The 144,179-nt window shown below is 42.2% G+C and overlaps 2 protein-coding genes and 1 non-coding gene across 3 annotated transcripts in view; 2 read left to right on the forward strand and 1 right to left on the reverse strand.

The window, feature by feature from the left end:
- The first annotated feature begins 19,541 nt into the window (after nt 1-19,541).
- Sdc2 (syndecan 2) lies at nt 19,542-119,508 on the forward strand. Its single transcript, XM_051202701.1, has 5 exons — nt 19,542-19,723; nt 103,305-103,416; nt 111,180-111,313; nt 115,826-115,961; nt 117,092-119,508. Exons 1-5 carry the CDS (start codon nt 19,664-19,666, stop codon nt 117,253-117,255), a joined length of 606 nt encoding a protein of 201 aa, XP_051058658.1. The 5' UTR covers nt 19,542-19,663; the 3' UTR covers nt 117,256-119,508.
- LOC127235447 (U6 spliceosomal RNA) lies at nt 94,136-94,238 on the reverse strand. The gene has a single exon (XR_007835707.1). It is a non-coding gene; the product is annotated as a U6 spliceosomal RNA (small nuclear RNA).
- Nucleotides 119,509-140,945: 21,437 nt separating the features above from the next.
- Nucleotides 140,946-144,179, forward strand: part of Cpq (carboxypeptidase Q) — a 363,792-nt gene continuing 360,558 nt past the window's right edge. Inside the window, exon 1 of the mRNA XM_051202536.1 lies at nt 140,946-141,015. The gene's annotated coding sequence lies outside the window, so the exon portion shown is untranslated. The remainder of the gene's footprint in view (nt 141,016-144,179) is intronic.

Below are 144,179 nucleotides of genomic sequence, written 5' to 3' on the forward strand. Positions count from 1 at the left end.
GAGATCACAGATTTAAAAATGAGTAGTGGATTGGATTCTAAGCCAGGTCACAAGATTCCAGAATCCGGATATGACACTTCATCTTCTCTGAACTCTGAACCAGAAGGTGTGGCAGAGATCTGGCAATGCTTCCGTAAGAAGGGAGTGTTTCCAAAACATTAGCTTGGTGTAGAGAGATAGTTCTGTGAAGAATGACAATGACCAGAGCTAGGGCAGCCTGACCTTTTTGCATTAGCCAGCAATATGGGCAGAAGCCTATAGAGCTGGAGTGAACATTTTGCCTTCTATCTAGAGATGTGAGGATAGCATTCTGAATCAATGGGGTAGGACATGAAGACATGTAGACACTGAGACCTAGGACTCTACAAGAGAGAAGAGAAACAACTCTGAGATGTGAGTAAGGGAATGATGAATGCCTCCTTCTCCCTCTCTCTCCCTCCCTCCCTTCCCACTCACTTACAGGGCTGGTCCTGCTTAGAGGAGTGGAAGAATTATGTCCTGGACAGTCATTTCATCACTTTGTGGGTAAGTTGGCTAGTCGATGGATAACATTTGGAGCATTTAGTAGATATGCTGTGATGTGTCCCATGTAAGCTGTACCCCATTAAATCCTCATCGCTACCTTGCCATTCATTGGCTAGTAACTACTACAGGTTATTATTAACACACATTTAAAGCTGTTTACAGGTGAGAAAGGACTGGCAATGGATGGAGTTAAACTACCATTTCCCTAACTTCTGTTCCATTCACAAACAATAAGCCAACAGACATCTTTACTCACAGAAGTGATGCTATTATTCTAAAACAACTAAAACACAAACAAACAAACAAACTCTGAGATTTAATTGTTGAGTTAATGACAACAATCAATTTTCTGTTTAATATGAAGTTGAAACACATCTTTCTTAAAAGAAAGGAGCTATAAATTATGGGGCTTCTTTTTGAGATAAAGGCCAAAATGCTATGTGTGATCATAACAAAGCTGTAATATCCCATTCTGTTCCTTGGCATGAAGCAAAGAAAAGTAATTTAACTAAAGAATATAATCCAATGTTTTGATGTCAGCTTCAAGCTTTAGATCTTGCATTAATGGTTTTCTTTACTCATATTTGCAATCGATTCTTCTTCTTTTTTTTTTTTTTTTTTTTTTTTTTTTTTTTTCCCAGATTGAGTTTTGAAGTGGCTCAAAACACGGGATCTTCCCTAGCATTTTTAAGCACATTTGAACCTTACTCTGCATCTGGCCAGCCCCTGAGCATTTGAGAGTGTCATTTCAGAATTCAAATGCAAGTAACAGGAAGAATGGGTAACAAGTATAAAAATAAAAGGGTGGAGTAGAAGGTATCCTTTGGACTCTGGTGTAGAGAAGGCTCCTCGATTCTGAAAGAAATAAAGGTAAACAGACCAGAAATCCTCCACAGAAGAAGAAATACAAGGCTACCTGTACCTAGAGCTGACACAGATGTCAGGGTCATACATTAGTCAGCCCTGACAGATTGAAAGCAGAAGAGCTGATCCCGAGTCCCCTTATGCCACCCCACCAAAGCAATCAGGAGAGAGACTCCTGCACCCTGCCTGGGCAAAACCGTAGAGGTGACCCTGTTGACATGAGGGGGAGTTGGTGCTGAGGGTCTGAGAGCAGGAGCACTGGCCAGTTCCTTGCTGTAGGCTGCCTTGGGTGAGTTAGCCCAGGCAGTGCTGGAGAGCTCACCTGGGTAGTGAGGGAAAGCTAGCGAGCTGAACAACCAGCTACCACCCAGGCCCGGAATCAGGGCTGTGAGTTGTCCCACCCCAACATCTACCCCGTCTATGAACTGCTGGAGCATGTGAAGAGGACAAACCTACAGATCCCAAACAGCAAGATCCCCATGACGTGGGACAATGACAAGGTGTTCAGGAGGAGCCCCAGTGAGAGCCCATCCTTGGTGGTTTAGCAAAAACCAGAGACCTCAAGCCAGACCAATGACTCATGGCAATGAACATTTGCAAGTAAAGATGAATGGACTAAAGGGTAAACACTGTGTGTCTCAACAGGCCATACTACAGCTTTCACAGTAAGAATCTTCTTGTTTTTATTTTGGTTTTTCTTTTAAATTTGGTTTTGTTTGGGGAAAGTTGCAAGGGTAGAGAGAGGATGTGAGGGTTAGGGAGATAAATGAGATCAGAAGGCATGATATGAAATCCACAAAGAATCAATAAAAGTAAGAAAAAAAAAGTAGCACCTGTACATATGAAGGAACCTCAAAAAGGAAGGAGATTCTGATACCTGATGCAACAGGGATGAATCAGGAATACCCCGCTAGGTGAAAAAGCCAGATAGACACGGAAAAACTCCTCTGTTTCCATTTATAGGTGGTTCCTGGTTATATAATAAAATGGAGTGCAAAAGTGGGGTATTAGGGGCTAAAGGAGAAGGAGAAAATTGTTTTATTCCTTTTAGTTTACCTTTACTCGTGTGTGTGTGTGTGTGTGTGTGTGTGTGTGTGTCTGTGTGTGTGTGAACTTTTGTGTTCATTATAGCAAGCATGTGGAGGTCAAAGGACTACTTGTAGGAGTTGGTTCTTTCCTTCTACCACATGGGTCCCAAGCACTGAACTCAGGTTGTCATGAGCCACTTCAGTTAAAGGGGCTGAGGGAGCTTGCTTCCAACTCTGACAACAATTTTCTCTCAAAAACTATGGACTAAAGGGTAAACACTGTGTGTGTGGGGATAGTGTCTCAGGTTTGCAAGACAAAACAATTTTAAAGGTTCAGAGAGATGGGGGAAGGCACACAAAATTACACTCTGGCCTCTATACATATGAATACATTCACCAGTATGCGTGTGCATGCGTGTGTGTGTGTGTGTGTGTGTGTGCATGTGTGTGTGTGTGCATGTGTGTGTGTGTGCATGTGTGTGTGTGCATGTGTGTGTGTGTGCATGTGTGTGTGTGTGTGCGCGCGTGCGTGCGTGTGTGCGTGTGTGTGTATGCATGTGTGTGTGTGTATGCATGTGTGTATGCATGTATGTGTGTGTGTGAGTGTGTGTGTGTGTGTGCGTGTGTGTGTGTGCATGTGTGTGTGTGTGAGTGTGTGTGTGTGCATGTGTGTGTGTGCGTGCGTGCGTGCGTGTGTGTGTGTGTGTTTGCACACATGCATATGCTATACACATACACACAGTGAATTTTTAAGAATTTTTACTTGTATCAATTAGAGTAGGCTAAATCTCATTAGCAAGCTGATCTCCAAATGTCTCAATGAAAGTAGATGGCTTTTCTATCATATAAAACTATATAACTGGATATAACTATCTGTGGACTATAGTAAAAAAATATTTGTTAAATGAATGAACAAATGACGAAATGCATATGTCTTAAAGTGGAATGGAGTCCACTAAAGACTACCAGACTCTAAGATAATAAATTTGTGTTGTTTTAAGCTACAAAGTTTGTGGTACTTGTCACAACGGCCAGAAGAGACTATATAATCTGTCTACAATTTTCCAGGAGTGTTCACTAAGTTCTGAATTAGGGGCAGCATGAGGATCTAGGGAGGACATTGAATATGGATTCAAAGCAGGCCACCTGGAATGAACACATGGCTCAGGTACTTGGTGTGCAATTATCGTGACATGAATAATCTTTCTTTTGTTAATAACTCAGAATGAGAACCCATTTCATCAGGTTATTGCGATGATTAAACACCCATTTAAAGGATGGGTTCATGATAGTGCCTGGCATGTAGGAAGCATTACACTGTGGAAACATTTCTTGTTATTTATCCTTACTATTATATTCTCTTCCTGTGCTTGGAGCAGTTCATGCTGGTGACCTCTGTCCCCCAGTTTAACACACATCCATCCATCGGGAGGGTGATGGGAGATGTCATTCTGTAAATATGTTTCTCTTATTGGTTAATGAATAAAGCCCTGTTAGCCAATAGGAAAGCAAGATAGGTGGGACTAGGAGACAAGGAGGATTCGAGGAAGTAGTAGGGAGAAGTCAGCATGTAGAGACTAGAGAGAGCAGAACCACAGGCCCCCTCTCTCTGGTAAGATAAGACCACGTGGAAATACTTAGATTAATAGAAATGGGTTAATATTTAAGACAGAGCTAACCAATAAGAAACATTAGGAACAGGCCAACAGCTTTATATCTAATACAGGGTCTCTGTGTGTTATTTGGGGCAGCCGTGGCGGTGGGACCAGACTGACAGGGAAAAAAACTACTCTTGACAGGAGGGTTCTGCCAAGCCACCATGTCTCAGGGCAGCCCATCCCAGGCTGCATGTCAGTCCATTCTGCTCAGAACGTTCCTTCTATTTCAGAAAAATGATGGTGACTCTCATGTCAGTCTGACAGAGATTTGGGGTTCCCTGGTCCCTAAATACCTTGCCACCCATTTACCTACTATCATTAACATGCTTGTCTCTAAACCTTGTCAATTTTGGCCAGGCAAAGCCTTCACTCTGTTAGATCCCCTCATCTAGCCTGAGGAAGGCTATGTCGGTCCTGCATGCTGTCACAGGGCAGGGAAAATTCCATTTCTACAGACCTAAAAACATCTGGCTCAAGCCATGCCCATCTATGCTCTTCTATCACTGTAGCCCCCACAAAGTAGTGCCCCCATGACCATACAAAGCTCTTCCCTGGTTCTTGTTTTCAGGCAACACAAAGTAAAATGTTATCTAAACCCTCAAGACACTTGGTGAGGTTGCGTAAGTTCACAGTGTCTGAGGCCATGAACCAATAAAGAAATGTGGGATTGTAGGAGGGAGGTTGGGACTAGAAGTACAAAAAGGCCTGGTTTGAGTCAACACAGGGCCTGGGTACACTTAATTGAAAACCACATGTTTAGATCACGCTTTCCTTCATGGCCACCTTCAGATGTCATTGTTTCATTTCACAGAATGTGATTTTCAGTCCAACCTTAGTTGTCACTAAGCCCACTTGGAAAGAAGGAAGAAGGAAGGAAGGAGGAAAGAAGGAGGAAGGAAAGAAGGAAGGAGGAAGGAAGACAAAACAGAAAACCAGTAACATTTCATTCCCTTAAGGCTTTCTTTAGTTATAGATCTTAAAGAAGTGAAACTTAAAAACTCAGTTTTGGATGCATAAAGAAACTAAGGCTAGTAACGATGTACTTGTAGTTTTTCCTGAAGAGATCAGACACAAAGAGATGAGGCAAACCATTAAAATGGTTTATATCTCATCAATTCATACCACGATCCTTTTGTTTTCTTTTTCAGAAGGCTATACAATACTAAATGCTCAGTGTTCACTGCCACGGCATCTCAATACTTTATGGTTTTAGTTTAATACAGTTTCTATAGTTTATATCTTTGCGTTTCCTCCTGACTTCCCCACCATCTAAGACAAAGCCTGCCTCATTGAAACTCTTCTTTCTCTTGCTGTCCTGCAATTGCAAATCCTCCCCCTCCCCAAAGCACCAAAATGGTCTGGTCACTGGAAAGCAAATTTGGGAGCTATAAGAGCATCACTTTTTAATCCCACTAGGGGGAAAATGGACAGAGTCCCCGAAAAGACGCTGACTGTATGTATGCTCATTGCGGTCTAGATAACAAGTTTGACCAACAGTATCCTCCCCAGGACAGATTTAACGGAAGGAGTGTCCAACCACGAGTGGCCACTTGCCACTGAACAAGACAAGAAAATGGCCATCAGTGGCTCCTTCACTCATTTTCCTCTTTATTTCCTTTCCTGTCACCCATGGCATTCAGAGTCGTTCGAACAGTTTCCAGGAACCAAACACAAACCAGCTAAGAGGTGGGAACCGCCTCTGAGCTGACTTGAGGGAGGCAGGGAGGTTTCTCTAGGCTTGCAGGACACCAGGGGTGGACAGTGCTGTGGGAGATGCCTCAGCAGCACTGGCTGGCTGGATCAAAGATGCTAAAGTATCACAGGGGCAGGGACAAAAGGACCGGGAGGAAGCTCAGCAGGGGTCTGCTCTCCTAGCATGTAGGGTTTCATTCTAAGTACATTAATTCGCAAGTAAAAGGTGAGATGCAGAAGAAAAGAGAGAAAACTGTACTCTCTCGTCCACCATAGTTTTCCAGGCTCCGGATATACTGGCAGAATGTTTTGACACTGTCTTGTTGAGAATTTTCAAGATAATGTTTCATCTTTTTAAAACTGTTGTTCTTGTAGTATAAACTTGCAATTTGGGAAGGACAGAGAAGATAGCATTGCTGTTCCCATTCACTGCTTTCTTTAAAATATACACTAGTGGGGCTGGAAAGATGCTTCCGTTCTTAAGAGTGCGGACTGCTCTTGCAGAGGACCCGAGATGGGTTTTCAGAACCCATGTCTAGTGGCTCACAATCACTTTTAACTTGCAATACAATGTGTCAAACTCCCCAATCTGGCCTCAGGGGGCACCTGATCATACCCACACATGAATACAATTTTAAAGAATTACATAGAATTATATGTGGGCCTTTGTTTGCTGAGTTTTTTCTTTTTATTTGCTTCATCATTTTTGGACGTAAACAAGGATTGGTGACAGACCAGAGCCCAGATGCCTTATGATTACTTCAGGGAGAAAAGGAGACTCGTGCCAGCAAATACATCACACAATACTTAATCACACTAAACTATTTTTGTTTCTAATGTCTTGTAAAACATGGGGTAATCCTTATTTAAAATATTAAAAAAGCAGACAGGACAGAATGATTTTTCCAAAACTCACCACACTGTTAAAGAAGCTAAGCACTCTTTGATCTGAACCCCAAAGAGCTTGGGTAGCTTCCAATTCCATGGAAGAAAAAAACCGTACACATCTTTAAACTAAAATGAAAATATAAGGTCTGTTGGCTAATTCACCAGTTTTAGAACGCTAGCCAATTTTGACATTTTGGGGCACTTGTTTGTTTGTGTTGAGAAAGGGTCTCTGGCAGCCCAGGCCGGCCTCAAACTTGCTTATGCAAGAACAATACTGGGTCCTTTTCCTCTTGCCTTCACCTCCCACAAATGCTTTCACTATAGGCTCAATTTTGAACACTTGGGTGAGTTTAACCCCAACTTCAACTAAACCTTCTCATAGCTTACTGTAGCAACATTACCATTTTACAGATTTATGAAACAGCGAGAAGTAAAATCATATGTTGTTCTTCCTGTTCTCACCCAACCCCTCACTGGGTATTCATTTGTTCTTAAACACAATCAAGCCATCAGCACCAATCTCCACCTACACTCTTACATGCTTTTATGACTTACCTCTTGATCTTGAGACCCCCTAAAGGGGAACTATAACTCAAGCCCGAGTCTTTAGAAAAGCATCATTTGGTCTATACCGATGGATCTGCAGAGAAAATGTTAAAATTAAGCACACAAGGAGAGGAACCAAGACCATTTTCCAGGAAAGAACTTCAGAATTTACTGTCTTTCTTAAAAGTACAAGGCTTGGACGGCTGGAAAGATAGCTCAACAGGCAAAGAGCTTTCCACCCTAGCTTCAGGACTGGAGTTCGGATCCCCAACACCTCTGTAAATGCTAAGTGAGCACTGTGACCTGTCTGTAATACCAGAGTGCAGGAGGCAGAGTCATGGGACTCCCCGGAGCAAACTGGCTGGCTAGCTAGACTACTCAAATTGGAGATGCCATCTCAAAATAGAAGGTGGAGAGCCATCATAGAAGACGCCTGGTGTCAACCACAGCCTCCACATCCATGTACATATATGTTCATGTGCACCCACACACACATATGCACCTCCACACATGAGAACATGCATACAATACAGTTACATTCACCACATTCATACACATGTGTAAAACTGCTTATGGAGCTTGGATATATGTCTTACCTTATATTAATAAAAAAAAATTCATAGCTAAAAACACACTACTTTTAGTGGCAGATTAAATCTCCAGTAGTGTGATCTTGCATTTAATTGTCCCCAGTCTTGTTCCATTTTCATGAACCATTGGCTAAATGATACCAATAGCCATTTGATTATTTTTGCTTCTTGTTTTCCTGTTTTTTTTACAAAACCTGATAATTAAATTTATAATTTACAATTCTGTTTTTATTTGTTCTTCCCATTGTTTTGTTGAACACAATTTCTATTTCCAATTCTATCAGTCTATGTATTCCATTTGCTAGGTTCATTAGGACTAAAATAGAGTTAAGATCAGTTAAAATTATAATGAATGTTATTTTTGTCATTAAACTGCCAGTGTTCTCAATGCTACAGTTGACTGCTACCATTTGCACAGGCATGATACGACATGGACTAAAAGAGGTAGATGTTTCATAAGCCAGTAAAAGTTTTTAATGGAGTCAAGTTCAAAACCTTTATCTGCAGTGCTAATTTAAACTAATTTAGGCTTATGATCCTTAGGGAGATTTGTGATACTCATACAAATTTTTATTACAATGTACTAAGTTGTTTTCTTATAGGGGTCAAAGTAAAGGGAGTGGGCACGACTCTATGTCTAGAGGCAACTTTCTTACAGAGTGAAGAGTGCCAAGGGTTAGGATGGAAACTTTCCCCCAGAAATATCTGAAGTGAGCCAGACGGTGACCTTTCCAGGGTGATTCAGCTAAAGCGTCCTGGAATCTGCTGGAGACCGTTCCATTCCTATAAGCAGATAGATGACCAGTCTTTGGGCAGGACTGTTGATCTGTGTCCTCAGCATTGAGTTGCATGATCTCCCCTTTGACTCCAAAAAGAAAAGGGACTCTTGCTTAGATTATCATTCTTCCTGTCTGAAGGCAATGCGGACCAACACAGTTATTATAGGGGAGAGACTTCCTGGTTTACAGAAACCCTCCTTTGCTCTGTGTTATCACATAGCATGAGTGACGGGGTCCTTCATGACCTAACCATTTCTCAAAAGACTTTGCCAACAAATGTCGGCACATTTGAGGACTGAGCTTCAATACACCAGTGAGGTGCAGTCTCTAACACGATTATCAATACTGAAAGAAATGTTTGCAAAACATATATCTGACAAATGATGCTTCTCTAAACACACTAAGAACTTAAGAAGAGAAAATAAATAACAAGATTTTAAAAAAATGGGCCCAAACCTTACCAGGGGAGATAGAGTATGATGTAGGAAGTCTGTCTATATTAGGGAGAGGCAAACAAACACAGTGGTACAATGCCACTACACTCCTACCATAAAGAAGAAAATGCTGACACCACCAAATGCTGGTAAGGATGATAGAAAACTTCTACTCTCATACATGGCTTGTGTGAATGCAAAAGCAATATAGCTACAGTGAACTATTTCTTAATATCTAAAATTGCCCCTACTATATGATCCAAGAATCATTACTCAATGACTTAAAAACCTATGGACACACAAATACTTATACATGGATGCATATAACAGCCCACACAAGGGAGTAATAACGATGTCCTTCAGTAAGCAATTCAAGACATACAGACATATTCCATCCAGACACAGGGAGCAGACCCTGCATCCCATCAGGGCTCCACACTAGAGCTAACCCTGTTGTCAGAGGTGAAGGTGAGCAGGTCCTAAGGATTTGAGAACAGGAGAACTGACCCCCGCCCAACCCCCATGCTCCCTATAGCAACTGGGAGAGAAGTCCCTGGACCTAACCAGGGCAAAACAGTGGAGCTGGCCCTGAGGTGCCAGTGCCCAGTGCGAGTGAGCCAGACCAGGGGCCTGAGAGCAGGAGAACAGGCTTCCTTGGATGGGCTGGTGTGTGCGTGTGTGTGTGTGTGTGTGTGTGTGTGCGTGCGTGCGTGCGTGCGTGCGTGTGTGTGTGTGTGTGTGTGTGTGTGTGTGTTTGGGGGGGTTGACAATGGGGGACAGCTTGCAGGCTGCTAGTACACTTGACACCCAGGCCCAGGACTCCAACATCCACCTCATCTATGAACTGTAGGAGCATGAAAAGGAGATGGGCCAACAGATCCAAAACTGCAGGATCTCCACAACACAGGTGGGAAGTGGAAGGGGTCGGGGGAGGGGCCTGGTGAGGGCCCATTGTTGACATGTGACAGAGGGCAGAGGCCGCAAACCAGACCTGTTCATAGCTAGGAACACTTGGAAACGAAGATGAAGGGATTAAAAGGCAAAATGTGTTTGTGACTCACTGGGCTGCACCACGGCCTCCACAGCAAGACTCCTCCTCTTCCTCCTCCTTCTTCCTCCTCCTCCTCCTCCTCCCTCTCCCTCCCCCTCTTCTCCTCCTCCTCCTCTTTCTTCTTTCTTGTTCTGTTTTGTTTTGCTTTATTTATATTTAGTTTGGTTTCTGATGTTTCTTTTAAATTTTTCTTGCTTTGTTGGTGGTGGGGAGGTTGAAAAGATGGAGAGTGGATGGGGGAGGGGATGGATGGGATTAGGATGCAGGATGTGAAAACTGCAAAGAATCAATATAGGTTAAGTATATATATATATATATATATATATATATATATATATATGTATGTATATGTATGTATCTGTGTATGTGTGCATGTATATACATATATATATATGAAAGAACTGACAAAAAGTTCAAAAAAGAAAACATACAATAAACAGAGTTTTAAAAATTAACTATGATACCATTCATCTCTGGAGAAAGACTTAAATGTGCAATCTGCAAGGTCCATCAAAGAGTCCACATGCACACCCAGCCCTAGATTCTAAGGTCATACGTAGAAAAGACAAATTCCCTACAGAACACATTTTATCCAATGCCTGTGTGTGTGACAGAAATAGAGGGGTAGGGAGGGGGGAAAGAAGTAAAAGAATCTAACAATTTTACTTAATAAATCTTATAGTTAACTTAAAAAATAAATAAGAATCAATAAGATAAAGGAGAAAGAAAATAGTGAGAAACAAATGCAAAATATATTTTAAAATATTTAATGAAATATTATCAAATTATCAAATATTAAAGAAGTTTAGTATTAGTTTAAAAATCCCTCAGGATTCTGATGGGAAAAGGAGTGAGAGCCAAAGAGATGAGAGAAAGATGCAGGGGAGACGGATGTAGGGGAGACGGATGCAGGGGAGACGGATGCAGGGGAGACGGATGCAGGGGAGATGGATGCAGGGGAGACGGATGCAGGGGAGACGGATGCAGGAGAGACGGATGCAGGGGAGACGGATGCAGGGGAGACGGATGCAGGGGAGACGGATGCAGGGGAGACGGATGCAGGGGAGACGGATGCAGGGGAGATGGATGCAGGGGAGACGGATGCAGGGGAGACGGATGTAGGGGAGACGGATGCAGGGGAGACGGATGCAGGGGAGACGGATGCAGGAGAGACGGATGCAGGGGAGACGGATGCAGGGGAGACAGATGCAGGGGAGACAAACCCAGGGAATATTGACAAGAGGCTGCTTATATCTAGAAGAGAAGCTATAGGAAGAAATGTTAAAACCGGGCCAAGAACAGTAATTTTCTGGCAAAATTCAAATATCAAAAATTGACCCCAAAGAAATACTAAACTTGAATAGACCAATTATGACAGAAGAGAGAACTAGGAGAGCTGTCACTGAACAGATACCAGGACTAAATGGGTTTATAGAGTGCAGAAGTGACCTTTTAATGCAATTCAAATTAGTCCCGGACAGAGAAGAAACACTCTCCTGTTGATTTTACACAGTCAATGTAACTCAAGGGCATGGCCTGTTCTAGCAGAAAGTGTAAGAGGAGGCATTAGCAAGTTCTTGAAAAAATGCTCTGAGATCAAACAAATTTTATTCAGGGAACATAGGAGCTATCAAAAAAAAAAAAAAAAATTCCCTGGGAACATCAGCACAGTCTGTTATATTAACAAACTAAGGGGAACATACACAGGACACTGTCAGCAAACCCTGAAGGGACACCAATAAAACACACCAACCTTTCCAATAAAAACACATCATAAACAAACATTTTGATGAACGGATGACTATACCCAAGCCAACTACAAACATCATTCAAAATTATAAACTATGACTCGTTAAAATAATTTCCATTCAAACCAGGAATTCATTATACAAACTTCTGTTATTAAATAACTAGCTGAGAATTCCAAGTCCTTTGTAAATACACCACAACTTTCAGTTTAATACATGTATGGGATTCTTGAATGTGTACACAAGTGGGTTTCTGATTCTTGTGCCTTCTCTTGGGGATCTTTTATTCCGCATTGCTTTCTCTAACCCAACTTCTATACGATGGTTTTTGTTTTATCTTCTTTTTCAATGTGAGACAGAAAGGGAATGAATCCGGATGGGAAAGGAGGTGGAGAGCAACTGAGAGGACTAGAGAGAGGGGAAACTATATCCAGATTATAGTTATAAGAAAATAATCTATGTTTAATTAAAGGAGAAAATAATGGGTGCAGACATCAGCCAAGGTTAAACCCACTTTCAGCTGATGATAGACATTTTCATGATTTTTTTATTTAAACTAGAAACAAGCTTGTTTTACATGTCACTCCTAGTTCCCTCCACCTCCCCTCCTCCCCCTATTCCATCCCCTCGCTTCCAAGGGATCCCAATGGGGGAATCTTCAAAGTCTGTTATATCATTTGGAGCAGGGCCTAGGCCCTCCCACATGTGCCTAGGCTATGGGAGTATCCCTCTATGTAGAATGGGCTCCCAAAGTCCATTTGTACTCTAGGGATGAATACTGATCCACTACCAGAGGCCCCATAGACTGCCCAGTCCTCCTAACTGACTCTCACGTTCAGGGGGTCTGGGTCAGTCTGATGCTGGTTTCCCAGCTATCATTCTGGGGTCCATGAGCTCCCCCTTGTTCAGGTCAGCAGTTTCTGTGGGTTTCTCCAGCCTGGTCTTGACCCCTTTTCTCATCACTCCTCCCTATCTACAATTGAATTCCAGGAGTTCAGCTCAGTGTTTAGCTGTGGGTGTCTACTTCTGTTTCCATCAGCTACTGGATGAAGGCTCTAGATGACTATAAGATAGTCATCAATTTCATTATTGGGGAAGGACATTTAAGGTAGCCTCTCCACTATTGCTTAGATTGTTAGTTGGGGTCATCCTTGTAGATCTCTGGACACTTCCCTAGTGCCAAATTTCTCTTTAAACCTATAATGGCTCCCTCTATTATGGTACCTTTTTTTTTTTTAAACTCATGTATTTTCCCACAATTTTCCTGTTCTCTCATGTCCTCCTTTCCCCTCTCTTCTTCCCTTTTCTTTCTCTTAATTCCCTCTTCCTTCCACCCATGCTCCCAATTTGTTCAAGAGATCTTGTCCCTTTCCCCTTCTTTGGGGGACCATGTATGTCTCTCTTAGGGTCCTCCTTGCTTCCTATCTTCTCTGGCAGTGTGTATTGTAGGCTGGTGATCCTTTGCTCTATGTCAAATACCCATATATGAGTGAGTACATACCATGTTTGTCTTTTTGAGACTGGGTTACCTCAGTCAGGATGGTTTCTTCTAGTTCCATCCATTTGCCTATGAATTTCAAGGTTCCATTGTTTTTTTTTCCACTGAGTAGTACTCTATTGTGTAAATGTACCACATTTTCTCCATCTACTCTTCAGTTGAGGGACATCTAGGTAGCTTCCAGGTTCTGGCTATTACAAATAATGCTGCCATGAACATAGTTGAACAGATGTTCTTGTTGTATGTCCTTTGGTATATGCCTAAGAGTGGAATTGCTGGGTCTTGAGGTAGACTGATTTCCATTTTCCATTCTCCAAAGTAGCTGTACAAGTTTGCACTCCCACCAGCACTGGAGGAGTGTTCCTCTTTCTCCACATCTTCTCTAGAATAAACTGTCATTGGTGTTTTTGATTTTAGCCATTCTGACAGGAGCAAGATGGTATCTCAGAGTTGTTTTGATTTGCATTTCCCTGATGGCTAAAGATGTTGAGCACTTTCTTAAGTGTCTTTCAGCCATTTTAGATTCCTCTATTGAGAATTTTCTATTGAGTTTTGTACCCTACTTTGTAATTGGATTGTTTGGTGTTTTGGTAACTAGCTTCTTGAGGTCTTTGTAAATTTTGGGAATTAGCCCTCTGTCAGATGTGGGGTTGTTGGACTTAATATTTTCTTTGGTCAGTGAATCTATTTCTCCTAGTGTATTTTCAATACCTGAGATTCTGTCTTCCATCTTGTATTCTGTTATGCTTAGATCTGCAGTTCCTGATTGTTTACCCAGCTTTTTTACTTCCAGCATTCCCTCACACTGTCTTCCTTCCTTCCTTCCTTCCTTCCTTTCTTCCTTTCTTTCTTTCTTTCTTTTTTTTTTTTTTGTGTGTCTCTATTTCAGTGTCCAAGCTGTATACTGTTTGAATTGTTTCCTTCTTTTGTTTGGTTGTTTTTTCTTGGCTTTACTTATTTTCTTCAAGGGATTTATTTATTTCTTGCAATTTTTGGTTTGTCTTTTCTTCTATTTCTTTAATTTTTTTGTTTGAGTTTTTTCTTCCATTTCTTTTCTCGTTTCCCCTTCAAGGGTCTCTATCATCTTCATGAAGTTGTTTTTGGGATTGTTCTCTTCTGCTTCATCTGTGTTGGGATGTTCGGGTCTTGCTGGCGTGGAGACCCTAGACTCTGGTGGTATCATATTGATCTTTCTGTTGTTGACTGTGTTCTTATACGGTCATCTTCCATCTTCCTATCCCTTCTTCCAGTGGGTGCCCATGTGGTCTCTCCCTTCCCTAGATATTGCGATTAAATAAGGATCAGGATAAACAAATGGGCCAAATAGATGTTTATTCAGGGAGAAATAACTTACAACCTAGACAGATGAACACCAGCAAGTTCCACTGGATGCTCTCCTGTCTGAGTCCCACCAGCAAGAGAGCTGGCTCTTCCTCAGACCTCCTTCCACAGGTCTCTCCCTTCCCATACCTCAGGAGGCTCCAAGCAGGGCACCAGAAGGTGGGGCATGAAACAGGCCCAGGATTACCTCCTCCTGTGGGTGGAGTCAGATAGACTCTGGATGGGCTGGTATACAGGGATGGGTTCTCCGCATGTGCAGTTCTCATACCTCAGAGGCTCTGAGCAGGGCATGGGTCCATGATGGGTCCCTGGCATAGGTCTGGTGAAGGGCAAGAAACAGTGGAAAGTTTGATGCTAAAAATAGATTCCTCCTGGATTGCCTGTAGATGTTCGTCACAGCCTTAGCTCACTTGCCATTATTAGCAATGGGTGATTAATCGTTGGCTGACTAGGTTTCCTTTGCTTTCAAGTACTATCACCTTTCTGTTTCTATCACTTTGCAGGCTGATACCTCCAAAATTGATTTCTAGCCTGGACCCATTTTTAACATTTCATGGAGCAGCAAACAGGGAACAACCGAAAACTGTGAAGTGACATTGTTTTGCTTTTGCATCTGCCTGTACTTGACAGCTCACCTTGGGATTGAAGCACCTGTTTGTCCAAGGTCAAAACTGACATCAGAAACGTTAGTGGCAGAATCCGATGTACCAGCTTAGATGAAACACTGTCTTCAGTGACATTTGTTCCTTTTTAAAAGAAATTTATCTGGGTCTTGGGGCTGGAGAGATGGCTTAGTAGTTAAGAGCACTTGCTGCTCTTGCAGAAGACCCCAATATACATAGTTCCTCGTAATCATTGGTGACTCACGATATTCAATTATTCTGGGTCCAGTGGTTCTGATGCCCTCTTTTGGCCTCCATGGGCACTGCAGGGACATGTCATGCATGCAAACAAAATACCTATACATTAAATAAAAATATACAAATGAAAAATTACTTCAATTATCTCTAAGTTTTTTCATTTCTTCACCTAGTCTCTACACTTTGTTTGTGTTTATAATTCTCAGTTTTTGGCATATTTTACTTGTCTGTTGCTATGACACATGTGTGGTCTTCAGAGAACGGCTTGTGGGAGTTGATTCCCTTTTTTCCATCATTTGGGCTCCAGGGGTAGAACTCAGGTTGTCAGCCTTGACAACAATTGCCCAAACATACTGAACCATATCACTGGTCCTAACTTTATACATTTTGTTCTGAGGCACACCACTAGTAAAGGCACTTGGGAGACATCAGCTAAGATTTCCTTGCTATATCCCTCAAAGTTCAGCCTGTAAGCTGGAGGTCCTCAGAACATATAAGAGAATATTCCTTGGTCTAGCCAGAGCTATCTTTTCTGTATCAGATACACCTCAAAAAATTCAACTGAATTTTAGTCTCTATCAATTTTTATTAAAAATTCACTTGGGATGATGCAGACATATACCTTCATAATTTCTAGATTTAGAGACATGGCTGATGAACACGTGATGGTCATGGGCCATACCCTTCCCCCATCCTTCTTCTGCAAAGGTGACATGTATAGTCAACTCAGGTGGGACCAATTTTTATACTGTCACATTATCCCTCTCATCTTATGTGTTGATACCTTTTTACTCAAGATCATGAATAACTATTTTCATGCACTACATAGTGACTCTCAAAATGGTACCCATTCCCTTATGAGATAAAGGCTCAGGCTTGTGTCATTATCTTCAAAGTTGAAATCATGGAGAGTCCAATAAATGCCAAATGCTTTGGAGTTTGTCTTCAGGGAAGCTGACAGATACATCCCTTCTGTAGACACATCTGCTTATTAATTTTTATCACTTCCTGTCCAAGCTGAATCAGAGCTTCTTGTTAGGGAGATATTTAACAAACAACATGAATGCATAATCCAATTTTCCTCAAGATAGAAATTACTTTTGTAGTTATTTTCTTCACATTTCTCTTATGTCTGTTATTATTCAGGGTCTTTATCCAGTTCCTCATCAAGTTGTAGCCTTATCATAGCTTCCAAATGTTAATTGTTGGAGACAACGGAGGTGTGAATATGCAACCTAGCCTCAAGGGTGAAAAGTCACTGAGTCCTTTGTGGGGACAGAGGTGATAATTTATAACTTAAAACAAATTTATTTTATTTTTATGTGTCTGAGTGTGTGGATTATGTGCATGGGAGTGCAGGTGACTATGGTGGCCTAAGGCTTCAGATCCCCCTGGAGTTACATGAAGTTCTGAATCAGCCATTGTGAGTGCTGGGCACCACATCTCTACAAAGTAGTATGTGCTCTTAACTTCTGAGCTGTTCCCATGAAACTTTTCCTGGGGAGACACAACACACAGGTCTACTCACCCCAGATAGGGAACCCAAGACAGACCAATGCACAAAGACCGCTAAAGTCCAATTTGATGAATTTTACTGGGGTATATCCACAGGAGTAGGATTGAAGGGTTACTTTCAGGAGCAGCAATAACTCAATGACAGCTGCATGGGCAAAGCCCACCTCTAATGGATGACAGCTCACAAAGCTGGGAATCTGGAGCACACTGTACACCTGCAGGCAGCTCAACAGGTTTGAGAGTGTCCTTTCCAGGTGCCTCAGTTTGTCTGAACCTCCTCTTGGCAACTGGTCTGGTCTCCATCTTCTTGAAATATTTCTCCTCCAGGTTTTTTTTTTTTTTTTTTTTTTTTTTTTTTTTACCCCCCCCAGCTCAGCTTTCTCTCTCCTTTGATGGGGACTCTCAGTTTTTACTGTTTACTCTGACAGGGAGGGGCCAACTGCCTTGGTCAGTTTCAGGGACTCCCTGAAGCTATTTTGAGCTGTGTACCTTCCTGCTTGAGGAGCTTCCTGTAGGATGGGATGTTTCAATCCTGGAGGAAGCTTTTACACACTATCTGGTGTTGCCTAGCCAGATTTTTGAATGAAGTGTTAATTTTTATTGTGAAACCTCAAAACCTTCCACTTCGCATGATGTTCTCCAGTCACAGAGCGTTCACCTTACACAGAAGTCCATCATTGATTCTTTCAGAAGCCAAGCTCATCCTTGTATTTCCCCATTTCCCCTTTTGGCTGTGAGTGTCTTAGGCTGCTCATAAGCACCGGGCAGGACGTTGGTAATTCTCCGAGCTAGAGTTGATGTCTTAACTTAGGGTTATGATTCTCTTGTTAATTTTTCCTTTGAGATCCATGCCCGTGATTTATCACTGAAATTTCCTGACAGTCACTTAAGATGCGACCACAGTTTAGTCTGAGTTCTAAAATGACTATGGCCTCATGGCTGTATCTTTATGTATGAATGTCTTAAAGGAGCACAGCATTTACACGGTAGGTATGGCTTGAGCTTTGGAGTGGCATTTACCTATAACATGGTTATTGTGTATTTTTTAATGTATCCCAAATGATAATAAAGTAGTGACCAAGTCTGAAAAGTTCCGGCCTCTAGGAATGGGCACTGTAGAGGAAAATGAATCCATAAATCACTCAATCACTCAATGGTAGAAATTACCTGGTTCTGTATCACAGCACTGAGCTGCAAGGCAAAGCCTGATACTTCAGAGCAGTCTCCTCCACACAGGAAATGCATATTCATTATTTTATTCAAGCCAGAAACGACTTTACCCTTCTCTGACCTTTCCTTTCATCTGTTATTATCTAGAATTTCTATCTAATTTTTCATCCCCATTTGTTGCTTCCAAATGTAAACGTTCCGTGGAAACTGAGTTTAGATGGGGTGTGTGTGAACATAAATCGTGAGCGGCAGAAACGGCTTTTAAATCTTTTATGAAGCTGCACTTCGGAGCTGCGGTGTTTTCGGATTTCCCTTCCTCTGCTTTTTTAAGTTATTTTTTTTAATTTTTCCCCCTTTTTTGGGTGGGGGAGTCGAGGATAATCTTAACACGTGCTTTTCTGGATTGCAATTTTCATGATCTGGTGACCTGTGAACACTGTAATTGCTTGAAGGGAATCTATAAACTTTCTCATTTTCCCGACTCTCATCGCTGCTGTTTCTTCTAGTGACCTAATCCTCACAAGCCAGGAAAGGATCAGTGTGCCGATCAGATCAGCCCTTCGCCGATTTTTGTTTTGTTTTTTTTTTTCTTCTTCAGAAAATTAAAGCGAAGAAAACGGAAAGGAAAACAGGAGTAGACAGAGGTGATGGGAGAGAGGAGAGGGCGTTGAGAAGGGGAAACGGGGAGCAAGAAAATGAAAGGGCGCTGAGGTTTGCAGAAGCACGTTCCTGGGGCAGCCACAGCACGGAGTCGAGGGCTCCCACTGGCTCTGGAAGCTGCCAATCGCAGTGTAATCCTGTAAGAATTTCTCCCGGGTTTATCCTGGAGTCATTACTGCCTCCTTTCCCCTAGTCGCCAGGAGGAACCCAGAGCTGCGGGCGAGGAAGAGAGGGAAGGTGGGGGCGGAGGAGGCGGAGGCGGAGCGGGACCAGGGAGAGGACGCGGAGGGGGTGGGGGGTGGGATCGAGGGGAGGACCCGGGAGGCGGCGGCGCGCAGAAGGAGGGGCGCAGCAGCCAAGCCTCTAGTCCGGCCCCCCGAGCGCTGCTCTCCAGAGATCCCCGGAGTTCAGGCCGCGCGTACCGCGCGTCCCCGCCGCTCTGCATCCCAAACTTCAGCGGCAGCTCCTTCTCAAGCGGTCGGCTGCTGGCTTCAAATCCGACTGCACTACGACCCGGACACCGAGTCTTCCGAGTGAAAGCACGCCGCCCAGCAGGACCAGCCCGGGAAAGCAGCCTCGCGAAGCAGCAACTCTCCGGGTTGGGAGAGCAGAAGCCAACAAGTGAGAAGGAGCCGCGTTCCCGGGGCGCAGCGCGAAAGCCGGAGCAAGCGCCTGAGGAGACTGCTCGCTCCGGGAAATCTGACCCGAGCCCGAGCTCTGCTCCCTGCGGCGGCCCAGCTCCGATAGCTCTAGGCCCGCTGCTCTGTGCGCTGGGCTTCGTTTCATCCGGGTGGCGAGCCACGTCTCCGGGGAAATATGCAGAACGCGTGGATCCTGCTCACCTTGGGCTTGATGGCCTGCGTGTCGGCGGAGACGGTGAGTGGGCCAGGCCGGGGAACGCGCGCTGTTTCGGGTGCCCAGGCTAGGAGAGGAGCCAGAGGGTAATTGGGGAGCGCCACCTGGGGGATCAGCCACCCCTAGACGCGGGGCCGCCTAGAATCCGCTGGGACAAATGAGCTTGCTTTTCTACAGCTTGTCCCTGGTCCCTTCCTCTCCCCTCTTGGCAGAACTGAGCAGCCACAGGGAGTTATCCCATGTCTTTGGGGATGGGGGCACCAGAATTGCATCTCAGCATCTCAGAGGCTCCTACAGTCACTCCCAACTTTTCTCCCTCGGGGGGTTTTGTGGTGTGGTCCAGGAAGGACAGAGGGCTAAGAGTGGCGCCTCACGAGAGCACCACTAAGGGTCAGGGATGAGTTGGAAACTTTGGGGAGTGTCTGTTCTTCGAGGCACTAGTCCTCTGCTCCAGGTTTTGTGCCTGACTGAAGGCAAGTTTAGGGAGACAGGGCCCATCTTAAAGAAACTCGAAAATAGGGGGAAAGGAAAGTTTGTAAAAGTTAATTTGTTTGATGCCCCCTGTTGCTGTGGCAAGGAACCCACACTACATGGAGACACAGTCGGTGGTTTAGTTGGAGGCCCCCGGCTGCATGGAGCTTTCGGGAACAGGCCAGAGCTCCGTCTTCTGGTGTCTTCCATGAACCCTTCTCATGGAGAGAGGCCCGGGGCTTTAGGGGAGAGAGGAAATTTTAATCCGATGGCACTGGAATGTCGTAAATTGGAAAGGTGAGGGTGCTTGTGACATTACTATGGTCCGCAGAGCCTCTGTCCTCTGGGGAATAGAGACCTCTCTCCTGCCACCCTCCTGATCCTGTGGTTTCCTACTCCTGTGAGACTGTCTTCTTTCAGTGCCAGCATCTTCCCCTCTCCGTGGCTGTGGGAACTTGGTTTCTCCTCAGGACTGCCTTTCTGGGATTGGAGTTTGTTTCTCCGCAATGCCCAATGAACGCCCTCTAATGGTGACTGCCTCTCAGGTTCACCACTACTGCGGTTGCCCCTACCTAGGTCACTGCAGCTGTTTTGGCAGGTGGAAGCCAGAGCAGGCAGTCCCAGGGTGGCCTTCTCAATTAGGGATGCCACTGCGTTGGCATCTAGCAACTTGTGCAATTCGAAGTAATGGAATGGCCCCTTGGAAAATACTGTATATCTTTAGCTGGGCTTGGTCGTCCCTTCCCTTTTGACCCTAGGCAATTAGGGATTGGGGAACTTTTTGGCATCCAGCTTAAAGTGGACATTTGTGATGGGGGATGGTGATGCTCTGCTGTGTGTGAGGCTGGGGAACTTAGAATTGGAAACTGGATATTTGAGCTATTGGGATGTAAAAGCACAACTCTGATATTTACAGGATTTCTCACTGGCAAACGATGTTTACTCCGTTGGAATTAGTAATCTCTCCCAGATAGTTCTGAATTTGTAAACCAAAAGGAAGCTATTCTGTGTTTGTTTGGTGGGGGGGAATCATTGCTTATCTCTTGCAAAGCAGGACAAAAGATTTTCAGAGTGGATCCCTGTGAAACTGTGCAGAGTTGGGGAACCTTTTCTTGACAGCCCCATTGAGAGATTTGGGGATTCCGGGCAAGAAAAGCCCTTTGGAGTTTCTGTGTGGGTTTGACAGCTCCTTAAGGTATGGTGGGGTCTCCTCTCCCTGCCAGATTGAAGTCTCTTATCCTTGGGGGCTCTACCATTTTCTCAGTTCAAACCAGAATTGAATGTTTTCCAAGTGAACAGCTTTATTGGAAAGATTATGTGTTGAGCCCTTGAACTATCATTCGAAGGGTGATTAAATATTTTTAAAATGTCAACTCGGGAATCCTACCTAGAGCCTTTGTTGGACAGTGAGTCAGTCTTTCTCAGTAAAAGCTGTTTCAAACCCACACTGGCTGATAGCCCACTTACCCTGCTTTCCTGCCTCTAGTTTGTTTCACCTAGGGCACCCAGACTTGAAAGAGGAGACTTTGAAAAGTTCAGCTGCTACAAAACATTATTTTCTGGACTTTGCATTTTAATTTGGGAACTTGCAGTGGTGTCCTGGGATTTAAAAGTAGTGGTTATCTGAGCTCTAAAACTCCAGGGGCAGCTAGTGAATTCTTTAGTTTACACTTAGCTCAGAGGGGAGGGACCCTTCTCAGTCACTAGGGATCAGAACTGCTTCGGGAGAGGAACTAGGGGCCCCTTCCTGAGGGTACAGAGAAAGCAGGGAAGCCTGTTTCTAGTGCTTTCCACTGGCAGCTGAGGACTTTCACTGCCCGAAGGAAGGATGGTGGAGGGAAGCGCCTGCTGAGTGCAGCGGCAGTGGACATGCTGCTAGGTTTTCTGGCCTTTTTTTTTTTTTTTTTTTTTTTTTTTTTTTAAACATGACTGTTTATCTTTAGAAATAACACAGCACAGACTTCTATCCACATATCATTTGAACTGGAAATATGCTTAAGGAAAGGAAGCATTTTGAACTGGTGGAGTCTTATAAACATGCTTAGATGTGTGTAAATTAAAAGAAACTGTCAAGTCATTTGGAGGCATGCGCTACCTCAGAAGGCATCATGAAAGCCAGGGCTCTGGAAAGTTTGTGCTAGAAAGGAAATTAAAGTTGAAATACTATAGTTCTTAGCAGTCTTTCTCTAAACGTATTTTGTCAGTTCTAATGGGGCAAATTACTTGTGCTGGAGAGTTTGACAGAAACAAAGGCTCTTTATCTCTCCATTCAATATTAGCAGCAGACGGTGTCATTTAAGAAGGGAATCTCAGAGGATGGGTGTTCAAGAAGGAATTTGAGTATGTCTTGCTAATGCTTGCTTATAGGAACTGGTGTGCCTTTTCCTTTTTCATTAAAAATGCTAACCAGTAAGTAGTACTTTTGCATACTTATGAGATACCCTATGATATTTTGAGTCATGTATGCATTATGTGATGGTTCAAATCAAGGCCGTATATCTTGTTTTGGTATTGCCTGCCATTCAAAGAGCAGTCTACCAGTGGGCTGGGCAACATGACCAATCAAATGGCACCTTGGACAATCATTAATTGAGGAAGAATTTTAAAAGGCCAACTAGTTTTTCCAAAAGCAAAACTTATTTTTAAAAGTCTCTAAAAGCCCCTGAAGCACACACACCAGACCTGACCATTGGCAACTTGGAGTCTTTTGGGGACTATATGTCTGGAGACTGACTTGGCCATAGAGAGCCCAGCCAGCTCTGTCATTAAGGTTTACAACAAGTCTAGCCAAGCCATTGTGTTATTGGCATGTCTGCTGCTTGGTGACCCAGCAGGTCCTGGGAGAAATGTCTCTGAGCAGAGGTTCTCACCAAGCTGTCCTTCCTCCCCTACCAGAGAGCCAAACAAGATCTCCCCCATCATTCTGTCCTTCCCAGGGCAGACAGAAGGCCTGTGCCAACGGTACATTCCAGTATCGGAAAGTCATCCCATTCTTTCATGGAGTAGGAACCAAAATAAAGTCTCGGAAGAAAGCCCACACCAGGAAGAAGACCTTTTACTGAAAACGGGGTCATCCTGTTTTAACATTTTAGTCTGCCATACCATTTTAATTCTAGTCCCGTGGACTGGAGTTTTGAAGAAATTCTTGATTCATTCATTCATTCATTCATTCATTCATTCATTCAATCATTCATTGTGCTTCTCATCTATACCCGCCTTTAAACTCACCAGTGTACTACTAACTCTACCATAAACTCGGTAGGGAAGTCTTCCTGCTAGGTGCTTAGGCTAGGTGCTAGGTGCAAGGCTAGGTGTAAGCCTTGTGTGTCTTCTTAGTAGTTGTGTAGCTACCATTCTTTGATGATGTTGCCTTTGATCCAGCAACTACCTTGTGTACTGGTTGTGGCTTGGAGTCTGCATGTGTTGGCAGATTTGTCAACTGCTCTATGCTAGTACTACTCCCTAGTTAGTCCTTCCTAGTCATTGTTGTGACCATTCCTTAGACACCGCCGACTTGTAAGCATCCCTCCTTTAAAACTGTGTGCATTAAACCTTCAACAGCTTTTCCTGATTGTTTCAGCCCAACCTCCTCTTTTGGGCCCTCTCTAAGTAGGAAGGCAGACTGACAGAGTCACTGGAAGGTCATGAAAATATAGATCTTGGAGGCTTATCTCAAACTTACAGAGGCAGAGCTCAGTGAGTGAGTGTGTGTGGTGGGATAATTTGTATCTTTTACAAAGAATCTCTGATGGCTACAATGAGTCAGCTGCCCCTGGGAATCACAGGTTACCCCATAATTATGGAACTGCCCTGTATCACTTCCAGACCTCTCAGTTGTGGCTGGGCTAAAGCATAAGTGGTTTGGCCTTGGGAGACCAACAGGTCCGGGTTCCTGTGATGGCGTGTTGCCATTCATTCATTGTGTCAGAGCTCACACAAAATACAAAGCTCCAAGCCATTTAAAAAGGCATTTGTGTGAGTGAATTGGATGCCCCAAATTATCTTATGTCATGAATGTTGACTGTCTTCAGGATGCAATAGGGGTACCTCTGGATGGCAGAAAGCACTGAGCAGTTTTCTTCCTTTCTCTTGGCTTGACTATGGAATACAGATACTACACAACATGTTCTTTAAGATCACTTACCTGCTGTATCTCACAGCACCTTTGGCACCATCTGAGGGATGGGGTGTTGCTCCACAAAGCACTGAGCTCAGGTAGGAGCCAGGACCAGGTAAACCACCATGGATCGTGAGGTTTTCGGCTTGGGTGCTGGAGCACTGGGCAGACAGGGAGCAATGGGCACGTCTCAGCTCAGTTTTACTCAGCTCACTGATGCTAGTATGCCTGGGGTTCTCTGAATCCGTGAGCTCTGTGTGGCCTAGGCCATTTTGAAGCTGTGTCCTTTCTGCTCCAGCTTCATTATCAAGGCAGGGAACGTGAGATGATAAACAAGACACAGATGCAAAGTCCCAGCATGTTGTTGATAGTGGTGCTCATTTACCCTCATTCCTGCATTCTTCAGCTTGGTTGAGAGACTAACCAGACATTCCGAGGTGTTAGGCCTCAGTCACGTGCTGGTGTGCTGCTGGACATGTAGCACAATGAGGGGAGGTGTCAGTAAATATGGGGACCTGGGTTCATAAAGGGAATGTTTTTGTTTCTGTTTCCCCCCCCCCCTCAGGGTTGTAAATGTAAGGAAGCTCTCCACTTAGCTATTCTGAGTTTCAGGACCTATCATTAAATATACACATCACCTTTAATGCCAGCACATGGGAGGCAGAGACAGGTGTTTGTTTTTTGAGTTCAAGGGCAATCTGGTTTACATAATGAGTTCCAAGCCAGGCAGGGATACACTGAGATACCTTGTTTCAAAACCAGAAAATCTCAATAACACTGTGACAGTCCATTTCTAGGACAGATTGAGCTTAGACAAGTATGGAAGAGGTGCTTCTGAACTCAAGGGACAGGACTGAAATGGAATCGTGAATATCTGTCCTTTCCTGGAATGTCTCAAAGAGTTGGTAAGACTTGGGGAAGGAGAGAACCTTGAAGTCAACAGAGATTTTCTGTTTAAATTTCTTAGCAGCAGAGTGAAGAATGCCCATTCATGACCTGGTCTACTAGCTGAGAAAATTGCCATTAGAGATATGCTCTCAATTTTCTTTCCTCTATAGTTGAATTTATCTTATGAAAAGTGTTAGAAAGATGCAGAGACATTGTGACCTCTACACAGTGTTTTGTTGTTGCTATCTCTTTCCGTATTGTATAGGTACACCCAATACCAGCTGTACTTCCTGATACTGAGCCTGTGATGAATTCAGTGGGCCTCATAGGGAAATGCCACATGGGAAAAAAAATCTAGAATTATGAGGAAAATTACAAAGAGTTACAAAAAGCAAAAGATTTTTTTTTTTGTATGTGTAAATTTTTCCCTTAGATAGAACTGAAAGAAAAATAAAATGAAGGTAAGACGTCTTTAGACCAGGCCCAAATGGGGCATTGTGCACACATTGTTAAGGACTGCATCTCCTGTGGGTATCTACAAAATGATGGAGAAAATCTCTGCTGTTAATATTTCAGTTTTTCTTCTTCTTTCGGGATATTGTTGGGGAAATGTTAGACTAATCCAACAAATAAGTAATTAAGTTCTGCCAAATAATTGGTGAACTTTTAAATTAACAGTCAAAATCATACATGCTTATTGTGTAAATATGTTTTAAGGTGAAACACTTCTTCTGAGTTTAGTTTTGGAGTGAGGCATTCTCTCCCATTATAGAAAGGTAAGTTGTTTGTGGTAGCCAACGGTGATCTGTTAGCTTGAACACAGCATTTATCAGGTACTAGGATTGGTTACATTGCTCTAGAGACTCACAGCCCAGCTTGCAGTGGTTTCCCATATGGTTACAAGCTAATATAATTATAGCATTGTGGCCAGTTGATGGGGTGGGATTCACTTTCATTCTGGATGGAGGCCAGCATGACTCACTGATGATATTTAGGAAGCCCTAGTCCCTGATACAGGGGCCTTCCACTGCTCCCCTCTTTAGCAATGGAATTTGGTCTGAATGCTGTGGAGAGCATAAGTAAGAATGGGAATGAGCAGGCTCTTTGGTAGCTAGCTTGGAGCTGCCCAGACTCTAGAGTTAAGATTTGTCTTGGATAGAATATTTAACCCTGTAATTCTGGGCATATTAATTATTCTCCGTGCTCAGTTTTGTCACCTGCAAAATGAACCATGCTAAAATAATTTCTTAGTATTTGTGAGGTAAAGTTTATAGGCTTTTTAGTAACTGGCATACGTGTGTCCTGTGCCATGTTAGTTATAGCTCCTGGTTTTCTGCTACCGAAGGAGTAGGAGCTTGGTATAACATCCCTCATGAGCTTGTGTGATAAGCAATAGCTGAGAGAGACTCAGAATGTCCACACAGAGCCAGGTTTTCTTCCGTAGCTAGCTCTTGCTTCCATCTTGGGGTAAATTAGCTCTATGCGAAGATAGGAAGTATATGCTGATACTAAGCTGTTGTCTTATCTCTGATTGATGAAAAGGCTCCTCACAAGGACTGGACAAACACATACGTGTTCAATGTAAAAAGCTCATCTCTGGTAGTGATTTTACCATTACTGATCTGCCCAGAGGGAATGGTCATAGTTGGGTAAACAGTATTTTCAAAATGTACTCATTGAAGCTCGGCTTACAATACTTAAAAAAAAAAAAATGGAAACAACTGGCGTATATAATAATAATAATGATAATATCAAAGGCTCCAATGCACATTAAATTCCATGTATCCATTAAAAATGTTTTTGCAAAATATGACTGTTGGTAGACTTTATATAGATTAATATTAGGATTTGAAACTTTGTATAGTAGATCGCTGTTTATATTAAGACGATATAGACATGTAAATCTATACATCTATATGTTATATAGCTATTCATCTGAAACACACAGACATGTATATGTGATGGAATTGTAGAGAGAATGAAAAACGTGCATGCGCACGCGTGCACGCACACACACACACACACACACACACACACACACACACACACACACACACACACACCAGTGCTATAAATTGGGACTATCAGAAGAAAGTTGATTGATTACATTAATACTTTTATTGTGGTATTTACTATGGTTTTTTGTAAAATGTTATCAGCTACTGGCTTGAAAGAATCTTGCTGATTATTTCTTACAACTAGGCATGAATCTGTAATTACCTCTCCTCAAAACAAAACCAAAAAAAAAAAAAAAAAAAAAAAAACCAAAAAACCAAAACCAAAACAAAAAAACCCAAAGCCCCCAACCCTAGAAGGTTTTACTAGTCCAGCACTGCAGGTCCTTCAAGGAGCAAGTAATTATAGTTTCAGAGTTCAGAGAATGATGTTATTGGAGGTGCTTCTTTCCTATTGCATGAGGTTAGCACCACCCTATGTCAAAATCAGGAAAACAAATCTATAGGTCAGTTTCATTTACCACTGGCTCCATAATTTTAAATAGGTATTGCCATGATGCATGCAGCCACTGTGTTCATTAAACAGTATGAGTTCATATAACTTCTATGCAAGGAGCCCTTTGACATCAGGAAAGAAATGTACATTTACACAATGGAGTACTACTTAGTGGAAAAACACAGTGGAATCCTGAAATTCACAGGGAAATGGATGGAACTAGAAGAAACCATCCTGAGTGAGGTAACCCAGTCACAAAAAGACAAACACAGTATGTACTCACTCATACATGGATTTTAGACATAGAGCAAAAGATTACCAGCCTACAATTCACACTGCCAGAAAAGCTAGGAAACAAGGACGACCCTAAGAGAGACATACATGGTCCCCTGGAGAAGGAGAAAGGGACAAGATCTCCTAAGCAAACTGGGAGCATGGAGGGAGGGGAGAGGGAGTTAGGAGAAAGAGAAGAGGGGAGGGGTGGGCATGAGGGAACAGGAAGATTGAGACAGGGAAAGAATAGAGGAGAACAAGAAAAGAGCTACCATACTAGAGGGAGCCATTATAGATTTAAGGAGAAATTTGGCACTAGGGAAATGCCCAGAGCTTTACAAGGATGAACCTAACTAGCAATCTAACTAATAGTGGAGAGGCTACCTTTAATGCCTGTCCACAATAATGAGATTGATGACTACCCTATATGCCATCCCAGAGCCTTCATCTAGTAGCTGATGGAAGCAGAAGCAGACACCTACATCTGGACACTAGCCAAACTCCTGGAATCCAATTACAGAGAGGGAGGAGTGATGAGCAAAGGGGTCAAGACCAGGCTGGAGAAACTCACAGATTCAGCTGACCTGAGCAAGGGGGAGCTCATGCACCCCAGAATGATAGCCGGGAAACCAGTGTAGGACTGACCCAGACCCCCTCAATGTGGGTGTTAGTTAGGAGGACTGGGCAGTCGATGGGGCCTCTAGTAATGGATCAGTATTTATCCCTAGTATATGAATGGACTTTAGGAGCCCATCCCACATAGAGGGATACTCTCTCAGCCTAGTTACATGTGGGAGGGCCTAGGCCCAGCTCCAAATGATATGCCAGACTTTGAAGACTCCCCATGGAAGGCTCAGCCTCCCTAGGGAGCAGAAAGGGGGTGGGCTGGGGTTTGGCAGGGGTAATAGGGGAGGATGGGAGGGTGAGGGAACTGGGATTGACATGTAAAACAGCCTTGTTTCAAATTTAAATTAAAAAAAAAAAAGGAGGAGGATAATATTATGGTCATCTCAATAGATTCAGAAAACCACCTGATACAAGTAAATGGAAAAGTTTTGAACACTGGTCCTTAAATTCTGGTAAATGGAAGGTTTACTATATTAGGGGTAGTACTTCTGCATCAGTGACTTAATTCACTGACATGTTTAGGAACCGAAAAGCCACTGTTTATGAAGTTGTTAGGCAACAGTCTTGTTGTATGGGTGACAGGTGTCTGGCAGTCCACTAAAGGCGGGGCTGGAACACATTAGTTTTTTAAAACTCATTTGGAGTTCTAGTTTGAGCATTTCCAGTTCCCCCCCCCCACCCCCCAGCCGCTCTTTGGATTCAGACAAATGCAATAGATCATGGTAAGGTTTTAGAGTTCTGTAAATTACAGTCTGGTTTCTGGTGTTACTGTGTAAAAGCCACATGATAAAGAGATATTTCCTATCCTTTCCAACCTTGCTTCTTGATGTAAAACAGAGGGTTTTAGTATTTGCAGTTTTGATGCTTTGAAAATTAGCTTTAATATTTTGTTGCTTTGAAGACTAGCTTTAATAGCCAACATTAAACTTGACCTATAGCTGACATTTTAAGCATGCTTGTTTTACTTTTATTTAAGCTTTATGATTCTGAAATAAGTCTCTGATAAAAGTTTTATGAAATGTATATGTATATAGAAACACCTATGGACATGTCTTGCATCTTGTGGCACACACCAGGTGGCATACGTTGTCACAAATATAGGACCAGCTATATGTTTATTTGGCCAGGGTTGGTGTGCTTTTTGCTTTGTATTTTTGCTTTTTCTCATCATCACCACATTGCTTGAGTTACACTTAAAGCACACAGAAAACTTACAATACAAACTTTATTAAGAGAGAAAAGCCAAGAGTAACTCCTGAGATTATAGTTGTAAACTGCTCAAGGAAGATCAACATTGGGTCCTTAAATTGTAAACACTAACTGAACTAAGTTCACTAATAAATTAAAAAATAATGTCCCACTTCTGACATCATTTATCTAAGAGAGATATTTTGATTTATTTATATTATATTTGATTAGATTTTATAATTATCCTGATTAGCTATTGAATTAAGTTTTATGTTTAATTCATTTTTAACACTCAACATACATAATTATGTACTAGCTCTTGACTAGTTTTTCAAACTAAAAATAAACTATGACTTGAAGCTTACTTTCAGTCATCTCTTACCCACTTTTGGTTACTTATTCTCTTGGGTTCTTCCTTTTCAGTCCTTTAACAATTAGTGGACGTTGGAACTGAATTATTATTATTATTATTATTATTATTATTATTATTATTATTATTGAGGCAGAGTCTGACTATGTAGCCTATGTTGGGCTATAACTTTGAGACCTTCCTACCTCAGCCTCCCTATCAATAATATTTTCAGCAGATGTCACCACATCCAGCTGTGTGTGTGTGTGTGTGTGTGTGTGTGTGTGTGTGTGTGTGCGTGCACGAGTGCAGGCGCACACGCATGCTCACTCCTGGCATGCCTGTGGAGGCCAAAGGATCACTTTCAGGGTTGTTTTCCCCCTTGTGCCTGAGGATCAAACTCAGGTCTTCAGACTTGGCTGCAATCGTCTTTTTCCTGCTGAGCTTTCTCACAGGCTCCTGGACTTGACATTTAGGATGTGATACATTGACTAAGGTGCCGCAAGACACAGAGTTAAACATAGAATTCTGTTTTCCTTTTCTGGCTTCTCCCTGATTCCTCATGATGCTGTTCTGACGCGCATGTGAAGAAACACCAGCAGAGTGTGTGTTATATGCAACATACAGCATCAGTGTTGTTCATGTGCTTTGTGTAACATGACTAATTTAAGGTGGTATTGCTAACTTATTTATTTCTAGATAATTCCTTTGCTGGTTCATGAACCTTCTAACTAATTGTGAGCGGAAGAGCTAAGAACTCAGAGATTTGGAAGAACCAGATGGATCAGGGACTAAAATCAAGTTGATTTGTAAATCTTAGGGATACTGTAGAGATAAAAACTTCCTGGAGATAAGAATTGGGGTTAGATGCAAAACCCTTGTGAATTAATACTGCATTTTTTTTTCTGATGGGAAAAAGCTGCTATTGTTGATAGAGATATAAAGAACATTCTTTGGATTTTTATACTAAAAATATGTCAGCTGTGTGCAGGAGGTGAGTCCAGCATGCCCGTGGCCCAGGTGAATGAAGATTCTTGTTTGCTGTATTCTTTTTGCATGCTCTGGAAGTAGATTAATCCTTTCTTTCAACAGTTTCCTCTTAAAGACTGCTTTCCTAAATCATTGCGTCGTATATTTGTTTCAGCCATTTTCAGAAAAGAAGCTTATGGGGTGATTAAAAACAGAATTTATTGACGGGCAATAAAATGAAAGGTGACTATCTCTGCTCTGGGGAAAGGATTTTGATCCATATTTGTGATTGTCACCTGACTTCCAGGAAGGGTGACTTGGCCAATTTGTAGTCTTCTCTCCCCGCCTCCAAGATAGAGCTTTGTTTTTTCTGGCTTGCTGAAAAGTCATGTAGTGATACCATAATCTTTCAAGAGTGTAGTGAAGGTTTCAAGTGTCCCTAATTTTAATTCAGTTAATGGGTTCAGGCTGCCATAACAAAGTGCCAGCTTCGTCAGTCATCTGACTAGACTAACTCTTTCAGCCACTAGGATTCAGAGTTCTTTACCAACATGTAGTGTTTTGCTTTGATGGATTGTGTCTACATGCTTCCCTTTAGTGGTCGGGAAGCTAAGGAATAAACTTCACTAAAATCTGTTTGTTTTGGGTATTGGAGATTTAATCCAGCTCCTCAACACTAAGCTGTGCCCTAAAGCCTCAGTGGGAACTGCTTAAATTCTAGTTCTGCAAATTTCTCGTTGTGATGTAGAGAGGTCATGTAAGTGATGTACACCTTAGTGCTCCCATCTATAAGAAGATGATTCGTCACAGTGGGCACCTTGCTGAGTTGCTGGCATGGATCGGAGTTGACCGGCAAGTCAAACATTTAGAAGGCTATCCTGCATGAAGTTTACAATCTCAGTGCTCATGGTGATTGAAATGGATGTTTCATAAAATACATTCATCAGACAAGAGTGTCCTATGAACAAGAGACGTGAGTAAGGGGTGGGAGTGGGGGGGATGAGGGTGTCGATGACCATGTGAGAACATCAGAGGGAAAGTATGACTTTTGCCCTTTCTGCTTCCCTCTCCTCTGTATGGCTGTTTTGTTTGGAAGGTGGGAGTGTTTTAACCTAAATAGGCTTCTCATCTGGGTGTGACAGCTTTTATTGTAGAGTAGCCTTCTCAACATGTGGTACACAGTACACATCTGGAGGTTGCTGGCTCGTGCCTGTCATCCCAGCATTCAGGAGGCCAAGGAGAGCAGACATGTGAGTTCTGGGCTTGCCTCGGCTTCATAGTGAGACCCTTATTTTTTATAGAGCCCTTTTCATCTAGGCCTCACATTCATAAAATTAGTCTACAAGGGTGAGGCCAAGCTCTTGGTTTTATATAAACTTCTCAAGTGAGTTTTGTCTACTAGAAGGTTCAAGAACCTTTGCTGGAGATGACTTTTTAATCTTCTCTGTCCTAGGAGGTCTACTGGCGGGCAGGACTTTCAAGCCCGGGAACCTAACGACCGTGCCAGGCTCCTGCCTTGGGAAGGGCTGGCCTTGTCCTCCTCCTCTCTCTCTTCTTTCCCTCAGTGAAATGGGGTGTGCTGGCTGTACTTTTTTGATAATGGTTTCCTTGAGTTATGACATATCTGGGCGTTCTGGAGACAAAAGAGGATACATTTGGAAATTAATTTTGTCTTAAAAAGAAAAGGATGTCCTTACAAAGTAGAACCAGCGAGGTGGTTCAGTCCACAAACTGCCTTCCTTGCAAGCACAAGGACCCGGGTTTCATCTCCAGCACTCATCTGCAAACAGCTAGACTCAGTGGCGTGTGTTCATAACCCTAGCACTGGGGTCACTGGCGGCAGCTCCAGACCAAAGAGAGACCTTGTCTCAAAAAAAACAAGGTAGATGGCTCCTGAGGTTAACCTCTGGCTTCCACATGCAGACTCACCCACATATGCACCTGCACACGTATGTACACATTTGGTGAACACACATCAAATGGAAACATTTACATTCTTGGGGAAGCTTTCCCTGGAGAAACAAAGGATGTTTGTTCTCTGTTCTGGAGCAGAAAACACGTTTAGTCCACTTATTAGACTTGCCCAAGTTGTACTCTGAGTGGAGAACTTGTATATTTGGTTGACTGGAATGGATTCCAGGATTTGTCTGAACACACTGAACATGTGTGAAATCTTAGACACATGGCGTTAAGGTTGTTTTCTTAATGGTACCTACATTTGCGTTCCATGCTATGAACCTGGTTCAAATTGCTGCCTTCCATGCAGTGCCATTGTTTGCCATCAAAAAAGGAAGAGAGGGCTTCAGGCTGTGCTGGGAACAAGACATCTGAAACATCTGAACTGCCTTTAGTTCTTGCTTAAGCAAAAAGCAGCAGCCCATTATCAAATCTATTCATAGTTTACTTTGTTCACGTATCTAATTTGGGAGCATGTTTGCCCTCATTCAACCCTAGAAAACACAATTTCCATCTGTTAAACAAAAGAGGGATATCTTTAACTGACACCGAAGGAAAGAAAGACCTTGCATAAAAATTCTGGATTTCTCAAAGCTTTTAAAAATTGCTCTGCAGGATAGCATTAAAACGCTAACATTTTAGAAACTGCTACTCCACATGTATCTGTCCTGTTGTTGAAATGAGAGGAGTGTTTCGAGAAAGCTGCAATTATGAGCCACTCACGGTGGCTCAGAGGCTTAGAAACCCAGTAAGTCTATGTATCTAGAATGTTACCCAATATTACTGCTTCGTTTTTGGTGATGATAGGGTTAAATGCGCCTTAAAAAAATATCAAGTTCAAGGGTAGCTTAATGTTAGAAGTCAAGTGAGTGGAAATGGGATTTCCCTCTCCTTTCTTCTCCACTGAGTGCCTGCTAGGTAAACATCTTAGAGTATAAAATGTAATTGTTATGTAGCTGTGTTTTTCTCATTGGATGTTGAGGCCTGTGAGTTGGTACATCCAGCCTTGGGCCAGTAGACTCGGGGTATTTGTACCAGCAACTTCTGCCTCAGCCAGACTTGTGTGAAATTCAGAGTGTGTGCCTCTCTCCACACCCACACACCCCACACATCATTCTCCTCACATCCCATTGGTCTAAATGATGTCCGGAAAGGTGCTGTGTGCTGGGGTCCACAAAATTCCTCTGAATGATTCTGTTGCAAGCTAGTTTTGGAGAACACAGGTCCTTGCCTCTCACTGCTAACAGCACAGTGAGAGCTCCGGGCCCTGGGGCTGGATACTGGTTTCAATCTTTGCAGCTGCTTGAGAGACTGCATTCCTCAGATGTGGGGGAGGCCAGTGCTTTTGGACCTTTACTACCTAAAATGTGGCCTAGACCAGCAAGCAGGAGCATCATCTGAGAGCTTGTTAGAAATCCAGAATCTGGAACCCCACAGAGACTTACTGAATCGCAGTTTGCATTTTAACGAGATTTTTAGTGACTCATAAGAGCACATTAGAGTCTGTGGAAAGCGGCTTTATAGAAATAACGAGTTTCCTTTATAGAAATCAACCCCTAGAATGCCTTTAATTTACAAGTTTGGAGAGGAGGCGGAACAGCTGCTTTAACTTCTACCTGGCAGTCACTCAAGGAGGCAGCCAACAAGGAGCGAAGGACAGCTTCATAGCTGTTGTTTAGAAGGGCTGGGAGCATTTGGACAGTGGCCGTCTGTCAGCCGCTGTGAAGTGAGTGATGGCAGTTAAGATCCTTGCAGGGGCACATAATGAAGATCCCACTTTAAGGTGGGCAAATGCAAGGGAACTCCTTGGCTCACACAATGGAAGGGTGCAAATGGGCTGACTTCAGGGGTAGGAGGATGACATGAACTCAAGACATTGGGTTCGAGCTCCCTCTCAGCTCAGTTTCCCTTTAGCATCATTTCCTGGCTAGAAAACAACAAAGCTAACAGCTAAGTTATTAAGTAAAAGTCCTCAAGTATAGTGGCTTAAATGGATTTATTTCTCTTTAAATAACAACCCAAAGACTGGCAACAAAGCTCCGTCTTGCTCTTTTACGGCTCTCAGCTGTAAGACAGGGTGACTATGTCACCCCTACAATTTCCCAGATAGGAAGAAACCAAAAAGGCCACAGCCCAGAAGTGTAACACATCACTCTCCTCACATCCCATTGGGTGAAATTTAGTCACACGTCCAGAACAGCGCCATGCACAGTGGAGAATGCAATCTTCACACGCATGGCCATGTGCCCACTCATACCTGAAGAGAATGGGAAACTTTTAGATATCCATGTCTGAGAGAAAACAATCCCCTGGTGGTGACAAGATGGCGTCTCTGGGTTAACAGTCTGCCCTTGCGAGCTGGAGTAGAGGGAGCCCGCCTTTCTCCACCCCAGCAAGAATCCAAGGTTGGTTTCTTGTTGACTCTTCCTTGGCCTGACTTACATGCACTGAGCTTAAAGCCACATATGGAGAGCTCATCGCCTGGACCGCATGGACTATAGTAGAAAATGAATGATTTCCACGTACCGATGGAAAGACTCGTGCCTAAGAGGGAACGCTATGGGTCCCATCTCCCGCTGTCTCCTTCCATTGCCTGTGCTCTGACTTCCCACTGTAACTGCCCTGACCCTGACTTTATGGATGATATGTGTGGGGCACAGAGCCATTTGCCTTGGCCTCACAATTCGGAGGCACCATCGTGGACATGGTCCAGGTGTCATCACCTGGCATCAGTGGCAGGCTTAGTGCAGAGTGAGTTGTATTGTACACTTGAACAGCTGGCAAGAGAGAGAAGTGGAGAACTTGGTGTGGGGGCCTAAGGGGACAAAGGGCGTTACTGTCTCTCGGCGCGGTCAAGTTTGGAACACTTGGAGATTATGGTCCTGTGGGAACAAGCTCATTTGTTGGCTGTATTAGTGTAGTTTTGAATTTTACATCTTTTACTTTAGTGGTTGGTAAATTTGAACCTATGTGGAGCTAAATCTGTTTACCTTTGGAAAATGCTTTTCTCAAATACCCTAAATTAAGTGAGTTAAATGTTTAATTCCCATAGATGGATGGGTAGAGGAGTATGGCCAAACAATGTGTTTTATAAAAATAATGACTTGAGCTCACTTCCCATCTCTTTCTCAAGCTTTTGTTTGCTTTTCTGTTATTATTTTTTTTTAGACCTACTCAGAGAACAAAGGATTAGAAGTGATTCCTAAAACTAAAGGCATTAATGTGCAGGAATGATGTAAATAATAAAATTAGACATATATACAGCCAAAGTGCTTTAACATATGCTGCGTAATGCTTTAAAGAAAGAGTTTTGACGTTGGCGGTGATTAAAAAGAAATACATAATAGTCAAATAGCATGCTATTTCCAAGCCTTTCAACTGAATACTTATTGTCCTTTTAATAAAAATGGGGATTGTAGGCACATCTGATGTAAATGAACTGAGATTTTATTTGCCAGAACTCTGTGTATTCCGTTAATAAGATTTACTCCAAACACTGTTGTTGGTTTAATAAATATTAAGGGAACATTTGTGATATGCCTCCCAGCATTTCTCCTCTGAGCATTAACCACTCTTGTGAGTCTTCACCAGGCTGCCTTTGTTGTTTCGTGCCTTGAGGTACAAATAGAGACAGAAAGCCCAGAGGGTTCAAACGAATACCATGCCGTAAACTTTTTACAGATGTGTTTAGTAGTCACGGAGTTAAAAACCTTTCTGTTTATTGAATGAAAAAATATTTTCTTCTTAGCGTTTTATGTGTGTAAGAGGTTTGGTTTTTATTTTTCTAGAAACTTAAAAAACAGTAATAAAAATTACTAGGCAGATGAGATGACTTGCCTGGACATTTTGTCTTCCTGGATCTTCTGCTTTCTTGGACGTTGGTGTGAAGCGCAGTGGCAGAGACCTCTAAGGAGATTGATTTGGGTTGGACATACAAAGAGCTTCCTAAATGGCAGGCAGATAACTAGGTCAGCTGCAAAGCGAGGTGCTGAAGCGTGGTGTGTGTGGATGGCTCTTTCATTTCCGATCTTCAGAGGAGGTATTGTCCATCATCTGGCTGGAGATCAGCTCACCTTTCCTAGTCCCTTGTAGCCGTAGAAGATGCTATTGTTTGTGCAGTTTGAAGTTGTACACTGAACACCTTAACATGCATTCTACCTCGCTGTTTGATGACTTGGCCTCTGATGGAGGCGAAGGATCTTTTGTCTCTAGTAGAATTGTGGGGTTTTAGGATCTACTTACACTAATGCCAAATGTTTAGCTTGGGGGGGGGGGAAGCCATTGATATTTGACATTGTCTTCAAGTGATTCTGGCAGGCATCTACCATGTGGAGTAGCCAATTTTACTCTCTCGTGTGAGTTGGAGGAGCACGATCCTGGGGATAGCGGGTGAGAGGCAAATCCATGACTCAGAGAGTGGCCGTGACGAGGAGAGAGGAGAGAGGGGTCGGTCAGAGGCAGTGCAAACCACATGTGAGTGTAGCTGGATGGGCCACTGAAGCAGCCTGTGAGGCTTGGGGAGGTAGTCTCAGTTTTCCAGGAGTTCATTGCCCTGTGCATTGCCACGAGAACCAGCATTCTTTCCAAGAATGTGCCGTAGGCCAGCAAGCCCAGCTTTCTGTGTGAGGCTTAAGCGACCACTGTGATAAACACCCTTGAAATAGTAAGGGTCGGGGAAACTCTACAGTAGGAACTACTTTCTACTAAAGTACTTGTTTCCGCATTTTTGGTGGCCAATAACTAGAGTTCATACAGGCTGGCATTTCGGTCATTCGCTAGCTTAGACCATTGTCAAGTCTCTGCAGCCATGTTCCCAAAGCCCAAGCAATGGCTCTGCTTTTCCAACACTTTCACCAAGTGCGTTGCAGTTCCCTAAGATTCCAGTGCATGCTGGCCTCACTCCCCTTCTCCTCTCCTTTACAGCCAAGAAGTTGTCGGTTAGGATGTAGTAGTTGCTCTTGACTGACCGAGACGCCTCTTCATGTAGCTCCTCTCAGATAGGATGGAAGGCACTTGTGACATGGGGAGTTAGGATGGAGTGGGAGGTTAAGCTCTCACTGTAGGGGGGAATGTATACCTGTTAGAAAAAAAAGACAGCTGAGATGAGAGGGCCAGTTGTCCCCCCCCCCCTCCATAACCGATAACCCTCCTCTCAGCTCCTCCCATAAACTCTGAATCCCTCCCTCCCTCCCTCCCTCCCTCCCTCAATCCCTCCCTCCCTCCTTCATTCCCTCCCTCCCTCCCTCCTTCTCTTATGTTTTTTTTTTCTTTTTTTTTTTTGAGATAGAGTTTGTCTGTGTAGCTTTGGAGCCTGTCTTTGTACTCGCTCCGTAGACCAAGCTGGCCTCGAACTCACAGAGATCCCCGCCTTTGCCTCCTGAGTGCTGGGATTAAGGCCGTGTGCCACCACCGCCCAGCGAATAGCTTCCTTAAATATGAGCGATTGTAAAGCCAAAAAGGACTGTATTCTGGGGGTCTCAAGGAGTTGATGAAGCTTCCCTTTACCCAGCATGATAGATATAGGACCTTTTCATTAGAGAATTTCCCAAATGTCCCTGAACTTGAAGGCAATAATTCTTAGAGGCAGAAGAAAGCCCGGCTCATCTGCAGTCATCACACACATACACTGGGCACTGGCTTAGCAGACCCAGAATGCTCTGAAGGTGGCTTGCACACCCCAGTTGGTTCTCACACTGGTGAAATGCACACTCATGGTTCCCACTCTCTGATGTGCATTGCCTGAACACACTGATGCTGTAGATTCACTGCTTTTAGACTAAGAATTAGAAAGCTCAGGGTGGCTTCCGGCAAGCCTCACCCCTGTGCCAACCATTTTAGTTCCACTTTTAAGACTCTACAAAATAAAAACGAAGGCATTCTTCATTTTATATGGAAATTGCTTTATGCCTTAAAGGTGGGACATGATTGTCAAATAGCATTTTATGCCCACAGTTGGTATGTGTCTATAATGTATATAACAGATCTGTTAAAATATGATTTACCTACTATAAATATCCACCCTTTTCAAATGTTATGTTCAGTGGGTTTTGATATATTTAGAGTTCTGTAAGAACAGTCACCACAATCAAATCCTAGAACATTTTTATTACCCCTCCTTACATTTCATTATCAATCATTCTTCCGCCCACACCAAGTTCTAGGGAACCATAACGTTACCTTGTGGCTATAGATTTATCTATTCTTGTCACTGTGATAGACAGAGATCATTATAGAAAACCACAACCAGTCAAACACAAAGTTGTGAAGCCCAGTCCCAATGGATAGATCTAAAACAAAACACCCCTACGTAAGGTTCAGGGTACATCAAAGAAGAGGCGATGTAAAGACTTTAAGAGCCCAAGGATCAGGTCAGCCCTGTAAACAAACACACGAGTAATGCTATGCAGAGCTTATGAGCAGGTAATACGTGTAAATATATATGTATATACATACACACATGTAAAAACAGCTAATGCAAAAAGAGGTCATAAATTTGAAAGAGAGAAAGGAGAGGTTTATAGGAAGCTTGGAGATAGGAAAGAAAGGGGAGAAATAATGTAATTCTATTAGAATCTCAAAAAAAAAAAAAAAAAAAAAAAAAAAAGAAGAAGAAAAAATAAAAACAAAGAAAAAAAAAAAAAAGTAGCCAGGCACAGTAGGCATGTCTGTAATTCCAGCACTCAGGAGGCTGTTGTGTGTTTGATGTCAGCCTGAGCAACACAGTGAATTCTAAAGGAGCCTGGGCTGCAGAGTGAGCCCTGCAAACAACAACACAACAACAATGAACAACAGTACCCTAAAGCAAACAACAATGTCAAACTAAAAAGCAAGTAGCAGACTGATTGGTTTTGCTGATAGTTTTTTTTTTTCTTTGTTCCCTGACATGGAATGCATTATGGAGTCATCTGGAATGGTTCATATCATGGGCATGGTCCTTGGCCTGTCCCTGCTAGTAAATAAGGGTGAACTAAATAATGAGCTGAAAATGTTTCCACTCATATAAAACGTCAGTTCTCCAAGCTATTTTACTTTATGGTGTATGAAAGCTTGTATTTGTGATCTTGGAAGTGTCTCCTGGTTACTTTATTTTCAAATTATATAATGTCTGATATAGATTTGGGAGGGGATCAACCTAACACTTTGCCCTGACACTTGCTTCTTCTCATGGACATAGTTGGAGGCAGATTGCTTTACTTAGAGAGTTGTTAACTGTGGAAAACTATCTGTGTGTTCTTACAACATGTTTTGATTTTATTCCCGTGGGGATTTAGCACTATGGCATGGGTTTTTAATTGTTGGCAGCTGGTACATTAATATAGTGATAATAATAATTAGAAATAATGTGGTTCCTCTTCTAAGCTGTTAGCTTTAATGCACTGGATGCTTTTGATCAGAAGTCTGGCAAAGCCTTCAAGTAGAACCATTTGGAGGAGACCCATCCTAATTTTTAGTCAGAATCTGTTCAGACTGTGTCTTGTTGTAATTTGTTACAACGATTTTCATTGTTTGACTTTAATGTTTTCCACATAAAAACGCAAAACCAGCCAACACTTAACAACATCTACCTAAACACACTCTCTGTGGAGTCTGTGAACAGAAGCAATGATGTGCCTGTCTTTGAGGGCTTCCAGGCTCTGTGGGGCCACATAGACCAGTGGAAGTCTTCCGGGAACCAGGCCGCAGGAGACAGAGGCAGAAGCCAAGGCAGAAGCAGCTTGGTGCTTATCACTTCTGTGGCATAAAGGCAACTTTTCCCATTCTCCAGATTACTGTCTAGAAACCATAAAGCAGATTTACTAAGTTGTTTTTCTTCCCTCACTGTTTCTAGTGAAGTTTTCAAATTTTAAAACATAATTTATGAGTGAAATTTATTTTGTATGGGTTCTTAAGTCTCCATAACACATTTTTCAAAATGTTTCAAAATCCTAAGTATTCACTAGTGAGTAAGTCTATAAAAGAATGTGCTATTAAAAAGTGACAAAGCTGGGGTGGAGAGATGGCTCAGCCCTGAAGAGGATGCAGGACTAGGATGGAGAGATGGCTGAGCCCTGAAGAGGATGCAGGACTGGGGTGGAGAGATGGCTGAGCCCTGAAGAGGATGCAGGACTGGGGTGGAGAGATGGCTGAGCCCTGAAGAGGATGCAGGACTGGGATGGAGAGATGGCTGAGCCCTGAAGAGGATGCAGGACTGGGGTGGAGAGATGGCTGAGCCCTGAAGAGGATGCAGGACTGGGATGGAGAGATGGCTGAGCCCTGAAGAGGATGCAGGACTGGGATGGAGAGATGGCTGAGCCCTGAAGAGGATGCAGGACTGGGGTGGAGAGATGGCTCAGCCCTGAAGAGGATGCAGGACTGGGATGGGGAGATGGCTCAGCCCTGAAGAGGATACAGGACTGGGATGGAGAGATGGCTCAGCCCTGAAGAGGATGCAGGACTGGGATGGAGAGATGGCTCAGCCCTGAAGATGTAGGACTGGGGTGGAGAGATGGCTCAGCCCTGAAGAGGATGCACTGCTTTTCAGAGTCTGGTTCTCAGCGCTCTGATTAGGTCTCACAACCACCAACAACTTCCACTCCAGGATCCATCCACACGTGATGAACCTTCACATACATATTAATGGAAAGTAACAAAAACAAATACTAAAAAAAGTGATTTGAATAGAGATTTTTGGGTAAGCTTAAAAGAAAACTAAATAAGAATATGTAATTATGTTGCATTATTAAAAGATAACTCTTTTGCTTCAGATGACTTCTGTCACCAAATTATCTAAATTTGTGCTTAATAATGGAAAATATTTTCCCATTATTTTAATGGAGTTTGGATTGTTTGTATGTTGTATGCAGCAGTATACAGTTAACTTTATGAACAAATCAGTAGCCTCTCATGATTTATGCTGGCCCCTAATTTGACTAATTTAGGACATAGTTATTACTTAGGACTGACCGGTTCCCAAACACACCTTCACTATTCTCCAGAGACTTCTTGGCACAAGATGAGTTGTGCTAAAATTATAGCTGATCTAAGAATCCAGTCAAGAAAACTTTGAAACGATGACCTTATTTTTTTAAAATACACATTGCAAACCCCTCTCTCAAATCTACAAGTAGAAAATATTTCTCTAAAGCTAAGTTGTTAGCTTTTCACTTTCAAGTACCATGGATTTGGGACGGAGAGGCATGACAAGGACAAGTATCAGAGCTGTATACTTAGCAGTACTTACAGTGGCCACTTTTTGATTGACCGTCACTGTTGTGCGAAATTCTGCCTGATTATGTTAACACTGGTGTAGAAACAGTTCTGTGAGGCGAGCTTTCACTTCCTTGGTTGTCCAAGCACCTCTCCACCCCACACCATTTATATGTGACATTCAGTGTGTGGACAGCAAGCAGGCTTCTGTTTGAAGTACCTGCATCTGGAGGGACAGCTTGATAAAGCGAAACAGAGAAATCTGTTGGCATTTTGAGAATGGAGTCCACAGAAGATGTTGTTTGCAGTGTGCTGAAAACATAAGGTCCTAGCAGCCGGAGCAGGCCTGGTGCCAGGCAATCTCACTTCCAGAGAATAAGGAGGGCTGAGTCCTCTAAGGATTAGCTCCAACCCAGCAGCTGCTGTCTGAGTCCGATTGCGCACATCCTGCTCTAAGAGACCTGCATTAACCCTCAGCCCCTGGGGAACCTCAGGGCTGTCTTTTGAACAAAAGACTCTTCCAGGGACAACCAAGGACTAAAGCCGAGACAATATGGAGGTCAAAAGAAAGTAGCTCGCTGGGAGACTGGATTTGAGGAGTAGCTGTGCAGAAGCCGAGGAACAGTACATGTCCAGACCCAGGGAGGGAGGGAAGCTTGAGGAATTGAGAAGGACAGAGGCCCAGAGAACTTAGCTATCTTAGTCGTTTTTTTTTTCCATTGCCGTGAAGAGGCACCATGAGCAAGGGAACTTACAGAAGGAAGCATTTGACGGTTGCTTACGGTTTCAGAGGGTGAGTCTATGACCATCATGGTGAGATGCATGGTGGCGGGCAGGCGCGGCACTAGGAGAGCAGCTGAAAGCTTACACGTATTCCTCAAACATCAGGCAGCCAGAGGGAATTAATTGCAAAGAAAGTGAGTTTTTGAAATCTCAAAGCCCAGCCCTAGTGTGGCAGTCCTCCTCCTGTATGGCCACCCCTCCTAGTTCCCCCCAAACAGTTCCACCAACTGGGACCAAACATTCAAACACGCGAGCCTATGGGAGCCGTGCTCATGTGAAATGCCACAGTGAAATGCATGTGTCCCCATTCTCCCGAGAGAGCTCATATACCTCCGCAGTACCATACCTATCGCCACACTTCCAAGTTGTTTTCCTCACCTTGAGATAATCCTGTGTATTTCTGAGGACTGAGCTTATAGAAGAGACTTTAAAGAAAGCATTTCTTTCTTTAACGAAAGAAGTACGTACTGCTCTTTCAGAAGTCCCCAGTTTGGTTCCCAGCACCTACATTCCAGGCTTCACAATCTCCTGCAACTCCAGCTCTCAGAGATTCAATACTTCTAGCTTCAAAGGCCATGCACAGACACATGTGTACATATCCATACGTAAGCACACACGCATACACACACTTAAAAATAGCAAAAGTATATCCTTGGAAAACAAAGAAAAAAGCATGGGCTGGAAAGATGGCTCAGCAGTAAAGAGCATTAGCTGTTTTTCCTAAGGTCCAAGATTTGTTTTCTAGCACCCATATGGGCACTTCTTTCTGTCACTATCTGTAACTCCAGCTCCAGAAGATCCTGTGCCTTCTTCTGCCTTCCATGAACACTATGAACCCATATGCATAAAATAAATACTTTTTTAAAAAAGAAGATGTGATAGAATTGCATGTTAATCACTTTTGTGGACTGTCTATGCATACTGGGATACTTTTTTTCTTCAAGTAGCATTTTATCAGTGTGTAAATGACTAGTGAATGGACTATTGCAGTAAATTCTGTGTAGGTTTAAAGGCAGGACTCCTTTACTGGGAGGGAAAGCGTCTCTGTGGATGATGCTTCTCTAATGGAATGGAATGAATTCTTTTGTTTAACAACGGTGGTATGAGGCTCAGGGCTGCACTCTGGGAGAATTTATGGGCTGAAACCTGGGGAAGATAGGTGAGTTTACATTATGTGTTTAAGAATGTGTGTGGGGTCACTGAACCAAGACTGTCCAGGTAATGGAAGGTTTTATCGGAGAAGATGGTCATCTTGAGTTGTCTAACATGCTGCTGTTACGTCACCTCAGTATTGAGTATTGAATGACCGCCCCCCATGAGTTTTGATTTTAAAAGCTCCCTAGAATTCTTCCAGTGGGCAATTAGAACAGATAAGTTCAGATGGGAACTAACACATCAAATGAAAACCAATCAGTGGATCTTGTATGCTTTCTCTTTTTTTGTCCAGTTAAAGGATTGAGCTGCTGTTAGGTTAGGGTTTTCAATATTGTTAACTTAGAGAATTTTAACTAAGCAACAGAACAGACAAGCAAGCAACGAGACAAAACCAGGATGGTCTTACTCACCAAAATTTTATGTGGTTTTGTAATGCAATTTTACAGTTAATCTCTTGTGTTTGCTCGTTTGTGTATACACATATACGTGGGATGTGGAGGTCAGAGGTTGACTTCAGGTGCCTTCCTCAATTGTTTCTCTACCTTATTTTTTTGGAGTCAGAGTCTTTCACTGGGACCTAGGTTCACCAATGAGTAGACTAGACTAACTTGCCATTGAGCACCAGAGGTCCTTTATCTCTGCCTTTTTGACACTGGGATTATAGGCACCTGGGAGTCACACCTCATTTTTATGTGGGCATAGGGATTAGACTCAGATTCTCAGGCTTATGTGCAAAGCACTTTACTGACTGGGCTATCTACCCAGTCTCCTATTTTTACAGTTTTTAATAGTGGGATTTCTAATTATTCTGTTCATTTTCAGAGGTTGAGTGTGAGCCCACCGTGTAGTTGTTCCCTCTATTATTCTCTCTGCAAAATTAAAAGTTAGATGCTACATTTAGGATGTTTTACTGAGATGCTACAGAATAGCTGTCTTTGCTTTTCCCAAAATTTTGGTGACACCCACAGGAAATGTGTCTTCCAGGAGACTGTGGTTTGAGAAGTGGTTTTATCCAGTCAACCTCATAAGAATCTACTTGTGTCCATTGGTTGATTAATTTGGCTTTTGAAGTGCCTGTTGCCCAAAAGTGAACACATCAAATGATGACCAGTGTACCCCTGTCACTGGCTAGAAAAAAGCCAGGGCAGAAGCGAAAGCTCTGTGTCCCTTTGTTCTTCACCAAAGGTACAGTTTTGGGTTCTTTGCAGAGAGAAGACACCAAAGCAAGCAAAGATACAGATAAACAAGAACAAAACCAAACTGACAACTGAAAGAATCCAATCCTGTTTTTCTGTGTTCCTTTAAATGGTAGTAAGTGTGTCTTCATCCCAAGGGTGTGTATTTTTAATAATATTATTTTGCTATGAATGGAATCTTGGGAGAACTTAAGTGGGGGGTCTCTGTAGGCAGTTGTTTTAATTTGTGAGATACATCTAACGCAAGTTTTGGAGAATCTGTGTTTGGGCTGCTAACATAGAGGAAGTAGCTTGTTGATCTGTGATGGATATTTGAAGTCATTATGAAGCGGTGCCATTGGACTGTTAGGGAGCAAAACGGATATATTAAGGATGTAAGATGTCAGGTAAGTCCTCTGTATGAACTGCTTCTGGACCAGGTGACAGTGGCGGTTTATCCAGGAGCTGGCATGCCTGTCCTTAGAGTAGGTCTACACAGAAGAAGTGTGTTTCCACCTGCTGCTCTCTCCTGGGGTTGGGCATTTTCTGATTTCACCGTTTGCCGCTTCACACCTGGCTAGAAGTGCATCCCCCCCCTTCCCAAGACAGCGAATTATGTGGTTCGTCAAGGAAAATTACTCGAAGGAGCTCTGAACTCAGTTGCCCCGCCTTTAGCGGTCCCCATTACAGTGATAAACGTTAGAGTTTTAAGATCTCTTTCCTTCCAAGATGTATGTGATGGGTTCTCGGGCATCTAAAATCTCGCACTTTTCAGAATCGCCTTTTTAGATGCTGTGGTAATTTTTCTGTCCAAATTCAACCACGTTAACCGGAAGTTGAGAATTTGACTTTGGGAAGTCCTTTTTGAATGGCTCACAGCAGGGGATCTGGCCCCTGTTCATATAACATATTTGGAAGTATCACTTAGTGACTTTCTTGGGAGTTGATCTTGCCCCCGAGCTGGCTTTTCTGGGTGTTTTCTGGGTACCATAGGAAAGGAGCCTTCATTCTTGGCATTCTGGGAGAGATTTACATCTGTAAGCTGGATAAAAACATGTGAAAAGGTGATTAGTTTAATTGGCCCACAATTATAATTATTCAGTAGGAGGTGACTGTGGAATTGCTATTATAGCTCCAAATACCTGTTGGGAGGGGGAGGAAACAGTCATTGAAAACAGCAGCGTTCTAAAATTTTAATAATAACAAATTGTCCTGGCACTTAAAGGATAGAGAAATTCTAAAGAGCCGGGGGACACCAATTCATCTGAAAATGAGTTGGATTTTTGTTCAAGGGTGACTGGGAAACTTTTCAGATGTTTTCTTTTCCCCTGGCACGTTCGGTGTGGAACGATTTTATGGAGAGATGACCCTCAGTATGTTCATAACTTGATGATGCTCTCCCGTGGCTGGGGAGACTATCAGGGTGGCCACAGGAGTTGTGTTGTTTCAGCTTCTTTCAAAACAGAATCCCCATCCTTGTCATATTGTAAAGCGAAGTATTTTCTTTTCACATCAAAGGGCAGGGAATGTACTACAGTGAGCTAAGGAATTAGGGAGCTGACATTACAGTCCCTGCTTTGGGAAACTATGTTAGGAATGCTATAGTTCACTGACCAGAAACCCTGAAGTGAATCCAGGTGCCTGTGTGGTGCTAAGTTGTCCCACAATGCAATGACTGCAGGCAGAAACTGGAGCCAGATGAACCCCAAATAAAATGGATGGCTTTATTGAACATTCTTTTCATTCGATTTAACTTTCTAGTGTGCTCATATATCACTCTGGAGATGTCATCGTAAATGGTCGACCTTTGTTTGGGGGGAGTTGCTGTGAGTTCTCTGTGCAGCTCTGCTTTGATTTCTGCTCACATCTGTTAAACATGTGAGATATGCATGCACCCACGTACACACACACACACACACACACACACACACACATGCACGCACACACACGACACCTTCACAACCGGCAAAAAAAGACTCAATGAAGACCACTCAGAGCTAATTTCAGCTGATGCACCAGTTTAGGAGAACAGCTTCTCTGGTTTTAGATGCTGAAGTTGTAGCTTCCCTAACCGTGTGTGCCGAAAGTTGCATTAAGAAGTCTCCAGGGCAGGGACCTGGGGTTCTTTGTCTTGCTCCCTCCACTCTTGCTATGGTTAATGATCGCTGGCTATCTGGGAATAATGGGCCTGCTCTGCAAAGCTTGTTATCAACAAGCTATGGTGATATTTAAATGTCATTCCGCCACCCTCTTTTGCCTCACCAATAGGAGTCACAATGCTGCTATGGCCACATCTAATAAATAGTGCAGGCTTCACTGGGCTGTTTAATGAGACCTAATGTAGTGCCATTTGTGCAGCTCTGTGGGTGGTTCTCTCTCTCTCTCTCTCTCTCTGTCTTGAAAACGTATAATGTCTGAAGAACTCCCAATGATAGTCTTCTGTTTTGTAAAGTCTGTTTTGTTTTTAAGACAGTATCACACTTAACCCAGGATGACCCTGATTGGCCCTGAACTCATCATCGTCATCCCACTACTACCTTGGAAATGAAGGGATTTCAGACATGAGCTACCATGCTTGGCTGTTCTAGTGTCATCCTTTGATTTCACTGGAATCTGCATGAGATACGATACTTAACAGGTAACCTGGATTTCCATGAGCTTAGAGGATACCAGAGAACTTGAATCTCAGTAATAAGGAAATATGTTATGTTCTGCACTGTAGAGAGATGAATGGGCTCTTGCTAACCCTTCCCCCTGTATTTTCTTATCATACCTCAGCCTCCCAGTGTTCACAGATGCCCATTCTCATCCTCCTGGTGTGATCTATCGTATCTTTTGCTAGTCTAGATTGAAATGTTGCAAGACTTTTGACCAATGAATGATTCCAGGCCACTGTTTTGGTCTGGACCACCCTAAGGAAGTACTGCTCTCTGACTATGGATGTACCCATTGGATTTTGCATCTCCTTTTATTTCTCCTCCAACAGCACCCCCCCTCCCCCTGGGATTCAGTTAGAGTTGTGGACCTCTTCTTTGGAGTGGTGTACCAAATTCTCTGGGTGTTCTTTATAAGAACGTACTTTGGTGCGGGGGGGGGGGGATTGGGGGGGAGTTCAGCCATACACCACCCTGTTTCCCTGTCTTGTACATCTCCATCCTCACTTGATTTCTCATGTTTAGTAGCTATTTGGGGCTCAAGAAGAAGGTTATTGTCCTGGGAGCCAGGTTCCAGGTGTAGTTTCTCAGATCTCTGTCGTCTTTTACAAGCTCTTTGGTGACAAAGTCTTCTTCAAACCAGTTGCCATCCAGACAAGTGCGTTGCTGGAGTTTCTTGTCCCATCAGGCCCTGCAGCCATTTTAGCTTCAAATTAGCACACAAATACTTATATAAATTATTAAACTGTTGGCTGATGGCTAGGGTTTCTTATTGGCTAGCTCTGTCCTAATTATTAACCCATAACTACTAATCTATGTATTTCTACATGGCCTTATCTTACCAGGGAATGCCTGGTGCATCCTATCCTCCTGGTCTCTACATAGCATCTCCTCCTGGCAGGCTTTCTCTGCCTACCTTTCCCAGAATTCTCCTTATCTCCTAGCCCTGCCTATCTTGCTGCCTCTATTAGCCAAACAGTGTTTTATTCATCAACCAATAAGAGAAACATATGTACAGAAGGACATCCCCATCACAAGACCGAGAAGGAAGCTGGTGCTTGAAGTGTTAGTTTACTTAGGACCTCACCTTACTCAGGAAGTCAACCCCATCTTTGTTCCCGAGCACTTTCAAATCCTTGATTAGTGGGATCTTTCATATGTTGTCCAGGCCCGAGTTTCTCCACATATGAAATCGGAGTAAGACGCTCACATATACAAAGGGGATGGTGTTGAGAAGAATCAAGCACCTCTAGGACAACGGCAGGCAAAAAGCCCTTTGCACACACTGCCAGAGTGGGTCCTTACACAGCCTGTGGACTAGGTGTCCCTGACCTCATTCCATGGATGTGACTACCAAGTCCTGGAAAATTCAAATGAGCTTATCAAAGCTGGACATCTGGCCTGTAGTTTAAGCATCGTTTGGTTTTTGGATATGGCTCAAGCATGCTGTAGTTATTTCCTGATATTTTGATTCTGTAGGCTCTGCCTGTGGCTGTGCTTGTTATGGGTCTATGAAGTAGGAATTCTGCAAACATGCACTAATTATTTGGCTTTATACACAGTTCTTTAAAGGTATACAATTGCTTTTAGGTTTTATAGACAATAAAGCATCCCCAAATCATCACTGATGTGTGTTTGGGGAGACTGCTTCCAAGGTTTCTTCAGATAATCAAGTGAATATTTAAGTGTCTTGTCCAAATGAAGTAGAATTTGTATATATCAATAGTGATTACCTGAGTATCTCCTCACACACCTCAGAAAATCTTTCAGTTATTTATAACATCTTATAAGCAATAATTTATAGTAATGGTGTATAACTGTTGCACGAATAGCTATTATACATTACTGTTTAGGGCATGGCAAAAACAAAGTGTACTTGTTCAATTTGGGTAATTTTGTTTAAGAATATGGTTTTATCTATAGTTTGTTTAGAAGGATGAAACAAATTAGAAGCTTACGCGTTTGGAGCACAGAACTGATCTCCTTAAAACAGTTTCACAGACCTTTTGGTTACTGTAAAACAGTGTGTTTCCTATTGTGAAGTATAGTACCAGTAAATGCATAGCCAAAATATCTTACAGTTGCACAGATTTATTTTTTGTGAAATTTAATATGGTATACCAGATGTCTTATCTTTGGCAAGATGGGGAAGACAGGAAAAATATCTTTTCTGTGTTCTATGAATGTTAGCATAGAACTTGCAGAAAAAGCTTGGTATACTTCATCAAGACTCAGGGTGTAGCAGGCCTTAGCTATTAACATGGTGAGAAGATAATGCCTAAGGACAGGTTATTTGAAAGCCCCAACACTCTCAACAGTGGGGGTAATAGTGTCATTTAAACTAAAACAGGGCATTTGTTCTTCATTGCCACTGACCCTTGCTACTGCCCTAGAATAGCTATTTCAGGAAACTCCTGACAGCAACCAAATTACCAGTTGTGGTGGCTCACACCTGCAAACCCATGACTTTGAAGGATGAGGCAGAGGATTGTTTTGAGCTGGGTTCCAGGCTGGGTCATATCACACATTATAAGCCAACCTGGGTTACAGAGTAATAACCTGACTCAAAGCAAACAACAATAGCAAAACCAACCAGATAACCACCATTCATATTCCCAAAGTTTTTTTGGAATAAGTGATCATTGTGTCTGACAGAGTTAAGAATCTTAGAAGCACACATACACAGGTACACACACACACACACACACACACACACACACACACACACACACACACAAACACACACATGCACACACGCAGAGGCATGCACGCACACGCACAGAGGCGTACACACCACACACACACCTTGACCATTACTTAGAATCCCTGAGGCATTAGCCTCCCAGGGCTCTTTCTCTGTGCTTATTTATTTCCAAGGCTGTTGAAAGTTTAAGAGGCATCCTTTGAGCAGAAGGCAGAAGCTTCTTATTTGGGGTTAGTGGCACCAGATGCCATCTTTCTTTCTATTTTCTCTCCTAAATGTTTTCTTCTCCTTTTCTTGGGACTGTTGAATGGTTACTTCTTTCTTTGTTATTCTCAGTCCCTTGTGTGTATATAGTTAGATGTCCCTTGTGGCCACTTAGCTAAGTGATGGAGATTCTGTTTTTAACCTGTCCCTCCTTTGCCACCCATCTAGTTCCTGGCTCATTATGGTTTGCCCTCTCCTCATCTCCTCCCTCAGGCTTATTTACATCTTCTAATGAGATGTCTAGAACTTTCTAACCTATGAGTGCAACTCAGATTTTGTTTTTAAAGGTAGCCTTTTTTGTTTTTCCTTCTTGATCTTCGTTGTTTTTGCTCCACTTTTTCATAGAACACCTTACTTTCTTGGTCTTCTGAGAAGAGGTTCCATTGACTTTTTAGCATTTGATCCTTTGAAGGGTGACGGTGGAGCTTGGGGGCCACAATTGGGCAGGGCACAGTACTTACATCATGCTTCATACATTTGGTCTGGTAGGAAACAGGAGGAGGTTGGTTTTGTGGAACTCCTAATGCCTCTGCTTAAACACAAGTCTGTAGTGATTAAAAGCTAGGCTGACATGTCACACAATAATCACTCATAAACATCAATTTACTACAGTTATGTTCTATTAAAACTGTTAATAGTGGTAAACGCCTTTAATCCCAGAACTTGGGAGGCAGAGGCAGGTGGATCTCTGTGAATTTGAGGTCAGCCTGGTCTTATCCACAGACTGAGTTCCAGGATGGCCAGGGCTACACAGAGAAACCCTGTCTAAACAAAAAAAAAAAAAAAAAAAAAAAAAAAGCAACAACTGCCCTCCACCCCCACAAAAATAAAACTTTGTTAAACATAGACTTTTTTCTTTTACTTGGAAAATAGGTAGAAAATAAAATATTAATAGAAATTTCCAAATAGTAGAGTACTAGTAAGTAGTATTATAATTAAACGTAAAAATCTAAAAAGCTTCAAGTGCTTGGTACTTACAAAGCATGATGTCCTTCATTGTAGAAGATAAAACCACATAGTTAGTTGGCTGTGGGTGGTACCTTGAGAAGACTCAAAATCACAGCGACAAAATGTCACGGATAGTATGGAGTAGTCCAATGCCTTCTGACCATTTTATGTCATGGGACACACTGGTAAGGGTTGCAGGATGCTGTGGAAAGAAATGGCCCCTCTAAGGCAGGAGTGATGTACTGAGAACTTCCACCATGGACCTTGGGCAGCTGTCCTGTGTGCTGATAGGCAACAGAAACTTAGCACAGTGAGTCTCGGGCATGTCTCTCAAGAAACTGTGTGGTCTAACCCAATTCTCTCATTTTATAAATGAAGCCCATTTTTTTTTCCCGCATCAAGATTAAGAGATGTAAAGTAGCTTATTCAAGGTGACATAGTGACTTATTGCTATTATTATATATGGAGTTTAAACATTTTAGATATTGAGGTCTAATATATACTTCTCTTTTACAAAGGATGCCTTGTGATGTTGTTCTAGGAGACCACAGACCCTTCAAGGGGCGAGTCCTCTCATGAGGCTTCTCTCTTTGATAACGATTGAGAGGAAGATGGGGGCAGCAAATGCTAGACATGTTTCTTGGGAAACCCAAAACTGAAAAGTTGCTTGAAAACCCATGTTTGGAGAGGTGGCTCAGTTGCTAACAATAGAGTGTGGATGCTCTGAGTTGTGTTCCTAGTACCATGTCAGGTGGCTCAAAAGCACCTACAAGTCCAGCTCTAGGGATCCGGTGCTCTCTTCTGGCCTTTGTGGGCACCCACACTCATGTGCATAAACTCACACATAGACAACAGATGTTCACATAATTAAAAACAATAAACAAATCTATTTTTAAAAGTCATTTTAAAACTTAAGGTTATGAATACCCCCTTCTTTTGGAAGGTTTTTATGTTTTTTCTTTTTTCTTCATTTATTTTTCATATTCCAATCCTTTTCCCCCTCTCTCCTCTCCTCCAGCTTCCCCCTCTCGCCCCCCCCCTCCCATCTGCTCCACAGAGAGGGTAAGACCTCCCCTAGGAAGCCTGCTAAGTCTGCCCCATCATCTCATTGAGGCAGGACCAAGGCATCTCTCCACCCTTGTGTCTAGGCTGAGCATGGTATCTCTCCATATAGAAGGGGCTCCACTAAGTCAGTTTGTGCATTAGTGTTAGATCTTGGACCCACCGCCAGTGGCCTCATATATTGTCCCAGTCACAACATTGTCACCTAGTTTAAGGGAGTCTAGTTCGGCCTTAATGTAACCCCCTTCTTAGGCTCAGGGAACATCACGGAAGAGGGGGCTGGAAATGTAAAAGCTGGAAGATAGGGAGAAGGTCTGTGAAATGCTATTTTCTGAGCACCGCAAAGCCAGGTCAGTCCTCATCTCATGGCATTTAAGGCTGCCTTTGTGGGCTTGCTCAAGACTGTCAACAGTTAAGTCATGAATCTAGGCGGGAAGTCATAGGCCTAACCCCTCCCTGTTGGCTACTGGTATAGTCTAGTGAGAAACAGCCATTGGCTTCGTTTATGTAACCACTGATATAACACAAGACTCCATCAGATATTTCCAAATTAGCGGGTCACAAAATAAAAAGACAGGAATGTGTGAAAGAGGCTTGCAGGAAGGAGGTGGGGGGGGCGGATAATAGAAGTGGGAGGGGCAGAAGAGAGAGCGAAAGGTGATAGGGATCAAAATACATTATATGCATGTATGAAACTGTCAAAGAAAAAATTTAATAAAAGTTACAAAATCTGGTCAAAAAATAACTCTAAGGCTACATAATTAATGTAGTCTACTGTATGTAAAAACAGCCAAACCACTTTAAAATATTTTCTTTACACAAACCAAGAGTAAATGCAGTATGTGAAACCTACCTTAGCAGTTGTTTTACTTGCTCAAGTTGGGTGTGCAGACACACGCCAATAATCCCAGCTATATAGAGGTAGATGTATGAGGACAGCAAGTTTCAGGCCAACAATGCTGTATAGTCTTTCCTCAAACAAAAGAAGTAAAATGCCAAAGCAAAAGGTGTAGAGGAATGATGTCTATTACTTATCAATTATTGAAGTTCTTTAGGGATACTAAGAAACCGTGATTATGTTGCATGGTATTGTAAATCATTTCTGCATTCTTTTAACTCTCTTCAGTCCTCTGCCTTGATGCACTGATTTGATGCAGTTCTGTTTGATTCACCCCTTATACAGGCTGGTGTGTGTCAGCCAGTGTGCACATGGGAACAGGACGTCTCAGTTTAGTTCCTTGTGAGAACCGGCAAACTCCAAAACTCAGTTTGGACAGCTTAGTCTCAAAGCAGAAGTTACAAACTAGCATTACCCACCATTAGCAACAATGTATCCTTGAGAAGGATCCTTAATCTATCTTTGTTTCCACTTTTCTCATCATGTAATACCACCAACCTGTAAGGGATGTCCCAAGGCAGAAATAAGTTAACCAATGGAAAGTCTTAAGGATAGCACCTGGCACACATAAATACGTACAATAAATAGACAAAGGCAGTAGTCATGAGCGAGTCCCATTGCTGTTGATTTTAGTGGCCATGCTGGATTGCCATTGAGTGGGGGTCAGTAAGGGACCTCCATGTATAGCCAGTACCTACCCCACTATAAAGCCTCACTACTCTGCCTATTGTGATTGTACTTTTCCCGCTTTGGGTAGAAGAAGAACCACTTCCTAGGACATTGGTAAAGAAAGTGTTACTCTTTTTTTTTTCTTCTTCCAGTTAGCATTCATTCCAGTCACAGTTTTGGAGAAAAGTTGAGGAGAAGAAAAGGGGGATAAAGATCACAACTTTTCCCTTTTCTGAAACTTGATATAAGGGACACTCAGACAGCACCACACTTGCTCAATGTGCTTGCTCCCTACCCTCTGACTGAGTGAGAGATGGGAGGTGGGAATCAGAAACTCTGAGCCCTGCGTTTGCACGGCTCCACATTTTTTAAGCTGGAGCTACCCTTTGGCGGTCCTGGAGACTTCTATGTTTGGAACATAGGCTGTGACTCATGAATCATACATCTGTTCTCACTTTTCTAACTTCAGCTTTGCAGAAGTGACTTTTAATGATTTTTTTTTTTTAATTAAGTTGGGGATAAGGCCTTGAGTCTAGGTTCCTCTCAGCACAACATCTTTCCAACCCTACTTTTGGAGTACTGGAGTTACATGGGTGTGTTACCAGGCTCCACAGAATTAATACTTTTTTATTGCACATTTTTGCCATTTGAGGCTATTTCATGCTAAATGCCTCAATCTGTTTCAGTTACTAGTTCCCAAACTCTGTTACTATACCCTTCTCCTCTACAAACATTTTATTAGCTCCTTTCAAATTTCTTTGGCTCCTTTAGTGTGTGTGTGTGTGTGTGTGTGTGTGTGTGTGTGTGTGTGTGTGCCTGTGGTGTGAGTACTTGTGTGTGTGTGTGTGTGTGTGGTGTACTGTCCTGTGCATGTGTGTATGAAGGTCAGAAGTTGACTTCAGCTAGCATTCTCTACCATGCTCCACTTTGGTTTCTAAGTTAGGGTCCCTTATTGAGCTAGATCTCCTCATTCCAGCTAGTGTTGTCAGAGTTTTTCTAGTTCTGCCAGCTCCTGCAGCCTTTTCAGCCCTAAATAAGCACACAGAGACATATATCAATTATAAAACTGTTGGCCAATGGCTAGGGCTTTTTATTGGCTAGCTCTCTCTTAATTATTAACCCATTCCTATTAGTCTATGTATTTCCACATCGTCTTGGCTTACCGGAGAAGATCTGGACCTGCTACTCCTTCCTCCTCCATTACATGGTATCTGTTTGTGGTCTCTCTCTGGCTACCTTTCCCAGAAGTCTCATCTCCTAGTCCCACCTATCTTCCTGCCTTTATTAGCCACACAATGTTTTATTCATCAACCAATAAGAGAAACATGTAGAAGGACATTCCCCATCAAGCTAGACTATCTGGCCAGCCTCTAGGCTCTGCCTCTGCCTCTGCCTCCCCAGTTTTGGCATCCACAATGCCAAACTTTTATACTTGGGTCCAGGAGATCTTAACCCAAGCTCTCATGCTGATAGAGCAAGTTTGCAATTCATCACTTGAACCTTTTCCAATCCTCAGCTTTGTTTTTCTCCACCTCCATCACATTCTCTATTCTTTTTCTAATGGCTTAGCCCTTTGCTATTTCCTACCATAAATAGTGTTGGCAGGTAAAACAGAATGCTTGATTAAAATGCATATATTTTTAAATTTTATTTATTTAGTTTAGATTAAGTGTATCCCAGGCACTATTTGGGATATAAGCTAAAAATTGTTTGTTGTTTTCAGAAATTCAAATTTACCCAGACACCTTTTATTTTTACATATGAGTCTAGTTATCCTATGAATAGCTGTACCAGTTACATTATTAAAGCTTTTCTTCCCAAAGCAGCCAAGTGCTTGCCTTCGGGGTGATGAGATGAATAACAGAAGATGCCTAGTTCCTTCCTAAGGCCATGTTTTGACTAACTTGAAAATGCCTGCTAGTCAACAGGAGAGTCTTAACAACCTAGAGGGGCTTCTGGGCATGCGACGCCTATCATCCTTGGTTTAGGAGATCACCTGGCAAATGTAAGGAGTCTGTGTGTCATTCCCAGAAGTAGGAGATGTCCAACAGATTTTCATTCACAAGCTTTGCACCTCAGCTCAAGATGTAGAAAATTCTCACCTCCCTACACAAACCTAATGATCTGGTGTTCTCTAAACAGAGCAAGAAGTCTGCATTGAAGGGTGTGTGAATGAGATAGACTAGGAAGAGACAGCCATAGGAGTTAAGGATTACATTAGGCAGTTTTATGAATCATAAAAATGGCATTTTTATGGAGCTCAAAGGCATGGTGCTTGAAGGAATAAGAGCAAAGAGGGATGGTTTGTGTCTGTCAGCCTTCTAACATATATGGATATGCACCACTCAGATGCTACTGCCTTGCCACAACAGGAATTTAATTTATGGGTGAGAAATTTGAAAATAGAATGGCTTATCTTTTTTCTTCTTTCTATTTCTTCTCTACTCCAAGGCAGAAGTAGGCTTGTCATGGTTCTGCATAGCAACAATCAAATGAAGGCTGGTCATGATATGGCCACTGCCAGGTTTAGACACATTTCCTAAGAAGCTTACAGATGTGGTCATCATCACTCTTCAGTTTCTTCTGTGAGCTGGGAAGGGCTTTGCATCTTAGGTCCTGGGGATGTAACAGTGAATGGACCAGATACAGTCTGTGCTCTGTGCTGTTTGTGCTCTGTCACATAGTTATCTGAGGAATGTAAACACAGCTTAGAGAGGAAGGTGCTCTGTCCACTGTGTTCATTAGAGATGGTCAGCCTTTGACAAGAATTCTGGATACCTGGCAGAAATCTACATTGTTGGACAAACTAATCAGATTTTAGGTACCATGCTGGGGAGCTGTTCCAAAGTCTTCAGTCTAACCTGACAGCAGTCAACTTCAATAAAACCATCGATCAATCAAACAGCTCATCTCTTTGTAGAATACTGAAGGCACGACCCAGCATGTGATAGAATGTCTTTTTACATTGATGACTCATGCCCATAATCCTAGTTCCTTGTAAACTGAATCATGAGAATCTCCAATTAAAGGCCAGCCTGGGTTACACAGTGAGACTTTGTCCAAAGAAAGAAGGAAGGGGGATGGAAGGAGGTCTCCTCATTGGCCTTGTCATACCTTTGTGGGTGTCTTTGTTAGGTTTCCGTTGCTGTGAAGAGACAACATGACCACAGCAGCTCTTATAAAGGAAAACATTTAATCAGGGCTGGCTTACAGTTTTAGAGCTTTAGTCCATTATTGCCATGGCAGAACATGGCAGTGTTCAGGCAGACATGCTATTGGAGATGGAGCTGGAAGTTCTACTTCTTGATTCAGAGGCAGCAGAAGAGGACAACTGTTTGTTGCACTGAGTGTAGCTTGAACAAAGGAGACCTCAAAGCATATCCCCACAGTGATATGCTTTCTCCAACAAGGCCATACCTACCCCAACAATGTCACACCTCCTAATAATGCCACTCCCTATGGGGGCCATTTCTTTCAAACCACCACAGTGGACATTATTATGAAAAGTAGTAGGAACTGATCTATCATAATGACAGCTTGATTGATTTTAGTAAGGTTTATAACTTTTCTCCTCACCAAAAGAATTTATAAATATTACAGGGGGGAATAGAAGGCAAAATGGAGAGAAAGCTATTGAAGATACAATCTCTCACACTTTTAAGACAATGAGGAGCCCTTCTTAATTCTGAAGCCCCTTGAGATTTGAACTTTTACCTTTTAGAACATGAGACTTCTTGAGTTGCATTGAGGCCCCTAGTCTGAAGCTCACAGGATTCAATGTATTCATATCCAGACCTATCTCTCATTCTCAGAAAAAGAAAATTGAAAATAGCATACTTAAGAAACAAATGAGCACAGTGGGAATGTTCTGGGGGTGTGACAGGGTTCTCTTCTCCGTCAGAGGAAATGGGAAGTCATGAGAGCAGAAGAATTGTGTGGAAATCAAAAGAAGTTAATAACCTTTTCTCTGAGCAATTCTTACTTTGGAAACTTTGGTTAGTATTTTACTGGTTTTAAACACTATTCTAACGAGCCCCGTATTTTATGTTGGTGCCACTGGTTTTAAGCATAACAGGGAAAAGAGAGATCGTCTTTCCATTCCACAGGGTTATGCTGTTAGCTTCCTCTTATTTACAAGAGAACCTGACTTCAGGCCTGATTGGTTTCTGGATTTCTGTTATACCTTATGTATGATGCCTTCTGAAGGGGACTCCGGAACAGCTAGGGCTTCTTTCCAGACCCCAGATTAAGCACAAACCTTGCCCAAACACCTGCTTTCACAGAGGGTTCTTTTATTAAGCAAGAAAGGAAAGTTAGAGTGACAGCTTTCTGACTCAGGCAGAAAAACAGCAGGTGTCATTCTCAGGGGAGAATGGGAGAGGTCAGTGTTGAACGGGCTAGGAGGCTGCGGTAAAGGACATAGGGACAAGCAGAAGGGGAAGGGACAAGGGATATTTGTCCTGCAGGGCCAAAGGACTGCCTCTAGATAGAGCAGACACATGTGGTCCATAGGCAAATGGAAGTTTATAAAGATAAAGTGGGAAACCCCATGTTAGGATGAGGTGTTTAATTTTAATTGTGTTAATTACATGAACCAAGGAGAGGTTCAGACTGCTGGTCCTCCATATTCTGTACCTGGATCTTGGATGTTGTCAGCCTCAGGAGGAGGAAGCGGTCAAATAAGGGAGTGGACCTTGGTAGCTAGCTTTAGGATGTAATCTAACTTTTTTTTTTTTTTTGCAAGGCAGAGGGAATGGGGAGAAAGGCAAGGCCTGCTAGACCCATGCTCGCCATGTTCAAACTGGCCAGAGTCCTTTCACCTTCCATTCCCAGAAATCTATTTCAGGGTATACAATAACAAAATGTGTATAGCAATCTATCAAAAAATGCAAATGCAGTTTAAAAAAAAAAACAAGTATTTACTAAATATTTCAAACCAAAGATACTACAGGTAAAAAGGTATTTTGTTGTAAATTTTCAGGTAAAAAAGGTATTTTGTTGTAAATTTTATTTTGGGTATATTTTCTAACTACATCAAATTGACTGAAATGTGTATGATCTCAATGTTAAGTCTTCCTAAGACAGATAAAGGGTCTTTTTGTATTCATTATTTAAAATATCTTCAAAATGTATGTGTTTTTCTTTCTTTCTTTCTTTCTTTCTTTTTTTTTTTGAGTTCTTTGCTTCAAATTCTACAGTATTTGAATTGATAGACATGAGTTCCTTAATTGCTAAAAGTTGGAGGGGCAGTTTCCATGGTAACTTCTTCAGTCACTATGCTTTTATATTTTAGAAGGATCTTCATTGCTGAGCTGTGAATACAGTATTAAGAATTCAATCAAATCTTTGCCATGTGAAGAGCAATTTCTAGAGAGATTCATTTACCCTAAGCATCATTTATTTATTTATTTATTTATTTATTTTAAAGCAGCTGCCTGAGTCTATGGCTTCTCGGCTGGCTCAGCCTTGCTAATCCGCTGACCAAGACATTATCTTTGGACACTGACCTTAACTGGGGTGGTTAACAGCTAGTTCTTTTACATCCCTATGAGAATTATATTGGAGGCAGTTACAAAATAAGCTGCTTTTAGTTGATGCCTGTTTTAGCACATTTTCCTTTAAACTGCTTGTTAGCAAATTCTCTATTGTGCTCCACAAGGTAAACAAACAATTAGTTTTGGCCAAAAGACAAAGTCCATACTGTAGCCATTTTCTGGTTTTCCTTCCGAATGTAAGGGGCAAAGCAAGACATGTCATTACCTTGCCATAACCAGTGATGAGCATGGAGTTTTGTCGAATGCCATATGAACCCGTCAGAGCCTCTGTGGAAAATGACATTAAAGGAAGGTCTTTTATCTCCCATGTTTTCCAAGATGGAACACTTCTCAGCATGGGAGAGATGGCATTTAAGTGTGTTCTTCAAATACTCGAGTGCTTATTTTTTACTTACGGACTTTCTCAACTAGATTTGTGTTGTGGGGTTGCACACATGATACAATCTTTATGTGTCTGTGGGTCACATTGTAGTGACTCATCACCGGGTTGAATTGGAAACTTTTAAAAGTTTGTATTAAGGTGGAAAGAGCAGCACTTTCTTCTAGTACTTACGCAAATCATCATGTATCAAGGATAGTTGGAAGAAATGACCCTGCTCCTGACTATTCATCAGTGTTTAAAAAGCAATATAAAGTTCATTTAACTAGGTTTTTTACTTTATACCTTGTCTTCTTTTACTACCCCCACTTTTTTCTTTTAACTTTGTTAAATAGCTTTGGCATCGTTTGTACTGTAAACAACCTCATAGCCTTTGCTGGTCATTCCTGTGCCCAGGTTTTCCAGTTTTTGAAGGTGTCATTTCTGGAACAAGGTACAGTTTATCCGTGTTCTACTCTCAGGATGTCGTAGGACATACCTAAGCAGAAGTAGCTCTGAACAATGAATCTGGATGGGGAAAGTGTGTCATATTGATATGAGACGTACTTTCAAAGCAGGTCTGTTACATTCAGGTTCGTTTAGATAATTACATCAAGTACCCAAGAAGCTTCAAGGATTACTAAGAAAAAAGAAAAAAAAAGGGAAAAAATAGTTATTTTCCCTTTATAATTTTATTATTTATCTGTAGTTTCTGTCATGAAGCTTGTTTATTATAATTATGCTTTTGGATATTGTCATGTTTGACTGAGAATATCTCCCATAGGCTCTGGCATTTGAGTACTCGAAGCCCCTTGCTGTCCCCAGTTTGAGATTTCGGGTGTGTCCTGCAGCGTCACCATGCATGCCTGTGGCCAGGCTTCTGTGCTGGTGAGGGGCTTGCTCCCTCTAAAACCTTAAACCCCAATAAACCTCCCTTCTATAAGTCGCCTTGGAAGTGGGGTTTTATCACAGCAACAGAAAAGTAACTAAGGCAGATATATATTCAGAATCTTGAGATGGGAGAAAAGGAAAAAAGAAATTCTCATAGGCTAAGCCTTGAAGACAAGTGGAAATGGTCAGACACGTTCAGCTGGACGTTTCCTAGGTTCACCTGCCCCTCTTTGGCAGCTCAAACCTCGGTGGCTCACCAAAAGCTTCAAAAGGGTTGTCGCTGTTTATCTTTTTGGCAGTGGTTTTCTTTTTTCCAGATGAAGAGCTGTTCTCTTGGCCTTCAGTGAAACACTGAAGCAGATACATTCTATACGCTGAGAAGAAGCGCAGCAGCTTACCAGGAAAGTCCCCGCTCACATAGGCCAGGGGGATTAGTGAGTTCTCCATTTTCCTTGATGGAAGACCACAGAGGACAGCCCTGAGGCAACATTCTCTTACCTGCTTTTGGATTTCTGATTTCCAATTCATGTCTGTTTCTGTAGGAAATAGCAAATATTTACTCCAGGACAAGAAAGAGACTTGAAATGTCCCTCACATTGAACAGTGAGTGTGAATGAGGTCCTGTCTTTGAAGTATAGTTACTTCATTGATTCAAAATGCATTTACCATGGGTAAGCAAAATGTCCTGAACACACAGAGTATAACAGGTGTGATGGTGTATACCTCTGATCCCAGCACTCAGGAGTCTGAGGCACGAAGATGTCAAAATAAAGGCCTTTCTGGCTATGCAGTGGGGCCTTGTCTCAAAAAAAATTTTTTTGTTTTAAAGAAAAGAAAGACTGATATCCACTACCACTGAGGTAAACATTATACTAATTGAAAGAAGCCAGAGAGAGAAAGCTCCAAAACTTGCTATATGATATGATATACCTAGAATAGTTACATTTATAGAAATAGAAAATTCAGTGGGGGCTTCAGGGACTGGGGAAGCCCATTGAAGGTTAGTGTTTGATGGGTTTACAAGTTTCAGTGAGGCAAGATGAAAAAGATGTGACGGCGGCTGCACAACCATATGGATGTATAGGATGCTACCGAACTCAACCGAAGCCACAGCATCCTGAGAACGAACCTACCCATTTATCACCATGCCTTCTGCTCTTTTCCAGATCCAGTACAGCCCTTCCATCTTGGCCTGTTCTTTTACCCCCCCCCCCCCGTTTCTTGTGTGTGTATCTCTTGTTCTGTAGTCCATATAATTTTCCATCTTGGAGTCTAAATTCAAAGAGGACATGGGCTCTGCACGTTAACCCTTGCAGCACCCAGCACAACAAATCCTACTTAATGAATGTTTTGGGTAAGGAGGAGGCTCTGAAGGTGGAAGCTGACGTGGCTAATGCCTGTTTAATTGAAGGTTATTAATTTTTCTTTAATGGTCAAGGATGGTGTGCTGTTTACAACAGAGAAGGAATAAATGCTCAAGATTTTTTTCTAGTGGTCCTAAAGAATCCTGTCAGATTATTGCCCTGTATCTCTGACTTAGCATTCCAGAGCGACGATGTGGGGGGCAGGCAGAATCCATTGAGGAGACAAGGGTCTATGCTTTCTGTATGTGGTTTCAAGGGGAAATCCATGGCTGGAGTGGATCTATTTGCTGAATGCATTTCTTCTCTTCCTTAGTGCAGAATGTTTCTTTCTGCCTAGAATAATAGTGAGAATGGTGACCGTATTCCTAGTTTTTAACACGTTTGCCTGGCTTAATTATTAATAGTCCCCTTTTCATTCTACAGCGTGTTCTTTATAATGCTAATGTTCCTTAATGGTAATTTTACTACTACAAAAGTCTCAAGTAGGACTGTGTGGAGAGAGTCAGCTATATGAAGAGGTACAAGAAAGCAAAGTGTAAGCTATATTGGTTCAAAAGGAGTTGGGGGAAAGCTACGTAGACTGGCATGGTGGATAGTTTTGGGGTGGAAAGATATTAGGCTTTTAATTAAGCTAATCGAATATGTTAAGAGATTGGACAGCCTGGGATCAAAGAGAGACTTTTAATTAGTAACAGTGAAGTTCAGACTAACAGATTGATTTGTTTAGAGAGTACTACAAATATTTTTTCCTTTTATGGCTAAGAGATGAATTAATTGGAACATACAGATTTGTGTGTGTTCCTTTCCTTTTTGTAATTTTTTACTTTATGTTTGTTTGTGTTCTTCTGAGGCAGAGTTTTGCTGGGTCAGTCAGGCTGGCCCTCAAACTCATGACCCACCATGCTCAAATACAGTTTTTTGTTTGTTTGTTTTCATTTTGTTTGTTTGTTTGTTTGTTTTGTAACTATGGGAATTGACTTGGTTTGTTAAAATTCTGCTTGATTGGGGATGTATTTGAGTTAGATAATTGTACAGTGGATATTCAGTATTGATCAATGCTACCTAGTAGGTAATGCTAGGAGAAGCTACGTTAGATATATGTATGTATGTATGTATGTATGTATGTATGTATATGTGTATATATATATTGAATATCAGGTAATAGGATTAGAATGAGTGTTTTAAAATCAAATATCACAAAGCTTAAGTTTATATCAACTTTGGCTATGTGCTGGCTAATCTTATGTTGACTTGAAACATAAACTAGAGTTACCTGAATGAGGGTACATTAATTGAGAAATTATTTTCATAAGATCTGGCTGTAAGACATTTTCTTAATTAGATAAGAGACAGACCAGCCCATGGTGGGCGGTGCCATCCCTGAGCTGGTGGCCCTGGGTTCTATAATAAAGCAGGCTGAGCAAGCCAGAGAAAGCAAGCTAGTAAGCAGCGCCCTCCATGGCCTCTGTATCAGCTCCAGCTTCCAGGCTCCTGCCCTGTTTGAGTTCCTGTCCTGACTTCCTTCAATGATGAACAACAATGTGGAGTGTAAGCTAAATAAATCCTTTATTTCTCAACTTGCTTTTTGGTGATGATGGTGTTCCGTCACAGCAATAGAAATCCCAACTAGGACAGGGTAATTTTCTATGAAGGTGTTATATAGTTGAAAAAAAAAAAAACAAGGAAAGATAAGATACAGAGTCCTTTGAGTGTTGATCCGCTCAGTAGCCCAGGCATCTGGCATCTGTAGCTCAGCATGGATGGCCCTGTGTGTTCACATTTCCACTCCACTGTCCCTGGCATCTCCCCCCATCCCACCCCTCCCCAAGCTGACTGTTCCTCTTACTGCGGAGACTCTTCACGTTCTCCTGTTTTAATAACAACAACAGTGTTTTTTTAAATATATTTTTATGCATATGAGAAGGTATTAGATATGTGTATAAAATTACATGTGTTTTAAAAGTAAATATAAAGTATTTTAAAACGTTCCCCAATAATGCTGCACTGTGTTTTGAAAAACTTTGTAATTTTAAAAAGAACCATCCATCTCATGAGCTTCACAGAGCTTTTTCAGGGTAGGGAATAAACAGACTTACTCTGGGTATGACTGGAAGGGTGAAATTGAACTCAAAACCAGGGCTTCAACTTTCCCTGGTATATTCTAAGCTTGAGGCTGCCTCTTAACCCTCTTTACAATACAGTCAGAGAGAATTGGTTTTGTTGTTGTTTTGTTTTGTTTTCCTTTACCATTTAGGCTCACTTTGGGGTTATGCCACACTTGTCCTTATTAGAAGAGAAAGAACCAAGGAGCTTTGGGTCCATTCAATGTGGCTTGCTCATGTTCACTGCACACTGGACTGATGTAAACACTCTGACCATCTAAGAGGTGAACCGGAGAAGGGGAGGGTTCCTGTTTCACGTGTGCCTGGTTAACTGCCTCAGTGCCTTTTGCTACATTCCTGCCAACTACCTTCTGCACCCTAGCCTGCACTTGAAAGACTTTGACCCACCCCTCAATAACAAACCCAACTGCCACCGAAAGCATTCTGTCCCTGTCCCCGGTACCTCATTCATCTTGATGTGCCTGCCAAACTTAGCTCAGTGCAGCAACCCTAGGAGATTCTGTGCCTTTTTTTTTTTTTTTTTTTAATTACCTAAGTAAATGAGTAGGTTTAGTGGTATTGATACCCAAGGCAACTGTAGATTTTTCAGGCACATGGATGTTACAGAGAACCTTACGTTAGTGTAATTACCACCTGGTTTGTTGCATACATACTTACATACATACATACATACATACATACATACATACATACATTGCAATATCCTGTATTATTTGATGACTGCCCTACATTGTATGAGCCTACCATTTCATGACATCACGTGGGTGATTTTGGGCATGTTACTGTGAAGTGTGAAGAGGTTTTCCTTCTAGAAAAGCTCAGTGATCTGTCTCCTTGTGTTGCCAGTATATCCTGATGGGCTGAATTGGAGCACAGCTGACTAGCTTTGTTCCTGTGACTCCTGCTTTAGATCAGAGACAGGTTTGACTATTGCAACTCTGCTCTGCCTACGATATAGTTCTGGAACTATCTTAGTGTGTTTTTTGTTGTTCTTTTAAGTGGCTAAGTCTTCAGTGGCTTGTGAGAGTTCTATTTATGTAATCTTGGTTTCTTGAATGTTGACATACATACATTTCGCTGCCAGTTCTCTCAATTCTATAGCTTTTAGCCTGTCCCAGGACTGGCATTTTTTAATAACTTCTCCCCTTCTGCCTTCCTGACTAAAGTCATTCTGATGTCAGGACTCAGACAAAAATTAGCCAATAGAGACACCAAAATAGAACCCTATCCAGGAATACCCAAGTTTGATGTAGGCCTTTTGAAAAGTGTGAAATGTAGGCAGGTAGAAAGGGGATGGTTCTTTCACAGAAATGAGAAACATAACAAAGGCCAAAGTAAGGCGGAATGCATAGCATTCAGAAGGAGTGTGACCACAGACTAATAACCAAGTTTCCGTGAAAGATGGATCTCTGTAGAGCTGTGGGAGCCTTGGAGTCCAGGAAGCGAGGTAATTTTCCACATTCCTGCTTCTCCCTACCCTGAACTTTTGTTCCTTGGGAATGTTCTGGGATGAGTGTTCTGGGATGAGTATTTCTCCTGGAATCTGCATGGCCAGAAGGCATCTAAGTGAGCTTGGAATGATGGAATACCCTTATTTGGAGCCACGGCTCAGGTGGCAGAGCCTGTGTTTCTGCAGCTCTTAGAGCTTGCGGTGGAGTCTAGAGATTTAAGAGGAGGAGACTGTGCTTTACCTGGAAGATCCCTCGGGGCCTGTGGAGGAATCTTCAGAGGCTATTCATGTTGGAGGGGAGCAGCAAGCAGAAATCCAACGTAGAACATTTCTAGGGCTGATGGTATGGACAAGCTGAGAACAACTGAGAAATGCCGAAGAGATGATGATGATGGTTTGCCATTCATTAAAATGTTTTAGAAAGATAAGCTTCTAAATCCATTCCTCCAAAGTTCTGATAATAGAGCCTCATAGATACTTCAAGTGGCCTTGGGTCAAAGATTGAGCCTGCAGAGGGATTTGATTTGGGATCCATGAAGCCTAACTGTATTGGAGGCCATTGAACTAATTCCCTGAAATAGTAGAATGGTACAGACATTTGTGTTACAGAGAGAAGAGCTGTAGCTTGACCTCAAAGATACCCTCACTGAGATTTGTCAAAGAATATAGAGCAATTGGGAGTTGTAGTCCGGGAAGGAGTGGCTGTCTGTCTTGTAGAAAGAAGACAGTCCATTTGCTTCTCTGTGAGTGGGCCACCATTGTTAATAACTGGGAAAGAGTAACAGAAAAGGAAGCATTTTGTAGCATATATGGTCATTTTTTCTGTCCCTTGTGGAGCTCTTTCAGTGGCTTAGACGGAAGTATAAAGGGATAGCAATTTTAACAGCAAGGAGATGAATTACTATCCAGTTTGGAGCTGGGGGAAAAAAGCTGGTGTGTGAAGCAGGATCTGTGTGAAGGGTTCCTCAAGTGTTTCATTAAAGATTCGTCAGAATAGTTAGCCCTCTAACCAGGCTCCAGTATCTGGCTTCTGGTGCCTTTGTGGAATTAAAAATGCTTTTAGGAAGAGGTACTAAACAAGCCTTTTTGTTTGGATTTCCATATATTGATTTATGGACCTGGTGAACATCCAGCTGTGAGCTCCCTCTGCCAGCGGTAACCATCACAATGAAGAAAGCTTTTCTGAATTGGCACTTCCAAGGACCCTGTAGGCTGCTATATTGGGTGTGACAATTTTTAAAAGCCACTGTGCTAGAATAAAAACAGACCATTTATAAATGGCCTATTGGTTTGCAAAATCTCTTTGTGTCAAACTGAATGGTCTCATATCTGAGTTGGGGGGAAAAGATGCTGACCATTTTCAATTTATTATTATGTCTTGAAGCTTTGTGCTGACAGCACTTCAGTGGTGGCACATACCTCCTGTGGAAAGCCGTGCTTGCATCTCAAGCCTTAGCCATACGTGTGAAAATCCAAATCATTATTTTACACGATAAAAGACCTCTGCAGCTTCACTGCAGTGTGAGTCAGCGTGATTGTGGATTTAGAAAGCCTAATTATGACTCAGGCTCACCCATAAACTTGTGAGCTACCTCCCCACCAGTGCTCTGCACTGGGCTGTTTGTGGGAGGAGTTGTTAGGTGGCTTTTGTGTCAGGCTACAGGGATAGTGTTCAGTATTAGAGTGGTTGTGAGTTCTCCATAAGAATTACAGATGGCAGAGGGTAGAGAGACAGTTCAGTGGTTAATAGCACCAGCACTTGAGATGCTCTTCAGAGGACCTGAGTTCAGTCCCCAGTACCCACTTCCAGAGTTCTTAACACCTAGATTAGGCAGCTCACAACCACCTGCAACTCCAGCTCTGGGGACCAAGCACCCTCCCGTGGCCTTCCATCTTCACATCTTTTCCGATGAGGTCTGAGTCCTATTTTTCACACCTTTAAGGTATGTTTGTGTGTGTGTGTGTGTGTGTGTGTGTGTGTGTGTGTGTGTGTGTTGTTGGTGTTGTTGTTGTTGTTGTTTCTGGAAATTTCCAGTTACAGAAATAGTGATGATATATAAAAAAAGGTGGTTGCGGTATCTGCTCCATGACAGATGTGCCCCACACACAAAAACAGGGACTGCCATGGAAAAAACAGGTCTCACCATCACAGATACTTTCTACTGCAGATACACAGTGTGATCCATCTTGTCAGGGGAGGTTTGTGTTTGGTTTTGTCTTCGGGCTGGAGTGTGTAATGGGGCCATTTCTGAAACTTGTTTTTAGCCTGTATTTCATGTCATCACGGTGGTACCACCTTTTAGTGAAAGGGATGGAGGTCCTGGAGCCAGAAACAAGCCAGAGTCTAGCTTAAACTGTCAGTTTTAACAGTGACAATGTACTTGGTAACGTATATGAAAGAAGAGTTGAGAGTTGTGCCTTTTACTGGCGTGGAGTCAAGTAGTGCCACAGACACAGATGTGTGCCCACGTTTTCATATATGTTAAAGCTTTGGCCCCAATTCTGCATGCGCAACAGGACAGCCTGGCATTTCTTGGCAAGCAGTGTACACAGGGAGCAGACGTGGCATTTAATGAGGCATCCCAGCATGATATTGTGTTGTGTAAACTTCCCTCTCACGAGCATTTGCAGCAACCTGAACTGAAATGTGCCCAAGAACCCTTTGTCTCTTGTGTTGCTATACAAATTGTGTCCGCCAGGAGCATTTCTTGAGTGGTCTGCGTTATGATAAAGCGCTTGAACATTGGTGGATTCCATAGCAAGCCAGGGTGACCGAGGTGGAGGGACAAATGTGCCAGGCAGACAGAGATTAAGTGAGAAGTTTCATTAGAAAGGGGAAGAAGGGAAGCAAAGGGAAAAGAGGTAAAGAGACACAGAGACAGAGAGGACAGGAGAGAGAGAAGAGGGAGACACGGAAAGTCCTGTCTGCCCTGGGGGAACGGCGGGAAAGAGAGAGGAAATGAATGGCGGGAAAGAGAGAGAGAGGAAATGAATGGCGGGAAAGAGAGAGGGAAAGGGAGTAGCAAAGATAGACGGAAATGAGATCATAAGGAGGAAGGGAGTCTGTCTCTTAAAGGGGTCCTTTGCACCTGCGTGCATGGAACCCTGGGCTGACCAGGGTACTGCCTGAGTGCATTCTTCCAGGTGACGGGCAGGCCAGCATAACGCCTGAATCCTTACAGGCTAAGTAAAGGAATCTGGACACTGTGTCAACAGAACCCTTTTGTACTAAAATTGAGGAGACACCTTGTTAGGAAAACATGAGAAAGTATGTTGTTTAAAATCAATTTTAACTATTTACAAATCTCCCTCCTGTTTTACCTCCTCCACAGTTTCCTCCAACCATGAGTCTTGACTTACAGGAAAGAAAATAAATTGTCTTTATTTTTTTCTTACATGTGAATTGGACACAAAGGAAATGGAAAAATTCTGAGAATGGGATGGCAAAGGCCTTATTATGCAGGTAGCCCTGGAAAATGAAGTCTTGCTTTTGAGAACTAAGTGTAGACAAATGTAAATGTGGTCCCGGAGCTTTGGCCAAGGGCACTTACACACCTGATGGATAGATACTGAGCAGTCATCTCCACCTGATAGGCTAATTGCAGCCAATAATCTGAGGAATGTTTCTTAATTGCCCATTTGTTTCCATTGTTTGTTTAGGGAAATGCCACCAGACTGTTACCATGGTATCACCCAACAAAGGAAATTCAGCTTTAACAGTCTTAATACCAATTTCTGGTCTGATGGCAGATTATGTTTGCATCTCTTCAAAAAAAAATGCTTATACTTTGCAAATCACTGAATAATATTGAGGTAGTGATTTTTTTAAAAAAATTTAACTAGCATATTTAAAACATGCTATTTCTGCAGAAATGCAGTGGTGTGTGGGCCTTTTTTTTTACTGACAGATTGGGATTCAATAACCTTTCTAACTCCTCCATTTTAAGTGTTGAACCTGAAACCCGGGCTTGGAAATAGATACTTGGAATTTTGGAGTCTCCATGGTGGCGTAGAGCATTCCCAACACAGTGAGCTTCTCTAGGCTAGGAGCGGCTCTGCTTCTCAGAAAATAGAAACTCAAAAAGCTCGTCAGAGATCTCAGATTAAACATACAGTGCTATTAAATATAAAAATGAAACCCTGGACAGAAACTAGGTGTCTACCCCTAGCTCCTTGAGGTTTTGAGAATAATTACAATCTAAACATTTGTGCCACATATTGAGTCATTTTCAGAGGGAGACAAATTGAGTTACAAAATTGAATGGCTGGTGATATTTTCATTGTTGATGCAACACTTCTCAAAAATGCTTTTGAAATAGGGGCTTGGATACTCTCCAATAGGTATGTGTCACTTGCTGGATTACACAGACTCATTCCTATGTGTACATAGATTCCCCAGAGTCCTTGGGAGATAACTTAGTAAGAGTTCCCAAGAACCCAGCTCTGACCTCTAGGTTTGTTGCATCAGAAAAAAAAAATTTTTTTTAAAAGGTCTAGTTCAAGTATCCTTAGAAAAGTGGGATAGTTTCTGGGTGATGGTCCATGCCCTTCTGTGAGTGTTCTCCCCATAGCCTCCTACACAGGGCTCACTCATGAAATAAGTGATGGCCATTCTGAGCTGTTTTCTAGGTTCTGGATGATTGGTTTCCTCCGCAGTGTCTATGATCCTCTGTCTGCTGAGATCTGCAGGGGCTTTCAGGGCAAGTGTTACTTCAGGAGGGATCTGCCTCCTGCTTACACAAGTCCCCGCTGGCAATGGCAATGAGCAGAGCTCCCAGAATAGTAGGTGGCTTTCTCCAGGGAACCTTGCATGGTTCAAGCACTGTGACTCTGGAGAGGGTGCCTCTGTCCCACACCTACCTTAGGCAGGTGGCTTAGAGGCAGAGTTCATGTCACTGTTGCCAGGGGTTGCATCACATTCCTCCTAGAAGTCCCACGAAATCCACCCACTAAATGTGAGTGAAAGCACTGAATGCTCGTCAGTTTCCTAGTCAAGGCCAACAGTGTTTGGTCTGCGTGGATGTGGCTGTGCGTGGGTGTATGGTTGCATGTATGCTAGGGATGGCAAAGGGGTATGTATAAATAGCCTAGGTATTATTCCACATTGTCCTCCTAACAGACAAGTTTTTCCAGTGACTTGGAGCTTACCCAGTCATGTAGGCTGGCTTCTGAGCAAGCCTAGGGCATTCTCCAATCTCTGCCTCTCCAGAACTACAAAACAATTCAGTTATTTGTCCAAGTCTTGGGAGAGGTGGGTCCAGGGAAAAGCCAGGTACCCAATATCAATGATCTTACCAATCATACCCCTGTCACCAAGTGCAAGATGATTTCTGGGTGGTTCATTTGGGTCCTGATGGGCTTTTCCAGAGACTGAATTTAATTCTGAGTGTGGGCAGATCATTTTGTGACCACTTGTAAGTGATTCACCAAGAAGACTTCATGAGCACGGCACGCCAGGCAAACCTGGGCCATCTCCTCGCTCCCCCTGCTTCTCTGCCACTCTGGAACTTGGGGGACATGTTCTACCGTGCGCCTTTCCTTTTTCCTGGAATAGATTTTCTCAGATATCTCTTTCCCCAATCTTTACTTCCTCCTTCCTGTTTTCTGAACTGAGATCAGCCAGTTTCTTGTTAGGCATAGTATGTGGGGCCGCAGGACTCAGGGATTCACAATTTACACTGCCTCCCTAGAGTATTTGAAGACCTCCTGCTTTGGCCAAAATAGCAAATCCCATTGCTCTGCAGTAGGATCAGGGGCACATGAATGAGAGGAGCTTGTAATAGGATGCTGCTGTGTTCTCCACGGGCTTAGCCAGAATCCCTGATTTGTTCAGATCTTATTCAATGTCTCACCTCCAGGTCACATAAGGTATGAAATACTGATTCTAGTAGCATATATATATCTTATTTTTATTCTGAACTCTGTCTTGGAACTCTGTCCTGTCCAGAGGCCTGAAGTTGTGTTTATCCCTTTGTTTTGATATATGAAAGTTCTTGAATCATATCTTGTTATTGATTTGGCAAAGGTGAGTCGTGTTACTATACATTTGGCTACACTCTGCCCAGCCACTGAGGGAAGGGATTGTAGCCAGCCATGATTTATAACTATGAAGTCAGTTTCCACTTTACCTTAAAAAAAAAAAAAAAAAGTGACCTTTGGACCTTTCAGACAAGCTGAATGTGTCAGCTATTTAAATGAAGAATCTAAATCTGTGGACAAGTGATACATTTGACTTATATATACTAAACTTTGGATTCTCTGATTTTTTTTTTTTTTTTAACATGAACAGTTACATAGCAAATCTTTGAGACGTTCATCAGTTCCAATTAAAGTGCAAGACAAAACTAAAGGGGGAAGAGATCAGTTCATCCATTTGGTCTGTGCCTCTTATAAAAGTTTCTTCTTATTGTAAAGTTAGGTGCCTTACTTCAAACTTTGAGCCTGAAGGGGCATGGATTTGTGGGGTTTGTCACAGACTGGTGGCTTGTGACAGCTTCCTGTATTTTGAAGGAGGCCGTTTTTTTTTTTTTTTTTTTTTTTTTTTGTTTTTTTGTTTTTTTGTTTTGTTTTTTTAAATCCTTGCTCTTTAGAAGGTATGCCACTGTTTATTGTTATTTGTTACTTCCCATATAAAGTGATGTTTCCCCACCGTATCTCCCCTCATGTTAGAGCATTAGGAATGTTGAGGTTCCCCTGGGGTCTCGAAGCCTCTTGTTAAAGAGTAATGTTTCTCTCATTCATTATTCTTCTAAGGATTTTCTGGTATTGAGTGAAGAAGAATTGTAGGTATTTCAGGAATTCCTGAATGGCTGTTTATAATCAGCCCAGTGAAAAGAAAGCTGATTTTAGGCATGGGATAATGCAAGTTGCAATTTTTTTAAAGTGTTGCAAAAATCTGCACCATTATTTTTACAAAATGTCTTTTTGCATTGAGGAAAAGAGGAAAAATGCATAAAGGTATAAAGTTTGCTTTCATTGTGTTTTTAAAAGACAGATGCAATTGGGGATATAACTTTAAAAACACTCCTACGACAGTATCTCTATTGTTTCTAATTTCAGAAAAATCTTAATTGCTGCCATGTCATTTTGATAGCTGATCTCAGAATACATATTGGCCATGCAAGTTGTACACTGTCTTATTTTTATTTTTCAGATAATGACTCACTTATTGTAAGAATAATTGACCCATGTTATGCTTTATAATGTAAATCTTAGCATTAAAAATGACGGCTTAATGAGTTAATGCTGTACCTCTGTCTGATACTTTAGCAGCCTCTTCTAGGGAGGGTATAAGGGTAATGGAGGCTGTAGAACTAGGGTCTAATATACCAGCATGAGCATCAGAGCATATTCCTTGTTTGCATTTTTGCTATTTTTTTCTTTGCACAAAGAACTGCACACACCAATAATGGAGCAGATAATAAAGCCATTTATCTCCTTTTAAAAACTCACACTGCTATTCTCTTTCATAACTTTATTACTTGACATTAAAATGTTGGCCGGATGGTAAGAAGCACCGCTCTTCTGCATGTTGGTAGCTCTATATGAAGATTCTTAGTCTGGCTGACTCTGAGCTCTCTTGGTAATAAGGTAATTAGCTTGTGGCAGGTAAGCCTGGATTTATGTCTGGTCTTTTTTTTTTTTTTTTTTCTGAGAAAGTTTATATGATTGCTTTAAATACAAGATTATGTCTTATGGAAGTGTAACTGCATAGATTATTTTACAGCCTGCCATTTTAAAGTGAATGAATTAATTGATTTATATTGAAAGTAGATTCTTCTCTCATACAATGCACCCCAACCATAATTTCCCCTCCCTCCACGCCTCCCAGCTTCTCCCCACCCTCTCCCCCATTCACTCCCCTCTGTCACCCTTCAGAAAAGGACAGGCTTCCGAGAGACAACAACCAAACATGACAAAACAAAATACAATAAGACACCAAGGATGGACAAGGCAACCCAACAGAAGGAAAGAAGATGAAGACACACCAGCTCCCACAGTTGGTCCCACAAAAGCACCGAGGTCACAGCCACAACATACACAGAGAACCTGGCGCAGACCCCTGTGTGCCCCGTGCTGGGTTCGCCAGTCTCTGGGAGCCCATGTGCACCCTGCCTAATTAATTCAGGGGATCATGGTTACGGCCTACTAGCTGTACAGTTATAATGTAGATTAACTTAATACATCTTAATAAAAAAAATAATCGCAAGTTTTGTGGATCTTATTCTCTTAACACTTTCAAAGTACTGGTATATACTTTTGGAAACTGTATCTCTTTGGACACTTTTTTTTTTTTAAAGCATGTCTTTGAGTTTTAAAAGAAAAAAAAAAGTAAGTTTTAAGCAGATTGTAGTTTGTGTTCTAACGTTTGGGTGTACATTTCCTGAGTAGTTTATCTTTGCATCGCAGTGTTTGTATCCTTTATCTGTTTCATTTTCCCCTTGCCAGAGTTGGCATAGGAGTTAGAACTTGAGTCTACATGAGTAGGATGGGAATCAGATGCCCAGCATTCATTAATGGATGAACTGGCACCTAGTTTTCAGGTTTAGGTCATCCATGATGCAGTATTTTCTTCATTTTTATGTAAAGATAAAGCCTCTTCTCAGGGAGGGTATAAGGGTAGTGGAGGCTGTAGAAATAGTCTCTAATATACCAGCATCAACCTCAGAGCGTATTTCTTATTTGCTCATTTTTGCTACTTTTTTCTTTGCACAAAGAACTGCACACACCAATAATGGAGCAGTACAGCCAGGCCCTGTCTCAAAAATAACAACAACAGCAAAACAAAACACCCCAACCAATCTAAATAAGTAAATTAAAAAATAAGAACTCTTAGGCCTGGTGCAGGCAAAGTTTGAACAGCATTTGGGGGTTTGTGGTTTTTGTTTGTTTCTGGCTTAAAGAATAAATTGTTTTAACTTACTGAAAGGCTGTCCCTTTGCGCTTTCTGCTTTGTTTTGTTTTTGGAGACAGGGTTTCTCTGTATAGCTTTGGAGCCTGTCCTGGAACTCTCTCTGTAGACCAGGCTGGCCTCTAACTCACAGGGATCCACCTGCCTCTGCCTCCCGAGTGCTGGGATGAAAGGCGTGTGCCACTGTCATCTGGTCTACCTTGGCACTTCTTAAGCTTGGTGTGTAATAAGAGTTTGGAGTGGAGTTTCAGAATGCATAAACAATATGCAAATGTATATGCACTTCAGAATACATATATAACATGCAATTTGCGTGGTGTGCTTAAAAGTCAGAATGGACTACAAAATGTATGGCTTGGATTATTTCTGCAATGGCAGTGCATATTTCTGTGTGTGTGTGTGTGTGTGTGTGTGTGTGTGTGTGTGTGTGTTTGTCTGACATTTTGAAAAGTTACCCACCTACTTGCTCTGTTAGAAATAAATTAAGCATGGAACGTATTCCTCTAGTATTTATGAAGCTCTCCTCCACACACCATTTTTTTTACTATTTTTGCCATGTGTCTAGATAGTTTGCCTCCCTCCCTTCTAACTTTTGTCTGTTCAATGACTTGTCCTAAACCCCGGCGCATAGGCGCTTTGGTGTGTGATAGAATGCCAAATTCAGGAAGGTTTAGAAGGAGGGATGGAAGAGTACAAGTACACAGAGCTGATGCCCAGGACAGATGTTAGGGTGTGCCAAAACCATGTCTCCATTCAGTGTGTTCTGTAAGGAAAACCTGTAATTGGTTTGCAAGAGTAGTCAGAGGAGTTTTAATTGCAGGAACCTCTTTGAGAAAGAGATTCCTTCTGTTCTTGGTGGTTGGGAAGATTATACGTGGTGAGTGGAGCATGTGTCATGTAGGGTTCAGCCATGCTGCTTCTCTGGTGGGCGGAGGGGGTGCCGAGTTAAAAGGAAATGGTTTTGTCTTCATTCTTGGCAAGAAGAGGGCTTGTGATTCTTTCTCAAGATAGGGACAATGAAGATTAATTAAGCAAAGGATGAGGCTTTGGGTGGGTTTGTGGTGAACAGTCTTCACTGACAGGTGTGTTCCATGTGTAGGCATGTGTGTGAGTTATCCTCAAGTTTACCTTTGACATTCAAGTGTGTGTGTATGTGTAATTGAAGGGTTTCTACATTTCACCTCCTGAGATGGCCTTGGGGTTCTGTGACTAAGTTTCTGATGCCCAGTGAATATCCAGAAACACTGTTGAACAAATGGGTGAATATGATTTTGACGTGTGATGAGTATGTAAATCAACACGCACTTTTTTTTTTTTTTAGTGTGACTTGTTTTACCCCATTCTGATCATTGTGACTATAGTAGCAAACTAAGTGTTCATGTTTGAGAAACACTTCAATGAAAGGCTCAAATCAGACACTGGATTATTGTTATAAGCGTGGGGGTAAAGACACGGAGGTCTGGGGAACTTTCGTGATTCCCTTCCGTCTTGATGAAGCAGGAACCCTTTTGTATCTGATACTGTGCAACATACACCCGACTACCTGGCCCTGAACTTTTAGGTGTTAAGTAGGACTGTGAAGCCAGGCAGGAGGTAGGGTTTTATCACGGAGGGCGGGAAAATGAAGCTGCAAATGCAAGCCAGCTCTCTGGCGAAGGAAGGGAGTCTAATCTGCTGTTTGTGGGGCCCCACTCCAGCTATTGTTTCCAGTGTGTTTTGCTTTCCTGATTTATCTGCAAAAAGGGAGCTTCTGGCAATGATTTAGTGATTAAAGCCGGGTGTTGCATGCATGTCTTGATTTTGATGTGTCACTGGGTTCCAGAGTTCCATACTCCCAATTCTGCAGGAAATGAGATGCTTAAACTCCCGAGTACACCAGCAGATTTTAGCCACGTAGAACCCAGCCCAGGAATACTTGAGTGACTTTTCTCTTTTAGGGTTATTGAACAGCTAAGTAGAAAATGAATAGAAAATACCTAGGTAATCTAAACATCCAGGCCAGATGTTAGTGTCTGAGGTGATGCTTTTCCTTAAAGATGACAACATCAGAAATATGTTTTGTCTTTTAAATTTCCATTGATTTTTTTTTTAATAAGACAGGCTTCAGGAGATGTCTCACATACTCCATATGATATATCCACTTAAATATAAATTTAACCAGTTTATAGTGTCTTTGGTCTTGTGCAAACATCTTCCCAGTCTAAGTTTGAACCTTTCCATCACCTTCCTAAAGCTATGTCCATTAACATAATTCTCTGTCTCCTCACAGTTCGTCCCTTCAGTCCCCTTTTGTCATTTAATATAATGCATGATCCATACGGTCTCTGCATGCCAGGAGATGAGACCCTTGACCTTGAGAGATAATAACTTACCACGCTGAGCAAAGAAGCCCCACATATTGGCAGGGAAACAGCCAGCCATCTTGAGCCGGGTACCCTCGGTCCTTAGTATGTCCTGTTAGCCATGTAAAAGTGTATCGGCACGTGCTTGCTCAGGCTTGGGGGATGGACATCGTTAGTGCATCTTAGTCACATAGAAAAGGCATGAAGACTTCTGGCCCTCATAGAACAGGATAAGAAAGAGGCTGAAATGTTTTCCATATTGGAGCAATACCCCTTGGGCCTGTACCTTTTTGGCTATGCATATAAATAAACATCAGATTCCCAAAGGCCCCAGGAAAGTGAGGAAATTCAAGGCAGCTTTACCATTCAAGGGTATGTGGCAGAGCTCTGAGTGAGTGTATTCTGCAGACAACTGCAACTCATACACTACATGATCCTATTGCTTATTTCATAGTTGTTAGACGGCATTGCGGTATAATAGCGAGGACTTAACAAGGGTGTCCATACCATGTCTAAAAAGCAAATTTTCTCCTTACCAAACCTATTTTTACCAGTTATTTGTTGTATTAGCTCCCTTCTGTGACTGTGATGAAGCAATGACCAAAAGTAACTTGTCGAGGAAAGAGTTTGTTTGGCTCCCACATCTTGATCACGGTTAATCGTTAAGGAAAGCCAAGGCAGGGACTTAAAGGGGCAGAGACCAGAGGCAGGGACTAGAGGATGCTGCCCCCGGCTTGCCTTCATGGCTGGCTCAGTCTGCTCTCCTGTACAACCCAGGATCACCTACCTACCCAGAGGTGGTACCATCCACAATGGGCCAGACCCTCCCACATCAATCATTAGTAATAATTAAAAATTGCCCCACAGACTTACTCTAGCCTGCTCTTATGGAGGCATTTTCTCAAGTAAGGCTCCCTCTTCCCAAGAGGCTGTAATTTATGTCATGTGGACAAAAACTAACACACTTGCTTGTCTTAATTTAGATGTATTGTAGGAAGGGTCCCGGTGATTGCTACATCCAGCTAAGAATATATCCCAGAGGGCTAGCGAACAGAGAACAGGAAAAAGTGAAAGACACTTGAAATACTGGTTTATTAGAGCTGGGTGCACCCTCTGGGTAAAGGGACAGGGCACTTGCTATTCTACCTTTGCATAACTGTCCTTCATCATATACGTCTTCTGCAGGTCACCAAGGCAATATCTTTGATGGAGATTTTGGGACACTGGGTTCTTCTCTTGTTGCTTCCAAACCTCCATGAGGTAGCAGCTTGCCCAAACTCTGTCCTGATCTGCTTCACCAGAGGTAATGCAACCAAACTGACCATGAGTTGAAACCTCCAAAGCTGTGAGCCAAAGTAAATCTTCTCTCTTTTAGAGCTGATTTATGTCAGGCTTAGTTGCTGTGATGGAAAGCTGACATAGCCATTGGTTACTCGGAGTCCTGCAGCAAATTGTACTGGAAGTGGGTCATAAGTTTAAATACACATCAGCTCCTATTCTACACTAGCCCACAGACCATTTGTCTGTAAATGTGCTGTTGAATTGGAGGGCTACATTTCTGTGTCTCTCTGAGGACAGTTCCCTTACTGACTTCTAGGCCCCTTACAGCTACGGTATCATTATAGACCAACAGATGCCCATTAGTTCCCAGTTTCTGAATTTTCCCCTATGCCTTCCTTATTCAGGCTCAAATCCTGGCTCTTTACCTAGTGTAAGACTATAAAGTGTGTTTTTGTGTTTTAGCATCAATAAGTGTAAGATGTTTGCCTCATTCTTGTTTGCTTTGAGTTAAAAAGTTGTATGAAACCTGAGCCTCATTAACTCTGTGTCTGTTCAAAGCCTGAGGGTCGTTCCTTTCTCCCTCAGAAGTTCTTATAGTAATTACCCTTGGCACACCAATTGTGCTGAAAGAATATATCTCCTGGGGGTAAAAACTAAACATGCTCTATAATGAATGACACTATTGGCCAGCCTAAGAGCAGGTATAAATGAAAAAGGCATTGATCTGAATGAATGTCTGTCAGAGAACTCAGGAAACTATCTAGTTGTTAAGGAGGGTTCCTGGTAAAGGCCAAAGCTAGGTCTATGTTTGCTACAACGACTATAGGATACGTGGGTCAAAGAAGCTCACTTGCTTATCTAAGGGAAAGCCTGGAGTTGCCACTCTTGCGTGGCATGCTAGGTTCATAGGGAGAAATAAGGTTATAATGGCAGAGCCTAGCCTGCACCATTGTTTTTAGTATTTGTAGCTCTGTAGATTGTGAACTGATTAGAAGAAACTGTACATGAATGTGTTGCATGTGTTGAAGTCAGGAGCTGCTTAGCATGTTCGGGTCTAGGGCAGTGGTTCAGGCCACACACAGTTTTGGAGCTGTAGGTGTTTACTCTTAGGAGAGAAAACAGAAAGCGCATTTATTGCACTGTGCCAGGGCAGCATGCACGTGGGGGAATCCTACATCTACTTGAGGTAGACAGGCAAAGTCAGAGTAGATGCAAGAAAGAGCGGAGAGTAATGAAAACTGATTGGCCATCAGGGAGTAAGAAGTTCCACGTGGTTGGTGATTGGAATGGGATTGTAGAATGTTCTTTCACACTCACTCACCCTTAGATGTCCTTTCCTCCATGAAATTCCATGCCTGTCTCCCATTCACCCGAGTTAATTCTTCTCCTGTGGGGTTCTTGAGTACAGTATAATGTCCTCCTCCTGGTTATAACTGGCTTGTGTCTGTCTACCTGACCATAAGCTGAGAGCAAGGGCCATGCAGACAGTGCCTCATACTTACTAAGGACTAAATACTTGCTCAATAAATTAAAATGAGGCCATAAAAGTTATAGTCTAATTGTGGGAGCTCTGTCATAATTTTTAGATGATATTTATCGAGTGCTTGCTGTGTGTTAAATGCTATACAAATCTTCTGATGGGCAACAGGTACACACTGTTACCGTTCCATTTTGTAGAGAAAGAACACAGACTTGAAAGTTGAATGTCTCCTCAAAGATCGTCTTCTTTGCTCCTTGCCTCTAGCTCATCCTGCTCCGGTGTTAGTTTGGCTCGCAAAGGCAGGTGGAATGGTGCCTGGAGAGAGGTGCAGGGGTGGGGTAAGGCTGAGCATGAGTGTCCTCTGGGGAGAGACTAATGGCATGTAGGTACAGTGTGCAAAGGGCACAAGCACCTGAGCCAATACAAAGTCACCCCGGAACAGCAATAGTAAAACATATTACTGTGATTTATTAATCTAACACATCCCGAGCACTTACGAAGCACCAGGCACTGTTTAAAGTGCCTTTACAGTTTAGGTGATTTAATGTTTTTGGCAGGGTTAGGTGGTAACCCCTAGCTACTCTAATTTCTGTTTTTATAAACGAGGACCCTGAGTTTCAGGGAGGTCCTGCAGGTCACAGTGGGTGACTTCAAAAATACTACCCTAAGGTGACACTTTGTCTTCCTGTTCTAAGGAGATAAACATGGGATTATGGAAAAAAGGATGTCTTGAGTGACATTTCTGTCCAGATAGTATAAGATCATTGTGGCGTTTGGAAACATATCTTTACATTTCCGCCAGTAGTTACTTTAAAATATTTATCTAGAGACATTTATATGACCATATTTCAGTTCATGTATGCTTGTATAGAGCAGGAAACAGACAAATAAAGCTAGATATGCCCCATGCTCTTGGGAACTTATATTCTGGTACATTGGGAAAGTATTTAAACATGAAACAGGAATAATTTCATTTGTTTAAAAAAAAAAAAAAGACAAATGAAGTAAGTAAGATGCCACAACTTACCATTGTGAGAGCCACTCATGACGTGTGTCATTTGGGTACTTGACAGGTGGTCAGGCCACACTGTAAAATGCTGCAAGCATAAAACATATGCTGGGATGTGAAGATATTAGTGTGGAAAAAAAGCATATGTAAGATTTTCATTAAACAGTGCCGAGCTGGGGATATACTAGTGGTGAGTAGAGTGATCGCCTAACATGGATGAGGTCCTGAGTTTGACTCCCAGACTAAGAAAACAACTTTTGTTCTAGTTATATTGTGAAACACATTTTATGCTAAATATAATGCACTATACCTTGAGTGTTCTTAGCCTGGATATCTGAAATGCATCAAAATCTCAACGTGTTTGTAGTAGTTATGATAGCACTGCTGTGAAATCCAGGTCTGTAAAGTCTCTGTTTTTCATATAAAATACTAAAAGCATCATGTGACTTGACCTCCATGCTGTGTGAGCAAGATACACACAAGACATGAAAGAATTTAGTCTTTGGGCTTGGGTGTCTTCCCTAAGATAATTACACACAATGGAAACTGTATATATAAACACATATGTAAATTGTATGTATATATATATATATATATATATATATATATGTATATATGTGCATCTTCAAAAATTTGAAAACACGTTCTAAAATCTGAAGCACTTCTTATTCCAAGCATCTTAGAAAACACTCAATGTGTGTTAAAATGAATGCTAAGTCAGACAAACTAGGCACAAAAGGGTAAATAAATGTCATGGCACCTATGAAGTACCCACTGCAGTCAGAGTCATAGAGAAGGTACAGAAGGCCCGAGAAATGCACAGTGGGAAGTTATTGATAAGTGGATGCAGGGTCATTTCACTTTAAGATGACAAAAAAAAAAAAAAAAAAAGGCCCAAGGTGACTGTATGGAATAGCACCAAACTATGTACTGGGCTAAACAGTGATGTTTGTTATGTGTATTTCACCACAAACTTTTGCGATCTTCCCCTGTGAAGTATACGATTTTATAAACTACATTTTACTACTACAAACTTTAAAATATCAGAGCTTATTCGGGTTGTATTCATTTAGGCTGCCCTGGGATAGAGAAACTTGAAGGAAAAGTCTGAGGCAGACGGAGGGCGGGGCTGCACTCTGGGGTGTCCCTCTGTGTGGGGAGGTGGAATGGATCAGTTTCTGAGAAGGGGATCATGAAGCTTGCTTGTTACTATTCTCCATTAAAAGTTGAGAATGGCATTCTCAGGCCAGCAGGATGGCTCAGGAGGGAGAATGCCTTACAAGCCTGACATTGGGATTTGATCCCAGCACCCACAGAGGAGGAGTGAACTAACCCCTGTCGTCCTCACATGTATGTTATGGGGCACATGAATTCCTCTCTCTCTCTCTCTCTCTCTCTCTCTCTCTCTCTGTGGCACACACACTCACATTAACATATTCGCCCAGAAATTTAAAATTTTTTAATTTAAAATAAAAATTGGGAATTTGCCTATAGCTCATATCACACAAAATGGGTGACTTTATTACCTACAAAATTACAATTTCATCTGATACTGTTGTAGTTTGGAGATAATGACTTTTTTCCGAATTAATCTGTTCAGATTGCATGTGGACTTCATTGATGTCGGCTAAAGTGTCCCGTGGTGGCTGCCTTCCAGACGGCCCTGTGTCCTGCTGCTGGCTTAGTACAATGCTCTGTAATAGATGTGCCATGAAATGGAAGAAAGTCTCGCTGTCACAAACTGAAACTGTCACAAATAAAAAGAACTTGGAAGGCCTTACCTTGAGTCTTTCCACTCTGGCCAAGCCCTCCCTGCCCTAGGTTGGTGGTGCTTGGACCCCAGAGGGAGACATGAAGAGTATTATTGACACCTTTGGATCCTGATCGAGTCAAGTCACAAGGGCAGTCATTATTACTGTGCAGGTAGAATTTTCCTTCTGGGAAGGCCTTGGCACGGGACAAGACAATTAAAGGGTTGACTTTCTCAGTAGGGAGGGTTGTTAGGCAGGAAGATTGGCATTTGTTTAGCCTCCTATTAAAGGCCATCCATGCTGGCTCTAATACTTAAAATCTTTCGTCGCTTAGAAATATGTTCTTGCTTTTGAAACATCTCTGGCTTTGTGCTGGGGATCTTTGAGTCTAGCAGTGATATCAGGCCCATCTTTGTTCTAGGTTTTTGTTTGTTTGTCTGCTTGTTTTTGATCTTCTGTGTTATATTTGAACTCTTACTGTCATAGGGTTCGAGTGTCATCTCTGTTTCTGGAAAGTGGACAGATGACTACAGGATTCTGCAGGCTATGTTGAATTTTCAAGTTTGCGGGGCACTTTGAGCTCTACTGAAATTCCGGGGGTATTGCCTCATATCCCAGCTGTGCAAATTAATTTGCTAAAAACAGCAAATATTTAGTCTTTTGCACGTTGCGTAACTTTTGGCATATGAACCACAATCTAGAAATTGTGATGCACTTTCTAGAAGATTTCTCAACTCTGCACATAGGATGGGCCAGTTCTGTGGGATCACTGTTGTGTCATCTAAAGTCAGGCCAAAGGGGCCATCCCTAAGCCAATGAGAACATTACTCAAACAATTTCTAACCTTAAGGAACACTGCGTCTTTTTGGTTTTTGTTTTTTGAGACAGAGTTTCTCTGTATAGATTTGGAGGCTGTCCTGGAACTAGCTCTGTAGACCAGGCTGGTCTCAAACTCACAGAGATCCACCTGCCTCTGCCCCCTGAGTGCTGGGATTAAAGGCATGCGCCACCACCCCCGGCTTAGAACACTGCATTTCGACAGGCAGGTTTTTATTTCATTTTTGTTTTGTGGGGCAGGGTTCCACCACAGCTTCTGAGTACTTCTTCAAGGTTGACTTTCAGTCTCGATCACTTTGTTTGTTCTGCTGATTTCATGTCAGGATCATGAGGCTCACTCTCACCACCCGGCTTAGTTCCAAGCACTCCCTTAACACATGGCACCTGGCCTGTCTGCCCAAGAGGGCAGGTGCAGCCTCACACATAGAAGGACCTGTTGGTGTGGTTTCCTCCTGAAGTTTGTTTTTATTAATCACTTCACACATTTCATCTCTTTAGCCTTTCCCTGGAATCTTGGAGGCAGTCATTACTATTTTCTCATTTTAAAGATAGATTCAACCTCAGAGTTTCAGTGCAGGCTTTTTGGCTTCAGATTGGATTCCCTTCCCCACATATCCCATGTTGATTTTCCTTTTGGAAATGCCCAAAAGACCTTCAAGAACCCAACCATTTAAGCCGAGGAAATAATTTTCTGTCAAATGTTATTTCCAAGTTCTATTTAACTCCCTTTGGCTTATCCCATTGTTCCATTCCTCAAGTACACATAGTAGGTGCTCGGTAGATACATGAATTAGCTCTTGGCTTAAGTGCACAGTGCTGATCACCATCTTCAGCCCATGGAGCCCTTAAAGTCTCCAGTTTGGAGAGGGTACAGCATGGGTCCTTTGGGTTAATAGCAGAGCCACCGGACAATGGGGAAGAAAAAGGGTAGCACCGTCACCACAAATTGCCTGCTTTATCCACAATGGGGAAGTGGTATCCTGAACCTGGGTTGACTTCAGCAGCCTCTGGCCCAGGACCGATTTGTCTAGAGCTGCTGTGACTTGTCTACTAGGCATTTACACTGTGATTGCCTCCTAAGAACTCCCCACAAATGCATCGCCGCTTGTCCCACAGGTGAAAATCAGGTAAGAAAGTATTATCTATGGTTACTAGGAACTAAACCTCTACTAGCTGAAAACCAAGCCAGGCTTGCTGTCTGTCTATCTGTCAAGCTCGGGGATCTTACTCCATCGTGATAGAATGACACATCTTACCATGGTCATTTCATAGCTACCTACTGATGGTTTTGAGGCTCCTGTCTGGACTCCCTGTTTTATGATAAATAAAGCTGACATCTCTCTTTATTCTGTGGTTAGTTTATTTTTGGAAAACTATGGACTATGGAAAAGTGTATTTCATTACATGTATATTCCAATCATAAAGCCAAGAGTATCTCCTTTATGAACTACTCCTTTATGGAGTAGAAAGGGAGGGATTTGCTTTACTTCTCTAAGATGCCAAGTCTCCTAATATTCTGAGTGATTGGCTCTGCTTCTGGGTTAGCTCACACATATATAGGCATGCCTGGAAAAGGGTCGCAAGATGCACCTAGTGTGTGTTCAATTGCAAACATGCATTGGACAATGCTTGGAGACTGGGGTGATAGCTCACTCTGTAAAGTTTGATAGGCAAGCGCAAGAATCTGTGTTCTAAGCTGGGCATGGTAGTGCACGCCTTTAATCCGAGCACTTGGGAGGCAGAGACAGGTGGATCTCTGTGAGTTTGAGGCCAGCCTGGTCTACAAAGTGAGTTCCAGGACAGTTAGGGCTATTACACAGAGAAACCCTGTCTGGAAAAGCCAAACAAAACATCAAAACAAAAAATACAAACAAACAAACAAAGAGGAATCTGTGCTCCATCACAGCACTTATGTAAAAATCCAGGTATAGTGGATTTTTAATCCAGGCACTGGAAAGTCAGAGATGGGAGGATCCTGGCACAGTTGCCAACTAGCCACCCCTAATCAGTGAGCCCTGGGTTCCAGAGAGACTGAAAAATCAAGGTGGACAGCTATTGAAAAATGACACTCACCCATAGTTGATTTTCAGGCTCCACACACAAGTGGCACACATATGCATGTACACCTATAAATGCACTCCACATACATAAATACATGCACAAATAAAATAAAAGATAAATGGGCTCCATTTTCTAAGGCTGAGGTTACTCTCTGTTATTTATTTTAGTCAACTTTATACTAAAGTATAACAGAAATGTGTACAAATCCAGAGTGCAGCTTGAATTTCAAATTGTCTTTTTAATGTATCAATATGCAATATACAAATAATTTAGATAATGATGCTATTGTCCATTCCTTGGCTAATTAAGTTGAGGGCTTGGTGGAGGTGGAGACTTTTTGAATTGTGCTTCCTTGTTGCTTTTCCCGTTGCTGCTGGCAGTTGGACCTGGAGTCTTGTGTGTGCTAAGCATGTGTTCTCTCTCTGGGCTGCACCATGCCTGAATTCTGCCCCCTTGGCAGAATTGTGCAATTATGTCTCTTGTTTGAGAAGGTGACGAATTTTTTCCCTTGGTGATAATATCTGAGCCACTCATAGTTTGTATTTTCTTTCCCAACCCCCCCCTTTTTTTTTTAAATAAAAACTCCTATTCTATTTCTGTAGCCTTTGAATAAATACAAGAATTCCATCACAGCCTCACACACATAAAAATTGCTCCTGTTCTGTGAATCTGATATGTTTGTCCAGTGAAAAGGCACCAAATAATTGGTTGCATGTGTCATTCTGATAAATAACTTCCCTCTCTTGATTGATTCTGTTTTCTTACCTTTGAAGACTCCTCCTTTTACCTTAGGCATTCCTCTGTAATGTTTTTCTGTTGCTATAAAGAAATGCCCAAATGCCAGACAATGTTTACAAAAGAAAAGAGGCTTATTTGACTCTGGGTTTGGGAAGTTCAGAGCATGGTGCTGTCAGCAGCTGAAAGCTGGTGAGGGCCACCATAGAGAGCACCTCAGTGGCCAGAGTGTGGCGTGTCAGGGAGGGTCCTATCACCAAACAGGAAGCTAGAGGACTCAAGTTGCTTTTTGCAACAATCTGCTTTTCAAGAGTCCAAGGCTTCCTTTCACAAAGGCTACTTCATTCTCCCCAAGACCTAAAAATCTCCTGCTGTGCCCCACCCTGAGAGGTCCTGCTAGACTTGGAAGGTATTTGTTGCAAGCCTCATAACCTGAGGTAATCTCCAAGACCCACAGAGTGGAAGGAGAGAATCAACTCTTTTTTTTTTTTTATGCATATAGAGTATTTTTTATTTAATTTTATATAACAAAGTCCAATTAAATGAAAACAAACATTTATACACAATATTTGGGAATTTGGGCGTCGTTCTTTCCAAACTACTTCCTGCTGGTAAGGGGCGCTGTCTTGGGGGATTCGAAGAAGATTCAGATATCCTAGCTGTAGTCTGTAGGGCTGTTTTGTCCAGCTGTTTGGAATGTAGGATCAGCTTGTACTCTGTTTCAGGCGGTCTGGTGTGATCAAACCACATTAGTCTGGAAGGAATCCACATCTTTTCATTTTCTGTGGAAACAAAAATAGAAATACTTTTCTCCAGTAACTTGTTCTTCAACTTAAATTTTGGAGAGAATCAACTCTTGCAAGTTTTTGCCTGACTTCCACATGTGTGCCCCACCCCACCACGAAATAAGCAAATGTATTTAATAATTTTAAAACAAAATGAAACCAACCAACAGTTGAAATAGATCCTACCACCTTTCACGCAGCTCATGAACTCTCAGAACAAACCACTTCCAAACCATCATATTTCTCTTTCTGTCCTTAATAGAGCTTTTGCCATTTAGGTTGTGATGATCTGTTGAAAAGGTACCTTTTGTCCAAGACAATAATCTGACAACCATGCTGTGTGTGTGTGTGTGTTTGTGTGTGTGTGTGTGTGTGTGTGTGTGTGTGTGTGTGTTCCAGCCACCTACAAGCTGGCATAGTTCTTAGTAACTTCAGCTTGCTCTTCTAACTGGTGTGAAAATACTGAAAAATATTTCTAATTAAGTTTGTCCCCTACCTCTAGTTTTTAGTTGTAAATTCTCAAATGTATAGAAAAATTAAAATAGTAGGATAATATCCTATATCCAAATTTATTAATCGGTAGTACGTTATCATAATGTATATGTATATAAGTATGTGTGTATGTCTTTTGGTGGTTTCATCAGTAGGAAGTGAGAGGATACTGCTTCTTTGAAGACTTTAGTAGTCCCCCATATGAATAAGGTTGTTCTCACCTAAAAATGTTAGTGCTTCAACAATATTGTCTAATATCTATCCCACAGTCAGATTTGCTAGTTGGTCCCAAAATGTCTTTTCTAGTTTTTTTAAAAAATGTGATGAATTGGATCTTTTATGTTCTGAAATTAGATTTATATGTCAGAGACTGTTCATGCTGTCATGACAGCTAAATGGATGGATGGGTGGCAACTAGTTGTGTAAGATATGTAGACAGGTGAACTGTATTTATGGTCCAGTCTAACTTGCCCGTTGATTGATGGCGGTTTCTTCACCTCTCGAGGTACATGCAGGGATGTATAGAAGATCGAATAGGAACAGAAGACACTCACCACACTTACGAATGGGTCACTTGGTAACATGTTCAAGTCTGAGAGTGTGCATTTGTTTGCTTATGCTAATAAGTCTGGCACCACGAAGAATGGACGGCTGAGCACCCACATGTTCACTGTGGTGCTGAATTCCTAATAAAACACCTACTTACTGTAGTGGGGACCATAACCCAGGGCGCCTGCTCAGAATATGTGGGAGGCCTAAGGAGTTCACTAGGAATTTGGCTATTTAATAGCCTTAATTAGTGGTATCATCTTAAGTTTATGGAATAATCGAGCAGGTAGCACATAATATTTCTCGTACCTTCTGTTTAGTTTAATTTCTGTCTTTATGATAAAATGTCTCGACAAAAATTACCTAGAGGAGAAAAAGTTCATTTTGCATCACAGTCCCAGGTTAGTCTGTCATAGCAGGAAGGTCAAGGTCGTAGGAGCTGAAAACGGCAAATCACATCAGTTCCAGTATCGGGGCAGAAAGAAGTGGATGTGTGCCCGCTTGCTTGCTTTTGCTCAGCTCAGTTTCTTCACTCAGACAGTTCAGGTTACCTTGCCTGGGGAACGGTGCTACCCATATCCATTTACTCAATGAAGACAATCCTGGACAAACATGTCCACTGGCTGAACAACCCAATGTAGACCGTGCCATACTGAGACTCTTTCCAGGCGTATCTGAACTGTGTTAAGTTGGCAACCAAAGCTAAAATTCCCTCTTCCCCCATTTCATATACTAATACATCTTACGTTATGAGAAATATTTTTTTTACAACCAATGAACCAGTACTGAGACATTATTATTAACTATAATGCAGAATTGATGTTCAGGATGATTCTTCACATGGCAGTATTCTGTGGGCTCTGATAACTTCATATTGCCATGTGTCTGCCATTATAGGATAATGCAGGATAGTTCAGTGCCCTAAAGTCCAATGCACTCTACATATTTATCTCCCTCTTTTTTTTTAATACCAATTCCCTGGTAATTACTGATGTTTTTAACATCTCTATAGTTCTGTCTTTCCCAAAAATATCCTGAAATAGTATTCATACAACATTAGCTTCTTTTATTAAGCAAGATACAAGGCTTGCTTCCTCTATGTTTGCTGATAGCCCATTTGTGTTTGTTGTTGAATAATATCCCAGTATCCTGATGTACCCATTGGTCTAACCATTCACATAACTTGCTACTGTATATTTTAAAATGTGTGTGTGTGTGTGTGTGTGTGAGAGAGAGAGAGAGAGAGAGAGCGCACATACATGTGGTAGTGCATATGTGGAGGTCAGAAGACAAACTGTGAGTGTCTGTTCTCCTTTCTACAACATGGGTCCTGGAGATCCAACTCAAGTCTTCAGTTTGGCAGCAGGCTCCTTTGCCTACTGAACTGTATCACTAGCCCTTACCGTTGTATTTTTAAACAAATAATAGACTGCTCTGTACATAAGAGTTGTTGAATCAATAGTCATTAAATGACCTAGTTAGATAGATGGGGATAGACAGAGCAATTAAGTTGTTAGGCACTGACTACTGCAAATATACAGTTAAGCAGCTTATCCAAGAGCAGAAGCTTAGGCTGGTGGTATAGATGGCCTTTGAGGGCCAGGCTTTTAAGCATTATCTCAAATCTCCCCAGAAATGCATTGTTCAGTAACACCAGCCACCAGCCACTTGTGGCTACTAGAGCATAAATTGATTAACAGTAAACCTTAAAAAACCAGTATCACAATTGCACTGGCTACCTTCCCACTTCTCCACAACAGTCTACGGCTGGTGGCTACCATTTTGAACAACACAGATGCAGATATTTCCTTCACTGCAGAAACTTTTACTGGCTAGCCCTGATCCACATAAAAGCATTCCAGCTGGAGGATGGGATTGGAATTAGTTGACCAAGCTGATTCAGGTTTCTCTAATGCATTAGCCCTTTTGTGCAACCGCCAATTTACAATAGAAGAGATGAAGCAGAGAGATTTGTTTGCTGGGGGGAAAAATGTTGCTTAAAATGACTTGTTGGGGGGGGGGGCAGATAAAAAGGCTGTCCAGGCCAGTGAAGCTGTGAAATGCCCCATGTGACAGCCCCAGGATGCTTGGCTTGACTACAGTCAGGGCCCCTGTTCAGCTAGTGTTAAGAAGTCTTACAGAACTCTCAACTCTTGCCATTTAGTTGGGTGAGAAGCAAAGGCTTCCTCTAATTTGAGGGGATGGCATAGGTGTGGAGAGGGAGTTCAGCTTCTCAAGTCAGAACTGAGAAGTCTATGCCCATCCCTTCCATAAACTCCCACGGCCACGGCGTGCCAGGAATGGGAAGCTTGAATGGACAGTGGACATGTGCCACAGAAATCGTAGCTCACTCCCTTGAGATTGAAATGACTGTTATTTGGGAGCAAAGCAAATAGCAGTTAAGTCTTTCCCTCTTTGCCAGCTCTTTGGATGTGGTCAGATCTAATTTCATTCCCATGATGGGTGTAACACTGATGAATAGCCAACACCGTGCTTCATTCCGTTTAGATTCTAGTCCTCTATTCATCTTACATATGGTATTTTGATGAAGTCTTCAGTTTTTTTCATTTGAAACTAAATTGCCAATAACCAAGATTGTATTAAATTGTGTTTTTCCTTAGTATCTAATCTGGAAGGTTGCTGTTGATACTGGTGATTGTTTTCAGTATGATTGTAAAGGCAAACGTTAAATTGCATTGTCTCTATGGAGAAATTTTAAATACTGTCTTTTTGCCTTTTGAAATGTCTGAGTTTCTAAGAGACCTAGTATGAAAAGGTGAACTTGACAAGATACCGTGTCTACCATAATTCCAAGTGGTCAGGGTGTGACCACTTGGAATCATAACTGTCTATAAGTACAGGCCTAGAATTGACAGTTTTCTCTAAAAACGGGCACAGAGAAAATAGTATATTATCTTGCAAACTGAGAATTTGAAATGCCAGCTCTTAAATGGAGTTGAATTTTCATTCTGTCTCTAATCCACTCTTGCCGGCTAAACAACTGTTACAAGAGTAGCCAAAGTTTAATTGGTATTTAGTAATTATTGAGCTTATTCAACTGCCTTGGACAAAAGGCAGAGTATTAGATGAATTTGACATATGTAGTATGGTGTGTGTGTGTGTGTGTGTGTGTGTGTGTGTGTGTAATTCAGATAGTGTTGCATGTTAGTGAAGTCTAGAAGAATTGTTAATGGTTTCTTAGCATTGAATTGTTTTCTTAAAAGCTGTGAAAGAGGAAAGGATCAATATTAAGTCTTTTGGAACGGCAGCTTTTTACAGAGCCCCCCCCCCCCCCAACGATTGATTACAGCTACTTTTAAACAGGATCTAAAGGAACAATCTGTATTAAAAACAGCATTCTTTTGGGCTGAGCTTGAACAGTTCCAAATGGGTTTCCATGGGGGCTGCCCTGCAATGTGACCACTGGAAGAAACTGGCCATTGCCGGTGGGATAGGACCATCCAGGCAGGATAAAGGCATGTAAGTGAGGAGTGCCTGGCATGCATGCCAGAGAGGTTGTCCTGGCAGCTGCACTCATTCAGCCACATTCCTCGACCTCAAAGTCAGAAGGGGCAGAGGCAAGTTGCTCTTGTACAGGCGACAGTACACAAGGTTAAGCCGCAGGAAGGAGACTCGGAGGATGTACTTGTTTCAGGGCATTGGGCAGAGCTAGTGGTCTCCGGTTACAGCTGGGGACAGTGGTGAGGGATCGCCCGCCCCCCCCCCCCACAGCCTTCAGGTCTTTGGCTGTCGTCCCGAGGCCCTCGGGGAGTGGACACATCTCCACTGGGTGTCTCACACATGCACTGTGACCTTGCTAGCCAGGCTACACACTGACCTGTACCAGTTCTATTCCTTTCTGTACCAGTTAATTCCGCTCTAACTGCATTCCTTGGATAATTACGATGACACTGAGTAGGGGGCTTTCATTTAAAAGAATAGATGATACTTTTTAAGGTTGGGGATTTGTGTTGTTGTTTTGACAGCTTCTCACAGCATAGCCCAAGCTGGCCTTTAACTTGTTGTGACTTCGCTGCCTCGGCTTTCCCCATGGCTGGTTTTTGCAGGTGTTTGCCATCATGCCTGCCAAGGAACATTTTTATACACACGCAGCCAAAAGCTGCCTCACAGAAGACATGTATGTACAGGAATGGAGCTGTCTTTTACTGAAGATCTTGGTGACAGTGGGCTCTTTGGAGAGTCGGTGACTTCTGTGTCATCATATTTAGGCGGCACTCTTGGATGCTGGGTCATTGTGGAAGAACACAAAACCTGGTATTATTGGCTGGTAACGTTTGTTGGTCTTGGACAAAGTTGGAGAAAAAAATCTTTGAGTTTCTGGGATGATAAGACAGATAGATGAGACTCATAAAGACTTACTGCTGCTAGCCTGTCATATGTTTAACAAACTAAATGTTTTATCTGTAATGAATTGGTGTTTACGAATGTGAATTCTAACCACTACTTTTAATAGTTACAAATCAATATCCATACATCATCCTTCTTTGAGGAAAAAAAAAATGAACTACACCACTTTTTAAAAACACTTTCATGTGATTCGTAAATATTTTTTTTTTTTAACAAGGCACGTAATTTTATCACCCTGCAGCCTCTTTCTCACCCCTTCATCCTCTACAACCTCATAACATAGGCCATGTGATCATGTGAGCAGCTTGTCGGGGTGTCTTCTTAGACAGGTCTAAGATCTGATGGCAGCAGATCAGAATCCCAGGGAGTTGGGTTGCCTTTGGCCAACATGTCAGTATGCACGGCTATGAAGTGTTTGCTGTTGTTGGAAAAATATTATCGTCCATGGTTTTATCATTCCCCTCATTTCTCAAGCTTATGAATGTGCTCTTCAGATAAAGAGCACAGACTACAACTTGGCATAAGAGGATGGCATCCACGCCACCCCCTTGTCTGTTAACTTTTATTTATCGAGAAGGTCATATATGTATATGTTTGACCAAGTCAACTACCCACTCCCTCCTCAACATCTCCCATAATCCGTCACCACTTCTCACCCCCCCCCCCCAGTTTTTTGTGCCTTTTGTTTCATGTTTCATTTTAACTCACTGAGTCTGCTAAGGGCTACCAGTATGTATGTCGGATAGGGCCATCTGCTGGAATGTGGACTTGTTAAGGGCAACTTGTTAGGGAATACATCCCTTAAGAGAACTGATTCTCACTCCCCAGGAGGCTTCACCTAGCAATAGCTCCTCCCTTCCCCCATTCATGTGGGAACTTTGGACCGGTTTGATCTTTTACAGGTCTGTATTTGTAGCCATAGCCACTGTGAGTTTCCCAAGCCTAACCGCTCTGTCTAGAGAGCAGTTTCTCAGTAGATCTCTAAGGCCTCTGATTCTTTAAATCTTTCTGTCTCCTCTTCCATAGTGGTCCCTGAGCCCTAGGAAGTGGATGAGTGACACTGATACCACGTTTGGGGCTGCACACTCTGTAGGGTCTTATTGTTCTCAATGCTCTGAGTAGTTTTGAGTCTCTGGAGTCAGTTCAACCCATGAGAGGCGAGTCCGTGTGATTGGGAGCTCATGCCCCTGCCCTTGGTGGCACAGTGCAGTTTGGGAAACTCTGCTTTGTGGTCCCTGCTGGATTTCAGCCTATCCCAGTCCTGAAAGTTTTCTTTTGGTCCGAAGACTTTTATAAGAACAAGGCAAAATATAGAATGTCTCACAAATTTGTGCATCACCTTTGCAAGGGGGCTGTGCTCATCTTGTCTGCATCCTGTCTATTTTAACATGTGCTGTCAGACTGAACACTGGGTTTCACAGAAGAGTCAAACAGCTTTAAAATCTCTTCCTGGTCTCTCTATCAAGGAAACCATTTCTTTAAAAGCTGTGGGGATCTCCTAATTTGTTTTATCTGACTAAAAAGTTTGGCCAAGAACAGTTCCTTTCTAGGGCTGTAGAGATGGCTCAGCGGTTAAGAGCGCTGGCTGCTCTTCCAGAGGTCCTGAGTTCAATTCCCAGCAACCACATGGTGGCTCACAATAGGATCTGGTGCCCTCCTGGCATGTGGGTATACGTGATGAGCACGCCTTCATAAAAATACAAATAAATAAAAATTTTAAAAAGGACAGTTCCTTTCTATAAAGAGAAAAAACGTAGAGCCTGGGGCTCTGAGTCTGGGGAGAACAGGGCATTTTTCCAGGAGGCTATCAGAAGATGAATAATCATTCCCTTGGGCACAGGCAACATCGTAGTGACTTCCTGCTAGATGCGCATGGCCTGTCATTCATACAGCTCTTTCCGCTCTACCTGTGAAAGTACTATTCTTATCTAACCTTTGGGTTTACTGCTTCTGTTTTAGCTTTATTGCCTTTGTTTAGGTTGTGAACTTTTTTTTTTTGCTACCCCCCCCCAAGTGTTAATGTGTTTTCCCGTCTTTACTGTAATTGAGTGGTTACAAATGCTGTCTTCTGTAAACAGCCCTCCTAGATGATCCAGTCCTGGAGTCAGCCCTGTGGTCAGCCTGGGGCCACTTGCAGGTGTCACTGAAAGCAGGAGCAGATCAGATGCGGGATAGCAAGCTGCCACCTGAAACCTACAGGTGTCAGTACACCCAGGTGCTGGAGCCAGGTTAGAAACTACCTTCTTACCTGGGTAGCCAAGTGACTTCCCTATATCTTGGAGTGGATTTTTCTGCCTGGGGTGACTAGGATCAGGAAGTAGCTAAAGAAAATTGGCAGTTAGCTCCTGGACTCCTATCTTGTTTTATTAGATTCGTTGCCTTTATGACCTTAAATAAAAATGAATCAGGAGTGGTCTGAAAACTCTTCTATCATCCCGGCACACCTTCCTTGATGCTGTTGGCAGATTCTTTTATGTGTTCGTGCATGCTCATAGGGGGTATGCATGTGTATGTGGTACGTGTGTGTGTGTGTGTGTGTGTGTGTGTGTGTGTGTGTGCATTTGTGTGTAGTCATTTCTTAGCAGCCCCCCCACCTTGTTTGTTTAGGTCTTTTGAGACAGGGTTTCTCTGTGTAGTCCTGGCTGTCCTGAAACTTGCTTGTAGACCATGCTAGCCTCTTAACTCAGAGATTTGCCTGCCTCTCTCTCCTGAGTGTTGGGATTAAAGGCATTGTATAAAGTGTGGACATGACCTCTCCAGGGTATGGTTGTGGGAAAGGTTTTATTGTGGATATGAGGGAGAGTACTTCCAGAAGCATATAGAAAAGCCCAAAGAAGGGAGAGAAAGAAAATAATTTAATCAAATGGCCAGTAGACTGAACCAGGCCATGATAGGAAAGAGAGGGGGAAGATGGAGAGAGGACAAGAGGAAGATAAAAGAGAAAGCAACGTGAGGAAGACAAAAGACCAAGAGAGTCCATGGCCAAAATGGAAGGGGTATAGGGCTTTGCGAAGCTGGCCTTTAGAATAGAGGGTGGGACGAGGAGAGCCACGGGTGCTGATTGGGCCTGGAGGCAGTCACACTCTTTGGTATGGTGATAGGCAGCACAGTTAGCCATTTACCATGACAGTAGACACCGCTGTCGTTCTTACATTTAAAATATTTCTTTCTGTGGCAATTTCCGAGAAAAGACCCAGGTGCTGTAATAGTGACCGTTTTCAAAATGTCCCTTCCTTTTGTCTCTTCACCCCTCCTCCTTCCTCCTTCCATTTCCCCTCACCCCTTTCCTTTCCTTCCTTCTTCCCACCTTCCCCCCCTTTTGTTGGAAATGGAGACTCACCAGGTGGCCCAGACAAGCATTGAGTTCATGGTTCTCTAGCTCCTTGCTCTGACCACGCTCCCAGATTTGAAGCATCCCCCAAACCCAAGGTGATTTCTGAAGGGTCCGAGCCTCTGTTAGTTAGCACTGTGTACATAGCACAGGGTTCTTTGGATAGCAGCAATGGGGTGCTGTCCTTTCCTTCAGTGCTCAGACTCACCTCTACTACAGCTCTCTACAACACCACTGAGTTGGAAAATTCTATCACTGTGCAGCCCTGTGAGCCCTGTGTCATTCTCCAGCATTGGCTGTAACATTAATTTGCCCTTTAAAGTCAAGGTCATTTCCAATTTTCTGTTCCATAGGCTTCCCGTGGCATTCTGTCATCCCTGATTTGGGTGGAGAATGCACATGAGCCTAAAATTGTAGGCGTTGAAAAACTCCTTAGAATGAATTATTAAGTCCAAACCAGAGTTTGTTGGCTTCCTGTGCTTGGCTTAGAATCTGTTCTATGATGGTTTTTACAAAACACTTATGAATAAGAAATAAACCCCAAATATCTTTGCCCCCATCTCCTGCCAAACTCTACCAGGAAACAGAATCTCATTACTTCCGTTAGGATTTATTAATACTGACCTCAACACTTGGATCTTTCAGGTTTGGCTTACAGTGCTTCTATTTTTTTTTTTTTTTTTATTTTAACTGTAGTCTAAACTGTGGTCATATGGATATCAAAATAAATGCTGGAATATTCTAGCTTGGGAAGGGGAGAGGTAGCAGTACTTACAATAACAGATCTACAAACATCTTGCTTCCCAAAAAGGGAAAAGGCATGAGGTAGAGGACATCTGCAAGTAATGGACATTTTCCTTTTGTGTGTCATGCATATTCATCATAACCCACTCACCATCCCAGGCCCTGCCTTACTGTGTATTGCTTTGGAGATCCCTGTTTCTGTTGCCAACAAATTTAACTCAGCACAAAGGGTGCTTGGGAATCTGAAGCCATCGCTGCAAACAGAAGTATGGCTAGTCAGTCTATTCTGTTCATGTTTTTTCTTTCATCCCTTGGCATTTCATCACCTTTTCTGTTGTGGTTGTTACCACGGAGGAAGATTCTTATTTTGTTTACAAATAGCAATAAACCAACTCGTTTCAGGAAAGTGTGTGTGTGTGTGTTGTGGAGGATCAACCCCAAGACCTTACACTTGCTAAGCAAGTGGTCTGCCAATGAGCTACTTCCTTAGCTCCAGAGAGATGCTTTAAAAGCAAATATGTTAATTAAGATTTGTAAAGCAATGGTTCCAAAAATCAGAAGTTACAGAAGGACGATAAGTGAAAATTGCCTCCAGATGGAATATTTTGCTTTTAATAGGTTTCCTCTCTAATTACTAGAAAGCAGGAACTGTGTCAAGAATTTAGGTGTAGAGGTTTAGATGTCTTTCTTACTTTGTTCCTTCAGTTTCATGCTTCGTCATGAAAATGTGGCCTATGAAAACCAACAGGTTACATGCATGATGTTTGGAGGTTAGTATGCCCAGAGATATGGTTGTCAGCAAATGACATATACTTACTTGATAGTATGCATGATCAGGGCTACTTGTTCTTACCAAGTTCTAGATTAAAGAGAAATGAGACCGGGGGACAGATATCCTGTTTTGTGTATTCTAATGCATGAGGCAGGAAGAAGGTAGCTTCATTCTATTAAATAAGCACGTAAGATTGTCTGGACCCAAACCCTGACACTTTAAATTTATCCAACAACCTAGTTATGGAGCCAGGTATTATTTCAATAGAGTCAAGCAACAACATAGTTGGAAGTCCAATAGTTTTTAGTGCCATATACATTGCATCTGTACAGTGAGGCACCTTTTTGAAAGCATTGGATCATAAATTCTAGTATGGAGAGATACTTTGGTTTAGGTAAAGCGTGTGCGTGTTGATTATGGCCCCGGACGCTGTATCAAAACACACTTTTATGTGGGAATTTTTGCTAAGGACCGCTCTGGACTGGTCACAGGTTTTCATTAAACAGAGAGACATCCACAGTCAGTACCCTGCACTAACTCGGTTATTTTTTAAAAGCTATTTTCAGCCATTCCCCCCCCCCCAAGTCTAGCTCTTACTGGCTCATTAGAGATGTTTAGATCTTCTGTGGAGGAGAACGCTAGGACACCCACTTTGTATCTACTTTCTCAGTAAATTGATTTCTTACCCCCTTCCTTCTTTTGATGTAGCTTTTGAGACACACTCTCACTGTGTAGCCCAGTATGGCCTAAAACTTGTTTTGCCAACCAAACTGACCTTAAACTCTGATCCTCCTGCCCCAGCATCCTAAGTGCTGGGATTACATATGTGAGCGCCATAGTACTGGCTCTTTAGAGATATTCCTAATGGGCCAGGGTTTCTCCCACAGACATGGATGCCTTTCTTGAGAGCCTTCCTCACAGTTTGGGCCTAACTCCAGCACACCCTTCTATAACGGCAAGAAAATGTCCATCTATTTTTTCTTCCAGATATGATGTCAACCAGGCTGTCTTTAAAAGGCCTAAAGAGTCAGCCTATCAGAAAATTTGGCTTCTCTGTGTTAAGCCTACTTTTCCTGCTACCCTGAGAGCACACAGATGGTAGGCAAGGGAGGGGATATAGAAGACACTAGTGGGTTCTATGACCATTAACCAAGCTATGTTTATTACTTTTAAAATAATTTTTCTTAAAATAAGAAAATCAAATATTTTTATATCATACGTTTGATCTCGGTTATCTCTTCCACTAACTAGCCTTCCCTTCCAGCACACTCTGTTTTCCAATCACGTACATGCAAATGCACACACACACAAAGACATACACCACTGAGCTTTCTGTGTAACTAAGGACCTGGGCTGTTTGACAGAGTTCTGCACTATGAGTTTCTTAAGTGTAGGATTTAAGAATTTTTTCCCCCTCTATGCAGCTTCACCTTTGACCTTGCCTTTTCCTATGAATTTCTCAGATGTAGTATATGTACGGATATTTGTACTGGATAATTGTTAGATAGATAGTAGACAAGTCTCTTCAAACAAACCCTTAAAATGAGTGTTCGTAAATATCCATGGGCTTGTTCCTCTGTCATATCCACTACAGTAAAGGTCAGGAGTATCTTTGTCCAAAGCTAGGCAGAGAGTTCTTTCTGCTCCATTTTAAAGATGAAGCTACTTCTCAAAAGTAATGAAAGGCACCTGGCACCCGTGGCCCTAGGCTGCCTCATTCTCCATGAGGGGGATTGGATCAGTGGGATGTTAGACAGAAGGAACTGTTGAGCCAGTCGTTCCTGGCTCAACCTGTAGCAGGTGTGTTTTTCATGCTACTTCCTTACTCTCCATAGCTTCCCTGCCCAACCTGCATTCCCAAGAGCGGGAAGGTCTGAAAGGTCAGCTCTGTTGCTCTCTGAACCCTCTTAGCCAACAGCATCAGCTCTGCCTCACAGCCATGGTATGAGCCAAATTAAACAGCCTTTGTATGAAAACCTGCATCCGCTCCATGATGGCCTCTGCCTTTCCTCTCAGTCACTTCATCCCATCCCTCTGTACCACTGAGACACTGAGCATGTGCAGAGCAAAGAGCATGGACGTTTGGCTAGGTGGAAAATCAGTAGCTGAGACTATCCCCCGTTCATGGCCTTAGAGAGATGCACATCACCAGGTCTTAAAGGAATGCTGGTGCATGACTTATTATCAGCTTTTCCGAGCACGTTAACCGCAAAATCCTTTACCGACACAGGGTGTGAAGTCTTCAGAAATGACCGTTTGTCTTGTTTGAAACGGTGTCTTAGGGGGAATGGGACAGTGGGGGAATTCATGGAGCATTATCTCCTGCAGGTGAAAAGGACCCTACTTGCTCTTAAAGTGTACTCTACAGAAGGATGTGACTGACAACCTTCCCCCCCCCCCCCACACACACACCGTGTTCTCAGCAACCCTAAAATCTGAGCAGGGAGAATGACTGTAATTTGATGTCGAAATTACTTGCACCCCAATGAGTGATGGAAAAACAAATAATTTTGGCTTCCTCTGAACACATTAGACATCTGGGCAGCCATGAGCCACCCTGACACTAGAGGACCAAAGTGTCTCTTGCCAAGCAGACCTCTCTAGGTGTCCCCTGGTCTGTCTGAAGTCCTATGGTGATCTAGACCCCATAGTCACCCCATAAACCAGTGGCTCATCATAACACACAGTGTTGCAGGGATTCTCTAGGAGAACCCCACCTGCCAGGCATTGTGACAGTGCTGGTTCAGACAACCGGACCGTCTAACTATTAGAAACTTGGTTGCTACCTAAGAATAAAGAATCTCAGTATTAGCGCAGCCATACCTGGGTCAAAGGGATGGAGTACCTCATTATTGACACTGTCATGTCTGGTATGTAAGAATGAAGTGTCTCAGTATTAACAATGCCATGCCAGATTTCTTTTGAGAGAGTGAGCAAAGAAGAAAATGAAATGCACTCGATGTTAAGGAAAGAGAAACAGGTTTCTAAAATGTTTTTCTTACTTTTACGACCCTGGGTCACTTAAGTAGATGGAATGCACTGTGTGGGAAGTATGCAGCAGGCCATCTCCTAGGCTTGAATTCAAAAGCGTTTAACTGTAAGGACCCTAGAGGTCTTGGGTGTATGTTTCTGAAACCTGAGTCAAAAGTTGCTTAAGCCAGTGTGATTTAGTAATCTCAGTTGACAAATATTTATTGAGTACTCATGCACTTTGAGCTGGACTAAGAACAAGGTCACACAGGTTATTCAAGACCTGTATCGACACAGTATTGTCAACCAGAGGCAAGGAGAATACATATAAGCCAATTAAAAGTATCAGCAAATCTCTGCCTTGACTGCATGCGCTACAAAGCCCAAAGCAAGTTCATAAACTAGGGGACATACAGAAAGACGATGAGAGAAGTCAGAGTGTGTTTTGAAAAGCAGACAGGATTTGACAGTGGTAAATGGGTCCTTGGGTTCAGCCCGGGTAGGACTGACACTAGCTTTGAGGTGGGAACACAAGCTAGATCAACACAAGTAGTGTTTTCTGGGCATGTACTATATACCAGACGCTGAGATCTAGTGCTGTGGAGTGGGGAGGCTTTCAAGAAGATGCTGATGTATCAGGCTGAGTCCAGCAACTCCCACAAATGTTCACGTCTCTTATATAAGATGATAGGTTTTTGCATATGAGTTCCAAATATTCAGTTTTTCCCTGTGTACTTTTAGTCATCTCTAGGTTACTTATAATAGCTAATACAATGTAAATGCTATGCAGATAGTTGTTGTTTATTATGATAAGAAAAAAGTGTGCATGTGCTCAGTACAGATTTTTTTTATTATTATTATATACTTATTTATCATGAGACCAGGTCTTATTAGGTAGCCCAGGCTGCCCTCAAACTTGTGATCCTCCTGCCCTAGACTCATTAGTATATATGTATGTATGTATATATACATATGTATCATACATTAATATATACATATATATTACATATTTTTTTCAGTCTCCAGTAGTTTGAATCCATAGACGTAGATCCCAGGAATGGGTACGGCTATGTGCACAGTCTTCTCACTTAAGTGAATTGAAACTGTAATGGGGTCAGTTGCATGGAGCCACAGTATGCAGGAGTCCCCATTCAGGTTGCAAGCTTTCAGAATGTAAGTGTGGGCTGGCCAGAGGCTTGAAAACTGGTATTTTGTAGAATTGCCTCAGATTACAGAGGGAAGCTCTAACTGTGTGGCAGGAAAGCTCCAGAACATTCCTGGCTCGAGTGGGAGGGGTATTACTCATGCCTGCAAACCAGCCTGCTGGAACCCAAATCCCTAAGGGCTGTCCTCTGAATCTGTCAGTGTGATAGCTCAGACAAAGTGATTCCCAGACTTTTTGTCCCTTGGCATCTAGGCCCCTGAAGAATGTGGGCTCACGTTTAAAATCCCCCCCCCCCCCCCGCCTCTCCAGCCAGCCCCTGAAACTTGAGAGGTTTAAGTGTTGCTTGTTCAGAGCCCATGCCTGCTAGTCTTCCCAGGAAAGTTCACTGCTATTGACTACTAAAACCAAGTTTTATTTTTAGTAGAAATCTAATTGAAACCAACATAGCAAGGGAAACATTATTTTTATAATTCCTGTGAGAGACAAACATCCAATTTGATCATTAAAAATAGGGTAATAGTGCATGCCGCCAGTTCCAAAGTTAAACTTTGTTTAGAAGCTGCTAGTCTCAGATACTGGCAGTAAAATAACCGATTTACTAAATCCATTTTGAAAAGTTCCATCTCGGCTCTGTCTGCAGTTCATGCAAAGTTACTCCTTTGGCAGGGTGAGATGAATTTTAATAGTAACCTCTTACTGAAAAGCTGAGAGGCCTGTGGAACTGGGATATTTGGTGACTGGGTCCCTCTCCACATTAAGCCCATGATTTTCTATCATCAAGTGCCTGTAAGACAGGAAAAAAGTGCTCTTGTGGGTTTATCTGTGTTTGTCATTAAACTCCACTAAGCCAGCAAGCCTAAGAAGAGGGCTCGCCGGGAGCTCTTGCCTTCTCAGCAGACGAGCCGCACAGGCCCGGCTCCACACACATTGCCTTGCCTGGTGTCAGTGTGGGTCTGGTCTGTACAGAACTCCCTGGGCTTCCCTGGCAGCTGGGGAACACTCATGCATAGTGACAAAGCCAAGCATGGCCAAGCCTGTGAGTGTCTGGTGTGCCTTGATGGGTCTCCGTGTGATTATTTAGACTAGTGTTGTAATACCTGGCTTTATGTTTCCAAGAAAGTCTTAAATGATCCCAGTGTCCTGTAGCTTAGCTTTCTCCATCAAGAAATCTCATTTGTGACAGAAGGAATGTCTCAGATAGTTTATTAACTTGGGACAAGAAGTACTCAGACAAGTTTAGTGGAGTGGAATGAACTAAGCCTATGCCAGAACGTGGATTAGGCCACATGAACTTACTTGAGAGCACGAGTGTGTGTGTGTGTGTGGTCAGCCCTTAATTTCATGTAAGTTGCTAAGGTGCTGTGTATATACAGGAGGATTCAGAGCAGAGGATTCAGGTCTTTGGCGCAGCATATGCAAAGCTTGGACAGTAAACAGAGCAGCACCCTTTTCCGTCTGACCGTCCTGAATTGCTTGTCTTTCTTTTCTCAGAGAGCAGAGCTGACATCTGATAAGGACATGTACCTTGACAACAGCTCCATTGAAGAAGCCTCAGGAGTATATCCTATTGACGACGACGACTATTCATCTGCCTCTGGCTCAGGTAAATGTGCCTGCTGGATACTGTTCTCTGTGCCTGGCCATGCACACAATTTACTGTGCCTTCTTCCATGGCATGCACACAAGTGTCATGAGCATAATTTTTGGATACAAATTGTAGTTCTTTGTAACGTAAGCTATGAGATCTTGGGAATTTATGTCTCAGTGTCCTCGTTTACAAAATAGGAATAAGTATTCATTATACATAATATTTTTATGTACACTATATATTTAAATATCTATAATTTTACATTTATAAGTAAATAGTTCTATGTATTTACCACATGAAGCTTTTTTAGGGGTTAAGGGAGTCGAGATGTTAGCCTTAAATTTGATTGTTAAGATTTTCAGAGTATGGTGATAGAAACCACCTTTTAAGAAATGTTGCACATATCAGTTTCATAAAATGCCTGTTCTGTGTTAAGGTTATACTGAAAACTGAAACATACAGGCTTTTACTTATATTGCTTATAAGTAGGAGGAACATTATAGCAGCCATGTAATATAAAGGTAGCTTTATATCTTTGACGTTTTTGGTGTGTTATCTGTTGCCTCTGCAATGCTACCTAACAAACCTTCCCAACACTCAATAGCTTGCAGCAGTAGGCATTTATTTAATTCATTATTCTACAGGTTTGCCATTTAAGGCTGGCTTCTCACGTGTTTGCAGCTGAAGCTTGACTGATTTTTGGCTTAGCTCTGTCATGTGTCTGAGAAAACTGAGCAGACTTGGCCTTAGTCCACATAGCCCTTCATTCTCCAGGTGGCCAGCCATTTGTTCCCAGAGTGAAGCAGAAATCTAATCCTAGACTTAGAGCTTGGCATGGTATCGTGTGTGTGTGTGTGTGTGTGTGTGTGTGTGTGTGTGTGTGTGTGTGTGTGTTGTAGTGCTAGGAATCAAAGCCAGTATATTACCTTTATAATTCCTGTGACCAAGTCCTTGAAGAAGTGTCACAAGGGAGGAAGGATCTATTGTGACTCGTGATTTCAGAGGATTTGTTTGGCACCATGTGCTTATGTGGAACATGGCAATTAGGATATGTAACAGAGGAGACCCTTCACTCTATAGTTGACAGGAAGCAGATAATGTGGAAGGCAATGCTGACTATGTATAACTTCCCAAGGCAAGCCATGTTACCAACATCTCCTGCCTTCTAAAGTTTCTATCTGCCTTGCAAAACAGTACGACTAGCTCGGGACCTACTGTCCAATACAAGAGTCTTGGGGTCACATTTTATATTCAAACCATAATGCCCAGTGTCCCATACATGCGTACCACTGAGCAATGTTCCCAGGCCCAAGCTGCATGTCTTAGTGGAGGGAGCTATCATCGCCAGCAGAGGATGTGGGTACAAGGAGGAGTGAATGAGCCTGGACACTTTCCCCAGTATATCCTACCTGGAAATGCTTCATCTGTGCCAGGAATGGCTCCCAAAAAGCCAAGAAAAAGGAATACCTAAGTATGTAGTCGGTGAATAAACCAGAAGTGTCTGGCCAGTAGCATGTAATAAAGTCTTAGCAAGACCTCTCTTTCTTAGAGTGTCTACTACAGATCTATTACAGACTAGACTTAACTATGGTAACAGTTATTATGCTGAATATAAACGTGTGGTGGTGAGGTTGGCCTAGGTTTCAGAAGGCCCTAGAACAAATAAAATTCAAGATCTAGACTTATAAGGCTATTTGACTTTGAGAATGACCAATCTGACCTGGGGACAAGTTTCCATCCTACCCTGCTGTAAAAAATAGTCCTCGTTATTCAAGGGAGCGTGATCATCTCACACATGCAGATCAGGTGTGAAAGAGCTGCTCTCTGTAGCCCACAGCACTATTTATATCTTTCACGCATGGCACTTTTTGTTGTGCCTGGGAACTGTCATTTCAAAATGCCCTCGTAAATAATAAATGTGGGTCTTTGTGGCCCCCATTTCTTCACAGCTCTCAGGACCGGAGGGTTGTTGTGGCTCTGTGGAGGTTTTGAAATTCATTTTGCCAACTCCTCCCAAGCTTGTGTTTGCTTTTAGTATAAGGGAAGCAGGCACACTGTTCGCATACCCCCCCCCCCCCACTCATCCAATGGACTGGATGGAGATAAGGCTTCAATGTGGGTGAGTTTCTTCAGCCACAGATCTAGCTTTAGGCAGACTTTTTTTTTTTTTTTTTTTTTTTTTTTTTTGCTTTAAATATAAAAAACAGAAAAGGCCTTGATCTTAACTTTAGAAACTGGGCTGGGGACGTTGTTTTTCAACTTCAAGGTACTATTGTGCGTGACTAAAATTTGTGAAGCACTTTGTGCTGGGCGGTGGGTGCTCTCTCCGTATAACAACCTTATCCCTGATGCTGTTACCGTTTCCACTTGCACATGAGAGAATGAGGAGCTTGCTGCTCTCATCCCGGGCAGTGAGGTCCTCAGAAAGCAAGAGCTGGGACAGGGACCGGGAAGTGGGCTTGAGAGAAGGGCTCAGGTCTCCCAGTCCCTTATTGGTTCACTTCTTGTGTTGTGAAATCCTGTTCCGCCCTTATGAGACTCTGCCTCCCAGACGCCCAGTCTCGGCTGGAGACACGGGAATGCTCAGTATTCTGTCCCGTTCGCCACCTGGGCTTGTTCCTCTCATGCTTTTCAGCAAATGGCTTGGAACAGAATGTCTGAAGGCCCAGAGAGTCCATCCCAGCAAGGAGAAGGAAGCCCACATCACATGAATGTGGATTCTGAATGGGAACCAGCAAACTGAGAGCTTTAGTCATGTGCCACCCCCAGGACTAAACACACAGAGGGAAAGATGTTTCCTGTCCTCAAGAGAGCAAGAATCCATCGAGAGAAATCTAGAAATTAAAAAAAATAAATAAATAACTATAATACCACATGACCGGCAGCAACATCAGAAAGTACTTACTGTCCGACATAAATAAATAATGGATTTCTAGTTAAAGATGACAAATTGAGCAAAAGAAAAAAAAAATAAACCTGCCACATTCAAGAAAAAGTGATATTAAAAGAATCATATAAGAACTCACCTGAAAAGTGAGACAAAGCCCACACAGGTGAGGAGCACGTGGGCATACGGTCCCAGTGTTGGCAGACGCCGAGAAGACTGACGGGCCAACACTGAGAACCGCCAAGACACAGCACAGCAGGAGGGCACGCGTGCCCAGAAATGATGTCATGAATGGAGGCTGACGGTGGCGCTAGCCTCAGGGGGAACAGTTGAAAATCCCTTTAAGAAACAAGTAGACCCTTCCCTCTGCCATAAACAAAGAGACACAAACTCTGACTCTAGACGAGAACCACGGGATTGATTATCGAAAGTAAAGCATGCTACTGATCAGTGGAGCCCAAGAGACTTCCCAAACAATATAGACTATTGCTGTTGGTTGTCCCCAGAAGTTTAAGGTGAGTCTCTGTTGCTAAAGACACTATGCGTTCCAGACACAAAACTCAGAGCATTTGATCTGGATATGACCTGAGAAGCCTCTAAGTCAGGAGAGGGCAGGAGCTCACAGAAGACGATGAACGGAAAAGACAATTCCAAGAGTCGAGAAGAGGCTTTAATGGGGAAACTGTTCATGGGATACAGTAAACAGAAATGTTCATGGGAGTGGAACTCCATTGTTAGAAATGAAGAACCTGTTGGAAAATGAAGTTACAGAAGGTAGTTATTCATCCAACAGGCATTATTAACTGCCCACTTAATGTGAGAACAGGCACCATTCATTCTAGGAACACTTTGGTGAAAAACACAAATAACAGTGCTTTCTGTGCTAGGGAGGCCCTTCCCATTGTCCCTTATCACCGGTGTTTCCGAATTTCATCCATGAAAATATTTTATTTGTAAAACGTGTCTTAAATCATCTTAGCCCATTGGGGGTACTACAACAAAATTCTTCACAGTGGGTAACTTAAAATAAAGAATAAAAACAGTGTAAATATGTTGGTTGCAGTTGTGTAGGTTTGGAAGTCAAAGATGAAGTCACCTGCAGATGTGGTAGCTGTGTTTGCTTTCTGCTGCATTTTTGATGGAATAGGCAAACAACTTCCCACTGGCCTCTTTTATAAAATGCTGATTCATTCACAAGGGCAGACAAAACCCCTCATTATTCAATCACCTCCTTAAAGTCCCTTCATCTTTTGTGTTGGAAACAATGTTTCCACTAGTGAACTTGGGTCATGGGGTATATATAGCTTAAGTAGAAAGCTTTGTTATCACACACACACACACACACACACACACACACACACACACACACACACACACACACACGGAGCTTAGAAATAGCTCCATGATGGAAAGACAACAGAAAACTCCGGAGAGGGGTAACACTGTTTTCTGGCATGGTAGCGTGTGGAGAGAAGCGGAGAAGCCTTTGGTATAGGCTGTCTCAGGCTGAGGCTGGCAGGAAGGTCAGAGCCTGGAGAGAGGTTATCGAGGGAAATGCCCTGGATTCTGATGGACAAGACGGTCAATCTTTTCATTTGTGGCCATGTAAGCAGAGGCTGGAAGAGATCTGCATCTTCCTCCAGCTTCTAAAATCACTCAAAGACATCTTCTCCTTGACAGATCTCCCTCAGCTTCTCCTCACTCCTGCTTGGGTAGTTCACAGCTTAGGATTATTTTGGAACACGGGGAGGGGTCTTGAAAGCCCTTAATTGAAACTTATCATTCCTCATTTGAGGTTTTGTTCTTACTAAGAAAAATGATTCATTGAAAATAAAATGACTCATTGTAGTAACAAATCAAGTAACAAATGTCAGACTTCCATGGATAATTAGGTAGGCCAGTATGAAAGAGCTATGTATTTTTGGAGCTGTCATTATTAGTGACTCATAATATTTTACATGTACAATTAGCCTCTAAGCTACATTTTCATGTACCCCATAATGACAATTTGGCTAGTGATGAACTGGATATATAATGGTAATTGCCCAGTGTTATATCAGGAGCTGAAAAATTCCTATCAACTGATGACATCATATTAATAATAATGTTATATTTCAGCCCATTACTCATCTTCATGGTGACACAAGCATACACAAACCTGCCAGTCATAATACAAGTGCAGCAATATGCTTAGCTATAGTATGTAATCCTTGATAATAAATAGCATGCTACTGGTGCTTATATTGTATCCGTAATCATGATTTTATAGTATACTTCTGTTTATAAAAATATATATTGTAAAAACAGTCTGCAGTTGCACAAACAGCAGTCATGTACATATTCACTCACCAAGTCTCTTAATTATACTGTTTTCTCTTTTCCTGGTTTCTTTTGGATCTGCTAGGAATCAAATGCAGGATCTTACACCTAATTCCACTGAGCTATATCCCAGACCTCTTGTGCATGATGTGTTTCTGTGTTGGGGTGTTATATATTTCCACATGTAGCTAGTGTGTAATAAACCTTTTCTCATGGTTTAAGCACAAACACGGTGATGTTTCCACAATGAAATCAACACCATTGCCCCGAAACCTCATTGTTCAGTGACACATTATTCTGTGTGCACATTTGAGAGAAAATTATCAACTTCACCTTGAAGATTCTGAACTCAATGTAGTAAATTCCAGACCCAGAAATGGGTTGACTGGGAACTTTTTAAAAATGCCAAATCCTATATTTTCCCAATGCACCCTGCTATTTCTACACTATAATAACATGTACACATGTTCTGAAGCTAAAGGAGGCAGCTGATAATATTAAAAAGTCAGCCCTGGCTTTGTGCTATTTCAGTATTAGCTCACATGTTTCAGTTTGAGGAATTCAGAGGTATTCATTCAGTCTCATCTGAGGAAGCAGATTAGGTTTTGTTAACTTGAGTCTGTTTTTTATTTTTTTGTACGAATTTGACAGATGATTAACTTAAAAGCAGTACTACATTTGAATGTAAAAAATTCTCAAGTGTAGAAAGCTTAGTCACCATATTAGCTGTTGTTCTCATCAGTGTGACCAGACCTGACAGAAATACATCAAAAGAAGGATGGCTTGATTTGCTTGTGGGTTCAGAGGATCGTGGAGGGGGAGGCATGGCAACATAGCTTGGTCTGTGGTGGCGGGAGCATGAGGCATGTAGTTCCATCTGGAGATCTAGACCAGCACTTTCAAAGGCTCATCCCCAACAGCCTGTGTTCTTCAGTTAGATGTGTCCCAAATATTCCACAGCCCCCCAAGCAGTACCCTCAGCTGGAGGACAGTGCATAAAGCATGAGTCTGGGGGGGACCTTTCAAATTTAAATCTCAGTAGCCACTTAATGAACACATTAGAGCTGTCAGCTCAAAGCTTACAGTGTCCTACATACTATTGGACATTCAAAGAGCAAAACAAATGTGATGTCTTGGCCTTCTCGAATTTCCAGTATAGAAGAAATAGTTAAGCAATAATTACACACACACACACACACACACACACACACACACACACACACACACACACATACACACACACACACAGAAATCTTTTTTAAAGGGGAAGGTTAAAACTGAGCCATAAATAATACTTATTTTCTGCCATTTTGATGATGGAGGAGGATAACTACGTCTGTTTATAGTAGGCAGAAAAGTAGGGGAAAATTAGGAGGTTATAAACTCTCAAAGATGCAGCATATTTTAAGGAGATGGCAGTTGATAGCGTACAATGTTGATAGGAATGTGTTAGTCACAAATATCTGAAATTAGCAACTTAGAGAAGAGAGGAGATTATGTTGGCTTATAGTTTTGGAGGTTTAGCCCATGGTTGATTGACCTGTTGTATTTGGACCAATAGCCTGGCAGAGCATCATGCTTGGAGTGCCTTATAGTGGTTAGTTAGTAAAAGAAACAGGTAAGGGGTCATTGTAACAATAATCTCTTAAAGGGACAGATCCTCAATGACTGATCTCTTTGGAGACCTCCCTTTAGAGCAATTGTTCTCAACCTGTGGGTTCCAACCCACTTGTGGTCACATATCAGATATTTACATTTTGATTCCTAGCAGTAGCAAAATTATAGTTGTGAAGTAGCAATGAAACAATTTTATGGTTGGGACTCACCTCAACATAAGGAACTATATTAAAGGGTCACAGCATTAGGAAGGTTGAGAACCACTGTTTTAAGGGGTTCGCTATCTTCTAATAGAACTGTGAGTTGATGTCCAGTCTAGTACATGGGATTTTGGGGACATTTATCCAACACAGGAAAGGCTGATTGAGTTCCACTTAAAAGAAAGCCATTGGATATGCCAACATGGAAGACATTGATGATCTTAACAAAAAGTATCAATAGTGGATGACAGAACCAATCCAAGGAAGAGGAGCAGGCAGAGTAGAGGAGATTTGGAGGACAGGAGCTAATGAAAGGCCACACCGTCTTAGGGAAAGTTGGCTATATAAAATATGAGAGAGGTCAGAGGCTTGCCATGACATAAGCAGTCAACTGAAGGAGAATTTACACTTTTCGTGATTTGATTGGTTCTGGCTTTTGAGGTGGCCTGTTTCAACACTGACAAAAATATCACTTGTGGCAGAATAGATTGAATATGCAAGAGAAGCAGGCTTATTGGGAAAGGGTTTAAGGTCATAGCACTGAAAAAATAGTAATAATAATAAAAAACAACAACAAACAAAAACCTGTCATGCTACCCAGATCCCCTAAAGATCACAGGTCTGTTTGTGCTAAAAGCTCAAGGACTGGCATCTGGAGAGCGTGATTCTGAATCAACACTCTGGTGTTGCCTGACAATAATATGCATGTATGTGTCATGAGTCACACGCTCAGTTCATATTCACTTCTTTCCTAGGAGCTGATGAAGATGTAGAGAGTCCAGAGCTGACAACATCCCGGCTGATTCCAAAGATCTCGTTCACTAGTGCTGTTCCCAAGGTGGAAACCATGACGCTGAAGACACAGAGCGTTACGCCTGCTCAGACCAAGGTGTGCTTGCCTGGCGTTGCATTTGCATGTACTTGCGAATACTGCTTTCTTTTTGACTGCACAGAACAGTTCTTTTGAGTGGCCCTGCTTGAAATTCCACAGGGACAAACAGCCCTTCCATTCTACTGCTGTAAATGGCTCTTTGCTCTTTAGCAACAACTTACGGTTGACCTGCTTACTATTCTTTTCACCTAGGCCTAACTTCCTTAGGCATATACTGTTTTTAAACATGGTACTCTTTCTTGTGGAACTTCTTTAGCACGGTTTGGAAGCAAATTCTATTTAGCTTCAGTGAGATTTTTGTTTTCCTCATGTCAAAAACATGGCGAACTTTAGATCTACCAGAACAGGTTAAGGGACTGTCTTAAGGTCTCGGTGAGTGTCGAGGTCCACCATCATTGCTGCTCAGACTTGTTCTACTCTCACATACACATGGGCCTGGTACACCTGCACCTGTATTTATTTGTTGTGAGAGCTTACTTAATAAAAATGAGATGGTTAGACTTAGAACAGAATAAAACTACTAGCTAATGAAAACACCGAGTTTATGCATATTGTGCTTAGCTAGCCATCCACTAATAGGTACGCTATTTAGTATGGAAACTGCATATTAGAGTCTGGCGAAGGCCTAAGCATTGAACCCTGGATCTAGTCAAATTTCTTGGATCATTAGGGAGACTAGACATGAGTATAAGTAGCAGGCAGCTGAGGCCTAGGAAGCGATATATAAACATTAGTTGAATATGGTGGAGCAGAAGTATTCAAGCCAGTTCACCAAGTGAGCATGAGTAATAATTTAGTGATAGACTTTACACACTTCTAGAAAGGCATGCTGCTTAGGAAAACTTAGCAACACAAGTATCCCATTTTCCAGCTCATCCATCTGTTCGTTCAGAGATAAGATACTGCCAAGCTCTTTCAGCGTGCAGGAATTGGAAGGCTGTTCCCCAAAAGGCAGTGACAGGCATTTGTCGTAATGTATTGTTTATGATTTATTAAAGCTTGACTGAGGATTCAAAAAAGCAAAGTCAGCCTCAAGCTATAGAGATCAGGCAGTGGTGATGCACACCTTTAATCCCAGCAGCCAGAAGCTAGGAGGTGGTGGTACACACCTTTAGTCCTAGGACTCAGGATTAAGAGATGCACAGATCTCTGTGAGTCCAGGGCTACCCAGATCTACACACGAGTGAATCAGAAAGAGAATTATAGCTCACAGCTTGCATCCCAACATGTATATAGGACAGAAGCAAGGCCTCAGAGAGGCATTCCTCCTCCAGCCACATTGAGAGGCAGCAGTTTGATGCTTGGTGAAGAGCTCATGCATAGATCAGCCCTTTCAGCCTGAGCTAGAGGTGAGAGCTGGTGGCCTGCCGCTTTGTTTTGCTGAACTTCATCTTGGAGTTTCAACCCCCATATCAGTCTCTGACTCCTTTTATTTTTCATGTTACAGGCATTGTAGGATAAGAAGCACGCCCCTCTGCACAGGAGGCTTTTCCTAACTGTGGAGGGCCCTGGGCCTCCTCTTTTCGATTCTCCCCACTCCTGGGGTTTTCAAGCATGTCCCTGCAGACATGCAGTAGCCAAGAGCTCAGCTCTGTGTGGATTAGCACACTCTCTCTGGGCTCAGGGGCCATTGGTACTATTGCCAGCAGTCTGATTCCACAGCCCTGAAACAGGAAGGCATGGAGATATGCTGTGAGGACTAGGGCACATGTACCTAACATTTTCTGGGGGCTGTTCCGTTGGTTTTTAAGTTGAATGAGTAAAAGGTGTGAAGAGATGAACAGTAGCAGTTGCTGTCAATAGTAGAGTGGGTAAATACACGCTTGTAAGCCTGTGGGAAGATGATGGCCTTGGTCTCTCCCACAGTTTTACTTGACCTCTTCTCTTGCAATGTTTTCAACTCTGTGACAATTAAGACTAAATATCTTGGAGTCAGAAGCTTTCAGCCCTAAAGAGTTTCAACCTAAGCAAACCCCAGTTTAGTACAGATTTCTAGACTACTTGCAAGTATGGATTGAAAACTGATTTAAGTTTGTAAACTTTAATCCTAATAAGTAACGGATTCAGCTCTTGTTTAAAAAAGAAGATGGACATTTGGTGATGAGTTTAGAAATTAGAGGTCCCTGGACATTTTAATGCAAATATTTCTACTTTTAGTTGTGTTTACTGTAACGACGAGTATTCATCCGTTCGTGGGAGGTTTATTCAGTGTGTGTCAAACAGAATCCTAGGTGGTGATAATGGAGATATTGATCATGAATAACAATGTAATTCTCTGTTTACAGTTACATGGTTTGGCTGAATTCAACCTAGCCTGTAAGATGCCATTAGTGAAGATTCTGCTTTTGAATGAATAGGTCTCACAGTGGTATTGCTGTCATGAGTATAGATATTCTGTCTAGTCTGCTGTGCATCTGTGTGACTGAAGAGTAAAAAGAACCCTTCCTCATTTTTCCAGAGCCTGGTCTTTCCCCCCACCACATTTTCACAGCCTCTAGACGTCCAGACATGGATTCAATAAACATTCACTTGGCTTCATTTAATTATCTGTGCTCCCTTTTCATAATTCCAGTTTGCACAGACATATATGTGAGAGGCATTTCAAATTAGCTCTGTCCTGAGTGGCGGTTTCATCACTGTGGAGCCTACACTGCTTCTGTTCAGTTGAGCATCTTGATTTAAAGATGATTGCTCTGTCGGGAGCACCTTGAGGCTTGTGTACTGACTGACCACTCCCCTAAGTGCCAATTCTGTCAGAGTGGTTCAGAGCATCCCTTGAATGAATTTTTTATTTTTATTTTTATTTTTTTTGGTCCCCTTCTTATTCAGAAGTTGAGTCAAAGGGAACTGAACAAATCAACTCATAAATGACTGTAGAGACTTAAAATGACAACAGATAAAGCCACGTGACTTGTCTTAATGATGGAGTAAAGATGCTAAGGATTACATAAACTTGTGTGTGTGTGGGGGGGGGGTTCAGTGTCGTTCTCAATCCTGCAGCATTCACTCACCTCTTTTCCTGGACACACATGAGTATCCACCTCCTTGATTTTCCTCAGCCCTTCCCTAACTTCTAGCAGCATAACAACCAAAGCAAATGCTAATGAGCAGTGAAGCATGAGCCTCCTTGATGAGGACTCAGATAAACCACTCTCTGATCTGCCTCCGCTCTACCAGGCAGCCCGTTGGGGATGGGAATTCCATAAGAAGAAAATGGAAAGAACCAGCAAAATACTGCCAACAGGCTTCTCTCATCTGTTTTACTTGGATACAGCGGGACTAGGAAGGACCTTCCATGTTTGCTTCTAGACTCAGACAGAAAACAGGGAAAGCTGGCTTTGTGTTTATGCAGTGATAAAACGATAATTTGTGGAAATCATGGCAGCTTAAGATTTACGCAGTGTAAGGTTTCTTGTAGTTTGGAAAAGAAAATGACACTATCACGTATTATTACTACAGTGTTTGGTAGAAGCCTCGTGTGTTCTGATCACTGTAATGGGGACCCACTGAATCCCATTGATCACTACAATTCAAGTGAATCTCCCCCCTTATCTAGCTGTGTTTCTTCCCAGACATAAAGGTGACTTTGAGGCAGTCCAAGAAAACACACTCCTTCCTTAGTTCTTTTGCCTTTCTTGAGAAGGAGGAATTCCAGCCTTCACAAAGCAACTGAATGACACATGGCACATTAGTCTCACAAACATGGCTGGGCATTCTTAGGAAGAATTAGAATAGCTTTGGCTAGGGAGAAGACTCATTGTCTACCAACTTTAGAGCTTGAGAGAGTTAACAGTGTTTCCCCATCAGTAGTGCTAGCCAATGACAAAGAACTTCACCTGACAGAGATCAGTCAGTTCACCGGAACTTGACTTCTCTAAATCAGGGGTTCTCCACCCACACCACCGTCTGAGGGACTGTAAATAACAATACAAATCAGCATCCCAGTCCCAACAGCAGCCCAACTGAACAAAATCTCTACTGAAACAAAGGACGTGTGTGTGTGTGTGTGTGTGTGTGTGTGTGACAGAGAGAGAGAGAGACAGACAGACGGACAGATAGACAGACTGTGGCCTAGAAGTCACTTAGCAAGCTGGCCAGAGCCTTAGGACTCTACCATGTCCCCCACCCAGTGTTTTCATGTGGCTTCTGTGAGTTAAACTCAGGTTCCCATGCTTGCAAAGCAAGCACTTTATGATTGGGCCATCTTCCCAGCCCAAAAAGTTAAAGATTCTGAGAATTGTCAACCAAAATAACTGTGCATATCAATCTTATATTATGAACTCATTAACTACCCATCTTTGCTGCTATGATACAAAAACATAAGCTACATAGGTTCCAAACAGGGGCCTCGCCCATGGGCATACAAATATTATACAAATTATTATTACTATTATTTACTAAACTTGTTTTTAAAAAATAAAGGAAATTAGTGATATACTTACTATTGATCCTCCTTTCTAGTACATCTTTGAAGAGTGACAACAATATTTTCTTTCTTCTCCACATTAGTCACCTGAAGAAATTGACAAGGAGGAAGTTGGCATCTCTGAGGCAGAAGAGAAGCCGGGCCCTGCTGTCAAAAGCACAGATGTGTACACAGAGAAGCATTCGGACAATCTGTTTAAACGGACAGAAGTCCTAGCAGGTAAGTTGCCAGCAGTGGTCAAGTGGGAAAGATCTTAAAGATGCCTCACAGGAGAATGTGGCATTGAGGGGCCACAGCAGAGTGTGTTAAGCCTCCTGGAAGCGATCTGCAGGCTCTGCGTTTCATAACGACGGGTGAGAGGTTAGGGTTTTTTTGTCCATTTTCTGATAACTCCTCTAGCCTATCCCTCAGCCAGCCATCTATAAGGCTACGCTAAAGCGGTAGGCAATTCCAACTTATAGTGCATCATGGCGAGGCCATTGAAGTGGCAGTGAGACTGAACAGGCCCCGGGACTGTTGGGTGGGAGATGCCAATCAGAGGAATGTGTCCCTGGAGTTCAAAACCAGCTTCAGAGGAGGGAAGGGCAGAAATGGCTACCCGCGTGATAAGAATCTTGCCTGTCATTGAAACTCATCTGCTGAAAGTACAGGTTGAGCATCACTGATCAGGGAGCATCTTCTGGATTATTGCAAACATCTGAAGCTTTTAAAACCCTGAGATTGCACCGCAAAAGGGACATGGCACTTCCTTACACCCAAAACACAGGCACACGACACAGACTTTGTCTTATGGATAGAATTGTTTTTTAAATCGTGTCAATTTTCCTTTGGGCTACCTGTATAGAGTATCTTTGAAAACATAAATGAATTTCATGTTTAAGCTTGGACCTAATCCCTGATATCTTCTTCCACATATGTAAACATTAAAAAAAAAAAATCTGAAAAAGTCCATACATCAAAACACTCTTGGTCCCAGAGATTTCTGACAAGAGGAATACGCTGAAGCCTGTATTTGTTTTAAAGGTGAAGATTTGCAAGATTTAACAATACCTCAACCGGAAGATGAGAAAGACATTTGCATGCTTTTGTGTTTATTTTTCAGTTTTTAAACTCTACTACATCATGTTTTGTACTTTCATTGTGGTTAAAAGTGTACATTGTGAAATGCAAGCACTGAATGCAAGTATTTGAAAGTGTAAGATTAGTTGAGGTTGCTGCTGGAGGCTTTTGGGTTGATATTACGTACCTTTTGTGGTACACTACTGAATCTTCTTCTCAAATCAAACCTGTTATGAGAAAATGTTGGTAGATTGGCACTGACCAAACTAATTCCTTTTGGTTTGTTTCAGCTGTCATCGCTGGTGGGGTAATTGGCTTTCTCTTCGCCATTTTCCTCATTTTGCTGTTGGTGTACCGCATGAGGAAGAAAGATGAAGGAAGTTATGACCTTGGGGAGCGCAAACCATCCAGTGCAGCTTACCAGAAGGCGCCCACTAAGGAGTTTTACGCATAAAGCTCCCACTTAGTGTCTCTATTTGGGAGATCACTGAACTTTCCAAAATAAAGCTTTGGCATAGAATAATGAAGATCTTTGTTATTTGTTTTGTTCATTACAGAGCCATACTGGCCCTTTAATGATTAAAAAAAAAAAAATCCCATTGTATTTAAAACTTTTCATGTATTTCTTTAGAATGACATAAAAAGTAAAAAATTTAACATCCGCAGTGTTCTGTGAATAGCAGTGGCAAAATATTATGTTACGAAAACCCTTGACATTCATGGAATTGGTTTGAACATCTATGCGCAAATACAAAATGATTGTGTTTGTCCTCTGGTTCAAAGATGACTGCTGTCCCCTCAGCATGTCTCCAATTGACCTTACCAAGTTGGTCTTTGTTAATTTATCTCTGTCCCTCTTCTCTGCCCTCCCTTCTTGTCCCCTTTCTTAAAAACAAAACCTTATGCCTTCTGTAGCTGTCACGGTGCAATTTGTCTTTGAATGATTACAATAATGGTAATTTAGTGTATATGTGATTTTTTTTTCTCAAATATGTAAGCCTACTTTATGTACTTTTCTAAATGTCAGACTATCCATTTTACACTTGCTTTACTTTTCATTACCTGTAGCTTCAGGCAGATTTGCAACAGCAAATTAATGTGTAAAATCGGATTATTTCGGATTATTGCTACGAAGTTGTTTAGTCCTAGTGACCTAATCAGATCTTCTTTTGGGGGGATTTGACATGAGTAACTGACAAGCCTCAGCAAACCCAAAGATGCTAACAGTATTTTGAGAAGTTGCTACACATTTCCCTGGCCACTGTGCTTGTTAATTTTCTGCGATTTGAAGATATGAGGAAGAGTTTAAAGAAAAAAAAAAAAAAAAAAAAGATCAGCTTTTGTTCTTAAAAATGCATTTAAGTTGTAAACATCTTTTTTAAGCCTTTGAAGTGCCTATGATTCTATGTAACATGTTGCAGACTGGTGGTGTTAATGAGTATATATAATAGTTTAAAAGACGGTTGGTATTGTATAAGCACAGACAATTCTAATGGTAACTTTTGTTGTCTTATGAATAGACGTAAATTGTAATTTGGGAACAAACAAACTACTGAATAAATCATGTGGCCTAATATTGAAAATGTCACTGTTATAAATTTTGTACATTTTTATCAAATGTACATCTCTCCTTTGCTATGACTGACCGTCTGCTTTCGACAATAATGTGGGTTTGATTTATGAGTATTCCATGGTGTCTTTAAGTCATGACCAAAGAGCCCAACAGCAAGGCTGTCTATTACCAGAGTCACCTCTGAATTGGCCAGAGGAAATGTATGTTTCACCCTACATGTCTGGGTACAAGGATAGGAAAGCTGCCAGGGATTTCAAGATTTGCAACCTTTATAGCATAGCTCCTGGCAATATTGAGAAAGATGCCTTCCTTTGCAATTTACTCTTAAAAGTAAAAATTCCAAAGAAGTGAAGGGACCTTTCTGGAAGAAGGTGTCTGGGGCTCAGTCTATAGATTCATTTATCTGTCAAAGCCCCTCCACCTCCCCGCCCCCGTGAGATTGGCAGAATAATTCCTGCGTGGGGTACTACAGCCACCCAATGGGGCTGGCGAGAAGAGTAGAGAGGCTCTGGGTGATAAACTGTCTTGCTACTGAGGATGGATGTTTCTAGGAAAAGTAATTCTAGAGGAGGAGATGGAGGGATGGGGGTGCCCTGGTTGGGTGCTCAATGTACAAAGCATTTATTTTTTTCTGTTCTATTTTCTATTTTATCATTAATTTTATTTTTAAACTGTGAGCCATGGAAGTAGAAAGAAGACAGCAAGAACCGCAACTTTTCCAGCATAAAGTTTACTTTTAATAAAGTTTGACGACTTTGTTTGAGAACCTTCCCTGGACTTTGCCACAGAACTCATACATACAAAACTAAAGTAACACTTGGAACTGTGTTGTATCTGAATCCTTAATGGCCTTAATCCCCAAATTCCTGTCCAATTACAGACGCAGTTCACCTTGTTTAGGATGATTAAAAGGAGATGATGGGCCCTTCCAAAGCTGCACAATGCCCCTCAATTACAGAGGCTAAGAATGTAGTGGGTATACCTCTAACTGTGCAAAACAGTGCAATTCTATTTGTAGAATAACTCGCTTGGAATATCTGTGCCAGGAAAAAAATTTTCTGGCAAATATTTTGTCACTGCTGTAAAGCAAATTTGTTAAAGTGCCAAAATAAAGTCTGTCATGCCGAAAGTAAATCATTGTATAGACTCACATCCAGTTTCCTGTATGCTTTCTTTTTTCTTTTTTTCTTTTGTTAATTTTTAAGAAACAGTAAATAATATCGTAAAGTGTTAGTAGTCATTACAGAGTTCAGGAAAATTTTGGTAAACTATTAAAATTAAAGCTGTGTGGTAGTTCCTGTTTTCTTAACCACCTGTGAATGAGCTCCTTGTGTAAGTATTGCTTTTTCTTGGAGAGACTTGCAGTATTTGCACTGCCTCTTTTCAGCACCTTATGGGGGACAGGAAGAGCATATTTGAAAAAGAGGAAAACATTTACTTCCTGGTAAAAAGCACCTGAACGTCAAGATTGAGGCATTGCTGGTAAAATTGAATTTAGCTGGAACAAGACAGAAACAGCCCTCCATTAATCTTAACAGTTGATAGTTTCCTGACACATGGCCAGTGAATTGACATTTAGGAACACTCCCTGTGACAGCTCTAGCTGTCCTGGAACTCGCTCTGTAGACCAGACTGACCTCGAACTCACAGAGATCTTCCTGCCTCTGCCTCCTGAGTGCTAGGATTAAAGGCGTATGACACCACTGCCTGACTCAAAAAAAAAAAAAAAAAAAAAAAAACAAAAACAAAAACAAAAAAAACTTTTAAGTAAAGAACAAAAATATAATACCTAAAATCATTACATGTTAGTTTGGAGTGTTGGCTTTTGTTTGTTTGTTGTTGTTTTGTTTTGTCAACTCAAGGTAGGGTCATTTGGAAAGAGGGAACCTTAATTGAGAAAATGCTTCCATAGGGTCAGCCTCTAGGTATGTCTGAGGGTCCATGTTCTTGATTGTTGATATGGGAGGGCCTGGCCCATAGTAGACGGTGCACCCCTGAGCACAATGAGCAAATAACAGAACAAGGCTGTAAAGACCACTCCTCCATGGACCCTGCTTGAGTTCCTGTCCTGACTTCCTTAAGTGATGAATTGTGACAGGGAAATATAAGCCAATAAACCCTTTCTCCCCTGGGTGGGTTTTGGTCAATGTTTCATCACAGCAACAGAAAGCAAACTAGTACATTTGATAAGCAAGATCTTCTTTTTAACCTTATTATGGTTAAATAATAGAACAGTAGAAACAGTATATTTTTAAAAGGTGACACATGCCGACAGAATCAGCTAGATAGGAGATTTACTTGGGAAATCGCTTCAATCCAGGAATTTGAGACCAGATTGGGCAATACAGGGACTGTGCTTTCTCCAAAACAAAGTCTGGGGCAGGGTTGAAATTCTGGGTTTGCATCTAAGGGTGTAGTTCTGGCAGATTTTAATAGCTCTCTTTATTGTCTTGAATGTATGCAAAAGGTCCTGGATTGCATCCTCAACACTCACCCAAACAAAAGCAAGCCAGCAAGGACAAGGTCTCTGTGAGATTTCCAATGAACTTAAGTCAAGACAAATGAAAAGCGGTTGCTCTATATTAAGTAATTAATTAAAGTGCTGTTCGGTGTTAATGTTTTATACTCATAGTGAAATTTGCGATCTGGTCACTTCTGAAGAATTAGATTGGGCCATACAGAAAATTTTAAAACAGGTAGAATTACTTGTAAATGAAGTTTGTCCCACCACCTTCTGACTGGGGTAACATCACTCTGAGGTTTTCAAGGTCTCATTTCTTGTTCCCTGCCAGGCCCTTTTATGACCAAAGTATCCGGGTGGCTTTAGAACCAATTTGGTTTCCTGTTAGCTGGCTGGAAGTCTGTAACCTAAGCAAGCTGCAGGTCCAGCTCTTACTGGCAAAGTGAAGCTTTAGGCTTCGGTGCTTTGAGCGTGTTGAGCTCAGGATTTGTTGATTAGGTTTTGTTGGTTTTGGTGCAATCATTTAAGTAAAAACTGCAAGTAAGGAATAGTTCAGTCAAATAAATGCTTGTCTTCTGGATGCATAGAATACTTCAAGAGATTGGGGCCATACAATGAGTGCTGTACACAGATTAGGTCAGTAAATGTGAATGAGAGAAATAGAGCAATCCCCTTGATGTTAATGTCTACCACAGACATGAAGTCTACAGTAAGGCTGAAGGACTAAGAGTTGGAGGGGCCTAGGCATGCTGTGATAAGGATCTCAAGGTCTCAGCCACTTCCAACACCAAACAATGATTCTTTAGTTTGTTTTGAGTTTGATTGTTTGGTATGTGTGTTGTTTTGTTTTGTTGAGACAGAGCCTTATGCAATCTAGGCTGGCCTCAAACTCCCATATGTAGTGAGGATTACCTTACCCTTTCACCTTCCAGTCTTTTACTTTCATGTCTCAGGCTGGGGATACGGAGGTGCCCCACAACAGAAGGCTAGCCCCAGATGAACTGGTAAATTGTGCTTTAGACAGCTGCCGTCCTCACTCCAGGGCTCAACCCAGCATGGGCAGTTACTGAGTAGCCAGAAAAGGGTCAAAGTAGAGCTATGTCTCCTTCCACCCCAATTTTACTGGCAAAACCAAATCATATACTATACTTAAAGTCCGGGAGACAGAGGAATACAATCCGATTTTGGCTAAAAAGAGAGAGATGCTCACAGCCATTGTTGAGTACTATGGTATGGTCAGAAAAGATCTCTGAGAGGGGAGGGCCTGGATCATACAGATTCAGAACAAGCAGGTAGGTCTTCCACACTATGGAAAAGCCATAGAAAGGGGATGACCTTGCAGTGTTAGAGGAACAAAGGTGGCAACCAGTTGCTGATGGGGAGAAATAGTGAGAAAGAGGTAGAGAAGGCCGTCTAGCAATAGAATCACTTCCTAGCTGGTCTCTCCTTCTTCCATTGTGCTTTTTTATAGTATTCTTCTCATGTCACTCCTTCCAATGGCTTCTGTAGTCTTAGCATAAAGCTCTTGCTGATTGATTACCTTGCCCTCTGCATCTAAAGGAACTTCTCCCTAGGCGTGCGTAAGTGGGCACTGGGGGTGTGGATGGCTAGTTTGGAAGTCATCATTATCTTCTAAAGAGAAACCTAAAGACTATGGAAATGGAGAGGTCTGAAGAGATGCTGTTTGGAGATTCAAAACAACCAGGTGTTGCTAAAGTTTGGAAGAACAGGGAATACGGAAAGCAAAGTACTTAAGACAGTTGAGCCATGGTGAAGAGGGGGTTTACCTACTGCTGGTATGAACCAATGGTTCCTTCTAGGTCAAGTAAGTTAGAGAGGGCTACTGGGCATTCATGAAGAGGCAGAGGGCGAATGAAGGAAATGGATCTGGAGTGAGAAGGAGAGCCCGGAAATAAACATCAATATCTAAAAATCATGTTAGAAGGGGAAAGCTAGACTGCCTCTGTTGTTAGGGGGATCTCTGACACTAAGACAGCTTCTCTGTGGTCTGAATTCCCACTAGGCTTGTCCTCCTCCACGGGCCCAACTTACATGCTTCTTTGACTCTCATAACCCCAGAGAGGATGGCAACTTCCAGACTTGCTGTCTAGATGATCCCCTCCCCCAGCTGGCCCTCAGAGCTCTCCTGACGTGTTTGCAAGTGACTAAATTCTTGCTTACATTCCCCAGCGTGGGTTCTGTTTTCCTTCCTGGACTCCCACCGATCCCACACTAGTGAATGCCCCCCAGATGGTACTAAGAGCCATGGGACTACATGAGATTAGTTGGAGAGGCAGGGGAGGAGCAGATAGTCCTGGGTCTGTCCGGTTTACAAAGTCTATCTTTTCAGGTGAGCTTTAGCCAGATTTACCACGGAGAACTGCTTTGCCATTTGGGCAGCTGCTAAATTTAGGCTGTGTATGGCGAGGTGAACTAATGAATCAGTGGGTTCAATAACTCAGCTTGTTTATGGTGACAAAATATGAATTGTTGTTAAAAAGAAAGCAACTGTGCAAAGAAATGAGAATTGTTTGTACAACCAGGAGACATGGCTATTATCTATGTTTAAAATGGGAACTCCTCAGCCAACAAAGAGGCATATGTTCCCACATACAGCATATCTTGAGGGCCCTGAAACAAGAGCTTGGCTCCCTTAATTATATTCTGCTTAGGGAAATACCAGGGTAAGCTTGAATTTTCTCTGAGACCAGTTTCAGAGAAAAGTAGAAGACACTGTTTAGAAATTTCATTGTATAGCAGACCAGAATTTGGAGATCATAAAAGTGTTATTCTGATAATCCCATGCTTTAGGCCCTAATATTTTTAGTATCTTTTTTTTTTCACCTAATTTATTTAGTTTTTTCTTTGGTAAAATACAGATAGCAATCGGTATCACGTGTGCTTGCTGAAGTCACTGAGGCAACAGAGGAGATGCTCTGAACAAACATGCTGGCATCTGGTAGGCTATCCAGTCAAGATGCTTTTTTTATTCATTCCTCTACCAAATGCTGCTGGGGCGCTGTCTGCGAGCATGGTGCGAAGCCCTGAGAAGAGACAGACAATAAACAAGTCTGGGCTGTAATTCTGCTGGAAGGTGACAGTTAAACAGAGCTGAAGGTGATAAGGAACTGCATCACAGATGGTGGGGGAGGGGAGCCAGGGGGACCTGGGATCTCAGGAACAGGGTAAACAGCAGGGACAGTGAGAGACAAGACCTTCAGAGTGGCGAGAAATGAGCGAGCATGGCAGGTAGTCAACAGAGCACTCACAGGCCAGACGGTTCACACTCTGGTAACCTTGGACAGCCACCGCAAGATTTTAAATCAAAGCAAACTATTTAACTTAAGCTTAACAATGGTTCTCATATTTCAGTAGGTGTGGTCTGAGGAGACTGTTCAGTTGGTAACGCGCTTGCAGAAATTCTGAGTTTGGTAACTCAAAATCATGTAAAAGAGTCAGCCACAGCAAAGTGTGTCTGTAATCCCAGGCCTGTCCTGAGTTGATGGACTGCAGTAAGGTTGCTCTGCCTGAGGGTCATTGGAGGGGTGTTGCTACCCACTGCATTCTACTGTTATCAGTACAGCACACCCAAAGCCTTCCAGATAACTTCTGATTGGTTCCTTACCACATGGAGGGTATCTGGCAGTTTCTTCCCAGTAATTAGTGCAAGGTTGGGCAAGGTGGGGGTGTTGGGGGGATGTGGGATGGTCCGAGGAAGCCCAGCACATCCTGCTGAGTCAGAGGCCTACATCTTACTGAGTCTTTTTTGCAGCCTATCATGGCTGCCAAAGCAGGGGGCTGGGTGAGGGTATGAGTCCTTCACTCCTACACATGTGCACACATAAACACACACACACACACATACACATACATTCAGCAGGCGTGGGAATCATTAGGGGATTTGTTAACAGATTTTGCGGTCCACCCTTGAAGGTTCTGGTTTGTCAGACAGAGCCCATTTCTATAAATCTATGTATTTCCACATGGTCTTGTCTTACCAGAGAACGCCTGACTCGAATCCTCTCCTCCTGGGATCACATGATGACTGCTCTCTGCCTACACTTCCCAGAATCCTCCTTGTCTCCTAGTCCCACCTATCATTCTACCTCATTGGCCCATCAGTGCTTTATTCGTTAACCAATAAGAGAAACATATCTACAGAAGGACAACCTTCCTTCTCAGAACCACCTTCATCCAACCCTCCAGTTGATTCACTCCTTTTCATTCCTATGAAGTTCAACACACATTTACCTCTGGCCTTTTGTTTTAATATAACCTCTGTCATGTCCCTCCATTTAGGGCAGTTTCCCCATCCCCCACCCTTTTTCCTGGTTTTATTTTCCAGTCTCAGCTGCCCATAGGCAAATGTGGTTGGAAAATATTAAGTGGAGAATTCCAGAAATGCATAACTTGTAAGTCTGAAATACATGCTTACAGTGTGTCGCTATATTTGCTCTTTGTTGTTAGTCGTCGTCAAACTCTTAGTTCATGGTTTATCATCCAGTAGTTCCTATTATGCTTTATAATACATTCACATGACTACAAAACATCACTTAAATTGGCTTGGATGCCGTCCATGGTTTTAGGGGTCCTTCATGCATCTTGGAATGTATCCCTGGTGGAGGAGAAAGAGCTACTACCTGATGAACCCACACGAAATCTGGTTCATTTTCTCAGGCCTGCCCCCAGTACCACCCACCACTATTTCCCAGCCCTGCTTCCCGCCTCACAACAACCTCCAGCTCTTTATTACTTGGCTCTTATTCTGTGAAATTTGGGAGGACCTTGCAAGTGTGGGACCATCCGCTAAGCAAAACAAAACAATCTTTATTACATCAAATCTAAACAAGATTCAAACAACTAGGTGTCTGCAGGTACTCATCCATACTCCGGGCTTCAATGTCACCTACTTAAAACGTAGAAAATGCCCGGATGGTTGGTAGTTTCTATACACACATTTGAGCATCCTGCAGATAAACATTTAGCTTTTATACAGGAGGGCTGATTAATGTTTTCCTCCTTTGTTCTTTCAATATTTCCGTTACTGTGCCACATAATCACCATGTTGAATCCAGGCTGTCCCCAAGATCAAAAACTACCCTTTTATGACCCACATCTCCCATTTATGTGAAGGAGGCAGGGCTATAAACATGGTATGAAAAAAAATTCTTACATGCCATCTTGATTGCTAACATCTGTTTAAATTTCCATTCATAAATTTTAAATCCAGGCTTCTGCAGCCATCTGTTTGCTCCCAACAATCTGAAAAGAAAGAAAGAAAAAAAAAAGCCCAAGGCAGATGTGTGGGAGGGATAAGGGTTCCTGCTTGGCTCTTCTATCTTGGAAAGAATGGGCTAGTTCTGCCTGCGTTTGTGTTTTCTCCTCACAAGTGAAGTATCCCCCTCCTACAGGGTCCAGTTTCAATCTCTGCATCTCAATTGTGGGAGAAAAAGAGATTAGGAAATGACTTTTTTCTTATGTACCACTTCCGTTTTCTTCTTCCCCTGAGCAGTACCCTCCATGCCCAGAAGCAATCGTGTCCATTCCATGAATAAGAGACAGGAAAATATTTTTGTGGACAGTCTCAATGTTACTTGGTAATCTCAGCAAACACTAATGAAGTAGATCACAGCAACTTTCCAGCTTGCTGGGCCTGTGGGACTCTCATGGGCGTCTGTCCACTGAGTACTCTGGCATTCTGTGTGGCTGTGACTCGGCAGCTGTAAGAGCCAGATGCCACGTTAGGCTACATCTCCCCCTGACACATACACACCCCATGTTTTGCTCTAGTTTTGCTCTTGGCAGTGTCCTTTGTGTCTAAGGGACTAGGCTTTTTCTAAAACTGTTTGGCTCTGTTCCAGCCATTCTGTTGCAGTGACTGAGAATGCCTTTGACAGCTAACGTGACTTTTTAGGGGCCTTCTGGGTTACAGTATTCTGCTCAAATGCGATCTGACTTGGTACTCCCTTTCAGCTCCAAAGAGTTTCCCCTCAACCCCCCAGTTTACATTGAGGAACCAGTCCTCAAGAAGCCACAGGCAGAGTCTATTTGTCATCCTCATGTCCCTTTTGAAAACCTCAGCAGTATGATGAGCATGGATCCGCCCAATTTAGCTGAATGGCTTAGTACATAAACTGGTGGTTTGTGGGATTGCCTTGCTGACTTAAAAGGTCTCGTTTATTTCTGCTCTGACATTGCTTTTATATATAACTTATGACTGATGCTCATGGTCTTTCTGTGTGACCCGGAATGAGTCATTTAACCATTCTCAGGCCAGAGTCTTGCAATGGCAGCAGAACAGAAGATTTTAATCACTTATCATCCTATACTTGCCCACTACAGTAAAGAAGACCCCAAAAGTTCTTGTGTTAGGAGTTTAACCTCCATATTCATATCCTAATATTGTTTAAATGTGGAAATCTTTTTTTTTTTTTTTTTTTTTTTTTTTTTTTTTTTTGTGAGTAACTGGGATATGTTCCTAAGGATAAGGATCTGGCTTGGTATTAGTGGCTTTAAAATGAAAGAAAGGGAGATGAAACTAGCTCTGCTTTGTTACCAGATACCCTCTGCCATGCCGTCATGCCATGAGAAGGTTATGGCCAGATGCTGGCTTCTTGCTCTTAAACTTACCAGCATCCAGGGCTGTAAGCTAAATAAACTACCACTCCTCACAAGTTACCCGGTCTGTGGTATTCAGTTATAGCAATGGGAAATGGACCACGTCATTACTGAGTGGATCATATGGGAGATATTTGTTCTGTGTGCAGAATATGGCAGCCCTCGCTGATGTAGAGATGCCAAACTTCTAAATTACCTGTGCTTCTAAACAGCTGTCGTCTCACATAAGCCCTACCCCAGCCATTATTTTCATCAGGCTCTTCCATACTGTCACTGAAGCTTATGTTTCTGGTTTCAGAGTTCTTATTCTGCCCCCCCCCATATATTCCTTGAGACTCTTGGGAAGAAGTACCAAGATCACAAGTCTTACCTTACAGCAGTGTCAGGGTTCATATGAGCTTGTAAGAAAGTGGAAAGTACTCAGTTTGCAGGCTGATTATTCATTCATAACATCATCCATTCATAGCAGCATTAATTCGTCTTCCTGTGCTCTTAAGTAAGGCCAACTTTAGAATTCTTCAGCTAGGATTTAGTGTAGCCACAAGTAATTGGTGGGAATTGGGTGGAAGAGAAGACTTATTCATTAGCCTTTGCTAAGGACAATGGTCTGGATGACATATTTATTCTGAATGAAATGCGAATGACTGAAAGTAAAGAATATAGGTTTCACCAGCTCCCTTTTCTCCAATTCTATTCTTAAATATCGCTTTAATGTGACCTAATAAAGCAGAACCAGGACATAAATGTTCATTAGAAAATAAAGAAAAAAAAAAGAGAATATATATAAATATTCCTACCACTGTAGTGAATACCAGAGCAAAGATTATTGTCTATTCCTCAAGAACATTATCACACATTTCCATTTCTTGTATACAAATCGTCCCCCAAATGTACTTTGCCCATGGTTTATATACGCTTGCAACTCATCATCTAGGACCACGTTTGCTTCTGATGATTGTGTCCTAAAGCCTCTTGTTTGTTTGTTTTTGTTTTTTGTTTCTGAGACAGGGTTTCTCTGTTCTGGAACTTGTTCAGTAGACCAGACTGGCCTCGAACTCATAGAGATCTGCCTTCCTCCTCTGTCCCCAGAGTGCTGGTATTAAAGGTGTGTGCCACCACCACTGGATCTCATAACCCTCTTTTAGTCTATCTTTTTCCTCTCTCCTGGTGTGGATTTGTTGAAGAGCCTGAGTCACTGCTGTGACTTTCTTCTTTTAAAGTTGGAAACAATCCCAACTGCACAGAAAAGCTGCACAACAAATTGTTTTTTGAAGACTCAGAGCAAAAGCTGCAGATGGGGTGACCCATGGTTCTGACATTGAGATTTATTTTCTAAAAGGAAAAGAAAAATGGCATTCTCCTTTATCTTATCGATGCAAGCACCAAACCAGGAAATTCATGTGGTTCCTTTCCTTACTGGTGGTTTCTCCAGTTGCCTCAATGATGGGCCTTTAGAGACGATTTCATTATAAAATAATATTTTGAAACTTTATGTCCAGTGTCTTCAGTCTCCTTCAATGCGTAACATGCTTAAGTCTTTCCTTAATCTTCATGGCCTTGAAACTTGTGGAATTAAAGGCTAGGTAGTTATCTTATAGACTGTCCCTCAATGTAGCTGCATCTGGTAAAATTCTGTGATTAGATTCAGGCAATGCCTTGCAGCAGAAATATCACAGTCCTGATGTAATAAGTTCTCATTATATCCCATTAAGTTGCACAGGATTTAGATCTGCCTCATTGCTGCTGATGTTGACATTGATCTCTGATTAAGGTGGCATTTGCCAGGCATCTTGCCCTTTATCATTAGTATCTTGTGGGGAGGGATTTTGAGTTTGCATCAATAATCTAGTCATGCTTTCAACTTGGTCTTTATTAATGTTGTGTGTATTCTTGTTTCATTTATGGAGTTTTAGTCTGTTACTATCATTATTCATTCCATATTCATATTGTCCTATATTTGGCCAGTAAGGATCCATGTAGATGGCCTCTGTGTCCTTTCGATGTGACATGTTGTTAGCATTTGATGTGACAAATTGCTTCACATTTTCTACTTTATTATAACAAAAGAGGTTTCAGGCTTAGCTGGTCCTTTATCTAGCCCAGTTCTGAAATCAGGCGTCCCCCGAAGACCCCGGATGTCTTTTAGTGGAGAATAGTGTTCAGAGACCAGTACCTAGGCACCCACTACACTCAGAGCTTCGGTGTCACTGTTCCTCACCCCGCATAGTAATTGAAGCTATAAGAAGTACATGTGCCTCCATGCGCTCTTTCTCTATCGTCTATGTCTTGAAACATAGTGTTTACACATTGAAACATATTATTGACATCATTATCTCCAAGTATAATCCAACACCACAGGACTCTTTGCCATATTTTTAATTCCTGGCATATTAGTTTTGTTCCTCGTTATTGCTATAATACCTTACAAAGGTAACATGGATGTACAGTGTCTCTGTGGTATGTGGGGTTTATTTGGGCTCACAGTTTGAAATTACCATTCTCCCTCCTACAATAGCAGACCTAATTGGTTGATAGGGCTGCTTGACACGGTATTATAGAGCTTGAACAGGGTAGGCTGACGCGGTGTAGTGTACTGGAGCCCAAATGATTGAAGGAGAACAAATGGAAAACTGGGTACCTAGAGGGGTGGTTAAATATATTAAGTAAAGTGAGAGCTAGTGTGATATAGCTATTACTTTGAAACTGAGACATCGCTTTGGGTGTGGAGGAGGGAAATCCACAAGACTCCTCTATTTTGTGCACAAGCAGTGGACACATGGGGACGGGGGGGGGGGGGTGAGGGAGGACCTGACACTGGCCAGAGCTTTGAGACAATGATCATACATGTCATAGTCATTTGCTTATGCTAAATCTACTGTGGTGGTTCCCATAAGCTCATTTACTGGAATGCTTGCTCCCCAGTTGGTTGAACTATTTAGGAAAGATTAGGAGCGGTGGTCTTGTTAGAGTAGATGGGTCACTGGGGGGGGGGGCAGAAGGCTTTGAGGTTTCCTAGTTAGCACTCTCTGTCTCCTACTTGCAGATGTGTGTGTCAGCTTTCAGCTACCTTCCAATGCCATGCCTATCCATCACATGACATGTTCTCTGTCATGAGAGCTGTGAACTCCAACCCTCTGGAACCATGAGCCCCCAGAACAAAGAGTTTCTTTTATAAGTTGCCTTGATTGTGGTATTTTGTCACAGCAATAGAAAAATAATTAAGACACTCTCTCCTTTTTGTACATTCTGGGATATGACGTTAGGAAAGGGGCTACCCACAGTTGATGAGCTGTCCTACCTCAGTAATCAAGATCATCAAGGCATGCACAGAGGCCCATTGCCTGGGTCATTCTAGATCCCATCAGAATCACAGCTGAGATTAATCATCGCACGCTCTTGAAGGATGAGGTATCTGCTTGTTCTGTGACTTTTTCTGGAAGACGTGAACAAATATCCATTTATCCCAGATGGACGAGAACTAATGACAAAGCAAAGAGTTCATCCTACTCAAGTCCAGCTCAGTGAACCAGTGAGTTTATTGAAATTACTTGTAGGGCCTTGGTGAGGAGTTACTTATAGCAAAGGTGACTCAAAGGCAGTCATATCACTGGGAAGTCAACCACAGCATAAATGATGACTCAGGAAATCTGTATGCCTGTTTAAAACTTGGCCAACTTGGCCTGGTGAAGCAATTCCTCTCCCTAGCAATTGCTGACAGAACCTTGAGAAGAGGCTTTTGTGAATCTTGCAAGTTGCCCTGAACCCTTTAGGTTTAGTTTATCTCCTGAGTCTTAGGGTTTCCCTCCTCCCTCTGGAAAGCAATGCTTCAATTTGGAAGTAATAGCTGTGCCACACTAGCTCTTATTTTACTTAATATATTTAATCAGTCCTCTAAATAACCATCTATCTATCCTTGCTGGGCTGTTACTCTGTGGGGATGGGGTTTTAAATACCTGCATGGTCAGCTTTCTACAAGATCATCAGCTTTTAACAGCACACTTGAAGGAGGAGGAGGCCATCCTAAAAATATCCTCAATGCATCTTTTAAAAATGATTTTCAAGTTAGTATACAAAATGATGTGTTTCTTTCTGACATTTTCATACACACTTGCCATTGTACTTGCCCATATTTGCCTCCTGTCGTCAGGGTGATGGGGAACATCCCACTTCAACCTTCTTGTTAGTCCCCTTCCTCCTCCTAATTTTTTCCTTCTTGTTTCATTATGTGTGTGTATATTTTCACCCAGAGTCTGCATACCAAAGAAACCATGAGATGACCTAAATCTGTCATATTTTACTTGAAATTATCTTTAGTTCCATCCATGTTTCTGCAAATGACAGAGTTTCGTTATTATTTGTGGCTGGATAAAACCCTATTGTACATATGTTTTTCATTTTATTTATCCCCTTATATGTTGATGGGAATCTAGGAGGCTCCATTTTAAGAAAACATGAATAGTGCCACAATACAATGGATGTCTGTGTAGTATACAGTCTTAAATTTCTTTGTTTATGTACTCTGATATGTACACTGATCATGTGTTAGTTCTGTGTTTAGAAGTTTAGAACTCTTCATACTGATTTCCATAGAGACTGCACAAGATTACATTCTTGCCAGCAATGTATTCAAGTCCCCTCCCCCATATGCATACCCTTAAAAACATTTGTTGTCATTTGTTTTCTTAGTGATAGGCATTTGATTCCAGTAAAATAGAATCTCAATGTTCTCTTTATTCCCCTGGCAAACAAGGATGTGAACATTTTTCAAATATTTATTGACCATGTGTAATTCCTTTGAGAAGTGTCTGTTCAGTTAATTTGCTCATTTATGGATTGGAGTCCTTTTAGGAATGTGTTTCCCCATGCTTATATATCTTAAAATATTCTCATATAGAACTTTCAGAGCTCTAAAGTACATTTTGCACTAGGCCAACAAATGTAAAATTCTACCACCTGTTATGGATACTAGATGTTTCCCTCAAATATCAGAACATTCTTTGGGCCACCATAGATTACCGCGTCCTACACACATGGATGTAAGCATTGTTTGCCCAGATCAATCTCTTGCACAAATTTTTCAGGAAAGAGGGAAGGGTAAGAAGGGGATGAAAAAAGGTTATTATTGGTCATGGCTTTTTGGTTGTCCTTCCTTCCTTCTTTCCTTCCTTCCTTCTTTCCTTCCTTCCTTCTTTCCTTCCTTCCTTCCTTCTTCCTCTTTCTTTCTTTCTGAGTCAGGACCTTGGGTTGGGCTCAAATTTGTAATCATCTTGCCTCAGCCTTTCTGGTACTGAGATTACAGGTGTATCCATAACTGACTCTTGAGGAAGAGAATACTGATACATAACAACTAGCTTCATTTTCCACTCATTACTGAGTCCTCAGATCCATCTCTTTAATTTCTGGTTGAAGAGAGAGTGTGCAGTGGTAATTCCACAGATATCATTAGGGACATAGAGGGAGTCAAAGAGAGATCTCCACTGTTCTTTTCCAAAGATCTTGTTGAGGAAAGATTTCAGGTTATAATAATTAGTGTGCTATAGTATGAGATTGCTAGTGATGCCGTAACAAAGTATCAGAAAAGGAGTGGCTTAAACACGAAAATTTGCTTTCTCCCAGCGGGAAGATGCTGCATGTCTGAGATCAAGGATCTAGGAGGGTTGCTTTCTCCTGAGGCATCTCTCCTTGGTTGGTAGATGAGTACCTTCTTTGCTGTTTTCTCATGGCCATTCTTCTTTACGTGTCTGTGTCTTGATTTCACCTAGAAATGGCACAAGCCATACTGGATTTGGGCTTGATTCTTTCTTCAAGGATTATCTCTAATTACAACCGTATCCTGAAATAAGGACAGCTGAAATTCCAATATGAACTTCGGGATGTGTAGGAGAGGACAAAACACACAACAGTTTTCTTGGTATTGGGTGAGGTGATTTATGAAATGCAGATTTTTAAAGACTTCCTTATTTGGATGACTATTCTCCCTATAAAATCTTATTATTTCTTATCAATTTCTAGCAAAATTTCCATCACCCAACTAATGGAAAATACTGAATGCTTTGTGGGCTTTACAGGAGGTTTTAACACTAGGTTGAGAAAAAAACTCTTGTAAGTTAAAGCCCAAAGGAAATGACAGCAAATGAAAACGACTATCTATTAGTGGGGCCTCAATGGTTTACCACAGAACCCATTTGAGGAGACAAAATGACTCAGTCATTCTTGCTGTGAAAAGAATGTCTTATTTAGGTGTACTGGCTTAGGCAGAGAGGTCAGGAATGTTGCCTAATATGATGAAAAGAACATGGCCTCATCTCATTTCAGGAACTGCATTCAGGGTTGAGCCAATAAAGACATTCTCCCGTGGCCTCTGCTTCAGTTCCTGCCCCCAGTTTCCTGCCTCAAGTTCCTATCTTGGCTTCCCTCAGGACTGGACTGTTACCTGAAGCGTAAGCTAAAATAAACTCTTTCTTCCCAAGTTGCTTTTGGTCATGGTGTTTTATCACAGCAACAAAAACTAGAACAAGGGTAAAGCTGAAATAGGAAGTCAGGCTCAATGCACTGCCAAGTGTCAGTCAAAGAGATCCAGGCACCAGACCATAGGATAAACGTGAAGATAAAGAAATAGAAAGAGAGGGTTTAGTGCACAGTGGAACCTGAGGCAATTTTCTGAACCACTGGGGTATAACTGCAGTTTATAGGGTCTCAGCAGCTGCAGCCATGGCACTGTAGGAAGTGTTAGTGTAACCACACTAATTCATGTCCACAAATAAAGAACTGTATGGAAGCAAATGACAGCAACGTTAACCTAAATGCTAAAGAAAAACAGGAGTTTGCCTGTATGTGCAGCTGCAAAGGTTCTTATCTAGCTTTAGGCACACCTGATCCTAAGGTTCAGATGGTATCAGCCCTTTCCATTCGCAAACCACTGCCTCTGCTTCGCTTCTGGTGTTGGCTGTGGTTTCTTTTTCCCCCACAGGTGTCCCCCTTTTTTTATGACTGGAAAAATATCTTTCATGTACCTGGAAGAATCCATTTTTTCTCTTTCAGTGGGTTGTGTTAAATTTTAAGGAGCAATTTGACCCAGATTGAGTCATATTTTCATCTGCAAAATTATTTCTGTGGGCATGAAGAAGGCAGATTGAGTCTTATGTTGAGGGCAAGGGTGTTATTCTTCCAGGAACCCGTGGAAAGAGAGAGCAGAGCTTCCCCAGAAGAGCACAGAATTACTGTAAGAGGGTGGGCAATACTCTTCCATTCATTATGGAAACTTACACCCAAACTAGGGAGTAGACAAGTTTCCTATGTTTAATTGTAGTGTGATGTTTTACCTTTTTGGTTTTGTGAGGGGCCCATCACTCCCAAATAAATCACACATGGAGTGTTGTTAGTACTTATGGATGCCTGGCCTTAGCTTGGCTGGTTGCTAGCCAGGTTTTCTTAAGTTAACTTGTCTACCTTTTCCCTCTGGGCTTTTATGTTTCTTACTTCTGTGTATCTTACTTTCCTTCCTGCTCTGTGGCTGGGTGGCTGGCCCCTGGCATCCTGCTCTCCCTGTTCTCTTCTCTTGCTCCTTCCTCTTTCAGCCCTTCATTTCCTCTACTTATACTCTCTGACCTGCCAGCCCAGCCTATCCTTGTTCCCGCCTTGCTATTGAGAATTCAGCTCTTTATTAGGACCGTCAGGTGTTTTAGACAGGCAAAGAATCACAGCTTCACTGAGTTAAACAAATGAAGCATAAACAAAAGCCACACACCTTAAAATAATATTCTCCAACATTTATGACATCTATTTCTGGATTATTCTGTGTGCCATGCTATATGTTTCCCAGTATGCAGGGGAATAACCTCAAAAGATTAGTTCTGAAGTAACTATGAACTCCACAATCCTGCAAAAAAAATAAATAAAATAAAAGGAAATTCTAGAAGGAGACTAAGAGATGCACACTGTCTGCTAAAAGAATTCTCAGTAGTTAGGCATGGTGGAGGATGGGGAACAGTTGAGAACTGTAAAAGAGCTGCATATATTTGCTTAGCAGGGGAGTCAGACCCCATATCTTTCTTAAGGTTGGTCTCATTACTATTTTACTGTAACATCTGTGGAGTCGAGTAAAGCAACTGGACACCTTGCTGACATCAGAAGAAGCAGTGTCTCTCCCCCCCTTTTTTTCTTTTACTAGCATTGCCCTTTGTACTGGGCAGACAGTACAAAGGGGTATAGAATAGAAGCCCAGGCAGAATGTCCAGGATCACCTGATCCTGGAAATGTGGAGGTCTTTCAGTACCAACCAGGCAGGATGCTTCCTTTACCCATAGCCCATGGTCAAGAACTCCTGAACCAGCCAGTCCTTTCCTAGGACAATGGGTGCTTCCTTCACCACCTCAGTGCTGAGTAGCAGAGGGAGGATGGGGATCCACTTTTCATTAGCTGGGGTCTCATCCACTGTCAAATGCAAAGTCAACCTTGTTAATGATTCATTCCTACTTACTGGTCTGTTTGTAGAACATTTACTTTCTGTGTGTGTGTGTGTGTGTGTGTGTGTGTGTGTGTGTGTGTAAAGGGAATGGAATCTGTTTCTACAAAAAGTGGAAATATACAAGGATATGGAAGAAATAAACATATTCATTCCATTACACAAAGATAGCCTCTGTTAATATTTTGGTTCATTTCATTCCTGTGTTTTTCACTATTCTTTCCTATACAATTCTAATCATACAAAGACTTTCCCCTAATTTAGATTTTGATATTACAAAACAAGCAGTCCCCATTGTTTTAATCTATTATGTAGATCAAGTGAGATATAACACAGTAATGGGTGTATCCTTTAATCATATCTTTGTACGTAGAAGTAAATGCTTCTCGGATTATGCTGGGGATACATTTTAGTAAACACATTAGAAGTAAAAAATGCATGTAAGGCACCTGCCCTACAGAGCATGCTAGGTTAGCCTTGTCTGCCTCAACCTTAGTGAGAACACTCATTCTCCTACAGTTGGTGGAATCATCTATCAAAAAAGTGCTTACAATAAAATGCTGAATAGCTTGTGTGACGAGTATCAGCCAATCAAAACAGAAGGAAACAAGTAGTAGTTTCACTTAATTCTTTGAAAATTTCACATGTGACCATTCCCACCTACCTCCCCTTCAGTAAGGACTCCCATCGCATTTCCTTCACCAACTTAATGTTTTCACCCTCAAAATAGAGTTATTGTTTACATCCAGCTCTACTAGAGAGTGTCAGACCACATATTGCAACCCTGAGTAAAGGATTTTGAAGTACAGCCTTTTCAGAATTAGTATCACTTCATGTTATCACAAGCTCGAAATTTCTTGAGCAATAATAAGTCAGGAACCAGATATATAAAAACCACAAATTTTAAGCTATCTCATTTTTTTTTTAAGTTTAAAAATCATTGTCCAATAAGGCTCTGCCCCCGAGAAAAATTCACACCCCTTTTGCTATTAAAATTATATTCATCAGCTTACATGAAAATATTTATCATTGAGTATTCTTTTCTAGATGATTTAGCATGTGGATATTAGTTAATATTGAATATTTTCCTTCTTATTAGGCATTTTCCTTTCATTATATCTTTCAGATATGAAAGCTGTTTAGTTTTTTTTAAATACATATTTCCTCTGAGATGCACGTCATTGTTTCAATCTGTGTGGTTGCACACTTGTAAATTTTTACTTTTTATATTTCATTTATATTTATTTTTATTTTATCCATTGTTGATCTGCTGGGTCATGTTTTATACAAGTTTATGGTGTCCTCTGAGCCCACACATGTACTCCTCAGACTGTTACTTCTCTTTCTCTACATTAGTCTTCTTTATTCTACCAAACATTTTGTTCCTATTTTCATATATGTATGCATGCAGGATTTTATGTATCCATGTAACATTTATGGAACATAGACAAGAGAATGCACACAATGTCTGTTTTTCTGAGAATTAGCTTAGTATGCTTAGCTCCAACTATATCAATTTTCTTGAAAATGCTATATCGTCAATATTTTCTATGGCTGAAAAAGTCCATTATGTATATATAGCATGTTTTTATTAGTTCCTCTGTTGACAGACACATGGCTTGGTTCCCTGAATTAGCTATTGAGGATAGTGCTGAACATTAGTGGGCAAGTTGTAAATTTTAGTGTAATACCCTATGGTCTTGGAGATTCGGGCTTAACTTTGTGACTGGTATTTTAGATACCATATTGTCAGTGTATTTTAAAGGTATGACAGCATCTTATAACAGGTAAAATAAATAAATAAAAGAGCTGGATTTAGGGGGCTGGAGAGAGGGTTCAGCAGTTAAGAGCACTGAGTACTTTTCAAGAGGGCCCAAGTTCAGTTCCCAACACCCACATGGAAGCTCACGATTGTCTGTAACTCCAAGATCCATCACCCTCACACCGACATACATACAGGCAAAACACTGATTAAAAAAATACGTTTAATAGCTTGCTCGTGGTGGCATATGCCTTTAATCCCAGCACTCGAGAGGCAGAGGCAGGCAGATGTCTGTAAATTTCAGGCCAGCCTCTTCTACAGAGCAAGTTCTAGGATAGCCAGAGTTACACAGAGAAATCCTGTCTAAAAAAAAAAAAAGTGCTGGATTTGGTAATTCTATTCCAGGAAAACTAAAAAGCTAATCAAATAATTATAGAATAGGATGTTCAAAATAAACATTCAGCAATTCTTTTGAAAACAGGGCCACCATCCAGGATACTCTTTATTTTATTTTAGATTGTGTAATTTGGTTTAACATTGGAATCCTCAGTTACTTCTATATGAACACTCAGTTCTATCACCCATAGATTCACTGTAATTAGGAACAGCATTGTCATGGGATTTAAACCAGCTCACACATTGGTCTTGATTTGGGTGTCAAATAGCATTTGGGTTTTCTATGAGCTTACTGTTTTATGACATACGTTTTATGTCAAAACCTGCTGTCTCCTCTAGAGCTGTTCACTTCTGGGACTAGAGAAATGGGGAGCAAGCAGCTAGGATTATCATTTCACCAATCTGCTCTCATTTGGCTTTGCCAATCACCTGTACCATGCCTTTGTGGTATTCTAGTCAGCTCAGGACTTATAACAAGCCTGTATTCAGTGCCTAGGATGCATAGTATGTCAAACATTGTTTTCAGTACTCAGAATGTAGTGGACATATTATATGTTGGTGAACATTTGCCTACAAAAATAAATATAACCGTTTTTATTAACTGTAGTAATGAATTTTACTGTGACAAAAATACCAAAGAGAACAAACTAAAAGAGGATGAGTTTATTTAGTTACGGTTTCAAAGGGTTCCGTTCAAGGTTGCTTTGGCTCTGTGCACTTGGACATAACATCACAGTGAGAAGCACGGCGAAGAGCAGGCAGATAGGAGCAGAGAATGTGCACTCTGTGCACAGAGTGATTGGGCTTTTCCACCTGCTGAAGTTTCCAAAATCTCCCCAAGCAAAACCACCAGCCGCAGACAAGCATGCAAGATGAGAGCTTGTGGTGGGACTGTGCAGATCCAAACTATAGCAGTGAGGTAAATGAATGCATCACATGGCATATGGCTTAGTGGGGAGGTGGATGTAGTAGATAATTTAGCATGAAGTAAGCCCAGAAGTGAGTAGTAGCCCAAAGAATGAACTCCACTTCCAGTGGCTTGTATGAGCCTAGTTCAGAGCTCTCAGAGCGTTTCAGTCAGAGAGAGCAGTGCTAAGAGCTGAGAGCAGTGCTAAGAGCTGAGAGCAGTGCTAAGAGCTGCGCGGATATACTGATATCACTGTATCAGAGATTCAACAGTTCTGAAACTGATGGGAATAAGAGGAAAACCAGTGTGTGTGTGTGTGGGGGGGGTTACAACAGGGGGTATAAATGAAGTGATTAACTTCCATCAGCCAGTGGGGAGGCTTCATGAAAAAGGGAACAGCACAGTATTTTGTGTAGATGGACTCTGAAATCAATCCAGCTCAGTTTAGAATGTTGACTCTGACCTCACTGGTGGTGTGGCTTGACCTCTCCGGCTCTCTGTTTCCTCATCTGTAAAGAGGAAATAAAATAATGCCTAGTTCGTGGGGCTGACAAATACCTGCTGGCCATTCAGGTAATGCCTCAGCGAAAGGCACTCAATGGAGAACACTGGAGCCAACGCTGGGGCGCCCTTTCAGCCTGAGACTCAGCAACAAGCCCCAGAAGAGGCAGGGAAGTTGATGCACCTGACAGGCCAGTCTCTGCGGAGACAGTCTATGGGCTGTTTTTATTGGTTCTTGACAAGCTAAGTACAGAAGGTGAGGGTAGGTAAGCAGCTAGAAATGTAAAAGAGGCCATTTTTTTTTTCTTTTTGCAACCTGTATGCTTGCTTTTTTTTCTTTTAAACAAAAACTAGAGTTTGTCATTTTACAGTTTTTAATTCTTCTTTGTTAGAATTTTTTTATTGGATTTTACAAAAAATAACAATCATAAGAGATTGGGACTAATACAACGTGTTCATCCACGATAGTTTCAGAAAAATGTAACGCGGTGGTACTGGATATGACCTTCTGTGGAAAGGCCAGTTAGGATCATATCGTGAAGACCCTTGAATACCCCACAGAGGGACTAGTAAACATTTAGAGCGAGCATTAGCTGAGATTTGTGTGCAGGTAGATGAAAAGACTCTGAATGTTCTTTGGGTATGTTTGATTCTATTTATTTATTTATTTATTTATTTATTTATTTCCTGTTTTTCTAAGCGTGTGAGTTTTCTTAGCATCTCCCTAGGCAGCCTAGCATGGCCTGGAACTCATGATCCCACTGTTTACACACACACACACACACACACACACACACACACTCACACTCACACCAGCATGCCTAAGTTTTTCCTTGGTGTTGAGTGGTTAAGAGGAGAGGCAGGAACTGCTAAGTATTTCACCAAGACAACTTTGGTTAGCGTCTGGCTAAAACACAGAACATGAAACATACGTGCACATATGTTTTGTGAGGGGTATGGTATATTTCTTTCCTGAACACGTTATAGTGTCTAAACAGACAGAGGACATCTGGCCACCTAGTTTGGACCATGTCCTCTGACTTCCACAGTCATCTCCCCAAGTTCCGTGCGACCTCCTTGCCTACTCGGCTGGATTATTACCAGCATGGGAAAAAATAACTGTTCAGTGGCTTCCCTTGGGGAGCAGTTCCCAGCGCAAGGTTTCCTTGAGGACCCCCACTTGGTCTAAGCCAGGCTCAGGGAGACAGACACCACCAGTCCAGGTCGGGTCCATCCCACCACAGCCTCTGTTAAAGCCTGGGCCTCAGGCCGTGGCGAGCCGGGTTGCACCATCGTCTCAGGCCACAGACCGTGACTACTGAAGAAGCCAGGCTTGCAAACCCAGCAAACCCAGCGCGCCCGGGCTGGGGGTGGGGCGGTGGGCAGCTCCTCTGACCTCCCCGAGTCCCTTCCTGCTCTCCCAGCGCAACCCCAGCAGCCTTCCAGTTCCTGTCCCCTGAGGGACGCAACCCCGTCGTTGGCAGGCCTCGGCCGGGTGTGACCGCCGCTGCTCCGCGGAGCCTCGGGACCAGGTGCGTTGCACCCGGGCTGTGGGAGACCGGCTTCTCCCGGGGAGGCGGGTGGGCGGGCTGAGGCCAGCAGGCCTGGCTGCCAATGAGCTTCCAGACAGGGCTGCAGAGCCACCAGACAAGGCGTGGCACTGCCTCCTGTCACACCAAAATCTGGAGGCAGAGCCCGACTGCTGGTGCCTGTCACCTGAAGCCCTTCCCCAAGGGCCCGGCCCTGCCCCTCATCTGCCTGGCCTTCCGCCCCTGTCTCAATGGTCTCCAAACCGCCTAGAGGCTTTACCCGGGTAGGGTGGCGTGCTTTGGGGATTTCTTTCACTTTCTACCTCGTTGTTATTTCCACTGAGTGTGAAAAGCTCTCTTTTTTTGAGTTGCCACTGTCTGACTTTTCATACCTAATAGTACTCAGTAACTAATAAATGGCTGAAGTAGAACTGAATGGATTAAGTGAGCAAATACATAGGAAATAAGCAGAGTGAATAATATAGGACTGCCACCGTGGGTATGAGGTGGAGACAGCGGGCACACAGGCTTGCGACTCGTTTTCTCAGAGTTAAGTGTTTTGCAGTCTCTGATTGTGATTAATGGAGAGGAGTTTGGCTCTGTATAGTTGTTAAATTATCCCAAACCCTACTACCTAATTTAGTTGGGCTTGAGTATATGTGTTTGCTTAAAACAAAATATACCTGAGCTGTTTGTCGCTTAAAATTTGTTCTCTTCTGCTTTTGGTTGTGAGGCATCATTGTCACTGTAATATTTAATGTATTTCCAAAGTACTAGGGCACATCTAAAGGGGGAACCATGTCACTGACTTGTCTGTGACACTAGACATTTCCTTTGAGGCCAAGACCATGAGCAATGTCTGCTTTCCTCAGGCATGGGCAGGTTGAGTTGCAGGTGAATGAAGAAAGCCAATTCTGTCCCAGTGAGGCAAAAAGCCATTTATCTGTGTGCACAACACATAAAGACCACTTTAACACAGTTAACCACTGCTGTAGTGTTGTTTCCTAGATCCCAGGTTCCACAAAAGCCAGTTGATCTTAACTTTGTCACTTGATCTCTTTAGATTTTAATCTCCCCCTCCCTCTCCCTCTCCCTTTCCTTCTCTCTCTCTCTCTCTCTCTCTCTCTCTCTCTGTGTGTGTGTGTGTTTCTCTGTGTGTGCAGGTATGCATGAACCTGTGGGGGCTAGTAGTCAACATCAGGCATCTTCCTCAAGGGTTTTCTTCCTTAAACTATTGAGATAGCGCATGTCCGTGATTCAGCTAGATCAGTTGGCCAGGGAGGTCCAGTGCTGGGGTCACAGACATGCTCCAGTACACCTGGCTTTGACTTGTGGTGTTGGGTCCTTATGCTTGCCTGGTAAGCACTTTACAAATGGAACCATTGTCCCATCAGCTGTTTTTTTATTTTTTTAAACTCTAAAAAGACATTACTCAGTTAAATTTCTTGATGTTCTTTGGTTGAAGGGGAAGTTTTGAATGATTTCATGGAATTCTACATACTTCCTCTACTCTGCTTGGGATTCTGTGAGTCTTGGCATGCTTCCTTCTCTGCAGATGACTGCTCACTTGCTTTCGTTACCGTACGTACTTGCAGGCAGAGCCAGAGACCTTCCACTGGTAGAGAAAAGAAGGTGGTATTTTCTGCTATACTGTTAAAGGGTCCCAGTCTGGGTCTTATTTGTTTCCTTCCAGTCAACCATGTCTGATAATGCCATGATTTCCAGCATAGATCATAGATCATACATTTTAGAGCTGGAAGGTCCCTGGATATTTTTAGAAGACATTTAAAAAAGCATTTTATCTAAATATCAAACTATTCATTCCCATGCTATATTTAACAAACACATAGTCCATGTTAACTACTTATTTCAAGTGTATCTGGTAAATGTTTTACTTGGTGAAAAAGACCGACTTTCTTAGACTCTTTTCTCGAAAAGCCTGTCATGGGGTCATGTGTCATTCAAATATGAAATGTTCAAGGTTGATATTTATGGTTCTCTGGCCACACACTTTACTGTTCATTTAAACTTCTGACTTACATTGCCCCATTTAATCCTCACCATAAACCTAGCAGCAAGGTACAACTGAAACTCCTTCTGACCTTACTAACAACCTTGATGACCTCAGTTTTAAATTCCTGGTGTGGAAGGAGAGAATTGATTCTGCAAGTTGTCCTATGATTTCCATATATTCACCACGGTGTGTGTGTGTGTGTACACACTACATGGAATAAAAATTGTCAGCCAAGTTTGATGACTCACACTTGTAATTCCAACACTGGAGATGCTTAGGCAGGAGGATTGCTGTGAATTTAAGGACAAGGACAGCCAAGGCTACCCAGTGAGATATTGTCTCAAAAAAACAAAACAAAACAAAACAAAACAAAAAAACCCCCAGCAAAACAAAGCAGAAACCTAACCGAAAATGTTTGAATTCTTCTGTGATTTAACACTTCGAGCCTAAATTTACTGATTTAGGGAATTTAACGTAGGTGACATTGAAAGTTGTCATCGGTGTGAACAGTACTTAAGGGTACTGCACCATGACATCTAAAAACTGGAGTGTGTGTGTGTACTCGACAGTTTTGTGCCTTTGGTGAGAGGCTGCTTGCCAGCATCCCCATAGAGAACAATAGGAATGCAAGATTGGGCTTGCAGGACCTCTATAATTAATTGATGAGAGCAAAACAGTGACCTATAAAATAAGTGAAAATTTATTTTGCATCCTTCTGTCTGCCAGGTTTAGCCCCATGGAAGGCAGAGACCAATGGTAGCTGCCCAGAAATCTGAGAGCCCATGCCAGTTTGATTTAGCTCAGGAGGCTGATGCTTTCTGCCCTGGGGGCTGGTAAGATGGAATAGACTTTCCTCTTGCTCACAATATTATGAAAAAAAAATTTAAAGCAAAAACTTTTATTACTTGCCCTGGAGCTACAGCTTTAAAATGTACTTTCTCCCCCCAACTTCCACTTTCCCTAAACCACTTAGCTTTTAAAAACAAATAATCCATTCATGGGCTTGTCCTTGTCAGACTGTTAGTCCTTTCTCTTCATTTCTACATGCTCCTTCCTTCCCTCGTTTCTTCTTTTCTTCCTTTCCTTCTTTGCTCCTTCTCGCCTCCCTCCTTTTCTGTTTTCCCACCCTTCCTGTTTCATTTTAACACAGTTT

Source organism: Phodopus roborovskii, unplaced genomic scaffold (genome assembly GCF_943737965.1).
Source record: "Phodopus roborovskii unplaced genomic scaffold, PHOROB, whole genome shotgun sequence".
In the NCBI taxonomy this organism is placed as follows: Eukaryota; Metazoa; Chordata; class Mammalia; order Rodentia; family Cricetidae; genus Phodopus; species Phodopus roborovskii.

Excerpts from the sequence above, each read along its gene's own strand:
- Sdc2 (XM_051202701.1), top strand. The coding sequence starts at position 19,664 with ATGCAGAACGCGTGGATCCTGCTCACCTTGGGCTTGATGGCCTGCGTG. Across the intron at positions 103,417-111,179 it reads TTCATCTGCCTCTGGCTCAG|GAGCTGATGAAGATGTAGAG; the intron begins GTAAATGTGCCT and ends CTTCTTTCCTAG. Across the intron at positions 115,962-117,091 it reads ACGGACAGAAGTCCTAGCAG|CTGTCATCGCTGGTGGGGTA; the intron begins GTAAGTTGCCAG and ends GGTTTGTTTCAG.